Below are 144,179 nucleotides of genomic sequence, written 5' to 3' on the forward strand. Positions count from 1 at the left end.
TGCTCCGTCTTTGTCAATATCCTTCTTCAGAAATGAACACTACTCTGAATTCTGTCACCATCACCCTCTAGTCAGGGCATGAAAATTTGGTTTAGGTAGGGTTTTTTTTTGTTGTTGTTTTTATTTATTTATTTATTTATTTATTTATTATCTTTGGCTGTGCTGGGTCTTCATCATTGCATGAACTTTCCTCTAGTTGCAGCAAGCACGGGCTCCAGGGAGCATGGGCTTCAGTTGCTGCAGCACATGGGCTCAGCAGTTGCAGCTTCCAGCTCCAGACCACAGACTCAGTAGTTGTGAGTGCCCAGGCTTAGTTGCTCCGCGGTATGTGGGATCTTCCCAGATCAGGGATTTAACCCATGTCTCTGGCATTGACAGGTAAATTCTTTTCCACTGAGCTACAGGGAAGCCCCTAATCAGTATTTTTAAAAAACTAAAAACTACATTAAAACTGACCCACTGATCTTCACATCAGTTTTGAGCTTGATTGTAGGTAGTATTTGAGTGGCCCAAACAGTAAAGGAAACAATAGTAAAGGAGACTTCTAAAGAGTAGTGCCTAAGTTTCCTAAACAGCTTAAAAATATTTTATTATGAAAATAAGTGAAGTATAAGAAGTTCTTGTAGGTTGGTCCGTAACCAAGTTCTCCATTATGTAGTGTTAGCCAAGAAAACAAATCTAAAATTCTAAGAACCTATAACAATATCTTCAATTCAGTTCAGTCGTTCAGTCGTGTACGACTCTTTGAGACCCCATGGACGGCAAGCAGCACGCCAGGCCTCCCTGTCCATCACCATCTCCCGGAGTTTACTCAGATTCATGTCCATTGAGTCGATGCCATCCAACCATCTCATCCTCTGTCATCCCCTTCTCCTCCTGCCTTCAATCTTTCCCAGCATCAGGGTCTTTTCCAAGGTGTCAGTTCTTTGCATTAGGTGGCCAAAGTATTGGAGTTTCAGCTTCAGCGTCAGTCCTTCCAATGAATATTCAGGACTGATTTCCTTCAGGATGGACTGGTTGGATCTCCTTGCAGTCCAAGGGACTCTCAAGAGTCTTCTCCAACACCACAGTTCAAAAGCATCAGTTCTTCGGCGCTCAGCTTTCTTTATAGTTCAACTCTCACATCCATATGTAACTACTGGAAAAACCATAGCTTTGACTAGACAGACCTTTGTTGACAAAGTAATGTTGAGTTGTAAAGTATGTTAAAAGCATGTTATATTTTTATGACAATATTATCTCAGTATATTCATTGATTCAAGGTGGCAAGTCCATTGTTGGAGGGTTTGAGCTTGTAGTTCAGAAAGGTATATGTAATCGTTAGTGATATTTGTATCCAAGTGAAATAAGTAGTTGTTGTGATCATTATCAGAGATGCAGGGTGGGAGGCTGTAGTGGCAAACTAGAGATGGGAAGTAGGAGAAGGCACCAGGGAGTGAATGATTTCCCTCCCTAGGGGTCCTAGGGGTGAACCTATATGAGGCCTCCTGGAGAAAGCAATACTCTCCATTAATTTTTAGAATGACACAGATAGATTTCCCTTTAGACATGAGAGTATAGGGAGTGTAGGGAACCATGTCTTTACAGAGCACAAGGAGTGTATCGGGATTGTGGGCTAAGCAAACAGTGAGGGGCAGTTTTTTTGCATCAGAAGTTCATGGCAGGACTTCCCTGGTGGTTTAGTGGATAAGACCCCATGCTCCCAATGCAGGAGGTACAGATTCCATCCCTGATCAGGGAACTAGATCCCCCATGCTGAAACTAAGAGTTTTCATATAGTAACTGAAAGATTCCATATGCTGCAACTAAAGAGATACCACATGCTGTAACTAAAATTTAAAAAAAAAAGATGCTTGGGGCTGGTGCACTGGGACAACCCAGAGGGATGGTATGGGGAGGGAGGAGGGAGGAGGGTTCAGGATGGGGAACACGTGTATACCTGTGGCGGATTCATTTTGATATATGGCAAAACCAATACAATATTGTAAAGTTAAAAAATAAAATAAATTAAAAATAAAATAAATAAAAGATTCCATATGCTGTAACAAAGATCATAGATCCCACCTGCCAACTAAGACCTGGTCAAATAAATAAACAAACAAACCAGTCAAATAAATAAATACTTAAAAAAGAAGTTTATGGGCCATCATACATAGTCCAGAGACTTTAGAGTTATGACAGAAAATCCTAAAACCTGCACAATGAGTAGCACTCTTTGAGAGCACTAACAAAGTACCTATTGATTTTAACTTAGACATTAGAGCCTTTTGTTGGGGTGCCATTTAATGTGAGTTCATTTGTAAGTAGAAGCATCAGGGAGATTAAGCAAAATTGGTAAATGAGGAATGTGTTGTCTCTGATTTAATTTTTAAAAAACTTTGGCTGAGTTAGGTCACTGTTGCAGCATGCGGGCTTTTCTGTAATTGTGGCACATGGGCTTCTCTTGGGGGCTTCTTCCTGTGCTGCACAGGCTCCAGAGCACATGGGCCAGTAGTTGTGGCACATGGACTTTCTCTAGTCGTGGCAGGCAGGCTTAGTTGCACCATGGCATGTGGGATTATAGTTCCCTGACCAGGGATCAAACCCATGTCCCCTGTGTTGGAAGGCTGATTCTTAACCATTGGACCACCAGGAAAGTTTAATTTAATTTTAATGTATTACTTATTGTATCCGAATGTTTATGCCCACTCTCTTAGTCTGTTCAGGCTGCTATGTAAAAAAAAAAAAAAAAAAAAAATACCATGGACTGGGTGACTTTTAAATAACAGAAAAAAATTTTTTTCACAATTCTGAAGGCTGAGAAGTCCAAAATGGATGCACTGATAGATTTGGTGTCTGGTGAGGACCAGCTTTCTGGCTCATAGACAGTCTTTTCATGGTGTTCTCACATGGTGAAGGGGATAAGCTAGTTCACTGGGACCTCTTTTATAAAGGCACAATCCTGTCCATGAAGGCTCCATCCTTATGACCTAATCACTTTCCAGGCCCCCACCTCCAAATACAATCACTTTAAAGGAACAGGTTTCAACACATGAATTTGGTGCCACAAGTGGCTAATCACTTCTATTGCCCTAAGGTGGCTCCCACTTGGGCTAGTATCTAACTATGGCATTTAGCCAATTAGAATTGCTCATATTTAATATTCCAACAGCTTGGAAACTGGAGTAAGGAGAGACAAGGAAACCACAGCAGACACAACAGCAAGCAACAAGATTAAAGTAAAGCACACTGATTTCCCAAACTATTCTTCTCATGGTTTTGAGTGAATCAGTAAGCAAGAACAGACCCCCAAGAATCTATACAAGTCAGAGTCATGACCACTTTATCCTTCTGACAGTGTCAAGTATTTTATAAGATTGAAAGATTTTTTTGACAACAGAACACAACACTCACACAGATAAGAGGCAGAATTCTTTGTTACTTAAAACTCCAGATGAGAGAAGTCTGCCAAACAGGGCCACACAGGGTTAGGGACAGGCTAACAGCAAAAAATACACTGTATTTGTTTTTCTCCATCTGACATATTCACTGAGCAAAATATCCTCTAGGTCCATCCATGTGGTAGCAAATAAAACGTCATTCTTTTTTCATGGCTGAGGAATGCTATGTATGCACCACTTCTTTACCATTCATCTGTTAATGGACACTTCGGTTGCTTCCATATATTGACTATTGAAAATACTGCTGCTAAAAACATTGTGGTGCATATGTCTTTTTCAAATTAGTTTTTATGTTTTATTCAAATATGTACCAGGAGGAATTGCTGGATCACATGATAGTTCTATTTTTAGATTTTTGAGGAATCTCAGTACTGTTTTCCATATCAACTGAACCAATTTCCATTCCCACCAACAGTGTATAAGGGTTCCCTTTTCTCCACATCCTTTCAAACATTTGTTATTAATTGTCTTTTGATGATAGCCATTCGGACAGGTGTGAGGTAATATCTCATTGTGGCTTTGATTTGCATTTCCTTGATGATTAGAGAGGATGGGAATCTTTTCATGTGCCTATTGGCTACCTGAATGTCTTCTTTGCAAAAATGTCTATTCATGTCTTCTGCCCATTTTTTAATTGTTATCTGGTTTTTTGATATTGAGTTATGTGAGCTGTTTATATATTTATTTAACCCGTTATCAAATATATCATTTGCAAATACTTTCTTCCATTTGGTAGGTTCTTTTCATTTTGTCAATGATTCACTTTTCTGTGCAAAAGGCTTTAAATTTAATTAGGTCCCATTTGTTTATTCTTACTTTTGTTTCCCTTATCTGAGAAGACATATCTGAAAATATATAAGACTTATGTCAAAGAGTATTCTGCCTATGTTTTCTTCTAGGAAGTTTATGGTTTAGTCTTACCTTTAGATATTTAATCCATTTTCAGTTTATTTTTGTAAATGATATGAGAGAAAGTTCTAATTTTACTCTTTTACATGTAGCTGTCCCATTTTATCAGCACCACTTATTGAAGGAACTGTATTTTCCCTGTTGTGTATTCTTTCCTCCTTTGTCACAGATTAATTGATCATAAATTCTTGGGTATATTTGTGAGCTCTCTGTTCTGTTCCATTGATCTATGTATCTGTTTTTGTGCCAGTATGATTATTGTAGTTTTGTAGTATAGCCTGAAATCAGAAAACATGATATTTCCAGCTTTGTTCTTTTTCCTTAGGATTGCTTTGGGAATTCTGAGTCTTTTGTGGTCCCATAAAGATCACCCATGAAATTAAAAGACGCTTACTCCTTGGAAGAAAGGTTATGACCAACCTAGATAGCATATTTGGAGAAGACAATGGCAACCCACTCCAGTACTCTTGCCTGGAAAATCCCATGGATGGAGGAGCTTGGTAGGCTGCAGTCCACGGGGTAGCGAAGAGTTGGACACGACTGAGTGACTTCACTTTCACTTCTATGCATTGGAGAAGGAAATGGCAACCCCTCCAGCGTTCTTGCCTGGAGAATCCCAGGGACGGTGGAGCCTGATGGGCTGCCGTCTATGGGGTCTCACAGAGTTGGACACGACTGAAGTGACTTAGCAGATAGCATACTGAAAAGCAGAGACATTACTTTGCCAACAAAGGTCCGTCTAGTCAAGGCTATGGTTTTTCCAGTGGTCATGTATAGATCTGAGAGTTGGACTGTGAAGAAAGCTGAGTGCTGAAGAATTGATGCTTTTGAACTGTGGTGTTGGAGAAGACTCTTGAGAATCCCTTGGACTGCAAGGAGATCCAACCAGTCCATTCTAAAGGAGATCAGCCCTGGGATTTCTTTGGAAGGAATGATGCTAAAGCTGGAACTCCAGTACTTTGGCCACCTCATGTGAAGAGTTGACTCATTGGAAAAGACTCTGATGCTGGGACAGATTGGGGGCAGGAGGAAAAGGGGACGACAGAGGATGAGATGGCTGGATGGCATCACCAACTCGATGGATGTGAGTTTGAGTGAACTCCGGGAGATGGTGATGGACAGAGAGGCCTGGCATGCTGCGATTCATGGGGTCGCAAAGAGTCAGACACAACTGAGCGACTGAACTGAACTGAAAGATTTTAAGATTCTTTGTTTTGGTTCTGTGAAAAATGTCATCAGTGTTTTGGTAAGAATTGCCTTAAATCTGCAGATTGCTTTGAGTAGTATGGACATTTTAACTATATTAATTCTTAAAGTTCATGAACAAGGGATATCTTTTCATTTCTTTGTATCATCCTGAATTTCCTTCATCAGTGTTGTATAGTTTTCAAAGGCCTTTCACTTCCTTGATTAAGTTTATTCCTAGGTATTTTATTCTTTTTGATGTGATTTTTTTTATATTCATAGATAGATAAACTTTATTCCTATGTTTACATAAAAATGAATTGACGTTGAACAGGAAAATGTTTTCCCAAAGGGTTAAAATTTATCAAACAATGGAACTTGATCCTTCCTCTTAGTTTATCTCTGAATTCAGTTCACCAACACATCATTATTAGTATCCGCCCTCACTAATCATTTTCACACAATATTTAAAAGACTTTGGGTGTCACTTACCATTCTCTGGATATCTCTTAAACTACTTTCAGTTACACGAGAATGACAAGGTTTTTATATGTTCATACTGTATTCCATTGGAGGCAAAATACATCCCTCAGTTCTCTTGTTTAAACTATGGCTGTTCCACTATGGAGAACAGTATGGAGACTCCTTTAAAAATTGGAAATAGAACTGCCATACGACCCAGCAATCCCATTGCTGGGCATACACACTGAGGAAACCAGAATTGAAAGAGACACATGTACCCTAATGTCCATTGCAGCACTGTCTACAATAGCTAGGACATGGAAGCAACCTAGATGTCCATCAGCAAACAAATGGATAAGAAAGCTGTGGTACATTTACACAATGGAGTATTACTCAGCCATTAAAAAGAATACATTTGAATCAGTTCCAATGAGGTGGATAAAACTGGAGCCTATTATACAGAGTGAAGTAAGTCAGAAAGAAAAACACCAATACAGTATACCTACGCATATATATGGAATTCCCTGGTAGCTGAGACAGTAAAGCATCTGCCCGCAATGCAGGAGACCTGGGTTCAATCCCCGGGTCGGGAAGATCCCCTGGAGAAGGAAATGGTAACCCACTCCAGTATTCTTGCCTAGAAAATCCCATGGATGGAGGAGTCTGGTGGGCTACAGTCCATGGGGTCACAAAGAGTCGGACATGACTGAGCAACTTCATTCACGGAATTTAGAAAGATGGTAATGATGACCCTATATGCGAGACAGCAAAAGAGAGACAGATGTAAAGAACCATCTTTTGGACTCTGTGGGAGAAGGCGAGGGAATGATTTGAGAGGGTAGTGTTGAAACGTGTTATTACCATGTGTGAAGCAGATCACCGGTCCAGGTTTAATGCATGAGACAGGGTGCTCAGGGCTGGTGCACTGGGATGACCCTGGGGGATGGGATGGGAAGGGAGGTGGGAGGGGGGTTCTGGATGGGGAACACATGTGTGCCCTTGGCTGATTCATGTCAATGTTTGAAAAAACCACTGCTGCTGCTGCTACTGCTAAGTCGCTTCAGTCGTGTCTGACTCTGTGTGACCCCATAGACAGCAGCCCACCAGGCTCCCCTGTCCCTGGGATTCTCCAGCAAGAACACTGGAGTGGGTTGCCATTTCCTTCTCCAATGCATGAAGGTGAAAAGTGAAAGTGAAGTAGCTCAGTCCTGTCCGACTCTGAGCGACCCCATGGACTGCAGCCTACTGGGCTCCTCCATCCTACAATATTGTAAAGTAATTAGCCTCCAATTAAAATAAATAAATTAAATTTTTAAAAAAACCCTATGGATGTTGGCAGTGTCCAAATGAAGAACTTAACACTAACACACAAAGAACACAGTATAATCTCTGTATAACAGTAACTTGGCTTTAAATTTTTCTCATTAAAAAATTATTTTTATTATATCTCTATAAGAAATTGTAAATATACCTGTGAAAACATTGAAAAGGTTCTTTAAAAATCCTGGAATGAAAAATTCTGAAGTATAAATTATAGTACATCTTCTATGATTTGCAAATAAGAATAAAATACATTCTTCAAGCTAGAATTTCTGAATGATTTTGACAGGAATTTTCCAGAAGGAGGCAGAACATCAAACCTTAGCAATTTTCTATTTTCATCCCAACTGAGTTTTTGAAAAGCTATAAAAACTGTTGATAGGCATAGTTCACATAGGAACTTGCTTCTGCCACTAATGACATGGTCAGTCTGAAGGATAGAGATTTGTATCCTGGACACACCAGGCTCTTCCATGCAACTGATTGAAGTGGTCTTCTCTTACTTTTTCCCTTATGTTTTAAATAAAAGTAAATACACATATGGTAAAAAAAAAAAAAAAAATAATTAAATGGTACAGAAAGATTTAAAATATTCAGTAAATACCCTTTTCTTTCATAACGTAGAAAATCTGATGTCTTCCAAATCATCAGTCACATGAATAATCTTCAAAGTGAAGTCAACCTTGGAGTCTCTTCATCTGAAAATTATTCTCAGGACTTTTAGAAATTGTTGATTCTCTCATATTTTACCTCTGTTACAGAGGAAAGCCACGAAGTCTTCTTCTTTAAAAAAAAAAAAAACAAAAAAAACCTTACTAGAAAGCAGTATACACAGTCTGCTCCGAGACAAGTCCAGGCAGGCAGCAGCTTGTACTGCGTGGTTCTGGTCCCAGCTATGGGCAGAGTCTCTGGTATCAACTGGAGACATGGGCCAGTGTCAGGAGCTCAGCAGAGCATTTCCTAAATGCTTTGGATCCCCCCTGGCCAGTTGCACATCCTCTGGGAAGAGCATGAGGTGGCCAGCATGTCAGGAGAAGAAATAAACATCCTCAAAGAGGTGAACTAGAAATACTTCTGCCATCTCTGGTAGGGTCAACAGGGCTTGGGCTTGCCAATTGAAGTCCATACCATGAGTGAATATAACACGTTTCTCTTGCCAGGAGGCAGAAGAGGTTCTTTCTTAACAGCAGGTATGTGCTCTTCTGAAGAGTTCAGATCTCCTTCAGGACCCCATGTCTCCTGCGAGCAAGCTGACGGGAGGAAGTACCTAAGGACTGGGCCGGCCAGTGAGCAGCGGGAGCCAGACTCCAGGTGTGCCTCCTTGGTGTTTCGGGCTTGTGGCTTTGGCAGCCCTGGCCCATGGCACACACACAGAGTCGTAGGCCCACGGCTCCTTCTCAGCTTTCTACTCTGGGGGCAGAGGCTGGGAAAGCCAGAAGTGCTCTGGCCACATGTCCTGGCTGGGTGGTGTTCAAATTATCCACCTGTTGTGATTTTAAACAATTTCTTTTAAACTTTCTCTTTCTTATAGTTCATTATTAGTGTTGGCAAGCAACCAATTTCTATATATTAATCTTGTATCCTGCAACTATACTGAATTCAATTATTGATTCTAATAGTTTTGGGGTAGAGACTTTAGGGTTGATATATTCATGTCATATGCATGTATTGACAGTTTTGCTTTTTCCCTTCAGTTTGGATGTTTTATATCTTTTTTCTTGGGTGATTACTGTGGTTTATGACTTACAGTACTATGTTAAATAGAAAAAGTGAGAGTTGACATCCTTGTCTTATTCCTGATTTTAGAGAAAAAGCTTTTAGATTTTCAACATTGAGCATGATGCTAGCTAAGGGTTTGTCATAAATGACCTTTATTATATTGAGCTATGTTCCCTATGTACTGACTTTGATGATAATTTATATCATGAATAAACTTTGAATTTTATTACATGTTTTCTCTGCATCTATTGAGATGCTCATGTGCTTTTTATCACTCATTTTGTTAATATGGTTATCACATTGATTTGCAGATAATGAACCATCTTTACATTCCTAGAACAAAACCCACATGTTCATGATGTATGACTTTTTTATGTACTGTTGAATTCAGTTTGCTAATATTTTGTTGAAGATTTTGGTATCTATATTCATTAGAGACAATGGCCTGTAATTTTCCTTTTTTTGTAATGTCTTTGTCTAGTTTTGGTCTCAGGGTAATGGTGGCCTCTTAGAATGAATTTGGGTGTGTTCCCTCCTCTTCAATTTTTGGAATAGTTTGAGAAGGATAGATATTAACTTTTCTTTTTATGTTTGGTTGAATTTCCCTGTGAAACTATTTGGTTCTGCACTTTTGTTTCCTGGGAGCTTTTTGATTACTGATTCAATTTCATTACTAGCGAACTGCCTGTTAAGATTATCCTTTTCTTCCTGATTCAGTGTTGGAATATTGTCTGTTTCTAGGAATTTATTCATTTCTTCTAGTTTGTCCAGTTTTTTAGCATATAAATGTTTGCAGTATTCTCTCAATGTTTTTTGCATCTCTCTGTGATATCAGTTGTAATTTCTCCTCTTTTATTTCTTATTTTGTTTATTTTAATCCTCTTTTTTTTCTTTATGAACCTGGTCAAAGGTTTATCAATTTTGTTTATCTTTTTAAAATTGGTTTCACTGACCATTTCTATTGCTTTCTTTTTTTCCTTTTTCTTAAGTTCTCTATTTTGTTTATTTCCTCTCTGATTTTTATTATTATTCCTTCCTTCTGCTGACTTTGGTCTTTGTTTACTCATCCTATTCTAATTCCTTTAAAGGAATTAGGTAAGGTAGGTTGTTCACATGAGATTTTTTTCTGTTTCTTGAGATAAGCCTATATCACTATGAACATGCCTCTTAGAAATGCTTTTGCTATAGCCCATAGATTGTGGAAAGCTGTGTTTTTATTTTCATTTGTCTCAAGGTTTTTTTTCTGATTTCCTCTTTGATTTCTTTATTGGTTTTTTAGTAGCATGTGGTTTAGCCTCCATATGTTTGTGTTTTCCCCCCATTTTCTTGCTGTAATTGATTTCTACTTTCATACTGCTATGGTTGGAAAAAACGCTTGATATAATTTCTGTCCTCTTAAACATATTGAGACTTGTTCTGTGGCCTAGTTTATGATCTGTCTTGGAGAAAGTTCCATGTGCACATGAAAAGAAAGTGTATTCTGTTGGTTTGGATGAAATGTCCTATAGATACCTGTTAAGTCCCACTAATCTAATGTGTCATTAAAGATCATTGTTTCCTTATTGATTTTCTGTGTAGAAGATACCTATTGATGTAATTGTGGTTTAAAATCCCCTACTGTTATTGTATTATTGTCCATTTCTCCCTTTACATCTGTTAATATTTGCTTTATATATTCAGATGTTCTTATATTAGGTGCATGTATGTTAACAAATGTTATATCTTCTTCTTGTATTGAACCTTTTATCATTATACAATGCCATTGACAAAAAGTTATAGAATTTGCTTTAAGGTTTACTTTGTTGAGATGAGTGTTATTACCTTTGTTTTCTAGTCATTTCCAATGCATGAAACAGCTTTTTTCACTCCCTAACTTTCAGTCTGTGTTTTTTTCATTGAAATATAGTTGATGTACAATATTATATAAGTAACAAATGTACAATATAGTGATTCACAACTTCCAAAGGCTATACTCCATTGATAGTTATCACAAAACAATGGCTATATTCCCTGTGTTGTACAATATATTCTCATAGCTCATTTTGCATGATAGTTGTATCTCTAAATTCCCTACCCCTATTTTTCCCTCCTCTTTTGCTCACTGCACTGGTAACCAGTAGTTTGCTCTATAAATCTGTGAGTCAGTTTCTTTTTTGTTATATTCACTAGTTTCTTATATTTTTTTAGATTCCACATTTAAGTGACATTATACAGTGTTTTACTTTCTCTGTCTGACTTATTTCACTCAGCATAATACCCTTCAGGTCCATCCCTGTTGCTTCATTGCTTCAAATGACAAAATTTCATTGTTTTGTGTTTTTGATATCATATTTTACATCTTTTGTCTGTCACCTATTTATTATAATTATATTTAATTTTCCAATTTTTGTCTGTTAACCTTGCTTATTTAAATGGTTGATACCTAACCTTCTTTATATATTTGCCTTTACTAGTGAGAATTTTCCTTTTCTATAAATTCTTAGTTCTTGCTGTAGCCTTTTCTTTTCTGCTTAAAGAAGACTCTTTAACATTTCTTGTAAGATCCATTTAGATGAACTCTTTTAGGTTTTGCTTCTGAGAAGCTCTTTATTTCCCCTTTAATTCTGAATGATAACTCTGTTGGGTAGAGTGTCCAAGGTTGTAGATTTTCCCCTTTCAGCACTATAAATATATCATGTCCCTCCCTTTGGCTTGCAAAGTTTCTACAGAAAAATAAGCTGATAGCCTTATCAGTTCAGTTCAGTTCAGTCACTCAGTCGTGTCCAACTCTTTGCAACTCCCATGAATCGCAGCACGCCAGGCCTCCCTGTCCATCACCAACTCCCGGAGTTCACCCAGACTCACGTCCATCGAGTCAGTGATGTCTTCCAGCCATCTCATCCTCTGTCATCCCCTTCTCCTCCTGCCCCCAATCCCTCCCAGCATCAGAGTCTTTTCCAATGAGTCAGCTCTTCACATCAGGTGGCCAAAGTACTGGAGTTTCAGCTTTAGCATCATTCCTTCCAAAGAAATCCCAGGGCTGATCTTCAGAATGGACTGGTTGGATTTCCTGCAGTCCAAGGGACTCTCAAGAGTCTTCTCCAACACCACAGTTCAAAAGCATCAATTCTTTGGCGCTCAGCTTTCTTCACAGTCCAACTCTCACATCCATACATGACCACTGAAAAAAACATAGCCTTGACTAGATAGACCTTTGTTGGCAAAGTAATGTCTCTGCTTTTGAGTATGCTATCTAGGTTGGTCATAACTTTCCTTCCAAGGAGTAAGCGTCTTTTAATTTCATGGCTGCAGTCACCATCTGCAGTGATTTTGGAGCCCCCCAAAATAAAGTCTGACACTGTTTCCACTGTTTCTCCATCGATTTCCCATGAAGTGATGGGACCAGATGCCATGATCTTTGTTTTCTGAATGTTGAGCCTTAAGCCAACTTTTTCACTCTCCTCTTTCACTTTCATCAAGAGGCTCTTTAGTTCCTCTTCACTTTCTGCCATAAGGGTGGTGTCATCTGCATATCTGAGGTTATTGATATTTCTCCCGGCAATCTGGATTCCAGCTTGTGCTTCTTCCAGCCAAGCGCTTCTCATGATGTATTCTGCATATAAGTTAAATAAGCAAGGTGACAATATACTGCCTTGACGTACTCCTTTTCCTCTTTGGAACCAGTCTGTTGTTCCATGTCCAATTCTAACTGTTGCTTCCTAACCTGCATATAGGTTTTTCAAGAGGCAGGTCAGGTGGTCTGGGATTCCCATCTCTTTCAGAATTTTCCATAGTTTATTGTGATCCACATAGTCAAAGGCTTTGGCATAGTCAATAAAGCAGAAATAGATGTTTTTCTGGAACTCTCTTGCTTTTTCGATGATCCTTATAGGGGCTCCTTTATTTGTGACTCTTTGTATGTCCCTTGCTGCCTTTAAAATTCTGTCTTTGTCTTTAACTTTGCCGTTTTAATATGATATGTTTTAAATCATACCAATGTTTTCTTAGGTCAGTTTTCAATACAATAGAAATAAAAACAAAAATAAACAAATGGGATCTAATCAAACTTATAACCTTTTGCACAGCAAAGGAAACCATAAACAAAGTGAAAAGACAACCTACAGATTGGGAGAAAATATTTGCAAATGATGCAACTCATGAGGACTTAACTTCCAAAATATGCAAACAGCTCATACAACTCAATAACAAAAAAACAAATAACCCAATTTAAAAAAATGGGTAAAAGGCCTAAATAAACATTTCTCCAAAGATTCACAGATAGCCAAAAAGCACATGAAAAGATGCTCAACATAACTAATTATTTGAGAAATGCAAATCAAAACTACAGTGAGTTACCAGCTCACACTGGTCAAAGTGGTCATAATTGATGTGGATCCCTTTGGGTTCATTTTGTTTGGGAATTTCTTCAATTTCAGGAAGCTTTCAGCCATAATTTCACCAAATATATTTGCAACACTTTCCTCTCTTCTCCTTCTGGGAACCCTATAATGCAAATGTTAGTATGATTGATTTTGTCTGAGACCTCTCTTGAAATTTATCTTTTAATTTGTTTTTCTATTTGGTGCTCTGATTGGGTGATTTTCATTTTTCTGTCTTCCACATTGCTTGTGCATTCTTCTCTATCATCTAATCTGCTCTTAATTCTTTTTAGTGTAATTTTTATTTCAGTTATTGCATTCTTCAGCTGTGACTGGTTCTTTTTTACATTTTCTAGTTCTTTGTTAAAATTCTCACTGTATTCATCTATTCTTTTCCTAAGTTCAGTTGTCATTTTTATTACTAGTGCTTCAATGCTTTTATCTGGTAAATTATTTATCTCTGTTTCACTAGGTTTTTTCAGGGCTTTTTCCCATGTCCTTTATTTTGAAACATAGTCCTCTGTCTTCTTATTTTGTTTAACTTTCTCTGTCTCTATGAAATTAGGTGAAACAGTTACCTACCTTATCTTAAAGGGATGTTCTTGGGTGGGAGCATTACCACCCAATGCCGCCTGTGTGTGCCTGGTGGTTTTTGTGAGATAGCTGGAACTGAAGTGAGCATGGATCACATATATCCCCAAGGTGTCCTGGCAACCATCACTTTGGTGGGATGTAAGGCTGGAGGTGGAGGAGTAGAGCCAGAGCCAGATGTGAGCTTCTCCTGTGCCTAATGGAAGTCACCACCCTATCTGAGTGGGCAGATAGGGTGCAAACCAGGGGCAAGGCCCAAGGGTTCAGAACAGAAGCTCTGACGAGTTGGGTTTCTCCCCAAGTGTGTGAGGGCACTCTCTGCCTTGGTTGGGATAGTGGAAGGGACCCGGGGACTAGTGACTTCATGTCTGTGCTGGGTCATGTTTTCCCCATTGTGCATTCCTTGGTTAGAGACTTGAGTCAGGTCAGAGGGTTTAGAGTCACACTACTGAGCTGATTTTGCTCCTGCTGAAAATATTAGTGTCTACCATGGAACTAGTTTCAGTTCACTTCAGTTCAGTTCAGTTCAGTTGCTCAGTCGTGTCCTACTTTGTGACCCCATGAATTGCAGCACGCCAGGCCTCCCTGTCCATCACCAACTCCCGGAGTTCACTCAAACTCATGTCCATCGAGTTGGTGATGTCATCCAGGGAACTAGTTTAGCTCCCCATAAATGTGGGCAGGAACTTGTGTGCTGGTAAAGGTTGCCTCCACCCTTGTCTGAAGCAGGGTTGGGTCTGAGCTGGTTCTGTTTCCTCTAAGTGTACACACTTTTCTTGGTAAGGACAGCCTTCACAATGGAGAGCAGTGCCAGAGCAAGAGGGGATAAAGCTGGCACCCAGTGTGGCTGGGTGTACACAAGGGCTTTTCTGGCAAACTGGCCAGAGCCCCAGGCAGTTTTCTATCTGTTTCTTGTATGTTGTTCCTAGGAGTAAGCAAGCATGTGCAATGCTCTTCAAGAGTGTTATAATACATACACACAATATAATATTACTCAGCTATAAAAAGGAACACATTTGAGTCAATTATGAGGTAGATGAACCTAGAGCCTATTATACAGAGTGAAATAAGTCAGAAAGAGAAAGACAAATACCACATATTAATGCATATGTATGGAGTTTAGAAAGATGGTACTGATGATCCTACATGCAGGGCAGCAAAGGAGACACAGACATAAAGAACAGAATTTTGGACTCAGTGGGAGAAGGAGAGGGTAGGATGATTTGAGAGAATAGCATTGAAACATGTAAATTACCATATGTAAAACAGATAACCAGTGAGAGTTTGATGTATGAGGCAGAGCACCCAAAGCCAGTGCTCTGTAACAACTTGTAGGGGTGGTATGGGAGGGAGGGGAGTTGGAGGGGTTTGGGGATGAAGGGGACACATGTATACCTAAGGCTGATTCATGCTGATCTATGGACAATCACACATGAATGATGGTGGGAACCATCACAATACTGTAAAGTAATTATCCTCCAGTTAAATAATTTTTAAAAAAAAGAGTGTTATCTTGGTTTCCTTCATCTCTCTAGTAAGTCCCACTGGTTTTCAAAACAGCTAAAAAGACTCGTCTTACCGGTGTTGGACCCTTGTGCTGGGGCACCTTAAAGTCCTTGCTCCTTCCAGGGAGGATCCCTGAGCCCATGACATCCCCCTTCTCTTTTGTTTTCCTGCTAAGGTTTGGGTTCTGACCTGATGGCGTCTCCTCTCTTTCTAACTAACTTCATGTGGATCTTTCTTTATAGTACTGGTTGTGGATCTTTCTTTACAGTGCTGGTTATAGAAGAGCCTTTCTGACAGTTTCCATGTTGTTTTCAGTAATAATTGTTCCACACATAATTGTATTTCTGATTTGTTCATGGGGAAGCTGAGCTCAGCATCCTCCTTTTCTACTGTCTCTGTCTCCCTCTCTGTGTGTAACTTATTGAAGACTCACCAATTTGCTGTTAACAGCAACTTCACAATTGTACATTTCTACTAGTAATATATGAGTTCCAGTTCCTCTATAATCTTGCCTACACCTATTTTTCATTTCAGCAGTAGTAGTAGTAGGATCCTAGTGGGTGTTAAGTGATATCTCATTTGGTTTTGATTTGTATTTCATTAGTGACTAGTGCGGAGAAGGCAATGGCACCCAACTCCAGTACTCTTGCCTGGGAAAATCCCATGGACAGAGGAGCCTGGAGAGCTACAGTCCATGGGATCACAAAGAGTCAGACACGACTTAGTGACTAACACTTTCTTATAATAATTACATCCTGTATATGTTATTAATGTATCATGGCTTCCCTGGTAGCTCAGCAGTAAAGAATCTGCTTGCAATGCAGGAGACATGGGTTAGATCCCTGGGTTGGAAAGATCCTTTGGGGAAGAAAATGGCAACCCACTCCAGTGTTCTTGCCTGGGAAATCCATGGACAGAGGAGCTTGGCGGGCTATTGTCCATGAGGTCACAAAAAAGTTGGACATGATTTAGCAACTAAATATGTTATATCCCACATACTGACTTTATTCTCAGAAGTCAGACCTTTTTGTTTACATTGGTGGTAAGCTATGTGCAAAAATCTGTTCACTTTCAAGGTCACTTGTGGAGACCTTACAGCCTTTCATCAGCATGGCTTAAGCTGCTTCTGCTTGGACATACCTTGGGCTCCAATTTTTCCATCACCCTCCATAGCCAGCTTACCTCATTGCACTTCTCCCCCCAATTCTCTGGGCAGTCTTTCTCATCTTTCTCTTCTACTGCCTTTCTGCTGCTGCTGCTGCTAAGTCGCTTCCGTCGTGTCCAACTCTGTGCAACCCCATAGACGGCAGCCCACCAGGCTCCCCCGTCCCTGGGATTCTCCAGGCAAGAACACTGGAGGGGGTTGCCATTTCCTTCTCCAATACATGAAAATGAAAAGTGAAAGTGAAGTCATTCAACCATGTCCAACTCTTAGCAACCCCATGGACTGCAGCCTACCAGGCTCCTCCGCCCATGGGATTTTCCAGGCAAGAGTACTGGAGTGGGGTGCCATTGCCTTCTCCACTGTCTTTCTAAAGTGCCTATTTAGCACTGAAATAGTTACTCACATGAATTTCCTGTTCAGGTTGATTCTTATCACAAACATTTCCACCACTGATACAAACATTGTGTCAATAGTATTAAACGTGAATGCAAATATACCATATACACACAAACCAAGCATTAGGTTTTCACGGTGTGGTCAATTGTGGCCGTCATAAATATCAGGGCTCAGAAGAAACTGTTTTTTGCTTATTTCACATCTGAACCACAGGCAATGTGGTTGATTATGTTGAAAATGCTACAGTTTCTGTATCTGTTCTAACATTTTAGCAATATTTTACTTTATCAGAAGTCTCTAAGTGGTTATGACTATGAGTAAGACTTTGTTACTCTGTCTTATTTTATTTTGCTTCTGGGAGGGTTTTTTTTCATCTTTTTTTTTCTTGGAATGAAAACTAGTGGTGCTAATAACTCCATGGTTACACTGTAAGATAATAGATCCAACTACACATTCAATGAGTGGCATAACAGAGAGACAGACACACTCTGGATTAGAATGAGTTACAATAGGTTTTATCTCATCTTACCTGTAGGTCAAAACCAAAGAGGACAGGAGAGAATTTAAAAACAGATACAAGCACTCATTTTTTTAATCTTTCCTCTCATACTTCTTCAGTTGTAAAACATACAACAAAAGCACTAGATAGTTCAGTTCAGTTCAGTCTTTCAGTTGGGTCCAACTCTTTGCAACCCCATGGACTGCAGCACGCCAGGTTTCCCTGTCCATCACCAACTCCCAGTGCTTACTTAAACTCATGTCCATCGAATTGGTGATGCCATCCAACCATCTCATCCTCTGTCATCCCCTTCTCCTGCCTTCAATCTTTCCCAGCATCAGGGTCTTTCAAATGAGTCCGTTCTTTGCATCAGGTGGCCAAAGTATTGGAGTTTCAGCCTCAGCATCAGTCTTTCCAATGAATATTCAGAACTGATTTCCTTTAGGATTGACTGATTGGATCTCCTGGCAATCCAAGGGACTCTCAAGAGTCTTATCCAACACCACAGTTAAAAATTCTTCAGCACTCAGTTTTCTTTATAGTTGAACTCTCACATCTGTACATGACCACTGGAAAAAACATAGCTTTGATTAGACAAACCCTTGTTGGCAAAGTAATGTCTCTGCTTTTTAATATGCTGTCTAGGTTGGTCATAATTTTTCTTCCAAGGAGCAGCCATCTTTTAATTTCATGGCTGCAGTCACCATCTGCAGTGATTTTGGAGCCCAAGAAAATAAAGTCTCTCACTGTTTCTATTGTTTCCCCATCTATTTGCCATGAAGTGATGGGATTGGATGCCACTATCTTAATTTTCTGAATGTTGAGCTTTAAGCCAACTTTTTCACTCTCCTCTTTCACTTTTATCAAGAGGCTCTTTAGTTCTTCTCTTTCTGCCATATATATCCCAATAACAAAAATAAATAAATAAATAAAAATTTTAAATCATGATTTGTGATGAACAATAAATCCATTTAAATATATAGTTTAAACATGAGAGAATTATTTATAAAGAACACAAGTGTTTTAATCTTCAACATGTAAAAATATATATTGAAGAAGGAAATGGCAACCCAATCCAGTATCCTTGCCTGGGAAAATCTCATGGACAGAGGAGCCTGGTGGGCTGCAGTCCATGGGGTCACAAAGAGTTGGACACGACTGAGCGCCTTCACTTTCACTTTTCACTTTCATGCATTGGAGAAGGAAATGGCAACCCACTCCAGTGTTCTTGCCTGGAGAATCCCAGGGACAGAGGAGCCTGGTGGGCTGCTGTCTATGGGGTCGCACAGAGTCGGACACGACTGAAAGCGACTTTACAGCTCAAACGGTTTCTGTTTGTCCCCTACTTCCACGTGTATGTAGCCGCCCTCATCATCCCTACCAGAGTGGTACATTTGTTGTGATTGATGAACAAACAATGATGCAGCATTATCACTCAAATATCATAGTTCACATTCACATTTGTATATGGTAGGGACATTTCTATCTCACATTCAGTAATTACATCTGCCCCTTTTGCCAGCTTAAAATAAAGTAACAATAAATGTAATAATTTTTATTTAAGGTAACATGCTCATATGAAATAATTTTCATACAATAATTTGTCTTTCCTTCTTTTTACACATATTCATAGAAAACTGTTCAGCTAATGTTAAGAGTGGTTGTTTTGAGTGGTGGAATTTGAAGCAGTTACATTTTCTGTATTGCCTGAATGTCCTATAAGAAGGACATTTCACCAAAATAAAATAAAATATATTATTTTTAAAATAACTAAAGAGAAAATTGTATGTCCTAGGAACCTCTGATAAATATTTCCACAGTATATGTTAATGCTGACTTATACCATATTTGGCAGAATTGACCTAGAAAGGTATCTTGAAAAACAGGATACTTGAAAAAAAAAAAAAGAGAAAAAGATATAGTAAACAATTTGATTTGGGAAGGTAAGAATAATAAGTGGGATAAGTAGAATACTTCAACAAATATTTATTTAGGCTAATAATTGAAAGCATTTACATCAAAAATAACATATTTAAGGCATTTTAGACCAAGTCCCATAGAGTACTAGTCTGCTATGGCATCAGTAACAAAATACCACGGACTGACTGTTTGGGCTAACCACATGGTGTTTGTCCAAAAGGTTGGTTATCAAGGCTAGAGAGTGTGTTTGTTAGTAGTCAACAAAAACCAAAGTTAGGCTTGTGTTAATTTTAAAGAAGATGGGCAAAATATATATATTTATTGACAAAACAAGACAAAAACAAAGAAAGAGAGGAAGCTCTGCAGCTTAAGAGTCTGAGTCTTAACCATCAGAACCTTGTTATAACTCTAGAAAATGAAAGAGACCCGCAGCTAGGAATTTATAGTTAATTCAGTAATTTATAGTCAATTTAGGTAAGCCAAATGATACAGCTCACGAATTTTCATTACTTTTTCACATTTGATAATATCTTATAATTTTATATAATTTTCTAAAGTTTTATTCCCCCAAATTAAGACTAATTCAATAATAAGTGGTCTTAATTCATATTTTCTTTCATCTAAAACAGTAATTCTTGGGCTTTTTAGTTTCAATGTGTCTTTCTACCCTTAAAAATTGTTGAGGATCCCAAAGAATTTGCCATAGGAAAATTTAGAAACACACACACTAATAATACATAAGTACTTACTCCATAAGCCATCAAGGCAACAATATCAACATATGCCATGTAGCATCTCGAAAATGAATGCAAGAGAATGTAAGTGCAAAAAGCAAACATATTAGTATTATTATGAAAATAGAACCTACCTTGAGGACCTCCTGCAAGGGCTCCTAGGACCACATTTCAAGTAGAGCTAAGCTAAAACAAGCTTGAAAGCTCAAAGACTGTTCTTCTTTTTTTTTTCTTTTTCCTTTTTTTTTTTACATTTTTTTTTTAATTTTTATTTTATTTTTAAACTTTACATAATTGTATTAGTTTTGCCAAATATCAAAACGTTCTTTTATCTATGTGTGTGTCAAAAACATTAGGGAGTCAGGAAATGTAGGAAAAAGAAAAAAATAATCTGATTTGTTTATTTGTATTTTTTGGCTGCTCTGGGTCTTCACTGCTGCGCACTTGGGCTTTTTCTAGTTGCAGCAAGTGGTGGGTATGCCAGTTGTGGTGCTCGGGCTTCACACTGTGGTGGCTTTGCTTATCGTGGAGCATGAGCTCTAGGGTGCTCGAGCTTCAGTAGTTGCAGCTGCCAAGTTCTAGAGCTGGGGCTCAGTAGCTGTGTTGCAGGGGCCTAGTTGCCCTGCAGCATGTTGAATCTTCCCAGACCAGGGATCAAACTCATGTGCCATCCATTGGCAGGTGGGTTCTTAACTCCTGGACCACCAGGGAAGTCCTTGTAATTTGATTTAGTACTTGTTGTTCCTCTTTTACCAATTCTAGTTGGCAAAGCAATTGTGATAAAAAGCTATTTACACTTTTAAAGAAAAACCTTTTTTTTTATTATGTGTTGTGTTATATTTTTTATTAAAAGGAATAAAATATATTCCTTTTTTTTATGTGTTAATTCACTGCTATACCTTGACATATCCAAAAATGCATGCATAAAAGACATAAAAGCTTTTCACATAAATGATCAGTTGCTTCCAATATATATTTCTGTCCTTGTTAATAAGAAAAGTAATAGTTTAAGTGATATGTGCGGCATATGGTACAGTGCCTGGCGGAGTAGTAAACATTCAAATAGTGACAATTATTGCTGTTTGTTGTTGGTTGCTGCTGTTGCTACTAGTTTGTTTTAGTAGTTGTTTTTACCAGTGCCATTAGTATTGAATACAAGGACTACCGAGGTAGCATAGAAGGACCATAAATTTTGCTGCCTATGAATTTCCTATTTGAATAAATAAACTTTGAATGTAAAGTCCATTTTGATTAACTAACAGATAAGTTGCATCCAGTAAACTTCCAGAAAGCAATGGATCCCACAATAGTCAGAATGCCCAGAAGGAAAGAGAACCTTAAGGCTGAGTCCAAGGGGTGGAGTAAGCTGGAGGCTCAAGAACTTTAATTACAAGTAATATCTTTAAAGTACATTCCTTATTGACAAGTCAGGTTAATCTATAGTGTATTATTGATGTTAATAATTCTTTTTTGCTCAAAGTAGCAAAGGAATCTGGAAAAAATCAGGTATTTTGCTTTTCTCTAAGAAATATAAGAATTTTCTAGTGAAATTTTACCCGAATGTTCCATGAGAGTTCTTTGGAAAGGGTTCTGCAAATAAGACATCAAATGTCAGCATTCTGATAAAAAAAAAACTCCTTGACCAATGTGCTACTTAATATTATGATATTATAGAAAAAGAGCCTCAGTAAGATATTTGGGGATATTTCCTGATATGATTCACAATAAGGTTTTTTAAAAATATATATATATAATCAAAAACTGCCCAGAGAGCACTTTTTATAGCCTTCCCCATTACTTTTATGACAGTCATCAATGATCCAGTGATTAATTCAAAGCACATTTAAAATTTTTATTCTACCTGACATCTTGAAGGAATTTGACATTTTTGCCCCTTCCTCCCTCAAACTCTTTCATTGGTTTCCACTGATTTTCCTTCCCCATGGACTCCACTCTGCGTCTTTTATTAGATTCTGTTCTTTGGACCATTCCTGAAAATGTGGTGTTTCCCAGATTCTATCTTGTGGTTGCTTCTCTATCCAACTCAACATCTTTGTCTAGAAAAATTTGATTCATTGCTTGTAAGAAGAAGACTTCAAAATCTGAATCCTATTCTAATTTCCTTTGAATCTGTGTTTCCAACTCATCTGTAAAACATATTAATTCCAAACAAATTATCTCCACTTCTTTCTTTGCATAGGCAAAACAGTCTTTGCAAAAGCAAAACACTCTGTGACATAAATCACAAGCAATATCTCTTTTGATCCACCTCCTAGAATAACAAAAATAAACAAGTGGGACCTAATTAAGTTTAAAAGCTTCTGCACAACAAAGGAAGCCATGAACAGAATGAAAAGACAACCCTCAGAGTGGGAGAAAATATTTGCAAATGAAGTGACTGACAAGGGATTAATATCCAAAATATACAAACAGCTCATGCAGCTCAATATCAAAACACCCAAACAGTCCAGTTAAAAAGTGGGCAGAAGATCTAAATAGACATTTCTCCAAAGAAGACAGATGGCCAAGAGACATATGAAAAGATGCACAGCATCACTAGTTATCAGAGAAAAGTAAGTCAAAACTATGAGGTAGCACCTCACACCAGTCAGAATGGCCATCACCACAAAATCTACCAACAGTAAATGCTGGAGAGGATGTGGAGAAAAGGGAACTCTCCTACACTGTTGGTGAGAATGTAAATTGGCACAGCCACTATGGAGAAGAGTATGGAGGTTCTTTTAAAAAGTAAAAATAAAGCTATGATATGATCCTGCAGTTCCATTCCTGGGCATATATTCAGAGAAAACCAAAGTTCAAAAATGTTCATTGCAGGACTATTTACCATAGCCAGGACATTGAAGCCCATAAATGGAGGAATGGATAAAGAAGATGTGGTACATATATACAGTGGAATATAAGTTCAGTTCAGTTGTCGCTCAGTCATGTCTGACTCTTTGTGACCCCACGAATTGCAGCACTCCAGGCCTCCCTGTCCATCACCAACTCCCGGAGTTCACTCAGACTCACGCCCATGGAGTCAGTGATGCCATCCAGCCATCTCATCCTCTGTTGTCCCCTTTTCCTTCTGCCCGCAATCCCTCCCAGCATCAGAGTCTTTTTCAATGAGTCAACTCTTGGCATGAGGTGGCCAAGATATTGGCGCTTCAGCATCAGTCCTTCCAAAGAACACCCAGGACTGATCTCCCTTCGAATGGACTGGTTGGATCTCCTTGCAGTCCAATCACTGAGCCATAAAAAAAGATAAAAATAATGTCATATGCAGTGCCATGAATGGACCCAGAGATTGTCATACTGAGTAGTCAGATAGAGAAAGACAAATATCATATGATCTCACTTATATGTGGAATCTAAAAAACGGTACAAATGAACCTATTTACAAGACAGAAATACAGTAACATATATAGAAAACAAACTTACAGTTACCGTGGGTGAAGGGATGGGGCTTCCCTGGTGGCTCAGTGGTAAAGAATCCTCCTGCCAGTGCAGGAGACACAAGAGACACAGGTTCGATCCCTGGGTTGGGAAGATCCCTAGAATAAGAAGTGGCAACCCACTCCAGTATTCTTGCCTGGGAAATCCCATGAACAGAGGGGCCTAGCAGGCTACAATCCATAAGATCACAAAGAGTCAGACATGACTGAGCGACTGAATGCAAGGGGGGAAGGGCAAGTGGAGGGATAAATTGGGAGATTGGAATTGACATATACGGACTACGATATATAAAATAGATAACTAATAAGAACCTACTGTATAGCACAGGGAACTCTATTCAGTACTCTGTAATAGCCTTTATGGTAACAAAATCTATAAAAAAGTGGATATATGTGTATATATAACTGGATCACTTTGATGAGCAGCAGATACTAACTAGCACACTGTAAATCAACTATTGCTGTTATTGATAAATAAAATAAAATGCCCTCTTTTACTTTGTCAGCCTAATTAACTTTTTAAAGTTCAGTCTATCCTTCAGACCTCATTCAAATTTTATCCCCTGTACAAAGTACTCTCTAAATTCTTCTCACTCCCATTTACCATTTAATGGTCACTACCTCTTCTATAATTCTGTTTTTCTATTACAGCAACCACCAGAATTGGCAACACGATAACTAGAAATAATGAGACAGTGTGAAAACCACTATGGTTTTCCACTATGGAAAATAACATGTGATTAACATGGTTAAAAAAGAAAAGAGGAAAAAGGAAATAAAATGAAAGAACTAAACTTTTTAAAAAGAAAAATACAATTATTGGAATCATATCTCAGTGGGTAGGTTAAAAACCTGATTAGACATAATCAAAAAGAAAATTAAGTGGTGACACAACAACCTAATACTTAAAATGCACTGTCAGAATGGACTATGAACCAATAAAGAGATAAAAAAAATAGAGTGAATTTTATCTGAGAAAATCAACCTCAGGCCAATAATAAGACAGAAGGCAAAGGAAAACTTGAAAGAGGAAATAAGACAGAATGAAAAAATTCAATGTAAGTCAATTAGAATTTCCTGAGGTGATAACCAAGTATGTCAGTAGGTTATGACACTTGTTTGGGAAGAAGTTAAGATAATTAGATCAGTCACCGCAAGCCTGCTCACCTATGGTTAGACTCTTGCTCCTGTTCAAATGTAAAACAAAGCAGGTCACATAATATACAATGTTGCCTGCCCAGTGGCATGTGTTCTGGACAGTCACTGCCCTGTTAATCCTAGATTCATGCTCAGTGATGCAATCTTCTGGGGCTTAGAAAATCTGTGCAAGCTGGCTTCCCTGCAACCTTTGCACACTGAAGTTTTATTCTTCCTCTAAAGTAGTGTTACTTCTGGAGATGCTGTAAATCAGAACAGAAAAAAAAAAAATCAAAAAAGCAATACAGTTTTATCTGTGACTGTTTAATAAGGATCTACTTATAGTGCATGCTGGTTAAGGCCATGGGCTCTTGAGTTAGATTATCTGGGTGCAAATTCTGCCACAACTGCCTTCTAATGTGTAACATTGAACAAGTTTCTGTGCTTTATCAAATAAAAGAATGATACTAATTTATAACATATTGATTATGCAACAGTAGGAGACAAAATGCTCTGCCAATTACTCATGACATGATTTCTATTGTAGGATGCATCTTGTGCTGGAATATGCTCCATTTGCCCCTCCAGATCAATTCTCCAATGTTTTCTGCCATTCTCTAGGTCCTAAGAGGCCGACTTCTTGGAGGCATTGACAGCAAATGTAGATCAGAGGTGGAAGGAGAGTGAGGTCGGAGTACTACATTTTTCCTGTGGGGGTGTTAGAGTTTGCATATATACCACTCCCATAGCCATCGTCCTATAGGCAGCTCTCAAAAACACTGCTTTCTTCAGATTCCTTCATCTTGTAACTTCAGGTCAAGGAGTGTAATGCCTTCCAGCAGTTGCAAGACACCAGGTCCTTCCTTACCTCTTACCGGTTATGGAAACCACATCTTTTTAAAGTATGCATGCTTTTGTAAAACTCTCCCTAAGTTACTCAAAGTGTGCTGGTTATTTACTGCTGGGACTCTGACTGATACACATCCCATTGTGGAGATGCTAAAATGTGAAAAAATATTGCAGCTTAGATATAGTGAAATATATCACTTAGCTCCTCTGTGTCTCAATTTAATTTCCCTTAAATAGAAGTAATATTCCTTTTAGGATTATTATGATTAAAAGAACTAATACATGTAGAGTACTTAGAAAAGCATCTTGCATGTAATAAGTGCTCAATAAATATCATTAGTATATTTGAAGTATTGTGATAGGTACCATGAATTATGCAGAGACAGATAAAAGACAAAACACAATTTCAAGCATCTTGGTAGTCTTGGTAAGTGACCACGTTTACATCTCAAATTCAGATATTTTGACCTGAAGCCCAGTATTCTTATATCAAAACTTCCCTAATAATCCGAAATACCTAGAAAGAAGATCACTCTAGGTTAGTTCAAAAACACTTGTAAAACACTTTTTAAAATAAGAGAAGTGTTATTAACTTTAATTATGTACAGTAACACAGCCTAATGATTAAAATGCATTGTCATAATGCACTAAGAATGAATAAAAAGATAAGAAATTAAAATTATCTTGAGTGCAAAACTGGTAGTTATTTATAAATAGATTCTTCAGAAGATAAAATAGGAAAGAGACAAGAAACCTAATCTTAACTGAGCATCCTCTGCTTGAGAGCCACTTCTATACTATGTGAGAGGCACTAATATACTCACGAACTCTCTACAGAGAGAAATGGCTACTCCTTGTGTAGAGATGAGAAATCTACCTCTAAAGGGCAGAGCAGAGACTCAAACTCAAAGCTTCCACAGTCAGGAAGGGGAAGTACAGGGAGCAAGCATACCTTTTCTACATCACACGGCGTCTGGAGTTCTTAAAAAGATCCCCTAACGTGGCTTAAATAGCTTGTACCCACTTATAAGGAATTTAACATTTATGTGTGAGTTCTTTCTTAGACTCCTTTTTGGTTTTTGCTTTATTTTAGGGTTGGTTTTTTGGTTTGTTTGTTTGTTTGTTGCAAATGGCATAAAGATGCAGTCTTAGAATTATCACAAGTGTCTTTTTTCGAAAAACAAGACTTCTTTAAAACCTTGCTACTCAGTGTTGATCTACATATCAGCAATATCAACATCACTTGGTAGCTCATTAGAAATGCAGAGCGTTAGATCCCCATGCAAGGACTGTTCTAAAATTGTTACCCAAGGAAACTAGAAAGAGAAGAATGAAATTGAGAGTTTTAAAAGACATAAAAATTTTGGTGGAAAACAATCTAAAGTATCTTTCTCAACATGGTTTCCTCTACTTCACTCCAGTACCTTTCGCCCTTCCCCACCACCACTCCCAACAGACTCACCAGCTGTGAAAGGGAGAAAAATTGTGAAAAGTATCCCAAAAGCTGAAGACATTTTCTGAAGGGAGTTCCCTTCTTCTTCTTCCTATCCTTACCTCTCTCTTTTCCTTCCATATACCTAGCTGTAGTCTTTTTCTTCTCCTGATCTCCCACATAAGCACTAATGAGAAATCCCCTGCTCTCTTAACTCCACTGTGTTTGCAGCTCACGAGAAACTTAAGAGGAAGCATTTCCTCTTTGGTGAGTTAGGTGATAATGACTGAACTTCCTGATTTGTGCTTATATACATTTATTTCTCTCCAGAGAAACATATGCATTTGACCCACTATTCAGATCTAATTGTAATCAATTGAGTTATATCCCAGATAATGTTTAAATGATTCTTATGAAACATGCATCAGTATATTCATTTTTATAAATGGGGAAGTAGAGAAGTAACTTATCCCAATTTGATCAATGACAGAGCTGTACAACCAGGATAGACACGATGATCTTTTCATGGATAGTTTTCCTTCCCTTGCATTGTGTCATGTGTGTGTGTGTGTGTGTGTGTTTGGTAATTTGTGGCATGGTTTGTGACAGAAGCCAAACATGATCTCTCATTCTAGAAGTATACACTTTAATACAAAAAACACAGAGTATTTAAAACGCTCATAAAGACCATAATACTAATAATTCTCCACTCATATGACCCCCTGCCAAACTTGGGCTGGGGTTAGGGACCAGTCTGCAATCTGGAATTAAAGCCCAGTTGGTGCAATTTTACTCTGATCCATCCAGCAAATCTTATGCACAAGCCCCGCACTTCCACAGATAGGGAGGGGACCAGGTGCCATGATAATGCTGCACCTGACGTTTCTCAGGCACTTCCAACCTGGCTCCAGCCACAGCTGCCCCACTGCTCTTTTCTGAACATGGCCTTAGTGCTATGCCATCCCTGACAGGGACACCTCTGCCCACTCCACAAGCTCAGATATTTTGTAGCCAGGCCAGGTCCTCATTGCCTCTGCCTGACCTGCCTGCACACTCACCCTCACACGTTCACACCCTGCAGATGATGTTACCCTCTTCTACTTCATAATTTCTGCTTTATTTCTTTTTCCTTCTTTATTCTGTTTGTTTCTGGTTAAAACATTTTAGAATACGGTGCCTTCTGCCACAAAATAGAGGGTGGTGGGGTGGGAGAAGCAATCTACAGATTCACTGCAGTGTTAACATGGGTTTTCTATGTGAAAGGGGTCAGTGAAGACTGAGGGGCATGAGTTTCTGCTTATAAATTCTCCTTGCTACTGCTGCTGCTGCTAAGTCGCTTCAGTAATGTCCGATTCTATGCAACCCCATAGACGGCAGTTCACCAGGCTCCGCCGTCCCTGGGATTCTCCAGGCAAGAGTACTGAAGTGAGTGCCATTGCCTTCTCCGATAAATTCTCCTTACATCTACTTAAACAGACAGTAATTCTTTCCTTTGGGTTTGTTTTATTAACAAATGGTTAACATAGGTTTCAGTTTGATTACCCAAAGAAACAATTAATGAAAATTTCTTGTAGAAAAAAAGCATTGGGTTCAGATTCTTGTCACCAGATAGATCATTCCTCAATACATCTGAAGATAAAAGTTTGGATTTTTTAATTGGTGAATTAAATTTATTACTGTCACTATTCTGGTTGTGTGTGCTCAGTCATGTCCGATTCTTCGCAACTTCCTGGACTATAGTCCACCAGGCTCCTCTATCTTTGGAATTTTCCAGGCAAGAATACTGGAGTGGGTCGCCATTTCCTACTCCAAGGGATCTTCCAGACCCAGGGCTCAAATCTCCGTCTCTCATGTCTCCTGCATTGGCAGATGGATGCTTTACCACTGCGTCACCTGGGAAGTCCTCTGGTTGTGATATTATACTATTATTTAGCATAATGTTATCATTAGGGCAAACCGGGAATGGTGCACGAGATCTCTGTGTTATTTCTTTCACCTGGATGTGAATCTATAATTATCTCACTAAAAGTTTCAATTAAAAAAAATTGAAAGTCAAGTATGGCTGAGGAAGGAGAATCTCCCTGAAGATTATAGTCAAAACATTTATTAGCACTGATCTGTGGGCCATGGACCAAAGGAAGATGGAGCACATCTCTTCCAGTGTGATTTTGATCATGGCCTTTTCCAAAGCATTTGAACTGGGATTAGTTGCTGGATTGAGCCACTGTAAACTTACCCATCCAGTACAGGGAGACCAGCCCTTCAGAGATAATGGTTCATCATTGGCCTTCCCAGTTTATATCATCCATGGGAATCCAGAACAGTAAGGGGCTAAACAGAACCTGCTGCCTGAATGGGGGAACCTGCATTCTGGGGTCCTTTTGTACCTATCCTCCCTCTGTGGAGAGAACTGTGAGCTTGACATGCACTAAGGGAAGTGTGTGGGTCTATGCCCCATGACACCTGGTTGCCATGAAGTGTTCCATGTGTAAATGCTGGCATGGCCAGTTTCGCTGCATTCCTCAGTGATTCCTACCCAGCTGTGATGAACACCTCATCACTGCTGGAACTCCAGAATTAACATTGTCTGCATGTGCTTTTCTGCTACCTGGAATCTTCCTTGCTATACAGTTATTAACCCACATTTGCAATCAACATTTGTCATGCAAATTTCATGACCTGAAGAGGCTGTCCCTCCAATGACCCAACTGAGAGACAATGATTCATTCGTTAGTTGTCTTGAAAGAGTGAATACATTTCCCTATGGTCTCTAACATTTCCTTAAAGTACCAGCTACTTTCCTCTGCCCTGCCCTCTCCAGAAAACTACTTTAAAAAAGTAAGCCATATATTATGCCGAACTTCTGTGTTTCTGATACATGTATTTCTAGCAAGGGTTTATAAAGAGTTTCCTTTAAACAATTGAATTCTATCTTCAGATTATTAAGGGTTACTCCCAATGTGAAACTGAGTATAAAGCAGTGAATAGAGTTGAACAAATTAATTAAGGCAATATCTTGGAAAGGAAAGAAAATCTGTAATGGGAGCAAAGGAGAAGAGAAGGAGCAGTTTTAAGAGGTGAGAGACAGGATGCTGGAGTAATAGAAGTGTACATGTGTCCCTGGGAGACTAGGTAGAAAACGGAGAGCAAATGAGAGAGAGTTGAGAAAATAAATGGATTACTTAGTTGATTAGATGGGTACTGAGAAGCAAGTCAAAAAGCAAAGTTGAAGGGCAAGTTTCTATCATCTATAGGAAGCTGTATAAGACAAGAACACCTGTTCTCTCAAAGATTTGTAGAGAATAAAGTCTCCTTGAAAAAAATTCTATCTGGTCAGTTTTATGTCTTTGGAAAAATGTCTACTCAAGTCCTATGTCCACTTTTAAATTGAAGTAGTTGGCTTTGCTTTGTTTTTGCTGTTGGGTTGGATGAATTCTTTATTTATATTTCATATATTGACATCTTATAAATATGGTTTGCAAATATTTTCTTCCATTTTATAAGTTGCCTTTTCATTTTTACGGAAGCAAGGTCCAATGCTGTAAACAGCAATATTGCATAGGAACCTGGAATGTTAGGTCCATGAATCAAGGCAAATCGGAAGTGGTCAAACAGGAGATAGCAAGAGTGAACGTAAACATTTTAGGAATGAGCAAACTAAAATGGACTGAAATAGGTGAATTTAACTCAGATGAACATTATATCTACTAGTGTGGCCAAGAATCCCTTAGAAGAAACAGAGTAGCCATCATCGTCAACAAGAGTCCAAAATGTAGTACTTGGGTGCAGTCTCAAAAATGACAGAATGATCTCTGTTCATTTTCAAGGCAAACCGTTCAATATCTCAGTAATCCAAGTCAATGCCCCAAGTAATGCTGAAGACACTGAAGTTGAACGGTTCTAGGAAGACCTACAAGACCTTATAGAATTAATACCCAAAAAAGATATCCTTTTCAGTATAGTGGACTAGAATGCAAAAGCAGGAAGAAATACCTGGAGGAACAGGCAAATTTGGCCTTGGAGTACAGAATGAAGCAGTTCAGTTCAGTTCATTCACTCAGTCATGTCAGACGCTTTGAACCACATGAAATGCAGCACGCCAGGCCTCCCTGTCCATCACCAAGCGCAGGAGTCTACCCAAATGCATGTCCATTGAGTTGGTGATGCCATCCAGCCATCACATCCTTTGTCATCCCCTTCTCCTCCTGACCTCAATCTTTCCCAGCATCAGGGTCTTTTCAAACAAGTCAGCTCTTCACATCAGGTGGCCACAGTACTGGAGTTTCAGCTTCATAATCAGTCCTTCGAATGAACACCCAAGACTGATCTTCTTTAGGATGGACTGATTGGCTCTCCTTGCAGTCCAAGGGACTCTCAAGAATCTTCTCCAAAACCACAGTTCAAAGCATCAATTCTTCGGCACTCAGCTTTCTTTATAGTCCAACTCTCACATCCATATATGACTACTGGAAAAACCATAGCCTTGACTACACAGACCTTTGTTGACAAAGTAATGTCTCTGATTTTTAATATGCTGTCTAAAGTCCCTTGGACTGCAAGGAGATCCAACCAGTCCATTCTAAAGGAGATCAGCTCTGGGTGTTCTTTGGAAGGAATGATTCTAGCACTGAAACTCCAGTACTTTGGCCACCTCATGCAAAGAATTGACTCATTGGAAAAGACTCTGAAGCTGGTAGGGATTGGGGGCAGGAGGAGAAGGGGACGACAGAGGATGAGATGGCTGGATGGCATCACCGACTCGATGGACGTGAGTTTGAGTGAACTCCGGGAGATGGTGATGGACAGGCAGGCCTGGCGTGCTGTGATTCATGGGGTTGCAAAGAGTTGAACACGATTGAGCGACTGAACTGAACTGAGCTTGGTCATAACTTTCCTTCCAAGGAGTAAGCATCTTTTAATTTCATGGCTGCAATCACCATCTGCAGTGATTTTGGAGCTCAAAAAAATAAAGTCAGCCACCGTTTCCCCATCTATTTGCCATGAAGTGATGGGACCGGATGCCATGATCTTAGTTTTCTGAATGAAGCAGGGCAAAGGCTAATAGAGTTTTGCCAAGAGAACACAAGAGTGATAACCAACACCCTCTTCCAACATAAGAGAAGACTACACGTGGACATCACCAGATGGCCAATACCTAAATTAGATTGATTATATTCTTTGCAGCCAAAGATGGAGAAGCTCTATACAGTCAGCTAAAACAAGACCGGGGTTAACTGTGGCTCAGATTATGAACTCCTTGTTGCCAAATTCAGACTTAAGTTGAAGAAAGTGGGGAAAACCACTAGACCATTCAGGTATGACCTAAATCAAATCCCTTATGATCATACAGTGGAAGTGAGAAATAGATTTAAGGGGCTAGATCTGATAGACAGAGTGCCTGATGAACTATGGATAGAGGTTCATGACACTGTACAGGAGACAGGGAGCAAGACCATCCCCAAGAAAAAGAAAAGCAAAAAGCCAAATGGCTGTCTGAGGAAGCCTTACAAATAGATGTGAAAAGAGGAGAAGTGAAAAGCAAAGGAGAAAAGGAAAGATATACCCATTTGAATGCAGAGTTCCAAAGAATAGCAAGGAGAGATAAGAAAGCCTTCCTCAGCGATCAGTGCAAAGAAATAGAGGAAAACAATAGAATGGGAAAGACTAGAGATCTCTTCAAGGAAATTAGAGATACCAAGGGAACATTTCATGCAAAGAAGGGCTCAATAAAGGACAGAAATGGCATGGACCTAACAAAAAGCAGAAGATATTAAGAAGAGGTGGCAAGAATACACAGAAGAACTGTACAAAAAAAGATCTTCATGACCCAGACAATCACGATGGTGTGATCACTCACCTAGAGCCAGACATCCTGGAATATGAAGTCAAGTGGGCCTTAGGAAGCATCACTATGAACAAAGCTAGTGGAGGTGATGGAATTCCAGTGGAGCTCTTTCAAATCCTGAAAGATGATGCTGTGAAAGTACTGCACTCAATATGCCAGCAAATTTGGAAAACTCAGCAGTGGCCACAGGACTGGAAAAGGTCAGTTTTCATTCCAATCCCAAAGAAAGGCAATGCCAAAGAATGCTCAAACTACCACACAATTGCACTCATCTCACACGCTAGCAAAGTAATGCTCAAAATTCTCCAAGCCAGGCTTCAATAATATGTGAACTGTGAACTTCCAGATGTTCAAGCTGGCTTTAAAAAAGGCAGAGGAACCAGAGATCAAATTTCCAGCTTCTGCTGGATCATCGAAAAAGCAAGAAGAGTTCCAGAAAAACATCTATTTCTGCTTTATTGACTATGCCAAAGCCTTTGACTGTGTGGATCACAATAAACTGTGGAAAATTCTGAAAGAGATGAGAATACCACACCACCCAACCTGCCTCTTGAGAAATCTGTATGCAGGTCAGGAAGCAACAGTTAGAACCGCACATGGAACAACAGACTGGTTCCAAATAGGAAAAGGAGTACGTCAAAGCTGTATATTGTCACCCTGCTTATTTAACTTCTACGCAGAGTACATCATGAGAAACCCTGGGCTGGAGAAAGCACAAGCTGGAATCAAGATTGCAGGGAGAAATATCAATAACCTCAGATATGCAGATGACACCACCCTTATGGCAGAAAGTGAACAAGAACTAAAGAGCCTCTTGATGAAAGTGAAAGAGGAGAGTGAAAAAGTTGGCCTAAGCTCAACATTCAGAAAACGAAGATCATGGCATCCAGTCCCATCATGATTATCTGGGTCGTGAAGATCTTTTTTGTACAGTTCTTCTGTGTATTCTTGCCACCTCTTCTTAATATCTTCTGCTTCTGTTAGGTCCATGCCATTTCTGTCCTTTATTGAGCCCTTCTTTGCATGAAATGTTCCCTTGGTATCTCTAATTTCCTTGAAGAGATCTCTAGTCTTTCCCATTCTATTGTTTTCCTCTATTTCTTTGCACTGATCGCTGAGGAAGGCTTTCTTATCTCTCCTTGCTATTCTTTGGAACTCTGCATTCAAATGGGTATATCTTCCCTTTTCTCCTTTGCTTTTCACTTCTCTTTTTTTCCACAGCTATTTGTAAGGCTTCCTCAGACAGCCATTTGGCTTTTTGCTTTTCTTGGGGATTGTTGCTCCCTGTCTCCTGTACAGTGTCACGAACTTCCGTCCATAGTTCATCAGGCACTCTGTCTATCAGATCTAGCCCCTTAAATCTATTTCTCACTTCCACTGTATGATCATAAGGGATTTGATTTAGGTCATACCTGAATGGTCTAGTGGTTTTCCCCACTTTCTTCAACTTAAGTCTGAATTTGGCAACAAGGAGTTCATAATCTGAGCCACAGTTAACCCCGGTCTTGTTTTAGCTGACTGTATAGAGCTTCTCCATCTTTGGCTGCAAAGAATATAATCAATCTGATTTAGGTGTTGGCCATCTGGTGATGTCCACGTGTAGTCTTCTCTTATGTTGGAAGAGGATGTTGGGTATGACCAGTGCTTTCTCTTGGCAAAACTCTATTAGCCTTTGCCCTGCTTCATTCTGTACTCCAAGGCCAAATTTGCCTGTTACTCCAGGTGTTTCTTGACTTCCTACTTTGCATTCCAGTCCTGTATAATGAAAAGGACATCTTTTTTGGGTGTTAGTTCTAAAAGGTGTTGTATGTCTTCATAGAACTGTTCAGCTTCTTCAGCATTACTGGTCGGGGCATAGACTTGGATTACCATGATATTGAATCATTTGCCTTGAAAATGAACAGAGATCATTCTGTCGTTTTTGAGATTGCATCCAAGTATAGAATTTTGGACTCTTTTTTTGACTATGATGGCTACTCCATTTCTTCTAATGAATTCTTGCCCATAGTAGTAGATAATATGGTCATCTGAGTTAAATTCACCCATTCCAGTCCATTTTAGTTTGCTGAATCCTAGACTGTCAACGTTCACTCTTGCCATCTCCTGCTTGACCGGTCCCATCACTTCATGGCAAAGAGATGGAGAAACAGTGGAAACAGTGGCAGACTTTATTTTTAGGGGCCCCAAAATCACTGCAGATAGTGGCTGCAGCCATGAAATTAAAAGATGCTTACTTGTTGGAATAAAAGTTATGACCAACTTAGACAGCATCTTAAAAGCAGAGACATTACTTTGCCAACAAAGGTCTGTCTAGTCAAGGCTATGGTTTTTCCAGTATTCATGTATGGATGTGAGAGTTGGACTGTGAAGAAGGCTGAGTGCCAAAGGATTGATGCTTTTGAACTGTAGTGTTGGAGAAGACTCTTGAGAGTCCCTTGGACTGCAAGGAGATCCAACCAGTCCATTCTAAAGGAGATCAGCTCTGGGTGTTCTTTGGAAGGAATGATGCTAAAGCTGAAACTCCAGTACTTTGGCCACCTCATGCGAAGAGTTGATTCATTGGAAAAGACTCTGATGCTGGGAGGGATTGGGGGCAGGAGGAAAAGGGGACGACAGAGGATGAGATGGCTGGATGGCATCACCGACTCGATGGACGTGAGTTTGAGTGAACTCCGGGAAATGGTGATGGACAGGGAGGCCTGGCGTGCTGCAATTCATGGGGTCGCAAAGAGTCGGACACGACTGAGCGACTGAACTGAACTCCATATTACCTTCTGCTTCTTGGAAAACATGACACGCTAAGTCCAATCACTAGATTTTCTGGTTCAGCAGATCTAGAGAGGAATTGGGGAATCTTTATTATTTTGTATTTCCCCACATAATTCTGATTTTCAACTATGTTTAACACCCCTGTAGTAGAAGAGTTTAATACATTTATTTCCTAAAAAGTGTAATTTGACATTATAAATTATCTTGACACCTTCACTATGATGTTATTTGACATGATTGTTTTGACATTATCAAGTTAAAATGTAAAATATTTAAACACATATTGAACCTAAGAGTGAACCTCATCCCAATAAAGGGATGGATGAAGAATTAAGAAAATGTCAAGACAAGGTTATAATGTCTATTGTGCACACTTCTTGGTAATATTTATATGCAGAAACTTAATGGACTGTTTTCTTGACCTCATCAAAATGGTTTGGTTAAAATATCACGTCAAGAGCCACTATAGTAGTTTTATATCCAAAATAAATTAACAATCATTTTAAGGATAAAGTTTAGAGTAACCAAAATATCTTCAGGGAGACAAACATATTAGTAAAACAAAATAGCTGTCAAATGTTTCTAATGGCACAATTAAAGCATGAATGGATTTTGTTTTAATTTCTACCATGTTAAAAAATTTAATTTTTTTTCAATGTACCAGCAAATTTATTTTATTTTATTTTATTTTTAAACTTTACAAAATGGTATTAGTTTTGCCAAATATTGAAATGAATCCGCCACAGGTATACATGTGTTTCCCATCCTGAATCCTCCTCCCTCCTCCCTCCCCATACCATCCCTCTGGGTCCTCCCAGTGCACCAGCCCCAAGCATCCAGTATTGTGCATCGAACCTGGACTGGCGACTCATTTCATACATGGTATCATACATGTTTCAATGCCATTCTCCCAAATCTTCCCACCCTCTCCCTCTCCAACAGAGTCCATAAGACTGTTCTATACATCAGTGTCTCTTTTGCTGTCTCGTACACAGGGTTATTGTTACCATCTTTCTAAATTCCATATATATGTGTTAGTATACTGTATTGGTGTTTTTCTTTCTGGCTTACTTCACTCTGTATAATAGGCTCCAGTTTCATCCACCTCATTAGAACTGATTCAAATGTATTTTTTTTAATGGCTGAGTAATACTCCATTGTGTATATGTACCACAGCTTTCTTATCCATTCATCTGCTGATGGACATCTAGGTTGCTTCCATGTCCTGGCTATTATAAACAGTGCTGCGATGAACATTGGGGTACATGTGTCTCTTTCCCTTCTGGTTTCCTCAGTGTGTATGCCCAGCAGTGGGATTGCTGGATCATAAGGCAGTTCTATTTCCAGTTTTTTAAGGAATCTCCACACTGTTCTCCATAGTGGCTGTACTAGTTTGCATTCCCACCAGCAGTGTAAGAGGGTTCCCTTTTCTCCACACCCTCTCCAGCATTTATTGCTTGTAGACTTTTGGATCGCAGCCATTCTGACTGGCGTGAAATGGTACCTCATAGTGGTTTTGATTTGCATTTCTTGATAATGAGTGATGTTGAGCATCTTTTCATGTGTTTGTTAGCCATCTGTATGTCTTCTTTGGAGAAATGTCTATTTAGTTCTTTGGCCCATTTTTTGATTGGGTCATTTATTTTTCTGGAGTTGAGCTGTAGGAGTTGCTTGTATATTTTTGAGATTAGTTGTTTGTCAGTTGCTTCATTTGCTATTATTTTCTCCCATTCTGAAGGCTGCCTTTTCACCTTGCTAATAGTTTCCTTTGATGTGCAGAAGCTTTTAAGGTTAATTAGGTCCCATTTGTTTATTTTTGCTTTTATTTCCAGTATTCTGGGAGGTGGGTCATAGAGGATCCTGCTGTGATGTATGTCAGAGAGTGTTTTGCCTATGTTCTCCTCTAGGAGTTTTATAGTTTCTGGTCTTACGTTGAGATCTTTAATCCATTTTGAGTTTATTTTTGTGTATGGTGTTAGAAAGTGTTCTAGTTTCATTCTTTTACAAGTGGTTGACCAGATTTCCCAGCACCACTTGTTAAAGAGATTGTCTTTAATCCATTGTATATTCTTGCCTCCTTTGTCAAAGATAAGGTGTCCATATGTGCGTGGATTTATCTCTGGGCATTTATAGATTCAATGCAATCCCTATCAAGCTACCAACGGTATCCTTCACAGAGCTAGAACAAATAATTTCACAATTTGTATGGAAATACAAAAAACCTCGAATAACCAAAGCTATCTTGAGAAAGAAGAATGGAACTGGAGGAATCAACCTACCTGACTTCAGGCTCTACTACAAAGCCACAGTTATCAAGACAGTATGGTATGGTACTGTACCAGCAAATTTTTATTCTACAGGTGTTTAGTGAGAAGGATTAACACATAACTGTTAGTTTCCAAACTATGTCCCATAGAAGGGGAAGATCCCACAGGGGTCACTGCAGGGTTGAGGAACTGAGAAGTCACAAGTTCAGGACCTCTGGCTACTCCTTTGGCTAAAAGGCTTTATACTTATCTCAGTTTTATATAATATGGTTCCACAGAAAAAAAATTTTTTTTGAAAAAAAAAAAACAAACCTTTTTTAAGGTATGAGAGTCATGTTTTAAGCAAAGTTCGTAATTCTATAAAAGAAGTAAGAAAGCCAATGACTTTCTTACTGAGTCCAGGGCCCTATGCCAGCTACTTCCTCAGATTACGAAAAAACACATAGATTTTTAACTATAATGCAGAGAAAATGAATATGTAAAACCTTCTTACATAGTTCAATAATGCTTGTGGCATGACATGACATAGTAGCTTTCTAACTAAATCATGTTTATTTTATTCTTTTTAACTTTACAATATTGTGTTGGTTCTGCCACACACCAAAATGAATCTGCCACAGGCACACATGTGCTCCCCATCCCGAGCCCTCCTCCCCCCCGCTCCCCACACCATACCCCCGGGTTGTCCCAGCGCACCAGCCCCAAGCATCCAGCATCATGCATGGAACCTGGACTGGCGACCTGTTTCACACATGATATTATACATGTTTCAATGCCATTCTCCCAAATCATCCCATCCTCTCCCTCTCCCACAGAGTCCAAAAGACTGTTCTATACATCAGTGTCTCTTTTGCTGTCTCATATACAAGTTTATTGTTACCATCTTTCTAAATTCCATATATATGCATTAGTATACTGTATTGGTGTTTTTCTTTCTGGCTTACTTCACTCTGTATAATAGGCTCCAGTTTCATCCACCTCATTAGAACTGATTCAAATGTATTCTTTTTAATGGCTGAGTAATACTCCATTATGTATCTGTACCATAGCTTTCTTATCCATTCAACTGCTGATGGACATCTAGGTTACTTCCATGTCCTGGCTATTATAAACAGTGCTGTGATGAACATTGGGGTACACATGTCTCTTTCAATTCTGGTTTCCTCAGTGTGTATGCCCAGCAGTGGGATTGCTGGGTCATAAGGCAGCTCTATTTCCAGTTTTTCCTCTATTTTTCTAAGGAATAAAATATTGGGAATATATTAATAATTTTTAATATATGAAAAATATATTTCATTATGAAAAATAAATCTGTTTACTTCATAGCAGGAAAAGCGATACTGAAAATTAAATTTTTTCAGTTTTTGAAATTTAATTTTCAGTATCATTTTTCCTGCTATGAAGTAAACAGATTTATTTTTCATAATGAAATATATTTTTCATATATTAAAAATTATTAATATATTCCCAATATTTTATTCCTTAGAAAAATAGAGGAAAAAAATCATGTCATCCCATGGTTATTCCTTTAGCATATAAGATCATACTTAGTAAATATCCCAAGTCCTCAAGAATGCATATTTAACTGATTATATAGTCAATCAACATTTGTTATTTGATAAATGTATCACAATAAAATGTATACCATAAAAACACACTTCTCCAATTGATCACATTATTAGGTATTAGATAGCAATACTGCTCTAGAGATTTAATAAGTTCAGAAAAAGCTAATGTCCTCATGTGTGTTCTTCCTCTCTCTCTCTCACACACATATGCGCACATGCACACACGGAAGGAAAATATAAATTCAGTTTTATTAAATAGTGAAATTCTTATTATAATCCTATATTTGCTAACAGAAGGTTGACAATTAACAGATATTGAAATAATAGAAAAGGCACCTTCAAACAGGATTGGAGGGAATATAAATTGATACAATTTGACATAGCAGTCAATAATATTGACATATCGGTCAATAATAACGATGCTCAAAACTTTTAACCTCGCAATTTCACTCAAGGAAATTATCTTACAAATATGTTCAAACACATTCAAAGAGATAAATCCACAAGAAACATTCTATGTAGTATTGTTTATAATAGCAAAACAAAACAATCGAAATGTCCACCACAGGGTTAATTAAATTCAATTCCATTACATACAATGGAATTATATGTAACCATTAAGAAGAATGAGGTAGCTCTGCTTGTGTTGATACAAAAGATCTTTAAGATATACTATATTATTAACTTTCTATAAGTACAGAACAAATTATGCTATGTTTCTATTTCTGTCTTGACAAGGATATACGTGTATGAATATGTAAGTGGACATATAAGTGTATACATATACAATGCACCTACAGGTATGACATGTGCACATAGAAATTTCCTCAAATATTACATAAAACTTTTCGTAATTATTCTTTCTGTGAAGTTATTTGAAGTAACTCAATTTTCATCATCTACCGTACTGAACAATTTTAATATTTTATCAGGAGCGTGTACTTTCTTTGTAATAATATCAGTTTAAAGAACTAGCCAGTAACAGCTAAAATTCTAAAAGTTCAACTGTATAAAGATATAAATGCAAATCCTCTATAATGTCTCTGTCTTCTAAGAATCTTTGAAAAGCTAGTTTCAAAATAGGCTTTTCATTCCAGAACTCTAAGAAAATAAGAACAGTATCTGTAACTGCATCTTGATTCATTTGTCCTGGTGCTACACTCTAGGAACATAAATAGTATGGAGATTCATACCATCAACTTCACTTTGTAACACCTGAGACGTCTTCACCCTGTTTGTAATATCATAAAGTGGATTGTTCTTCTCTGTGTAGCTGGCATAGGGCTCCATTTCATCCTAAGATATAACCCAACGTTAAATTCAATTAAAAAAAAACAACAGAAATCCTAACGACCTGTGCTCTTCTAACAAGTGCTCACAACTTTAGTGTCTACCAATAGTGGTCTCTGAGTCTGCATGAACATAAAAGCAAGACTTTTCTAATATACTATCAAAAAATTTTTGATTATTTATGTCTCAGTGTCAGATGATAACAGTTGCCTGAAAGTAGGAATGTAGAAGAGTGAAGTGACGTGAGGAGTATTTCAGAAGAGAGTGTCAAAGATTTAATAAACTACTTGTTATAGTAGGTTCTAGAGCTGGATAGGTATTAAACTTAGGTAAAAAGGGCTTCCCTGATAGCTCAGTTGGTAAACAATCCACCTGCAATGCAGGAGACCCTGGTTCAATTCCTGGGTCAGGAAGATCCGCTAAAGAGGGGATAGGCTACCCAGTCTAGTATTCTTGGGCCTCCCTTGCGGCTTAGCAGGTAAAGAATCGCCTGCAATGAGGGAGACCTGAGTTTGATCCCTGGGTTGGAAAGATCCCCTGGAGAAGGGAAAGGCTACCCACTCCAGTATTCTGGCCTGGAGAAGTTCATGGGCTGTATAGACCATGGGGTCTCAAAGAGTGGGACACGACTAAGTGACTTTCATTTTCACTTTAGGTAAGACAGAAATGATGATGGTATTGAAAAAAGGAAATCAAGAATTAGAGATGGTTTAAAGGAGGAAGAAATACTAACTCAATTTCTCCAAAGATTACAGTCCAAACGAGGCTAACATGATGTCTTTTGTAGGATGCAGTTCTTAAAAATATGGATTTGGGGTGTGTTTAAATAGTGCTTGGTGGATAATTAACAAAATAAGTACATCTGACAGTATTGTAGGATTAGAATTTTTTTCTTTTTAATTAAAATACTAATATTGATGCAAATTACAAATTATATGACTAGATGCTGGGAAAGACGGAGGGCAGGAGGAGAAGGGGACGACAGAGGGTGAGATGGTTGGATGGCATCACTGACTCAATGGACATATGTTTGGGTGGACTCTGGGAGTTGGTGATGGACAGGGAGGCCTGGCGTGCTGCGGTTCATGGGGTCACAGAGAGTCGGACACAACTGAGCGACTAAACTGAACTAACTGACTAGATTTTCAGACTACATGGCTTAAAAGTTTGCAAATATTCTTTTTAATCTTACCTCCTGAACAACTGGAGTATGCTCTGTTTTTTTCAATTTACATTTTCTGCAAAAATAAAAATAAGCTAGAATAAATATCAAACCATGATTATTCAGATTGAAAATGAGAAAACAAAAGAGTATGCTGTTGACAATTATGGTTCATTTTGATAGAAACTATAATAAGTCAGAAATGAACTATCAGATATGAGTAAAGAATGCTGCTTGCAGTTAACACATCCAAATAAGATAATTCTGAATTTTGGAAAGATAAGTAAAATTATGCAAAGAACCTTGTGTAATGGAATATATGCAACACCTCATCTTTGGTATATGAAATTAATTATTGTAATTCTTTTCCCTAATACAAAATAGCAGGCACTGTCTTTCCCAAGATCCTGCCCCAGACAGCCTAATTCACTATGCTTGCATATCTAAATAACCTAGAAAAATCCCCCATGTCATTCAGAGTAGACCATATATTTTATTTTCAGGGTATACTTCTTGATTATGGGAGAATTGATGTTAAAATCTTAATTTTACCTAGTTAATTCCATATTTCTGACTTCTTTTTAACCCAATAAAGCTGGAGAAGAGAAGGCATCAGTCAGTACCTGCAGCCACTGATTTTCAAAAGCCAAATGGATCCCACGACGATCAAGATAATAAAAATAGGGGCAGTGATATATAAATTTTTTAAGTGTGCTGGTATTTCAGCACCTGTAAATATAGACACAAGAATATATAATTTAACACTCAGTTCAGTTCAGTCACTCAGCCGTGTATGGGCTTTGTGACCCCATGGACAGCAGCATGCTAGGCTTCCCTGGCATAATAAAATAATTTAACATTATTCAGCAGTAAAAAGCAATGAGCTATGAAGCCATGAAATCATGTAGGACTATTAAAAGCATATTACTAAATGAAAAGAGCCAGTCTGAAAAGGCTAAATGCTGCATGATTCCAACCATAACATTCTGGAAAAGGCAAAACTATGGAGTAAGACAATCAGGGATTGTTAAAGGTTAGGATGGATGGAGGCATGAATAGGTGGAGCATAGAGGATTTTATGGCAATGAAACTACTCTATACCATACAACAATGGTGAATGTATGTCATTTATGCATTTCTCAAAATTCATAGAACATGTACCTAGAGTGAATCTTAATGTAAACTATGGACTTTGAGTGGTAATAGTACATTAAGATAGGGTCATTGATTATAACAAATGTACCGCTGCAGTGTGGGGGATGATCAATAGATAGATAGAAAGACCATGCATGTGTAGGGACAAGGGTTTTATTGGAACTCTCTGTACTTCCTATTCAATATTGCTATCATTCTATTTAAAAAATAAAAGTCTACTTTAAAATTATACGTATATATATTTACATCTACAAGAATGTCTTATAGTACATGAAATTTATTTCTGTGATTTAATTTTTAAAACTTTTGCCCCATTAATAGTTCAAATAATTGTTATAATAAAATTGCTTTATCATTTCAGACACTTGAGTTTTTAGCAGACATTATCTTGGATCAGGATTTTGTTGCCTTAAGGATTCATTTAGTGAATTCCTGTAGGAGAGATGTGAAATTTAGATCTCTCTGTTACAGTAACAGAGTATTGGTCTTCTCCAATATTCAGAAATGAACAGGGAATTGTAAGAAAAGTATTTGGAAAAATAACCCTAATTCTGAAGTCACCTCTATTCCAAGGCATTGAAACTGAACTGAATGCATGTCAGCAACTTTAAACTATTCACTACTGCTGGTAGAAATATAAGCTCAATCTGACAAGAGGAGAAGTCAGCAAAGGACCTGGCCGACTCTGAGAGGTTTTAAGACTGTGCTCCTGAAGTTGCGTGAATGTGGCTGGGACAGAGAGAGAGGTAAGTGGAGGCTGCAATCCACCTTCTTTCAATACTTTGTTTTTAAACACTGGATTTTTATTTAAAGAAGAAAATTTTTGTTTTACAGTTAAAAACTACAATAGTGTTTTGAAGCCCTCTCTTTCAAACTAATGAGCTGTCTTTTGTTGGAAGTGTACTAGCAGAGGTAAAGGTCCACCCTGTGTGGGAGACATACCTGCATTGGGTGGGACTGGACTAGAGACTCGCTCCAATTCTGAGATTCTATAAATATGATGTCATATTGTAATACGGAGTGGTTGGACTTCATACATAACCGGGAGCATTACTCTTCTCAGTAAACACTGCCAAACTATATATATATATATATACAAACTATAAGAATGGACTTTAGAAAATCATACTTTAAACCCAACACTTTCCTCTTCTCCTTTCTTAACACTAAAATATCAGTAGATAATTTTTTTAATTAATTAATTTATTTTAATTGCAGGCTAATTACTTTACAATATTGTAGTGGTTTTTGCCATACATTGACATGAATCAGCCATGGGTGTACCTCTGTCCCCCATCCTGAAACCCCCTCCCACCTCCCTCCCCATCCCATCCATCAGAGTCATCCCAGTGCACCAGCCCTGAGCGCAGAATTTTTTTTTAAGTATAGACTTGCAAAGACAAAGAGATTATGGATGAAGATAAGAGCAGATGAAAGATTTCAACTTGTTTTAACGTGAAAGATGAACGGAAGAATGGCCAATAATTCAGAGTGAAATAAGTATAAACCTTAGTGAATCCAAGAAGGCTCTAGAATAGGGAGGAAAAGATATGGAGAAAGGGGAATGTCAGGAGTGAAGTGTGGAGCTAAAAGTTGGAAGCTTCCTTAAAGTTCTGTATGAAGAACAGATAGGCTGCCAACTCTCCTCCCACCCCACTCAACCAGGTCACCACACTTCCCCAACCAGCAGAAAACGGGAAGTTTGGCCCAAAGAAGATGAACTGGAGAAATTCCAGAGTCAAAGATTCAGATATAATGTAGGGTGGAGATGAAGTGTCTTTAAAGGAAAGTTTGAGTTCTGAATAGTCACACACACACACACACTTACACACACCCCTCTCCTCCCTTCTCTCAGAACACTCTCAGATAGTCAGGATTATTTCTCCAAGGTAAGAGATTGGAGAGGTTTTCTACAGAGTCTGAATAGCCTCAGAGAAAAGACCTCCCCTGGTAGCTCAGATGTAAAGAAACTGCCTGCCAGTGTAGGAGACATAAGAGACACGGGTTCGATCTCTGGGTTGGGAAGATTCCCTGGAGGAGAGCATGCCATGGCAACCCACTCCAGCATTCTTGCCTGAAGAATCCCGTGGACAGAGGAGCTGAGGGGCTAATAGTCCATAGGGTTGCACAGAGTCAACACAACTGAAATGACTTAGCACGCACACATGTACACTAGGTTTAAATTAGCTATATTAAGAAATAGCAACATAACCATGTTGTTAATAAAAACTGAGTCAAATACTAGAAGAAACACTTTAAGATCTGAAAGTACTTGTCTCTGGAGAGTTGTTTATAATGGAGCAGGGGGGATGGAGAATCAGAGAGGGCTAACATTTTACATGATATACTTGTCTACACATGATAGACAACACAGATTTTAAACTATATGAGTTAGGCTGATTAGAACAATATTTTTATAACAAGAAATTAGAGTAGAATGGGTGCAGAGAGCAGAGAAACTAAACTGTAATGAACTGAATCATAGATGTTATTATAAAACATTAAAGAAACTTCATTGGGAAAACCGTAAGGAGAAAACTCTACCAGACTGAAAATTCATGAAGGTAATTTATGAGCAACTTTATTCTTCTAATAAAATTATAATTAGTTGTTTAAAATTACCCTTTATCCTTCTATTAAAACCATTTAAGTATTTGTGTAAAAGTACACTATACCAGTCAATTTATTAGTACAGAAGAGAACATTACAGGAAGAATAAATTGGGAGTTCCCTGGTAGCCTAGTGGTTAGGATTCTGGCTTTCACTGTCATGGCCCAGGTTCAGTCCCTCGTAGGGCAACTGAAATCCTGGAAACTGCTCTACACAACTGAAGAAAAAAAGTAGAATAAACTTTATTCTATAATATGGCTTTTTACAACAAATTTTTGTAATATTCTTCTAGATAATCCTTTACTTTGAGGAGGAGACGGAGATAAAGTGGAGGGTGGAAAGGACATCCTTGAATGAAATTTCTTTGTAAACTCCTTTTTCTTTCTTAAGGTAACTCCTCTGAAAGAATGGAAAAATCAAAAATAAGACTAGAAAAATTACTAACCTTGACTCAGTTGTATGAACAGACTCTTGTTGCCAGCCAAGTGGGAGACAGAGCAGGACACGTTCAGCACATGGCGGCTCCCCCAGCGGCATGTGCTCTGGACGGTCACTGTGCCATCACCCCAGTAAGGCTCTTGCTCAGTGACACAATCCCCCTCTGGGGTCCAGAAGATCTGTGCAGCCGGCTTCCCTGCAGCTGCCTTGCACACTGCAGTTCCCTTCTCAGTTTGGATCAGGGTCACCTCCGGGGGCACTGCAGAAATGTAGGGGAAATGCTTCAGTCTTAACACATGGGACATGGAATTTAGACAGAGATTTGTTTCAGCCCAAAATCTGGTTCTCTGAAACACCTTAATATATGACGTTCCTTACCTAATACTTGGAGGTGATACTCATGATGGAAATTCCCATCACTTGTTACTATTTGACATGTGTAATTCCCATCATGAGTGATGGCCACTGGATCAACCTGAAGGGCAGGATTCTCGTCAGGTCTGGAGGCCCAGGTTATTCTCTTGTCGGTACAGTTTCCTCTCGTGGTCTGATTTGTATCACGTCTGTAGGCTCCGAAGCAGGGCGGCTTGTCTCTGAGGACTATTTCCCATGTTACTACCAACACACTTGGCCACAGCACAGGAGGGCAAGTGAGCACAGCTTTTGTATCCACTAGTACTGATAGTGAAGTTTTAACTGGAAACACATACATAAACACACAAACAGAGAATAATAAGAGAAAAGCTTTATAATACTTGATGTGTCAAAATTTATTCACAACATATTACATGAAATTGTACTTAAAATTTACTTTGCAGGTGGCCTTTTTCCAGAAATACTAGACTTACATAAGAAATAACATTCATGAAATATATATATAAAGTATAATATTAAATCCATCCAATGATTAACCAACTTCTTCCTGTATCATTAGGAAAATAACATGTATTATATGTATGATGATTTTTTAAGTGTTATGAAATTAAATCAGAAGATTTGATATCTATGAAACAAACTGATGAGAAAAGAGAATCTGAATTAAAGGACAAAGACAGTGTTCTAAATCTAATCTTTTGGACAAAGAGACTATGAGATTTACTATACAACTCATGCTCTAAAGGGGTAAAATGGAATTATTAATAATGTGGTTTTCTCCTCCCAAGTTTTGATGAAAGTGAAAAATCAGTAACATCAGAACTAAACACGTACTCTTAAGGGTGGCACTTCAGACAAACATAAGTCTGGAAAGATATGGTACTTCCATTAAAAATAGCTATGACATTAACGCTGAAGAAATTGGAATTTTTTATTTAATTTTTATTCAGAGAATCATAAAATCAGTTAAATCAACAGATTTTAAAATAATCTGTAATCTCATTAGTTGGACCATCTCACATAAATGAAAAAATGACAATGCCAAGCTGTAAGAGATGCTTAGAAGTATTTTTCTAGGGGAAAAAAAAAGTAGTATAGTATATAAATACAAATCAAATGAAAAACAAGGATTATTTTCCTCTATAAATTTTCTATAAAAGTATTTCATTGCAAATGTGTGATAGTATAATATATAGTCTTTCAATGAGTTCTCCTTCTGTTCTATTCATTCACATAAATACTCGCTGATAGTTTGCTGTGAACCTTGTTCACAGATCTTGTTTTCATACATTTAATATCATTGTCAGGATTAAACATAGCATTGACCTATTTATCCATATTTTAAAATAAAAATTAAGACTGGCAAGCATTTCCCAATGTAGAAGCTCATGCTTTCCCATAAACTGACATGTCCCTGACTGAAAGGGGTTTGCTGAGACGTGTATCTGTTACAAGTCACCTGTAACAAAGGTGAGTGTCAGTGATTTCATCAGTTTGACATGAACAAAACCAGCTGTGGTGTGACAAAAATTTTATGTGAATGAAGCTTAAGCTTATGTTTCTAAGCTTTGCATTTAGTATTTCCTCTCTCCTCTTTTGATGTCATCTGCCTCCTCCGTGATGTACTCAAGCCTTTTCATTTCATGGCCAAATAAATATCATATTACTAGATTAAAGGAAGGAGGAGGATTTTAAAGTAGATCTGAGAAGGCAATGGCACCCCACTCCAGTACACTTGCCTGGAAAATGCCATGGACAGAGGAGCCTGGTAGGCTGCAGTCCATGGAGTCGCTAAGAGTCGGACACGACTGAGCGACTTCACTTTGACTTTTCACTTTCATGCATTGGAAAAGGAAATGGCAACCCACTCCAGTGTTCTTGCCTGGAGAATCCCACGGACAGAGGAGCCTGGTAGGCTGTAGTCCATGGGGTCGCTAAGAGTCGGACACGACTGAGTGACTTCACTTTCACTTTTCACTTTCACTCATTGGAGAAGGAAATGGCAACCCACTCCAGTGTTCTTGCCTGGAGGATCCCAGGGACAAGGGAGCCTGGTGGGCTGCCGTCTATGGGGTCACACAGAGTCGGACACGACTAAAGCGACTTAGCCAGCCAGCCAAAAGGGCAGTTAAACCCATGCTGTTTCCATCACTCCAAGTGACATCAGCTCATAGTGAGAACCTCCAGCTTGGCAAAGGCTTGGAGACAAGCAAGAACATGGCTTGTTAGAAATCTGCTAGAGGTTGGATGTGGGAAGCATATATGTGCATAAAGGAATGATGCTTAAAATAAAACCAGAAAAATAAGAGACCAGTGAGATAGCAAGCTGTGAATGCTCTTTTGTGTTCTCATATGTTCGAACTTTACCTTGGTAAACAGTATAAGGTTTAATGTTTTTGCTAATATATATCCTCAAGATCTGTTTTTTAAAGGCAAGTATTTGGTAATCAAATAAGCACACATTTGAACAGGGGCACAGTATCAAGAAATAACTCCATCAGTGAGGATTCCAAGCACAGCAGATATTCTGTGTTCTTTCACTTTCCTCCATTCTGTGACCTTCAAGTCAATCACCCTTCACCTATATCGATAGTTCTAATGTTATTGGTATTTCCCCCCCTTTCTTCATCCTCTTCTTTCCTTTTCCATACCTTTCCTTTTTCATACTTTTTCATAAATTATCAGGATTAAAATGATAAAATGATAAATTATCATTAGTAAATGATAATTTTGGAGAAGGCAATGGCACCCCACTCCAGTACTTTTGCCTGGAAAATCCCATGGACGGAGGAGCCTGGTAGGCTGCAGTCCATGGGGTCGCCGAGAGTTGGACACGACTCAGTGACTTCACTTTCACTTTTCACTTTCATGCATTGGAGAAGGAAATGGCAACCCACTCCGGTGTTCTTGCCTGGAGAGTCCCAGGGACAGCGGAGCCTGGTGGGCTGCCGTCTATGGGGTTGCAGAGAGTTGGACACGACTGAAGCAACTTAGCAGCAGCAGCAAATGATAATTTACCAATGGCCAGTACCTCCACAACACTCAGTGGGTTTGGCACTTAACAAATATATTCTCCATATAAGATCAGCTAGGGTGATTGCACTTCCTACTTCCTGAGAAAACAATAGAGTCTCTTCTTTGCCCCCAAACCAGCAGCCACATCCCATCTTCTCTGCATCCTTTTTCTATAAATCTCTTCCAGTCTCATTCAGCCTTTTGCACACAAATTCTTATTGGCTTTGAGGCATTTCCTTTCTTTTCTCACAACCTTTCCCTAGGGCTTCCCTGATAGCTCAGTTGGTAAAAAATCTGCCTGCAGTGCAGAAGACCCTGGTTCAATTTCTGGGTAGGGAAGATCCCCTGGAGGAGGGATAGGGTACCCACTCCAGTATTCTCGGGCTTTCCTTGTGGCTCAGCTGGTAAAGAATCTGTTTGCTATGCGGGAGACCTGGGTTCGATCCCTGGGTTGGGAAGATCCCTGGGCTGGGAGAAGGGAAAGGCTATGCACTCCAGTATTCTGGCCTGGAGAATTCCATGGACTAGTCCATGGAGTCGCAAAGAGTTGGACATGACTGTGTGACTTTCACCACCCTAGATTAAGCCCCCATCGCCAGGCACCTAACTTCTGTTTCTGTCTCAAAACTCTTCTCCTTTCAGTTCATACCTTAAAATGCATCATTCCACAACATAATGAGATTACTTCAACTCTAAAACCTCCAGACATCTTTCACTGCCTGAAGAATAAGTTTGAATGTCTTCCTATTGGCTTCAAAAGCCCTCTGTCACACTGACTCACTTTGCAATCTTATCACCCACTACATTGTACCCTCACTGCAGAAAAAAAAAAAAAAACAAGCACAATTCCACCTCCATGTCATCTCTCACACTGTTTTCACTCTCTAAGGTGCCCAACATAATGCTATTTTTCTATTAAAATAACTCTTTCTTTAAGACCTGATTCACATGCTACATCCTCTGTGAAGCCTTGTCTAAGCCTTGGTGTTTAACCACTCCCTTTCTGCACTCCTGGTACACTTGATGTGAGTGCTTACCTCTTCTGCTTGTGTGATATCTGGGCTTCCGTCTGGGTTCCCCACAGAACAGAGCTCCCTGGAGGGCTCTCTGATCAGAGAGTCTTCTTCATCTTGCTCATCTTTATGGTCCCCACAAAGCCCAGCACAGTGCGTGACAGAGAAAACTCCATAATCTTTCAGTGGAATCGAATTGCTTTAGGGGAGGATTGGTGGAGTCATTCAAGTCACTTACCTTACAGCATTCAGATCACCATATTCTTTAACTGGGTACAAGACTAGAACAGAGTCTAGACCACTATGTTTCTAAGGAAGCTCAGCATTCTATGCTTCAGTACTGGCCTCAAAGTAAAGAAACAAAAAAATACAGGCATACTACCTTCTGCGTAAAGTGTTACAGTGCTCTGCTTTCTTTCCATAGATGAAGTTGTTGAAACTAGAAAATATTCAGAGAGAAATAGATGAAATCAATTTTAGAAACTTAGAGTAAAAACCATTCTTTTCTCCACAAGAGCTTGTGTACAACATGATAGAAAATCAATGAACCATAACTAAAATTACACAAAAATCCTTGAAATACAGAAATTAGAAGCTGTTACATCATTATATGGAAAAACATGTTAACATTTGGAAATTACATTGTAAGCTATTAATCAATGATTTCCCATTTACACAATATCTCATTTTATACTTAAAATGATTTTGTACAAGGTAACACTGCCTCTATCCTTACCTAGCCATAATGTATTGGTCCATCATGAACACCTCTCATGAGCTGGGCTGATTATGTGGTCTTTTTTACAGATGCCACTACTTGATTAAAATTGTTTAGACCAGTAGTGGGCATCTCAAACAGCTGGACAAATCAAGTACTTTCTCAAGAACCAACAGTGAGAAGAATAGTTCATCCCTCTTTCTTCCCCAATTTCCTGCTATGATGGTTAATTTTATTGTCAGCCTAGCTAGTCCATGGTACCCAAATGTTTGGTCAAACATTATTCTAGATGTTTCTACAAAGATATTTTTCAATTGGTAGAATTTGAGTAAAGTAAATTACCCTCCATAATGTGAGTGGGCCTCATCCAATCAGTTGAAGGGTTTAACAGAAAAGACTGACCTCATGGGAAAGGGAATTCTGCCAGCACATTGCATTCAGACTTGATCTGCATCTCTTCCCTGGGTCTCCAAAGATCCTGCAGATTTTGGACCAATTCCATAAAGTAAATCAATCTCTTCCTCTTTCTCTCGTTCTCCCTCTCTCTCGGATGTCCAACACACACATACATCCTGTTCTGTCTCTCTGAAGAACCCTGACTAATAAACCTTGGGAAGAATGAAGCAGAAGCAGAGAGAGATGGCAGACTTAACCTAACTCAAGTTCCCAATTCCTTAGTTCTTAAGATGTACATGCATTTCTTCTCTTGAGTTCTATAGAGTTCCTGAAGATAGTCCCAATCTACTTCAAATTTGCTTTCTGAAAAATATGTTTGTATTACTATCTTTTTAAAGAGAAACAATGACTTTCAGAATGCTTCTTATGACTTAAAAACCTGAAAAATACCTTCCTCTGAGTTTTTAAGACCACCATTCAATGTGCTCTCCTGCTTTTAAAAATATTCTTTATGCTCCCCATTCTAATTTTCCACTCAATTCTACCACATAATAAACAGAGAAATTAAATTAAAGGTCTTAGAAGCCAGCAGTGAATAGGCTTCTAAAATAATTTGGCTTTTCTAGGTAGCTAAGTATCATTAGACTGGGTTGGAAAGAAGGCAAAGAATGAGATTCTAACTATTAAATTTAGTTCATACTGGGATTAAGTATCTATTCCAGAAACAGATAAGAAATCAAAATTGACCTCAGAGGGATTACTGAAATCAAGTTATGTCTTAGGTGGTCTAGATTCTGAAGCCCTATCATCACACACAGTGTAGCTTTGCCAAAGGACTGAAAAAGGAAACATCTGGAGCTTTGCATTCCATATGGTCTCTGTTGCAAGTATTCAACACTGCTGTTGCAGCAAGAAAGCAGGCACATATAATAAAGAAACAAGTGTCAATGGCTTTGTCCAATACAATTTTATCTACAAATATATACAGCCAGCTGGATTTTGCCCATGGGCTATAGTTTGCTAACTCTTGACTTAAAGTACAGTATTTTGTTTGTTGTAATTTCTTACAGTGACAGCATTTATAAATACAAACAATAAACATCCACTGAATATTCTATTTTATTCTGCTTACTTTGCCTTTTAAAGATAAACTAAATCTCCAGTGACAACTCCAAGTTCTCCTTCAAATTAAATAAATTTCTTATTCTATTTCTGTGTTGGTGGTTTAGTCACTAAGTCGTGTATGACTCTTTGTGACCCCATGGACTATAGCCTGCCAGGGTCCTCTGTCCTAGGATTTCCCAGGCAAGAATACTGGAGTGGGTTGCCATTTCCTTCTCCAGGGGCTCTTCCCAACCCAGGGATTGAACCTGGGTCTCCTGCACTGCAGACAGATTCTCTACCAGCGGAGTCATTCTGTTTTCACCATGTTGCAACTCCTTCCTTTCTTTCTTGCATTCTTTCTTTCCTTACTTTGAGTGAAGAATGGCAATATTGAAGACACCAAATAGGATTCTGATGAGTAAGAAAACTACAATGAACCCTGCCCATTCCCAGCTAAAAGGGAGCTGTCTGGTGGTTCCAAGATGGCTACCATAATAGACAAAGGCTACTGAAGCCTATGAAGGCTTTCTCTTGTGAGCACTTTGGCCTTTGCAGCCCTGAGACCTGCTGTTTCTGGAAGAAAGTGTCACAACCATAATATTCTCTGGTTCTTGTTAAACAGAATTCTTCTTCAGCATCAGTTCTTCACATGTCTGGCTGTCACCAATCATTCGCCCTAATTTTTTTTTTTTTCCCTCAGTGCATGGCAATCAGAATCTTATTCCCCCACCACAGGTCAAACCCACATCCCTTGCAGTGGAAGTGAGGAGTCTTAACCACTAGACTGCCAAGGAAGTACCATGCTCCTTATTTTAAAGATATAGGTTGTTTGTTATCAATGGAAACTTCAAAGAACCTAGCCTTGATTGATGTCTTCTAGGAGATATTTAAAGACTTTTCTTCTTATCCTTTGGATTTCACTTCATATGCCCCATAGAAATTGTTACTTTTAGTAACACAGCAAAATGATCTTCATGCTCCGAACTAAGCTGTTGCCATATCAGTGAATTCTCATGTTAGTCATCTTGTCTGGGAATATTGTCACATTAGTTTTTATGAGACATAACAAAATCAGTGTGAGTACCAGGGGATTCTATTGGAGGAGCTTGGTCTTACATTAAGTGGTGTCTTCATAATTGAATAAGGTCTTCAAGCATTTTGAGTTTCAGTGTTCTCAGTGGACTAGAGTGTAGAAGAGACTTTATGCTTAATAAAGGTATTCCAGTGAGTGCTGGAGCAGCCGTGAAGAGATACCTCACGTCCAAGGTAAGAGAAACCCAAGTAAAACGGTAGGTATTGTGAGAGGGCATCAGAGGGAAGACACACTGAAACCATAATCACAAAAACTGTCAATCTAATCACATGGACCACAGCTTTGTCTACCTCAATGAAACTAAGCCATGTCCTATGGGGCCACCAAGACAGGCGGGTCATGGTGGAGAGGTCTGACAGAATGTGGTCCACTGGAGAATGGAATGGCAAACCACTTCAGTATTCTTGCCTTGAGAACCCCATGAACCGTATGAAAAGGCAAAATGATAGGATACTGAAAGAGGAACTCCCCAGGTCAGTAGGTACCCAGTATGCTACTGGAGATCAGTGGAGAAATAACTCCAGAAAGAATGAAGGGACAGAGCCAAAGCAGAAACAATTCCCAGTTGTGGATGTGACTGGTGATAGAAGCAAGGTCCAATGCTGTAAAGATCAATATTGCATAGGAAATTGGAATGTTAGGTCCATGAATCAAGGCAAATTGGAAGAAGTCAAACAGGAGATGGCAAGAGTGAACATCAACATTCTAGGAATCAGTGAACTAAAATGGACTGGAATGGGTGAATTTAACTCAGATGACCATTATATCTACTACTGTGGGCAGGTTTCCCTTAGAAGAAATGGAGTAGCCATCATGGTCAACAAAAGAGTCCAAAATGCAGTACTTGGATGCATTCTCAAAAAATGACAGAATGATCTCTGTTCGTTTCCAAGGCAAACCATTCAATATCACAGTAATCCAAGTCTATGCCCCAATCAGTAATGCTGAAGAAGCTGAAGTTGAACAGTTCTATGAAGACCTACAAGACCTTTTAGAACTAACACCCAAAAAAGATGTCCTTTTCATTATACAGGACTGGAATGCAAAAGTAGGAAGTCAAGAAACACCTGGAATAATAGGCAAATTTGCCTTTGGAATACGGAATGAAGCAGGGCAAAGGCTAACAGAGTTTTGCCAAGAGAACACACTGGTCATAGCAAACACCCTCTTCCAACAACACAAGTGAAGACTCTACACATGGACGTCACCAGATGGTCAACACTGAAATCAGATTTATTATATTCTTTGCAGCCAAAGATGGAGAAGCTCTATACAGTCAGAAAAAACAAGATGGGGATTGACTGTGGCTCAGATCATGAACTCCTTATTGCCAAATTCAGACTTAAATTGAAGAAAGTAAGGAAAACCACTAGACCATTGAGGTATGACCTAAATCAAATCCCTTATGTTATACAGTGGAAATGAGAAATAGATTTAAGGGACTAGATCTGATAGACAGAGTGCCTGATGAACTATGGATGGAGGTTCATGACATTGTACAGGAGACAGGGATCAAGACCATCCCCATGGAAAAGAAATGCAAAAAAATGAAACGGCTGCCTGGGGAGGCCTTACAAATAGCTGTGAAAAAAAGAGAAGTGAAAAGCAAAGGAGAAAAGGAAAGATATAAGCATCTGAATGCAGAGTTCCAAAAAATAGCAAGGAGAGATAAGAAAGCCTTCCTCAGCGATCAATGCAAAGAAATAGAGGAAAACAACAGAATGGGAAAGACTAGAGATCTCTTCAAGAAAATTAGAGATACCAAGGGAACATTTCATGAAAAGATGGGCTCAATAAAGGACAGAAATGGTATGGACCTAATAGAAGCAGAAGATAAGAAGAGGGGGCAAGAATACACAGAACTGTACAAAAAAGATCTTCATGACCAAGATAATCACGATGGTGTGATCACTCACCTAGAGCCAGACATCCTGGAATGTGAAGTCAAGTGGGCCTTAGAAAGCATCACTACGAACAAAGCCAGTGGAGGTGATGGAATTCCAATGGAGCTATTTCAAATCCTGAAAGATGATGCTGTGAAAGTGCTGCACTCAATATGCCAGCAAATTTGGAAAACTCAGCAGTGGCCACAGGACTGGAAAAGGTCAGTTTTCATTCCAATCCCAAAGAAAGGCAATGCCAAAGAATGCTCAAACTACCACACAATTGCACTCATCTCACACACTAGTAAAGTAATGCTCAAAATTCTCCAAGCCAGGCTTCAGCAATACGTGAACTGTGAACTTCCAGATGTTCAAGCTGGTTTTAGAAAAGGCAGAGGAACCAGAGATCAAATTGCCAACATCCGCTGGATCATCAAAAAAGCAAGAGAGTTCCAGAAAAACATATATTTCTGCTTTATTGACTATGCCAAAGCCTTTGACTGTGTGAATCACAATAAACTGGAAAATTCTGAAAGAGATGGGAATACCAGACCACCTGACCTGCCTCTTGAGAAACCTGTATGCAGGTCAGGAAGCAACAGTTAGAACTGCACATGGAACAACAGACTGGTTCCCAATAGGAAAAGGAGTACATCAAGGCTGTATATTGTCACCCTGCTTATTTAACTTATATGCAAAGTACATCATGAGAAACGCTGGGCTGGAGGAAACACAAGCTGGAATCAAGATTGCTGGGAGAAATATCAATAACTTCAGATATGCAGATGACACCACCCTTATGGCAGAAAGTGAAGAGGAACTCAAAAGCCTCTTGATGAAAGTGAAAGAGGAGAGTGAAAAAGTTGGCTTAAGCTCAACATTCAGAAAATTAAGATCATGGCATCTGGTCCCATCACTTCATGGGAAATAGATGGGTAAACAGTGGAAAGAGTGTCAGACTTTATTTTTTGGGCTCCAAAATCACTGCAGATGATGATTGCAGCCATGAAATTAAAAGACAGTTACTCCTTGAAAGGAAAGTTATGACCAACCTAGACAGCATATTCAAAAGCAGAGACATTACTTTGCCAACAAAGGTCAGGCTAGTCAAGGCTATGGTTTTTCCAGTGGTCATGTATGGATGTGAGAGTTGGACTGTGAGGAAAGCTGAGTGCTGAAGAATTGATGTTTTTTAACTATGATGTTGGAGAAGACTCTTGAGAGTCCCTTGGACTGCAAGGAGATCCAACCAGTCCATTCTAAAGGAGATCAGTCCTGGGTCTTCTTTGAAAGGAATGATGCTAAAGCCAAAACTCCAGTACTTTGGCCACCTCATGCGAAGAGTTGACTCATTGGAAAAGACTCTGATGCTGGGATGGATTTGGGGCAGGAGGAAAAGGGGATGACAGAGGATGAGATGGCTGGTTGGCATCACTGACTCGGTGGAGATGAGTTTGAGTGAACTCCGGGAGTTGGTGATGGACAGGGAGGCCTGGTGTGCTGCAATTCATGGGGTCGCAAAGAGTCGGATATGACTGAGTGGCTGAACTGAACTGAACTGGAGGCCCATGGAGAATTCTGCCTCTTAAACCAGACACAAAATTCTCCTACAACTAAGCAACATTCACTGTCTAAAGAAAAATACCTTGGTAGGAAAGTCAATTTTCCCTGCAATTTCTCATACCAGAGATAAAACCCACAAGTTGTAGTGTACTCTTAAGTGTGCTAAAATTATATTTTTCAGAAAAGAAAAATATTATGCTTGTTTTCAGAAGTAGTCCTATGATCATTTTTATAATACTGGATACATCTTTTAAACTTAGTTAATTGCTATAATAAGTCATTCAGTTTTATTATCTCCATTTGGTATCTAGTTCCTATAGAATTTCAATTTCACATCAAGTATCATGTCTTCAATTATAAAAGAAAGCATCTCTCTTATTTAGTCCTTCTTGAAGATTTGTATATACCAAAGTAGTACAATAATCATTTAAAGCTTCTGATTTATGGTTCTATGATTTCTGTCTTCAATTTCTTCATATGAAACCAAATTTTCTTTTAAGTTTAGAAAGATTATAGTTTCACATTAACATAAGAAGTCTAACTCTTTCAATATGTACATATACAGACAGTCCCCAACCTGGGATAGTGTGATTTAGGACTTCTTTTTTTCACTGTACAATGGTGCAAAAGCCATATACATTCAGTAGAAACTGTATTTTGAATTTTGGATTTTGATTGCTTTCTAGGATAACAATAATGCATTATGGTATTCTCTTGTGATGCTGGGCAGCACAGTAAGCCACAGTTCCTAGTCAGCTACACAATCACAAGGGTAAATAACTGATACAACTATTCTGTACCCATACAACCATCTTTTTCACTTTCAAAAGGTACAGTATTCAATAAATTACATGAGTTATCCAACATGTTAGTATGAGATAGGCTTTGTGTTAGATGATTTTGCCCAACTGTTTAAAGAAGGCTCAGCTAAGTTTTGATGTTAGGTTATTATTGTTGTTCAGTCGCTAAGTAGCATTCAATTCTTTGCAGTCCCATGGGTTGCAGCATGCCAGGCTTCCTTGTCCTTCACTATCTCCAGGAGTTTGCTCAAATTCATGTCCATGGAGTTGGTGATGCCATCCAACTATCTCATCCTTTGTTGCCCTCTTTTCCTCCTGTTAAGTAGGTATTTTGACTTATGATATTTTCAACTTAGGATGAGTTTATTGAGGCATAATGCCATCATAAGTGATGGAAGATCTGTATATAGACTGAATCACATGTGGACTGTTTTTAAAGACATATTTACAGTAGAAAAGTAAATTAGTTATTCATTATATTAGTTTCCTAGAACTGTCTTGATATGTATCCACAAACTCGATCCCTTAAAACAATAGGTATTTATTCTCTCACATTTCTGGAAGTCAGAAATATATCAAAGTGTTAGCACAACCATGTTCCTTCCAAAGTCTCTAGTAAAGAATCCTTTTTTTGTTTCTTCCAGGTTTGAGTGGCTACCAGAAATCCTATGTGTTCCTTAGTTTGTAGATGTATCATTTCAACCTCTGCCTCCATCTTTACATTGGATTTTCCCTTGTGTCTTCTCCTTTTCTTTTCTATGTCATTGGACATAGGGCCCACACTAATCCAGGATGATCTCATCTGAAAGCTTTAGCTTAAATACATTTTCAAAGACCCTTTGTCCAAATGTACCCATATTTGTAGGTTCCTGGTGGACAGATCTTGAGGTGGAGGCACCATTTAACTCACTAAACTCAAGCACTATGAGTGCCTTCCCACCCCTCAGATTAATAATTTATATAGTCATTTTACTTATTTGAGTCTGCAGTTGACCTGAAATCTAATTTTTCTAAATAGTAAATAAGTAAGTGTAATTAAAAAGGATATTTATTGAGTCCAAGAATGCATTTTGAAATCACTAGAATTATTTTTCCATGAAGTGCTCAATGTAAAATATATTACAAAAATAATATTTTAAAATACAAAGAAAAAGTTAACTGTAATGAGAAACAAAAATTTGGGAGACAATAGAGCTGGACAAGGGCACACAGAAAGTAAATTAGTAACATCTGCGAAGGCCAATATTTTTAAGTTCTCTAGAGTAAACCTAGTAAAACTATGATTTAAAAATAGAATGAAAAAAATTGGTGCTGTGCCCTTGATTTACTTCATGATGACAGTCTTGAAATAAGTACTAAATAAGCACAGAAAATAATTTCAGAATGAAAAATTTACCATTTTAAAACATAAGCAGTATTTCATTTTGACAATTTTAGCTAAAATAATCTATAAATAACTTAAGACAATTCAAGATCTCAAAGTGTAAAAACTGCAAAAACATCAAGCACTCTTCTATTAGAATTATTATTAAAAGATGAGCATTACCTGAACTGTAATTACCATTGTCCAGCTGCTGCATTGAGTTGTTTGATGTTTTAGTTCCTTCCATTCCTGCACTTAAGCATTCTGAAAAGACACATGGGGTAAAGAGAGAAATACACATTAGCATTTCTCACTCCCGGAGAAAATCACATTTTTTTTCACATTCCTTGGGCCATTTGGGGATTGCAGTTGCCAATAAAAACATGAATTATGACAGGAAAGCAAACATCTCAAAAAAATTTATCCTGGTATGAACTTTTCACTTGATCTTCCTTCCTATTTGGCATACCCCCATTTTAGGCCCACAGTACCACTCACCACCCTCCGGTCTTATATCCAAGTCAAAGCATTTCTTCTTCTAGACTTCAATGCACTTAGTCTATCTCCAGTTGTGAAAAGGTGTTTTACTATGTTACAGACATTTCAGGCACCAGTGAGGAAGGAGAAGTTTAGCACTGATGTGTTGACTGGATGCTGATATAGAACAACAAATGAAAGTCGCTCAGTCGTGTCCAACTCTTTGCAACCCCATGGACTATACAGTCCATGGAATTCTTCAGTCCAGAATACTGGAATGGGTAGCCTGTCCCTTCTCAGAGGATCTTCCCAACCCAGGGTTCAAACCAAGGTCTCCCACATTGCAGGAGGATTCTTTACCAGCTGAGCCAGAGCAACAAAGGAGTATCCTAAACACTGTTGAAATCACATCATATAGACAAGTGTCTATTAAGTTCAAATTTTACAAGGCAAGCTCCAAATGAAAAATGTTAGTAAGCATTTTTTGAGTAGCAACTCCTGGCAAAGTACTCGCTAAGCACAGAAACATCATAATGAACAATACCCTTTTCTCTCTATGAGCCTGAGGTCCAGGGAAGAAACTATCTGTATAAACAATGATAACATAAAGTTTTAGTGTGAGGTAGATATATACATAATGTCCAGAAGTTTAAAAGAAGATGTTTTTAACTCTAAAACAGCAGGGGTAAAGGATTAGGAAAGACTTCCTACAATAAACGATATTTGAGCTCAATCTTAGATGAGGAGTTTTCTAGGAAAATAAAAGGAAGAAGAAAACTGCACACAAAGAATGGCATTTAGAAGAAGGCATGAAGCCATTTGGAGGTTTCAAAGAACTACACATGGTTGGGTATTGCCATTATATGAGAAAAACTGGATATATGATTAGAACTGAGGCTGGATACTGGCAGGCTCCAACTGTGGCAGGCTCTAATTGTGGAAGGCATAAAACTCAAAGTATTCACAAGGAAATAATACATTTCTAGTGCATCTACAGTATCTGAACAACAAAGAGAAACATTTTAGGATAAAATTCAATGCACAGTGGGTTTTTTGGAGAAATTTTGAATACACTGAAAGTGAATTCGCTCAGTCGTGTTTGACTCTTTGCCACCCATGGACTGTAGCCTTTAGAGTTTAAATATGATGGCTTTGTTATTGACCAGTGATCAAAGATGAGCAAATTACCTGGAATAGAAATATGTGCCAGGCACAAGGCTAAGTGTTTACACAAAATGCACTTGATAGCATTATTCCCGTTTTGCCAATAAGGAAGCTGAGCTTCTGGGACATTGACTCCTGGTAGGCTACAGTCCATGGGGTCACAAAGAGCTGGACACGACTGAGCAATGTCACTTTCAGTGTATTCAAAATTTCTCCAAAAAACCCATTGTGCATTGAATTTTATCCTAAAATGTTTCTCTTTGTTGTTCAGATACTGTAGATGCACTAGAAGTGTATTATTTCCTTGTGAATACTTTGAGTTTTATGCCTTCCACAATTAGAGCCTGCCACAGTTAGAGCCTGCCAGTATCCAGCCTCAGTTCTAATCGTATATCCAGTTTTTCTCATATAATGGCAATACCCAACCATGTGTAGTTCTTTGAAACCTCCAAATGGCTTCATGCCTTCTTCTAAATGCCATTCTTTGTGTGCAGTTTTCTTCTTCCTTTTATACACGACCCACTCCCTTTTAGCTACTATTTACTTAAATAAAACATTGTTTTAAAATAATTTTTGAACACTTAGGAATAGATTTTTGCTAATTTGCATGTTATTTATTTCAGTCTCTCCATGTCGACAGGTGATATCATCCTCATTTTACAGATGAAAAAATTTAGACTCACCTTGATGAAGCAATTTGGCCATAGTAACCCAGCTTGGGCTTAGCTGGTGGCTCAGATGGTAAAGAATCCACCTGCAATGTGGGAGACCTGGGTTCGATCCCTAGGTTGGGAAGATCGCCTGGAGAAGGGAATGGCTATCCACTCCAGTATGCTTGCCTGGAGAATCCCATGGACAGAGAAGCCTGGTGGGCTACAGTCCATGGGGTCGCAAAGAGTCAGATACAACTGAGCAACTTACACTTTCACCCCAGTTTATAAGCTGCTCCAATTGTCAAATTTTTCTTGTGTGAATAGTTCTTGCGACAGTGGGCAGAAACGAAGAGTTGGTTCCTAAGAAATACACTAGAATAAATACACTACCTATCCGTGGCATGCTAAGTCACCTCAGTCATGTCTGAATCTTTGTGACGCCATGGACTGTAGCCCGCAAGGCTCCTCTGTCCATGGGAATTCTCCAGGCAAGAATACTGGAGTGGATTGTCATGCCTTCCTCCAGGGGGGTCCTCTCAACCCAGGGATCGAACCTGTATCTCTCAAGTCTCCTGTATTGGCAGGAGGGTTCTTTACCACTAGCCTCACCTGGGAAACCCAAACTTAACCCAATTAAGAGAGTTGGAGAAGCAAGTCCCAGCCATGTTTCTGTAGAAACAACGAGAGACAAAGGTCTGAAAGAGCACATCAACAGCAAGTCCATAGAATCAGGATTATTATAAAGACACATGGGCACAAGCATTTTGAATTCTGAATCTGAATAGGAAAAGCCAAGCTAAGGAAGAAGATTTGAGACATTTGCCAAAATTCATGGGCCAAACCCACCACTCCCTCACTAGATTGTAAGCTCCAGGGGGGCAGGGATTTTCATCTAGGTTTTTCATTCTTCATCCTCAGTGCTTAAAAGAGCGGTTTGCACAGTTTCCTGGCATGCAGCTGGCTTAAGCTGGCTTAAAAATTAAGGTCAACACAACCCTATAGTTACAGACAGTTTACAGAAAAAGAAGTATACATGTCTCCTAGTCATTCAGAAAAAAGCTCAACATCATTTATGGTAAAAGAAATACAAAATAAAACTACTCAGAAATGCTATTTCTCACTTATAAGATCATCAAAACTAAAAAACTGGAGAATATACTCTGCAAAACTGTAGAGAAATAAGTATGCCAATATACTGCTGGTTGGAATGTAAAATGTTACCACTTCAGTAATGGAAAATTTGACAATAGCAGTTACATAAGCATTTTCCTTTTGACCCAGCCATATCACTTCCCAAAAACTATCCCAAAGCTATATAGGCAACAGTTAAAATATATTAATATATATACAGAAGACAGGTCATTGCTACACTGTAATAGCAAGACTTCTAGAAATAATCCAAATCATAGGGAACTAGTTTTCTAAATTATAGAACATCCACAAAATGAAGTACAATGAAACCCTTAAAAAGAATGAGGAATATCTTTATAAACTATTATGGAGTGATCTCCAGGACATATTGTTACATAAAAGAAGTAGGACAGATAAAAGTGTATATAGTATCAAATTCTGTGATATGCAGCTACACTAAAGCAATGCTTACAGAAAAATTAATAGCTTTAAATACTAATAACAAAGCAGGAATTACCTAAAGAAGTTAAAAACAAAATAGAAAGATGAAAATAATAAAAGGAAGAGCAAAACTCAACAAAACAGAAAACAAGTAATACAAAAATTAACAAAATTAAAAGCTGGTTCTTCAGGAGTTCCCTGCTTGTCCAATGGTTAGAACTCAGCACTTTGACTAGAGAAGTTCAGATTCAATTTCTGGTCAGGGAACTAATATCCTACAAGCCACAGCACAGCTCAAAAAACAATAGTATGTGAAGAATGTTTATAATCCAATAATTTTAAAAATCAATTAAAAAAAAACAGGCAAGTGACTTGAACAGACACTTTACCAAAAAAAAAAAGATTCAGATTACCAATAAATACACAAAAAAGATGTTTAATATTAGTAATCATAGAGGAAATGCAGATTTAAATCAGTGAGATAATGATTATGCACCTATTACTATGGCTAAAGTTAAAAAGACTGATAATATATATTGGCAAAAATGTAAAACAACTAAAACTTTCACACATTATTAGTGGGAATATAAAAAAGTATAACTGCACTAGAAAATTTATAGTAGTTTTTTCCAAAAGTCAAACACATGCCCACATAAAACCTTACCATTTCAATCCTAAGTATTTACCCAAGAGAAATAAAACTATATGTCCACACAAAGACTTGTGCATGAATGTTCACAGAAGTTTTATTCACAATAACCAAAAGCTAGAAACAACCCAAATGCCAATCGGCAGATAGCTAAGTTATCTGTATAATGGAATACTGTTCAGCAGTAAAAAGGAACACACACGAATTGATGAATCTCAAAAATCATTCCTTTGAGTGAAATAAAGTAGACACAAAAGAGCACATATCAGACACCACAAAAAGAGTAAACTAATATAAAATGCTAACTAATCTATGCTGACAAATGGCAGATCATTGGTTGCCCACAGATGATGGGTGTAAAAACAAGGAAGGACTACTAGCATACATGAAGGAATATTTGGGGAACGATGGATATGTTTTTTATCTTGTTTGTGATAGTAATTACAGAACTATACGACTGTCAAACCTCATCAAATTGTAACTTTTAAATGTACCCAGTTAATTACATATAAATTATCCCTCAGTTTAATTAAAAACAATGTCAGAAACATCAGGTTTTAACACACATAATATTAGAACATGCATCTACACAAATAAACATGAAAGAAAATACAAATGAAAACCACTTGGCACTGGAAATAATGTTTAAAAAAACCTTTTCCATCTAAGTCAAAATCATCAGTAGAAGTAAGATTGTTTTGTGATTTGACTACTAGTGAAACCTCTTAGTCACTTTGAGCACTCGCTTTGAGTTTCCTTTCCCAAATCATCATTGTCATATGCCTGAGCAACTATACACCGCCCACACAGGAGACATTGTATAGGCATGACTATGCAAACACATACTCCAAAGCCTTCCTCCAGTGAGTGAAAAAGGCTCTCAGAAACAGCACATGGTTTTCTTGTGTGATTTAACAGATTTTATCTATACAAAATCCTGTGCTTTGCTGGGCTGTACTGACTAAAAAAGTTAGAAATAGGCATTTCTAATATTTCACAATTCCTAGTAAAATCCCTGATTTAGTAACTGTTTATTAACCAAAGTAGAACATATATTATGCCATAATTAATCAATATAGTGGCTTAAATTATTATTTCTAATATATGCAGGTGGTAAACAAAAAGTAAAGATTTTCTGCTGTTTCATTCATTTGCAAGGTTTGGGGAGAATACAAACAAGCAGTAAGGAGCCCGAACAAATGAATTTAAGCTGAAAGAATCCTAAAATTGAAGCAAAACTATAGCCTAAAATATTTGGCTATGCTCTAATAAAATGACCATATAGCTATAAAAGAGAATAATGTAGAACTTTATTTTTACATTTCTTTTAATATTTCTCTCCAGAACTTGAAACTTCTATGCTAGTATTGACCTAATTAAAAGTCATTTTTATGGTTTTTTGTGGTATTTACATCTTTATTTGTCATCTTTTCGTTATTTAACATTTAATGAACTTACTATCGAAATACTTTTTAAAAAGAGGAACATAGAATACATTAAAATATATTCAATATATTTCAATACACTTAAATCTGTGCTAATATTCTGATATTTTACACAAGGAGGACCAAATTATAGAATTATTGCATTTTTCATTTGGTGTTTCAAGCTTCTGACTTCAAAACTGCAAATTATCATAACAAATACAGAACTGGATCATTTTGAATAAAGCAATGGTGGGAAAATATGAGAGATTTGAGTTTTACTTCACTCTGCTTCTTTCCCAAATTACTTAAAATAATTAAATTTATATACTCTAGTTCTCCCCTCTGCAAAATGCAGACTGTCATTCTTAATAAGTAAGGAATAACTAGTGAAAGGCATCTGAAGAGCACTACAAACTGAGGTTTAAAAGCCAGTAAAAAGGAAACTACATTTCTCCTAAAGATTCAAGCTTCATTTTAAATAAATGCAACTCTGAGACTGAGATCTTAATCACACAAAGACCCGGAAATCAAAATCACACTGCTAGAACAACCTTATTTAGCTATACTGAGCACGTAACTTTTTCTAATCACCAGTATGGTAAAGTCAATACAGTACAGAAAGCTTTATCATAACTCTCTGGCTTCAGAAAACTTAAAATATCAACCTTAACATTTTAGTTAGTATGTTTGTACTGTGTTTTATAAAACTGCATGTTGTGGATAAAGGTTAGACATACAAGTATTATTTCCCAACAGTTTTTAGAGTTATGAATGGATTCAAACAAGAAGAGACCTTGAATTGTCTCCTTTTTTTTAGAAGTTCTGAAAATAAGATGAATTGTTAGCCAAATAGTCTAATTGTATTTCTTTCTCTAATGCAATAATTTTCACATTGGGAACTAGTGGAAATCCATGATAGTCAGCCAGAAAATCCATAAACTTTGTAACTTTGGGAGAAGTTTTACAATAATGTACCATTTTATTTCTGATATATAATTTAAAAGTACTACCACCCTGTAGGAATAATTGAAAGCATAGCCAATTTCCCCCCACATTTTGTTATTTTCTAAATAGCAAACAGTAATGGAGAGACAAAACAAAACAACAGTTGGAATAACAGACTCATGTTATTTTTTTCTCTACTAAAGCTACCTGAAAAGTAATGCAGTAATTTTATGAGAAATATTGCACGTAAAGGAAATGAGCTCTTTTTTTCTGCCTCCTAAGATGATGATCAGTCTTTCACTACTAGTTTTCACTGAGATGGTGTCTGAGTGACCACCTATCACATGTATTAGAGCTTTTGGACTGGTGGAGGGAAGCTGGAAGCTGCATTAATAATACTTATTTATTCAGTTACAATAGCTAAGCCTTAATAAATGCCTGTATCATGGAGCTTTCAATCCAATAGGAATAATACACAGTAACCAAATAATCACACAAGTATATGAAACTGTAATAGCAATAAGTGAAAAGTATATAAAATGTACTTTGAGTAACTTATAGTAGTACTGAGGTGATAGGCAGCCTCTAAGATGGTCCCTACTTTCTTGGTAATTGTGTCTTTATAAATCCTCTCCTCTTGCACGTGGGCTGGATAGGACTTCCCTGGTGGCTCAGACGGTAAAGCGTCTTGCTTACAATGCAGGAGACCTGGGTTCGATCCCTGGGTTAGGAAGATCCTCTGGAGAAGGAAATGGCAACCCACTCCAATACGCTTGCCTGGAAAATCCCATGGACAGAGGAGCCTGGTGGGCTACAGTCCACTGGGTCGCAAAGAGTCAGACACGACTGAGAGACTTCACTCACTTCTAACAAATGCGATGCAGCAGAAATGATAGAATGTCAGTGCCAAGATTAAGTTAGAAAAAGACTACGGCTTCTACCCTCATGGTTTCTCTCTCACTCACTCTTGGGTCACTGTGAGAGAATAAATATTTGTCTGCGGGTAGTTTATTATGCAGCAAGAGGTAATTGATACAAGACCCAATGAACAAGATACTGATAATAAGAAAGAGAATGAGAAACAGAGCAGTCCAAATAGAAGTACTTTTATATGCAGAGAATGTGTATCTGGAGGGAATAAGATCTGAAGAAAGACTGGAGCTAAAAAAAAAAAATGTTTCAGCTTTTGCTATTAATCTAATCTTCCATAATGATTTCAGATCTTTTTCCTGAGACAAGTGTATTTTCCTATGGAAGGAGAACAGAAAAGAAAAACAAATGCTTGCCAGGAACACATGTATACCTGTGGCGGATTCATTTTGATATTCGGCAAAACAAATACAATTTTGTAAAGTTTAAAAATAAAATAAAATTTAAAATTAAAAAAAAATGAAATGTCTTTTAAAATGAAAACTATCTCCTTTATGTGTCTCATGGCTTAATATTTCAATTATCATGATCCTTGCTTCCAAAAAGGAAAGAAACTGAAATGTAAAATAAGAGATTTGGGCTTCTTTTGTGGCTCAGCTGGTAAAGAATCTGCCTGCAACATGGGAGACCTGGGTTCCATCTCTGGCTTGGGAAGATCGAATAACAATTGGGAAGATGGAATAACAATGTCAAAAGCTGATCCTGGTAACACAATACATCTAATTTGTGTTCTTATACTTTAATTTATGAACGTTATTTACATTTTAAAATACATTAACTTAGTAGCACACAACACCTAATTAACTGTTCGGTAAACAAAACATTGAGTAGAAACCCAAAGTTTTAGCAGAGACAAAACTAGAAAAAAACACCACAATTAGAGTAACAAAATCAACTAGCCTTTTGGCTAATGTTAAATAAATTTCCACTTATTACCTCTGTAATATTGCACAGATTACTCTCTGAAACAGTTGCTCTATCTACATTTATGGGAATTTAATATCTGATAGGAATAGGCATTCAAATTCCTAAGGGGAAGAATGATTATATCATTGGTAAATGATACTGAGGGAACTAACTAGCCACTTGGGAAAAAATATGGATAGGAAACAGTGCTAATAAAAACCATATTGCTGGGACTAATTTTTGTGTATGTGACAATAGTCACAAAGTCTGCATCATTTTAGTAGGACACAGTATTAATAAAAGTCATATTGTTGGGCTAACTTTTTTTCAGGCAATTACCATCACACAGTCCAAAACTAGGTAATGAAAACAAATTTGTTCCCTACTCAAGGTAGATGTTGTACAAATGTGTATCAGTGATCACAAGGGTCAGTGTTTTTGGTGAATAGATAGTGAATATATACACATATCAGATATACAAAGATATGGGCATACCATATTTTACTGCGCTTCACTTTACTATGTTTTTTACAAATTGCAGGTTTATGGAAACCCTGTGTTGTGAGATGATGGTTAACAATTTTTAGTAGTAAAGTATTTTTTAATTAAGGTGTATACATTGTTATTTATACATAATGCTATTGCACACTTATACACTACAGTGTAGTGTTGTTATTTAGCCTCTCGGCTGTGTCCAACTCTTCTGTGACCTCTATGGACTGTAGCCTGCCAGGCTCCTCTGTCCATGGGATTTCCCAGGCAAGAATGTTGGAGTAGGGTGCCATTCCCTTCTTCAGGAGATCTTTCTGACCCAGGGATCAAACCCACAATGCTTATGTCTCCTGCATTACCAGTAGATTCTTTACTGATAAGCCAGCAGGGAAGTCACAGTATAGCGTAGACATAATTTTTTTCTTTAGACAAAACTTTTACATGCACTGGGAAACCAAAAATTTGTGTGTCCCAGTTTATTGTGATATCTACTTTATTGTGGTGGTCTGGAACCAAACCCACAATATCTCCAAAAAACACCTTATATTCTAGGATATTAATGCTTATATAGTTTATAATTCTTAGAAAAAAACAAAAAGTTGGTCTGTAGGGGCCAATTAAATAAGTTATGAAGTAATATCTATAAAAGAGCTTTGGAAACTGTAAAATGATAATTATGATATAATTTTTTGAATGTTTGTCAAATTCAGACATAGTATTAAGTGCTTTATATATATAGTTTAACTCAATCCTCACAGCAATCCTAGATACCATCTCAGGGAGTTTGGGTAAATTCTCCCAATTTAAAAATATTGGCAGCTAATTCAAAATTTCAAAAATATTACATGAGCCAGTCAAAAGTGTCTCTAAGCCAGATCCAGCCCATGGACTGCCACATCACTGTCTTTGATGTGGAAATTAAAGACAAGGCCAAATTGAGAGTCTTGAAACATTTAAAATTAGGGATCTAATGAAGGAAGTAAAGTTAGCAGAAACAATGAAGAAAAGTAGAAGGTAAATGTGGGGTCTTGAAACCAGGGAAAGAGAAGTTTTCAAGACACAAGTAATCAAGGCCAAGTCATATATGAAAAATTTTAAAGTAAGGAGTAAGAGACATTATGATTTGCTAACAAAATTCAGAGACCATTAAGAGCTGTAAGAGAGTAGTAGTGTCAGTACAGAGGCAATAGAGAACAATGGCAAGGGCCCAAGCAGAAGCAACTGTCAACAACTGTAGACTTGCTCTTTCAAGAATTTTTACCCTGAAAGTATCAGAGAATGAGACAGTAACTTTATCCTTTCATGTCAAATCTGAAAGAGAGAGATGGGGCAATGTCTGAAACTAGAAGGACTTTTCTAGTGGGTATTTGAGTTGTACAGCGTATTTGTAGACAGAGGCAGCGCTAGCAGTTACAAGAGTGGAGGAGGCTAACTGGCAGGCAGGATCCTAGAGGCTGTGGGAGGGGATGAGACAAATGCAAAATGAAGGTTTGCTTTTGAAGAGGCTGACACTTGGTTCTTCAGAGCGAAGCATAAAGGGCAAGAGTGGTTACAGATACCAGAGACATTTTGAGGAAGTTTAGGCTGACAAACATTTTCTGAGTATACCTGGGCCTCCTGAGTGGTGCAGTGGTAAAGACTCCACCTGCCAATGCAGGAGACCCAAGAGACACAGGTTTGATCCCTGGGTCAGGAAGATCCCCTGGTGGAGGGAATGGTAACCCACTCCAGTATTCTTGCCTGGGAAATCCCATGGACAGAGGAGCCTGGTGGGCTACAGTCCATGGCATAACAGAGTTGGACCCGACTGAGAAACTGAGCAGACACAAACACGCAGGTGGACAAACACTTTCTGAGTATACCTACTCAGTGTCAGGTAGCTGTGCAGAGCTTTAGGAATAGTAGAATGAATAAGGCAAGGTGCTGGCTCTCAGAAACCTTAACATTTGCGGAAGTTAAATTCCACATTGGACGAAGGGTAAATCTGAAGGTGAGCAGCCTGTAGAGCTGGGACAATGGGGATAGTTTAGGTGATGAAGAAAGACCTGAAATGGTGTTCTTAATCTTGGCTCCCATCAGAATCACCTACAAAAATTTGTGAAAGTCCAGATGCCCTGAAATTTGCATTTAGGCTTCAGATAGCATCACTGCATCTTTAATATTTTAGGCCCTGTGGGTGACTCTGTCTGGAAACTAACTTCAAATTATTGGCTCAGAACAACCTCTGAGTAACGTCTAAGAGAGAGTCAGTAAAGGGCAGATACAATGATTTTTTTTTTTTTTGGAGAATGAAAACAACTAGACTTAATTATTTTGAACCTACCACTCACTACTTACTACATGAACATTTTTTTTTCCAAAAGTGTCAATATCACAAAAATAAATCATAAGACCAGACATTCTCAAATTATGTAATAGATAGCTCATGTGTGCTCAGTCGTGTTCCACTCTTTTCGACCCCATGGACTATAGCCTACCAAGCTCCTCTGTCCATGGGATTTTCCAGACAAGAATACTGGAGTGGGTTGCCATTTCCTCCTGCAGGAGATCTTCCCAACCCAGGGATTGAAATTGCATTCCCTGCATTGCAGGCAGATTCATAAACCATAGGGAAAGATGGCATAGTATTCCATGGTAAATTAACAAAATGGCAAGGACAAAGAAAAATCACTAAGCAACTTAAAACTTTATGTGAGAACACCCTTTGAACACACTTAGGCTCCCCTCTGTTGACAGGAAAAAAAAAAAAATCAGATTCTGCTTTCTCCTTTTAGCTGTGATCCTGTCTCTTTTCTTTGCTACCAAACTTCTAGAATTAGTGGTGTGAGCCCACAGCCTCCATTTCCTATCCACCCATGCCCTTCTCAAGGTTAGCAATCTTGTGGCTCCTACGTCCTTCCATTCAGGCCACAATTTTGAACGTCATCAGGCCCTTTACAGTCAACCTTTAGGCCTTTCTTCAGTGCTTATGCTCCTGGACTGCTTGGCATATTTTGATGCTATTAACCATTTTCAGAGAAGGCAATGGCACCCCACTCCAGTACTCTTGCCTGGAAAATCCCATGGATGGAGGAGTCTGGTAGGCTGCGGTCCATGGGGTCGCTAAGAGTCGGGCACGACTGAGTGACTTCACTTTCACTTTTCACTTTCATGCATTGGAGAAGGAAATGGCAACCCACTCCAGTGTTCTTGCCTGGAGAATCCCAGGGACGGGGGAGCCTGGTGGGCTGCCATCTATGGGGTCACACAGAGTCAGGCGTGACTGAAGTGACTTAGCAGCAGTAGCAGTATTAACCACTTTCCTCTTCTGCAGCCATGAAATTAAAAGCTGTTTGCTCTTTGGGAAAAAAGCTATGACAAATCTAGACAGCATATTAAAAAGCAGAGACATTACTTTGCCAACAAAGGTCTGTATAGTCAAAGCTATGGTTTCTCCCGTAGTCATGTATGGATGTGAGAGTTGGACCATAAAGAAGACTTAGCACCAAAGAATTGATGCTTTTGAACTGTGGTGTTGGAGAAGACTTTTGAGACTCCCTTGGATAGCAAAGAGATCAAACCAGTCAGTCATAAAGGAAATCAGTCCTGAATATTCATTGGAAGGACTAATGCTGAAGCTCCAATACTTTGGCCACCTGATATGAAGAGCTAACTCATTAGAAAAGACCCTGATGCTGGAAAAGATTGAAGGCAGGAGGAGAAGGGGGGACGACAGAAGACGAGATGGTTGGATGGCATCACCAACTCAATGTACATGAGTTTGAGCAAACTCTGGGAGATGGTGGAGGACACGGAAGTCTGGTGTGCTGCAGTCCATGGGGTGGGGCCACGAAGAGTCAGACACAACTGAGCAAGGGAACAACTAAAACCCCTTCCTTCCTGCACCTCTATCACCACCGTATGCTTCTCCCTATCTGTCTCCTTCTCCACAAGCCTACCTGTATCCTCAGGCACTTTTGTAAAGGTATTTCCCCAGGTCTCACCTGCTCCTCTTTCACCATCATTCCCCACCTCCAGAACTTGAATTGGGCCTCAGCACAGTTGATTTCTCCTTGTTTTATCACTTCAGTCACAGTTTAGCTCCCTCGGCCTTCATATAGGCTGTTTGACTTTCTGGAATATTCATCCCCTCAACTTTCCTTGCCTGGCTGTTTTATGCTCTTCTTTATTTTAAACCTCGCTTCCAAAGAGCAGTTTTCCCTGATCTTCAGAACAGATCAGGCTTACCAATTACACATTGCCATGTCACCCTATATTTCTCTTTACTCATTTTATTTTATGAAATTATTTGTGATGATTAATTTAATGTCTACCTTTCCTAACAGATTCTAAGCTCTGTGAGAGCAAGATCTATGTTTCTGCAACAGAACATTGTGTCTGACACACGGCAGACACCTCCTTACCTACTGATTGACAGAAAAAGCTAGTCCGTGTTGTGAGCCTTGACTTATTTTTCCTAAACAAGAATCTCAGTCCTTATGCCACTGTTTCTCACCACTCAAATGCTTGCTGTTATTTCAAGTATATCACACCAAAAAATCATGGATTTTCCCACATATACTTGCCACATCTGTTTTCCCCTCTATTTTTTGTTGCTATGGAGGAGTTCCAAGCTCAGCTCATGCACTAAAAAGCTGAGTAATGTCTTTAGTAATTCCTTAAACATTTCTGGGCTTTATTTGCTCATGTATAAAATGAAAGAATTTAATTTGAAGGTTTCTAAAATCCTTCCTGTTTGAAAGTTCAATACTTCTTAATATTGTCAGGCATTTCTTTTATTCCACAAATAAGGAAATTACGGTTTAAGGTCGGGAGGGCAAGTAAGTTCTTAAAGATGACATAGCTAGTGATTTAAATTATATCTCATTATAGATCTTTAAATTGAATACAGAGATTCATAAGAATCTAGAAAATGGGGGGAAGGGGAGTGAGATTTTTTTTAGAAAAATGAAAGGTAACAAAATAGTCAATGCATGGAGGAAATTTAGAAAGCAAAAAGGCCACCTGATGCGAAGAGCTGCCTCACTGGAAAAGGCCCTGATGCTGGGAGGGATTGACGGCAGGAGAAGAAGGGGACGACAGAGGATGAGATGGTTGGACGGCATCACCGACTTGATGGACATGGGTCTGATTAAATTCTGAGAGCTGGTGATAGACAGGGAAGCCTGGCGTGCTGCAGTCCATGGGGTCACAAAGAGCCAGACGCAACTGAGAGACTGAACTGAACTGAACTGAACATTCAATTTCAACATCTAAGACAATACAGCCAACCAAATCAATATCAGTTCATAAAAACACAATGATATTTAAAAAATCACAATGATATTAAAAAGACAGACGAAGAAAGTTCCAGTTGGCTTATGGCCCTATAAGCTTCAACACAATAACAACCGCAAATTCTGACAAAGTATAAAAGCTATCTGAAGCCACGGGAAAGTAGAAAAAGTGAGATTCTTGAGGGGTATCAATCTTGAAAGAAGGAAAGGTTCCCATATTTATCACTTCTAGTCCCAGGAAATACTGCAGTTGGCAGGACACTGGACAGCTAAAACTCTAAGAGGAAAAAAAATCCACAGTTTTTCTGAAGAACAAAAAGATAGATTTCGGGGCAACCTTGGGCTCTTGAAATTGAGAGAGGCAGAAAGAGAGAGTTCAAATTCCTTATATAAACTGTATGCACATCTCTGGCTAATCCCAAGTCCCACATGGCAGGGCACACTTACGCCAACCAACTAAAGGTAAAAGCACTGTGATTTAAAATATTGTCCAAAAGAGAGTTTTTAGTTTGAGTTCCACCAAGTTCAATGTTTTCTGAAAAAAAAAAAAAAATCAACAAAGTAATAGAATATAGTCCTCTAAGATGTAATAGTCACAATATAAATAAATTTACTCACTGTACAGAGAACCAGGAAATTGTGACCCATTTTTAGGAGGGGAAAAAAAAAAAAAAACATTAAAGGGAGATCAACCTCAAATTGACCCACATATTGCAATTATCAGACAAGTACCATAAAGTAGAGATTAAACTATTCTCAGTGATATGAAAGAAAATAGGCTCACAATGAATGAAGAAACAGAAAAACCTCAACAGAAAGGAAAGAAACAAGTTACAAAATAAATGGAAACTATAAAATAGAAAAATATAAGATGACCTTAACAGAAGAATAGAAATGAGAGAAGAAAGTGTTAGCAAACTTAAAAATATATCAATAGAAGTTATCCAATCTGAAGAGCAGAGAGAAAAAAAAAATAACTGGAAGAAAAAAAAAAAACAACAAACCTATGTTAGCCACAAAGGCCTTCAATGAAGTAGCAGAACGTCTAACTTAGAAAGCTGGTAGATAAATATTTGGAGAAAATAGTGATTAAAAATTTCCCTAAATTTACCAAGAAGCATAAATTTACAGATTCAACAATTTCAGTAATCCTCAAGCAGGATAAATATAAAAGTAACCATACGTAGACACATTATAAGTGGTGAGAACTAACAGAAAAAATCTTGAAAGTGGCCAGGAAAAAACATGACACATTAGAGTAAGAGGAACAGTGTTTTGAGTGTCTGCCAACTTTTCATCAGAAATGGTAAAGCAACATTTTTAAAGTGATGAAAGAAAAAAAAGTCAACCAGAATTCTGTATCCAGCAAAAATATGCAAGAATAAATATGCAAGAATGAAGCATATTCAGATAAAAGGAAACCAAGAGAACTCCTCGCCAGCAGGACTACACTATTAGTGAGGATAATAGAAGTTACTTAGGTTGAAGGGAAATAGCATCACACAGAAACTCAGAAATTCAGGAAGGGATGAAGAATATTTGAAACAGCAGCTATGGTGGAGATAGTACGTGTACCCAGAATCCTATTTTAGGAATGACTTTTTGCTCCTGCTGTTAGGAGCACTGTCAGCAGACGGCCTTCAGTTCTCACACCTTCAGAAATCATCTCAGTTATCCCAAGCAAAGTCAGACTTTACCCAGAGCAGTCCATATCTGTTGACTGATTTGGAGAATGAGGCCCATAAGACATTCTGATTCAATGCAGAGCCTCTCTGGAGCCACTCTAACTCCAGAAATTCACATGCAGTCAGATGAGGGTGTCATGATTGGGATTGCTGGCCTTTTCCCCTCTGCTGCGTTGCCCTATTTTCCAGCTGCTGCTTCCAAGAGTCCTCACTAATAAACTTTCTCTGCTCAAAACTCAACTTTTAAAGTTTATAACTATTTAAAAAAGTAATGGTTTGATTCTTAGGAGCAATTAGCATCACACAGTCCCAAGTCATTTTGTAGCCACAGATCTGCTCCCTAATCCTATTTAGGAATTTTCAAATCTGTATTGATGACAACAAGGGGAAGAAGCAAAAGTATATCCATGGTTACTACATTCTTAATCACTGTACAGATTGATTTTTCAGATACAGCAGAAAGCCAAATGACAACCGAGTTATTTTATTAACTAGCACCATTAACTGAAATACTCATGACTTTGTTGGAAAGGAATTTACCTACTGTGGAATTCTCTGATTTGTTCCCATTTCCTTATTTCTATCCTCAACCTATTAGCATCTCTACATACAACTTCTCATCTTAGTCTGCAATTTCAGAAGAGCTTCTGTCCTCTTTTTTAAAGTGAAGCATTCCATCTATACTACAGTGTCTCTTTTCCCACATCTTCTCAGATCTTATTTTCTGTTATAAAGAAGAAGAAATAATTATCATTCCTAGGACCCAAATCCAAAAATCTCTAGAGCTTATTCTGCCATTTTTATCTCAATGTGTACTCTTTTTGTGGGATCCTCCACCATGAATAATTCACGAAGCCTGGATTGTGCTATACTTCCAAGTACCAATAGAGATTTTCATCCTGTGTGTTTGCCATCTCTAGATTGAATTTAACATCTTCCTCTGCAAAGAAACTTCCCTTCTTAGCCACCAATGACTCTCAGTGATACCATGGACCTTCCTAAAATGGAAACTCAAGGGTAAGAACCCTTGCCCCTGCTTCAAAATAAAGCTTTACCAAGTACCACTCCCACTCAATGAGATACTGCTGCCACATTTTTTTTCCAAAATTTTATTTTATTATTTCCCCCAAAAGTTACAGTTTCCAAGTTCCTTTGTTTACTGATTAAGGATGCCTGAAATGCAGCCTTATTTCCTGAGATCATATAACAATCTCTGTTACATCAAGCTACAGTGCTTTCTCTCCCTGAATCATCTGCCTTTAATCATGCTGCACACCTGCTCCTCCCAATTCCTATCTTTCTTTCCCCATCTATCCAAACCTATCATTCAAGACCCTTCTCCTCCAGAAAGCCTTCAATAACTCCAACACCATTTCAAGATTGACTGATTTAAAATGTTCTCCATGTGTTTCATTTTAGCTTGATCTCTCGAATGTAGGTGGCAAATAATTTTTAGGCCCTATTCTCTCTTTCTCTCTCTCTCTCCACACACACACACACACACACACACACACATTATATATGCAATCAATAACCTCTAACCAGATTGACAAAGAGAAGACACAAATTATCAGTATGAGGGGCAAAATAAGAGATTCTGCAGACACCAAAATCTGCAGATGCCAAAAGGATTTGTTGATGTTGTTCAGTCGCTCAGTCATGTCCAACTCTTAGCAACCGTGGACTGCAGCATGCCAGGCTTCCCCTCCTTCCCTGTATCCTGGAGTTTGCTCAAACTCATGTCCATTGAATCGATGATGCCAACCATCTCACCCTCTATCAGCCTCTCCTTCTGCCTTCAATTTTTCACAGCCTCAGGGTCTTTTCTAATGAGTCAGCTCTTTGCATCAGGTGGCCAAAGTATCCAGGTTTCTCAGGAGGCAGGTAAGGTGGTCTGAAATTCCCATCTCTTTAAGAATTTTCCAGTTTGTTGTGATCCACACAGCCAAAAGCTTTAGCATAGTCAATGAAGCAGATGTTTTTCTCGAATTCCCTTGCTTTCTCTATGGTCCAACAAATATTGGCAATTTGATCTTTGTTTCCTCCGCCTTTTCTAAACCCAACTTGTACATCCGGAAGTTCTCAGGTCACGTACTACCAAAGCCTAGCTTGCAGGATTTTAAGCATAACCTTATTAACATGCAAAATGAGCTCAACTGTATGGTAGTTTGAACATTCTTTGGCACTGCCTTTCTTTGGGATTGAAATGAAAACTGACCTTTTCCTGTGGCCACTGCTGAGTTTTCCAAATTTGCTGACATATTGAGAGCAGCACTTAAACAGCATCATCTTTTAGGATTTGAAATAGCTCAACTGGAATTCCATCAGCTCCACTATCTGCGTTCATAGTAATGCTTCCTAAGGCCACTTGACTTCTTCACACTCAGGATGTCTGGGTCTAGGTGAGTGACCACACCATCATGGTTATCTGGGTCATTAAGACCTTTTTTGTGCAGTTCTTTTTTGTGTGTATTCTTGCCACCTCTTTTTAATCTCTTCTGCTTCTGTTAGGTCCTTACTGTTTCTGTCCTTCATTGTGCCCATCATTGTATGAAATGATCCCTTGATGTCTCCAATTTTCTTGAAGAGATCTTTAGTCTTTCCCATTATATTGTTTTCCTCTATTTCTTTGCATTGTTCACATAAGAAGTGAACATAAGAAGGTCTTCTTATCTCTCCTTGATATTCTCTGGAACTCTGCATTCAGTTGGGTATATCTTTCCTTTCTCCCTTGCTTTTCATTTCTCTTCTTTTTTCAGCTGTTTGTAAAGCCTCCTCAGACAACCACTTTGCCTTTTTTGCATTTCTTTTTTCTTTAGAATGATTTCAGTCACTAACTACTGCACAATGTTATGAACCTCTGTCCATAGTTCTTCAGGCACTGTCCACCAGACATAATCCATTGAATCTATTCATCACCTCCACTGTGTAATCATAAGGGATTTGATTTAGGTCATACCTGAATGACCTAGTGTTTTTCCCTACTGTCTTCAATTTAAGCCTGAATTTTGCAATAAGGAGTTGATATTCTGAGCCATAGTCAGCTCCAGGTCTTGTTTTTGCTAACTGTACAGAGCTTTTCCATCTTTGGCTGCAAAGAATACAACCAATCTGATTTCAGTATTGACCATTTATTAATTGCTTAAGCATGGATGTTTAAAGGATACCACACCTAAAAATTACTAAAATGTGTACATTCATAGCTATTGCAAATTAGAAAAGGAAGACTGAAATCAATGAGGACAAACACCTTCTTTCCACATTGCTTTTAATCTCTTTTTCCATCTTTTGCAAGCCTGCCAAAGCTGCCACTCAACCCTCCCTTGATTTTTATCTCCTCTTGTGAATGCCTGCCCCCTACTGGAAGATAATGATAAATGGTTAAAATTAGCCCAAAGAAGAAAAAAAAAAAAGGAGGATTTCTTTTCAGTAACTCATAATCTAAATATTAGCGACTTTTATAAAAGAAAAGAGTCATTTTGATGCGGACATCAAAATATAATCTGAACACAAGAAAAAATCTAGAAGACAATAGTATAAAATAAAAAGAAAGACGTGGCGTGCGGTAAAGGGAGTTTGAGGGAAGGATACTAGATACAAGGCTAGAGAGCTTTTCTCTGCAATGGATGATTAGCATTGTTTTTATTTTTCCCTCTCAGACACTTTCTTAATAAATCTTATCCATCAACTACCACATTACTTGAATTTAAAAACAAATAAGTAAACAAAAAAGTAAATAATTTTTTTTTAATTTATATTGATTTTATGTTTAAATGGTAGTACTTTAGACATATTGGATTGAGGAAAATATTAAATTTACTTTCCTCTTTTTTTGGCATTTATTTATTTTTTTTTTTTTTAATTTAATTTTATTTTTAAACTTTACATAATTGTATTAGTTTTGCCAAATATCAAAATGAATCCGCCACAGGTATACATGTGTTCTTTAATGGCATGTTCAGAGAAGTCATTAGCTCTCTTCTTTGTGAGTTTGTTTTGTCTAATAAAGTGAGTTATTTCTGTTTGGCAGTATTAATAACAAAGCAGTATTAGTAATAAAGATATAAACTCATGCCCCAAGGGCTTTGCATATCATTATTCTGAATTATTTCATGGTGAATTTATCATGTCAAATCACTGCACAAAATATAATTTGCTTTTCCATATCTTTCTCTTAAATATTCTGATAACACTATAATTATAGAAGCACAAATCTCAGGGATTTGACATTGGTAGTATATCCTAGCTGTGGTTAGAAATAGTTTTAAAATCCAAACCTTTAAACTATCAAATTCAAAATTATCGATTATGTTTTAATCATGATTTTTTTTCTTTTACCCCAAAATCACATTGCAGCTTAACATAAATAACTCATTGTCTAGCTGACATTCCCAGCCAAATTGGGTATTGTACAGGTTTCTATAAAAACTTTCTACAACAAGATCTCAACTACTGAAAGATTCAGCTGATTTGATTTTTTTTAAATGAGTAAATACTCCATTCAGTTTATAACTACCTATTGACTTAATGGTGCTTGTTAGTGAGAAGCATAAAGACTAAGTATTGAGGAAAACTGCCTATTCAGATGTTTAGTGTTGCTTACAAATGTATATTAGTACTAGGTATGACTGTCATATACTAGTAGTATAAACTGGGACAAATTTCAACTCTCTATACCTCAGTTTCTTTGTAAGGTGGAAAAATGTCTTCTATGTCTACTTCGCCGGGTTGCTGTGCTGATCAAAGGAGAAAAATTATGTGAAAGCACTCCCCAGAAAAGCTCAGTGATACAGCACAGTTACTTTACATGTGCTCACCTACATGAGGAAAAGTAGATGTTTTCCTGGAAGACGGGCAGTATTTTAAAATCCTTTATATGAGAAAAAAATAAATTTTTCTCTTTGAATTACTAAACTATAAAATTTTAAACCAAATGTTTCCTTGCAACTGCTCCCATCAACTAAAAGTGAAACCTGAAAACTCCCTCCTACATCAACTCCTACCAACCCTCAGTAGTGAAACCAGGACACCCCCACAACAGCCCCAATTTCTCCACAACTCTTGCAGGAACCTAGATGTTGAAGAGTGTGTCTTCTAATCCAGAAAGAGTTTCTGACAGCCCACACATATTAAAATAAATGCAGACCTACATCACAGACACAACACCAAACTTCTGAATGTGTTATATTTTTAAAAGTGCCTGGTCATCGAAAGTGACAAGACAGCAATAAACTTTCCTAATTTATACTGTTAACAATACAGACATAAATAGATTGGGATTATTATTTAAGTGGTTTAAGAAGAGACAAAAAGAATTCCGCTTTCATCAGGTGACTTGGATTGCTACTAGAAAGTAATTTATTCTGCCTCGCCCTAAAAACGTGTTGGGGGCATGAGGAAGTAGGCAGTGGGGTAAAGTAAAGATATACGTATAGTGTAGTAGGATGAAAAATAAAATAAGCGAGACAAAGGGGAAAGTAAGAAAAATAAAGTGAAGTTAATCTAGGAGGAAACTCTCCCCTCCCCCATAACTCTGATTGTATTTGCTGTGCTCTGCCCCCATAAGAAAGGCAAAGAGAGCGCAGGAAAAGCTGTGACCACGTTTCTCACCTGTCATTCTCCTGTCACCCTCCCAAAGAAAATTCAAACTCACCTGCAACAAAGAAGAGAGTCAAAATTAGTCGTAGCTGAAGATCAGAAGTTATCCAAGTGCAGGGCATTTCTGTTTCCTTATTTTCTGCCCTTCACTCAGCACTGTTCGTCCACACAGGTGTAAAAGGAGCTGTGGACATGGTGAGGCTCTGTCTGATTGACTCTTCCGTGCTGGATCTTCTTAGCCCATTAGCAGCTCAGCACTTCTTTCCTCCTAGCCCCTTCCTTCACCTCTATGTGTTTCAGCCAGATTAGTAACTTGGAACAGAAGAAACTTCTCTGGAACTTGACACAGCAATAGATTTCCTGTATGAAGCACTGAAGCAAAGACAGAGGAAGCGGATTGATTGAGTTATCTTTCAGCTCATTGGTCCTTCTCTCACTTCTGCTATACACAGATAAACCCTACAGTAAGGCACTGAACGTGTCCAAGACAAACTTGGTTTAAAAGGTAAAACAAGATATTTATCTATATTTGGCCCATCCCTGTAAATTTCCCAGTCATCGTAATTTTAAAAGTTATCTCCAGGTTGAAGAGGTGTACAGTCTTAGTAACCAAGCTTGAAATAAAAGATTTTTGCTTGAAAATTCTTGTGTGATTTTGGGAGTCGCACACAACTCTAGAAGCGTCATAAATGTGTTACTTTCCTATTACTACTGTAATAAGTTACCACAAACTGAGTGGCTTAAAACAACACAAATTAATCACCTTATAGTTCTAGAGGTCTGAAGTTCAAAATAGATCCCATACAGATAATATCTAGGTATTGGCAAGGCTGCATTCTTTCTAGACACCTGAGAGAATCTGTTCTTTGCCTAGGGGCCACTTAGACTCTGAGTCTCGTGGCTGCATAATTCCCACCAGTGTTCTTTGCTACATCTTCTCTGATTGTAACTCTCCAGCCTCCCTTTTATAGAGACCTTTGTGATCCACGATCACCTCCCCATCTCAAAATCCTTAACCACATCTGCAAAGTCCCATTTCCTGTGTAAGGCTACACATCTACAAGTTTCAGAGGTTAGGACATGGATATCTTGTGGTAGTGGTATAGTATGGTGGTGGTGGTTAAGTCGCTAAGTCATGTCCAACTCTTGCGACCCCATGGACTGTAGCCCGCCAGGCTTCTCTGTGTATGGGGTTTTCCAGGCCAGAATACTGGAGTGGATTGCCATTTCCTTCTCCAGGGGATCTTCCCAACTCAGGAATCGAACCCAGGTCTCCTGCATTGTAGGCAGATTCTTTAGCAACTAAGCTGTGAGGGATATCTTGTAGGGGAGCATTATTCTGTCTATCACAATTTGGTATTTATTTCCATTCACTTTCATGTTTGAAGAGCTAGAATGTGTCATATGAATCAAACTACAAATAAAAACTCATCTTTAGTTGCCACACATTTGAAATTTAGATTTGCCAAAAAAAATAAAAATGAAAACTGTCTTAATGTTACTAATCATATGTATTTAGATTACGTTTAGGAGGAAAAAACTCTTCTCTGTGCTAAGAGTTCCCTACTGCAAGGCAAAACTCTCCAGGAAGGGGAAGAAACCATTGCAAACAGGAAAAAATTAAATTAAACAACATGCATTTTTTTTGAAGCTAGCGGTTCCATCTTGCCTCTTGCCAAACAGTAATATATATATATATATATATATATTTATATATATATATATATATATACTTCCTCTCTGCCCCTTCTCAAGCTTTTCTTCCGGTGAGTCAGTTTGATTAAGGCAGTGAAATCAGGTGTTTGCAAACTTGGACTACTAGAAGAGGCATTGGATTGAATCTCGGCTGGATGATACTAGACAAGTTTCTTAATCGAGTCTATTACCTTCCTTTCCCATTTAATATTATATTGACATGAGCATTTTCTCAGGTCAGCAAAAATTCTTGATGATCATTCATTTTAATGCCTTTTCGATGACACAGCCAAAACCAGGCACAAAAGGGTTACATGATCTGCCTGAGGTCCCAAACTGACTTGGTGACACAGTGGGGAGTAAAACTCATATTTCATGTTTGCCAGCCCTCCATTCTTTCCACTTTAACTCCTCTGGTTTGAAATTTCAGGCAACAACTTTAAAGACGCACTCATCTCAGATCTGACCACAATGTACAATCAGCGTTTTAAGAGTCAAGTGAGGGGTGTGAAAAGCCATAGAATTCTCAGAATAAAGAATCTCATAAAATTCTCAGAATAGATTTGGAGGGATGAGACCCTCTCTCCCCACTCTTATATCCCTTCCATCCCAAAATCCTATTCACCTAACCCCTCAGCTCCCACTTTGACCTCTTATGCAAAATAATAGACTAAGAGCTTGTTAGCACAACCATACACTAAAGATATGCCATGAAAATCAATAGAATAAGAGAAATCTGTGCTTGTCTAGTATATGCACATCCCTGAAAAATATAAAGGACACAGATTCTCATTAGGTGTGCCCCTGGGGTCCCAAAAAGCAAAGCAAAAGATGGAAAGATCAAGAAAAACATACCCCTCAAGCCAGAAACTCAAACCTTTTACTCCAGCAGTCTTCCAACTCCTCTTTAATACTAACTATGAATCGGTGCACGCAAGAGACAAACAGAACAATGTCATGCTGGTTAATGTTACAGTGGCCAAAACAAAAGGCCTAGTAAGCTTTGGCAAGTTAGAGCTGCTTTAAGACATAATGCCCCCAAATTTGTACTGTTGAGTTATTTAAAAAATGATTTATCCACCTATAAATGCTTTTGAAGTAAACTTCTTCTAGGAAGGTGTATATCTCTTTGTCTCCAATGTCAGAGTCATGCTTAGCCCACAACTAAAACCAGTTAAGATGTTCTCATCTTGCCCTTAATACCCCTCTCCATTATATAATGGCTTTGCATGGATCTTGAATATTTACTGCACAGATTCTAATAGCCTTTTATTTCTGACACCTGTTCTCCATTGCCTGCTCTTTTGCCCCTTGGATTTGAGTCTTGACTGCCTAGAATTGAAGTCCCTGCCTGCCCTTCCTTCCTTAGCTGAAGTTTCTGGATGTGCATCCTTGCAGAAATGGGCCAATACTTACTTGCCTTGTCATTTTTACTCTCTGTGAACATTCTGGCTTAGATATGTGGGCCCTTCCCTTTGCATGTGTATATACACGTGTACACACAAACTCAAATGTGCTACTAAACACTTAGTCCCAAGTCCCCCAGTTTACCCTGTCCTACCACTACCCAGGTGCTAATATAACTATTTCATGGAGTATAAAGAACAATGCCCAATGTGAAGAATTTAAAATAATTCAAACTCTACAACACTCCACTCCTTATTTTATTTCCTCCCCGCCCTCATGGTTATGACAGAGGCACTGTAATTCAACATATGATTGCATAAAATGGCTGTTCTCCTAGCCACATCCTATTTCCCTATTCTCTAATTCACTTCTCTGCAATCTTCCCTGATCCTGCTCTGAAGACCTATCTGAAGTCCTGGATCTTCTTCCATGCATAATCACTAAATCATTACTGATGAGTAACTTAAAAGAGCCTAACAAAACATGTATTTCTACTTTTTACATTTGACTATGTCATTAATATTTACCTTGAAAACTTCCACCATAAAGTTGATGCTATACCTCCATAATTCTCCTTTAAAAGTTAGACAAAACAAAGATAAGAGTTAATTATTATTTTTCAAAATAAGTTCATAAATTGCACAAAAAAAATTTAGAAATAATTGAAAATAAATTGTATGTGATATCAAATAAGCAAGTAAAACCAGAACAGAGAAATTAATAACCATATCTTATATTCTTATATTTTGTTAAAATATCGATGCTAGACTTCACTGGTCATGTCCATAGTAAATAGTCATGGTCCTGTTCTAAGCATTTTATAATATGGCCTCATTTAACCATCTCAACAACCCTATGAAGTAAAATCATTATTATCCCCATTTTACAGCTGGGGAAACTCGAGCCAGAGAGGCTAAATATCCAATCACACAGCTAACAAGTGATGGAAATAGGATTCAAGCCCAAGAAATCTCATTCCAAATCTGTCTTTTAATTATGCAGCAAATTACTTTACTACCTATTTTTTGACCCTGTCTTAACTCTAATACATCTCCCATACTTGTCACACTTTCTAAATCTGTTCATCTGTTCACTCACTCTTTCTTCCATTTGGGCACTCTTACAACTTCACAGTTTGTCTGTTTTGGAGAGAGGGAGAGAAAGATGGACTTATGGAGCAAGAGAGGAGGGGAGGGAGAGAGACAGAGGAGAGAAACTGCTGTCTCTAATCACTATTTGCAGTAAGATCACTCTCTGCTGCCCCCTGGTGGTAAAACTTAAACTAATGTTTTTATAAACTTACTAGCAAATTCAGGAAGTTACTTTCAGATTTTGATTATGAAGTATATTAACATGCTAACATGTTACTCCATTTCCCAAAGAGAGATTGGACATGGGGCAAGGGGATAAGTGCTGTCCAGAGAAATATCCCTTTCCTGTGGCATTAGAAAGGGAAGGGACAGCTCAACCCATTTTCCTATCCTTTCAAACTCCTGACCAGCCCCTTGGCCAGTGTTTGCATCTCCTAACTCCCCTCATGCACCCTTTGATGAATCTTTGGTGATGATTTTGGCAACTTCTGTATACCTGACAGTTCTCAGAAAAGCAAAAAACCTTTAGAGGAAGTTATATTATTTTCATCTATGAGTGACAACTGAGAAGGGGAAGTCCAGAAGAATACAGAAATGAACAGAAAAGAATGAAAAGTTGAGTCATACTTTGTCTAAAAACCAATATCCAGGGGCTTCTCTGGTGGCTTAGTGGTAAAGAATCCGCCTACAAATGCAGGAGATATGGGTTTGATCCCTGATCGGGGAAGATCCCACATGCCATGGAGTAACTAAGCCCGTGTAAAAAAACTAGTGAGCTTGTGCTCTAGAGCTTGGGAACCGCAACTACTGAGCGCATGAGCAGCACCTACTGAAGCCTGTGCATCCTAGAAACCATGCTCTGCAATGAGAGAAGCCACTACAGTGAGAAGCCCATGCACCAAAACTAGAGATAGCCTCCACTTGCCAAAACTAGAGAAAAGCCCCCAAAAGTGAATATATAAATAAACCCAACATCCAGGCAAAGTATTTGAAAAAAGACAAGTATTATCTGATCTCCAAAGTGCCCTAGTCAAAAAGGAATAGGAACGTTTTTTCATATTCAACAATTAACTCTATTTTAACAAGGTTCTGTTCTGTCAAATTATTACCATTACTCAAATTTGCCCCCTTTGATCTAAGGCATGCATTCTAACCCTCTTTCCCCTACTCACAACACATTTGGAACTCTTTCAGAAGCACTGACTTCAAAGTTAGGGATCCTAAAAGAGAATTAGTCTCTTTATTTTATAGCTACCTCTTACAGCTTTGCCATTTACCCTAATCACCAGACTGGGGCATTTTTGAAAACTAAAATTCATTGTCAGGTCAAGATTTGATCCCTGGAAACAGTCAAAAGTTTTGCTGCAGAAACACCACCGGGTTGGCATACTCAGTCTCTTACACACGTGTATTTTACTGGTCAGATCTGAGAGCCCCTGATGCCTGAAGCTGGACCTTTGGTTGGAGGTGGCAGCTGGTCAGGACCAGGAAGACAGAGATTAAGGAGACAAATTTCCTCATCTAATTCTCTGGCTCCCACAGATCTGTTGGCCTCCACATTTGTGGGGCCTGAGAGAGAGTCAAAAAATAATGGACCCCATGGATGTGGTCTCTGGCAGGGCCAAAGGACCAAAAAATGAAGAGAGTGGCTCTTCAGCGGGGAACACAATGTTTCTGGTGCAGAGCTATTTGAAATTCTAGGCAGGAGAATTTTAAGTTGACTCCTAGAAAAGGAAAAGTGAAAGTGTTAGTTGCTCAGTTTCATCCAACTCTTTGTGATCCCATGGACTGTAGCCCACCAGACTCCTCTGTCCATAGAATTCTCCAGGCACAAATACTGGAGTGGGTAGTCATCCCCTTCTCCAGGGGATCTTCCCAACCAAGGGATCAAACCCAGGTTTCCCACGTTGCAGGCAGACTCTTTACCATCTGAGCCATCAGGGAAGCCCCAGAAAAGAAAAATGAAGACAAATTAAAGATTTGGTCAGTTGTTGCTTAAAGTGGGCCTTTGAAATTATTATTTATTGGAAGATATTACAAATGTTATTATTTGTCCCTATTAATTTGTTGAATAAACAATATAGTGAAATAGGTCAAAGGGTCTACAAGTTCTGAGAAGAATCAGGAACTTTTAAAAATAAAATCTTTAGACTGAGCCAAATGGGGTCACCTTAAATGTTCTGCTGCTGCTGCTGCTAAGTCGCTTCAGTCATGTCCGACTCTGTGCGACCCCATAGACGGCAGCCCACCAGGCTCCCCCGTCCCTGGGATTCTCCAGGCAAGAACACTGGAGTGGGTGCCATTTCCTTCTCCAATGCATGAAAGTGAAAGTGAAATCGCTCAGTCGTGCCCGATTTAGCGACCCCATGGACCGCAGCCTACCAGGCTCCATCCATGGGATTTTCCAGGCAAGAGTACTGGAGTGAGTTGCCGTTGCCTTCTCCTTAAATGTTCTAGACAGTATTAAATTAATAAATCACTTCAGTGCAAATTTCTGGTAAAGTGAAAGTGAAGTCACTCAGTCGTGTCCAACTCTTTGAGACCCCATGGACTGTAGCCTACCAGGCTCCTCAGTCCATGGAATTTTCCAGGCAAGAGTACTGAAGTGGGTTGCCATTTCTTTCTCCAGGGGATCTTCTTGACCCAAGGATTGAACCCAGGTCTCCCGCATTGCAGGCAGATGCTTTACCGTCTGAGCCACCAGGGAAGCTGAACCATATAAACTATGAAAAGTGTATCAATCATAGAAGCCAGTTACTGTCTACAATTTCATTCAATTTTCAGTGAAACATTTCTAAGGAAATAACAAATGTTCTGTTGATCATAGTTTATTATATCAGTGGCTTAAAACGTGTATTCTGAAACCACATATTTGACCATATTGCCTATCTTTTATAAGATGGTATGTTTTCAATGATTAATCAGAAAGTAGTTTATGTTAGTTAAACTCTTGTTAAATTTGGAAGTTTAAGAATGTTAACAACTTTTTTTCCTAATTTTGAGAGTAGTTGCTAAGATTCTTGTCCCTAAAATTGAATTTCCTGGGTTCAGACTTCAGTTCTGCTGCTTAGTTTTTGGTTGCTGCATTTTTCTTCATGTTCTGAAATGTTTATTGGATTCTTTTTCTTCAAATCTGCTGTCATTTTTTAAAATTTCTAGTTTTCCACCAAACTTTTGATTTTGTCTTTTGTCTCTTTGAGCGTAAAAAGGATAAAGTATTTGAGAATGCCAGTGTGTGCTCAGTCACGTCCACTCTTTGTGACTCTATGGACTGTAACCTGCCAGGCTCCTCTGTCCATGTTATTCTCCAGGCAAGAATACAAGAGTGGGTTGCCATTTCCTACTCCAGATCTTCCCAACCCAGGGATGGACCCTCTAACCCTCATCTCTTGCATTTCCTTCATTGCAGGCAGATTCTTTAATCACTGAGCCACCTGGGAAGCCCCACGGTGGCTAAGAGTATATCTCTATTTTCTATTGTCTCTTTCTGTGATGCTGAGTTTACTCATGTGTCAAGCAATGAGTTTTGTTTTCCAAACTGTAGAAATAATTTGAGACCCTGTACAATTTTACCTTTCTCTAGAGTAGATTCTCATTTACTTCTCCCAAGGAATCTAAACATTAGTAATCTGGCATCATCTTAACCCAATGTTAAGGACAGATTCTCTAGTCCACCAGGTGCCTGAAAGCTGGGTTGCAACCTATGTGAGGAATGGTTTTATTTTTTTCTGTCTCCCTACCTCTCCTTCCCCAAGAAACCATCACAATTCTACTTAATTTTTCAGCCAGCTCTTCAAGATCAACAAATATCACCAAGGGAAAAGTAGTCAGGAGTGCTAGCCTCAATAATCTGTATTTCTTTCTTTTTGGGATCTTGACCAGGTAATTCTTCATCACCTTGTGAGTTCTCTGATGCCTTCCAACAGATGTTATTACTTCTGGCTTTTCTGCTTGTCTTCAGTGGGAAGGTCAGTCTAAATTTCTGTCTGCCATTACCTGATACAGAAGTCCCATCCTTTGATTATTAATTTTTCCTTATCGCTCACAATCCATTAGCACATCTTTTTGGTTCCTCCTTTAAAATATTTTCTATCTTGGCCATTCCACCAATCTCCACTGCATTGTATCAGAAAAAGAGAGAGAGAGCCTAAAGTTCTTAATTCAAAAATGTGGGGTTTTTTTGCTTTAACATGTGGGCAGCAGGAAAAATATAAATAGATACCTGAAGCTGAAGAACCCTTGCATGTGGAAACTGCTCCATTTTATCACAACTTTCTGCAATCTGCTCTATTAAAATTTTTGTTTATTTTGGTCACTTGTAGAAATATATTAATGAAACATAAAAGCTCAGATATTCCATACATCAAATTTAAGAATTTTAAGTCATAAGTCCTACATTATTTTTCCTTGAAAGAATTTATGCTATATTACTGCAAAGTCACTTCAGTCGTATCCGACTCTGTGAGACCCCATAGACGGCAGCCCACCAGGCTTCTCCGTCCCTGGGATTCTCCAGGCAAGAACACTGAAGTGGGTTGCCATTTCCTCCTCCAATGCGTGAAAGTGAAAAGTGAAAGTGAAGTCACTCAGTCGTGTCCGACTCTTAGCTACCCCATGGACTGCAGCCTGCCAGGCTCCTCCACCCATAGGATTTTCCAGGCAAGAGTACTGGAGTGGGATACCATTGCCTTCTCCGATGCTATATTAACATCTGTCTAAATTATGTTTCTGTGATTATTTTCCTGCTAGTGACATTTCTTTCTTGTATGCTTTAATTCATCTTATTTAATAAGCTGCCAACAATTTTGAAGTAGTTTAATATGATTTGAAAGTATGTCTAGGGGAATTTTCTAAAGATTTTATGATCATCTCACCTTTAGGGTGGAAAAAAGATTATGAGACTGTTTAGATGTTGAATACTCTGTATTGAAAAAAGGAAGTAGATAAGATCTTTTTGGTTTAATGTTTCTATATTTTACTTAGCTTAATATGATAAGCCAATCAAACCTATAAGAAATAGTGCCCTGATTCTAACAAATTTGTCCTAAGCCAATTATGACTGAATTCCTGCTGGTGATGCACCAATCTTGAATGAATCAGGAATGAGCTAAACCCTGATTTTTCAAAACAAGAACCTCAGAACCAACGGCAGTGGGAACATAGCAGCCATGCTTCCGTCTTCTGAAGTAAATGATCATCACAATATCTATCCTAAGACACCTCCATTCAGAGGGAGGAAACCCTGACCATTAGAACATCTTGGAGGATATTGATACTCTTGAGAGAAGGGAGGTGGGCAGAGATGTGAAGGGTAGGCTGCTTTTACCTTTGTCCAAATTAATCTTGTCTTTTAATAACACATTTTATGACTGATGAAATTTGTTTTGATGACTTGAGAAGATCAGGAAAAAAAGAGAAGCTATTAATACTGCTGGGCTTCCCAGGTGGAGCTGGTGGTAAAGAACCCACCTGCCAATACAGGACACAGAAGAGACACAGGTTCAATCCCTGGGTGGGGAAGATCCCCTGGAGGAGGGCATAGCAACCCACTCCAGTATTCTTGCCTGGGGAATCCCATGGACAGAGGAGCCTGGCGGGTTGCAGTCCTTAGAGGGGCACAGAGTCAGACACGACTGAAGTGACTTAGCATGTACGTATTATTACTGCTAGAAAAGTTAAGCTTTTCCAGGAAAATGTCATTGGGTAATCTGGTGACTAAACGACAACAACAGTTTACTTAAATTTTAACTTGGATGCATTTGGAAGCAAATATCAACTCTTTGACCCCTGGGATATCAGTGTTATTGAGAATAAGACTCAATACACAGATTGGAACTCATTTGAGGGAAGTGATATGTTGAAAGACACCTTTTTAAAAATCATATATAGTCTCTTACTCCATTGTTATTATTCTTCCAAAAGATTGTCCCTTTATTCAAGTACAAATATTTAGGTAACTCAGTTATGCTTTATGTATACCAGTTTGTATCTCTATTAAATGGGATTAAACACAATGATTTTAAGAGGTCTTTTGAAATAATGCTTCTACAGGTCAAAGAGACACATAATATAAAATATACTTTCTATAAAAAGAAACAAAAAATGGAAGAGGGAGCAAAATGTATTTTTAATGGTTATCCTTATAAAAGTAATAAGTGAAGTGAAAGTCACTCGGTCTTTGTGACCCCATGGGCTTCTCAGTCCATGGAATTCTCCAGGCCAGAATACTGGAGTGGGTAGCCTGTCCCTTATCCAGAGGATCTTCCCAACTGAGGAATTGAACCAGGGGTCTCTTGCATTGCAGGTGTATTCTTTACCAACTGAGCTATCAGGGAAGCCCATAAAAGTAATATCTTCTTTACTAAAGCAACTTAAACAGTAGTATAAAATTATATAAAGTAAAAAGCGAAACTATTCCTTCAAGTGCTTCAATTTCTGCCTGTCTTCCCGTTCCCACTCTTCATTTGTTATAGACAGAGAAATGCACACACACCCCCGGCCCCCACACCAACAGGTCCTTCCTAATCCTTAGGACATGTGAATAAGTTTCTTATGGCAAAAACAACATGGCTAAAGTGATTAAGTTAATGAGTTTAAAATGAGGAAATTATTTTGGATTATCTATTTGGGTTCAATATAATCACAAGTACCCTTATAAGAGAAAGGAGGGAAGCAAGTCAGTGTCAGAGAGATGAAAGATGTTACTCTGCTGGCTTTGAAGATGCAGAAAGGAGATAAAAGCCAAGGATTGTAGGTTGCCTATAGAAACTGGGCAAGACAAAGAGGCAGATTCTCCTCTGGACCTTCTAGAAAGAACACAGCCTTGCTGACACCTTGATTTCAGCCCACCCAGTTAAAGCCATTTCAGATTTCTGACTTTGAGAATTGTAAGGCAATAAATTTGTAAGACAAAAATTGGCTTAAGCCACACAGTGTGTGGTATTGTGTTACAGCAACAGTAGAAAATTAATATACCATTTAACCACCACTGATGCTGGGAGGAGTTGGGGGCAGGAGAAGAGGATGACAGAGGATGAAATGGCTGGATGGCATCACTGACTCAATGGACGTGAGTCTGGGTGAACTCCAGGAGTTGGTGATGGACAGGGAGGCCTGGTGTGCTGCGATTCATGGGGTCGCAAAGAGTCGGACACGACTGAGCGACTGAACTGAACTGATGCTTGTATAATCTTCCATAACAGATATTCTTCCTCCTTTATCAGGTCCACTCCTAATATCTGGGGGGCTCCCATGACAGTACAGATGGAGGTCCACATAGCACATGTCTAAATATTTTGAAGTTATAAATTAAGGTAACAAATTGTTAAATAAAGTATGTTTTATCCTCCTACCTTAACAAGTAGAACTTCAAAACAAACAAACAAAAAAAAGCTTTTTGGACTTCCCTGTGGTGGTACAGGGCATAAGAGTCCACCTGCCAATGCAGGGGACACAGGTTCCATCCCTGGTCTGGGAAGATCCTACATGCTATGGAGTAACTAAGCCCGCACACCTCAGCAACTGAGCCTGTGCTCTAGAGCCTTCATGCTGAAACTACTGAAGTCTGTGCACCTAGAGTCTGTGCTCTGCAACAAGAGAAGCCACTGCAGTAGAAGCCCGTGCACCGCAATGAAGAGTAACCCCGGCTAGCGGAAGCTGGAGCAAACCTGTGCTCAGCAGCAAAGAACCAGTGCAACAAAAAATAAATAAATAATAAGTTTTAAAAAGTTTAACTCTAAACCTATGATTTGTATAAGGGCAAATGTTGGTAAAATATCAGAGATGGTCAAATTCAATTACTATTATGTAAGTCTGAATCTTCTCTTGCCAGTCTATATATGTTTGTAAGAGTCAGAAAACTTATGTAACTCATAAGCCATTGTGTAATTATGTCATAAACCCTTTTCTTGTTTCCATACAGCTCAGTTTTCCCCCTCAGTAAGGTCCGTCTAGTCAAAGCTATGGTTTTTCCAGTAGTCATGTATGGATGTGAGAGTTGGACTATAAAGAAAGCTGAGCACCAAAGAATTGATGCTTTAGAGCTGTGGTGTTGGAGAAGAGTCTTGAGAGTCCCTTGGACTGCAAGGAGGTCCAACTAGTCCATCCTAAAGGAAATCAGTCCTGAATATTCATTGGAAGGACTAATGCTGAAGCTGAAACTCCAATACATTGGCCACCTCATGCAAAGAACTGACTCATTTGAAAAGACCCCGATGCTGTGAAAGACTGAAGGTGGGAGGAGAAGGGGACGACAGAGGGTGAGATGGTTGGACAGCATCACTGAATTGATGGACATGAGTTTCGGTAAACTCCGGGAGTTGGTGATGGACAGGGAGGCCTGGCGTGTTGCAGTCTATGGGGTAGCAAAGAGTCAGACACGACTGAATGGCTGAACTGGAAACTGATGGTTTATATGCTTTGCCTAACCTTTTCTCTTTCTACTTGAGTTAACTATATTCTTTGTTGATATACCTAAGTTCCTCATATTCAAGATATTAATCACCTTAGCTGCCTCCTGGCTTGGCCCCACCCCATCTGCTGCTTCCAATAGTTTAAAAGAAGTAAAAATGCTACATATTTTATTTTAAACTTTGTCTCAAAGACAACATACAGAATTATCTAATGAATTTGAGCCTTGTATTTTTATTGAATTTGTTTTTGTTGTGTACCAATAGAGCATCCTTTATGAGCTAGTTTAAACTATTTACATTTATTATATTGCTGTGATATTAGATCTTATTTCAGCCATCTTATTTCCAGTTACTGTTTATTATGCCTTTAAAATTTATTTATCTTTTTCTAATACTTCCATTAGAATTCAATTTTCTTATTCTATTTTGAAAAATCTACATCCTATTTTTATTTTTATAGTAGATAACCCAACTTAACAAGATTCATATCTATGCTTATTTTTTCTATAAAGTTTTAAAGTTTATCAATATCTAAAACTTCTCTCCACCACAAAGCTAAGACAAATATCCAAGCTTCTGTTCATTTTCCAATGGTCTTGTGCACTTCCACCCCACACCCACCCCATAACATCACCTGCAAACAGGCTACTCAAAATATGGTCCCTGAACCAGCACTAGTCAGCAAACTGTTTGATATCAGTTTTGATATTTTTAAAAAGGAACTTTGTGCCAGAGTGTAAATCATCTGCATTACTAAGCATACAGTTTAGCACAGCTTCCTTTTTTTTTTTTTTGTCTAACAAGATTTTATTCAAATAAAAAAAGAAGCCATGTATTCATTTACATTCCTACACATGCTTTTTGTCTCATCCAGTGGATAACAAACTCTTCTTGTAGCTGCACTTCAAGACGAAGTGATCTAGACTAGTTTTAGCTTTGAGTAGTTAAAATATGCTCTTGTGGGTCATTGCTTATTTAGTCAACAATAAAACATACTGAGCTTGATGTTAATTTTCTCCAATGCTTTAAGAATGCTACTTTATTATTTTCTTAAAAATGCTGCTACTCAGAAAATTTAGTCCCTGTCTTATGACTTGGTAGTTGATCTGCATTTATCCTCCGGAAATTTCTAACATTTGTTTTTTGCACTTAGTGCTCTAAAATATAAACTTAATATGACTAAGTATAACATTTCTTTCATCTATTCTGTTATTTGAGCCCTTTCAAACAGAGGTTTTACATCTTTCATTCTGGAAGTTTTTAAATGGTTATTTTTTTAAATACTAACTTTCCTCCATTTATTTTACAGTCACTCCAATAATATTGAGACCAGCATTTCCTCCTCTATCCCACTTTAGCTCTTAATTTTTTTATGTTTCATTTTATTGTGTTTTTCCAGTGCTTTCCTAGACTCTTCTTTAACTTGATTATCCAGTTCACCATTTTGGGCGGGGGCGGGGAGGTTTCTATTCATTCTGGTACTCATTACCAAGTCTATCCATTGAGATCTTTACTTGAAAATAATAAATCCCTATCCAGTATCTCTTTTTGCCTTTTTATACAGTTAATGGGGTTCTCACGACAAGAATATTGGAGTGGTTTGCCATTCCTTCCTCCAGTGAACCATGTTTTGTCAGAGCTCGCCACTATGACCCGTCCGTCTTGGGTGGCCCTACACAGCATGGCTCATAGCTCCAACTGAGTTATGTAAGCCCCTTCGTCACGACAAGGCAGTGATGCATGAAGGGTGAGGAGTGATCCGTGAAGGACAGGGAGGCCCTGCATGCTGCAGTCCATGGGGTCGCAAAGAGTCAGACACAACTTGGTAACTAAACAGCAACAACATCCAGTATCTCCAACTGGTTCTTCTTTGAAGCTTCCTGTTTCATGTTTTTCATGTTCTCCCTTATCTCTCTGTGAATATTCACTGGTTTTATTTTAAATTCTTTGTCCACCAGATATGTTCACTGATTACCTGAAGATAATTTCGTTTTTACTTTTATCTTTTTTTTTTTTTTTTTGGCTTGTGGGTTTGTAATGCAAGTTTGTAAGCTCATATTATCATGGTAAAATCAGTTAGTTACATTGGCAAATAACAGATACAGGGGGAGAAGAGTGAACTAGGCCCTAGCTTGTAGTAGTTTGGGCAGTAAAGGGGTACCCCACGGTATAAAACCATCTTGCATTACATTCTAGGCTCAGCCATTCCTTCTATGCCCTCCATTCATGAGATCTGCCTATCAGGTAACTACCTCATACCTTTACCCCAAGCATCCTTCTAAAAGTAATCACAAAACTTTTTTTTTTTTTCAACTTGTTGTTCAGCTTATGAAGGAGAGTAAGGAGGTTAGAGGGACTAGTCCAGAACCTAATTGCACTCAACTGCAGCTAAATAGCCCAGGATTCATTCCGTCACCCTAGGCTCTGCTGTTCAATCACTAATTCAATTACTAATGTTCACTGCACTGGTCTTAGGGTCCTCATACTTTATGACAAGTAGATGGCACAGCAATGTTGATTATAACCTCCTTCAGTATAAAGAGTTCTAGTTTTGCTATGTTTCACTAAATTAACTAGAGCACGTTTATCCCACCTTTCTCAAAAATCTCCAGAAAAATAATTTGTATTTAGAGCAGAACCTGGAGTATAGCTTTTCTACAAGCATACAATCTCATAAGTGCAGATAAGAAAATCCTCACTTAAAAACAACTTTCTTACCTTTTAATTTATGTGCAGAAAAGAGTTAAAATAGGAGATTATGACTGCTGTTTTTAAAAAGGCTTTATTATATGGTTGCCATCTGAGAAATTGATTCAGAAAATTTCCCTGAATGATAACAAGAGCTCACTATACCTAAACTGACTGTAAGAACAATATGGTTTATGCTGAAGATCTGCTTTTCTTCTGTGAGTCTGGAATTTCAGTGACCACAGTCACATGAGCACTATGTGCCAGTATGACCGGCCTAGCATAAAACACTGGAGTCCTAGGCTCAGTCGAATGTTCCTGGTGGACAGGTGACACGTGTTTTATGGCTCACTGCTGGCAGAATTAATTGCTTCCTGTGCAACTCCCCTGGGAGAGGACTTGTAGAAATTTATGACTGGTTTCCTCCAGATTTCACCTTGAGTGTCTTTCTCTTTGCCAATTTTGCTTCATATTCTTTCACTGGGATAAATCATAGCCACGAGTACACCCATATGTTGAGTCCCATGAGCCTATCTAGGGAATCATCAAATTTGGGGAATGGTCTTGGGAACCCCTGACACAATCTACCTGAGAGTGAATTAAACTATCTGAATCTCTCTCAACGTCTCTGCCTCTTGAAAGTCTTCTAATATACTCAGGATGCCAGAGAACACACCATTTACTTCCAGTAAGACAACGAAGATAAAAATTAGAGGCATACTACAATGTAAACTTGCCCATCAAAATGGTCTTGCCTAATAGGTAATAAGGTTTAAAATATAGTCAATAATCTGTGAGAACAGCAAAATGCTTTTTTCCAACAACAAAAACTGAATAATATAAAAACACAAGTTGAGTAGAGTTCTAATATATTTTAAAAGCACTAGTATGGCAGAGAGATCAAACACGAAGTTACAAGTGAGAACAACTGACTACCTAAAGTAACCGTTTTTATTGAAAAAAACAACCTTGAAGGAAGTGAAGCTCTATACTCCTCCTCCTCCAAACCCAAATCATTCTAAGAACTCACCTCCTACACATGATCATGGTCTGTGTAGATATTTAATCTACAAATCTCTCTAGAGAGATCTGTGAGTACAATAGGCAAAACCTTAAAAAAAAAAAAAAAAGCTCAAAAAGCTTCTCTGAAGGAAAAAAATATATATCTCTGTTAGAGGCATTCTCTAGAGATATATTAATGGAATACAAACTGAAACGAAATGATTCGATGAGCTCCCAAAGAAAAGGACTATAGGAAGTACGTTTCTTGAATGATGGTCAAATAATAAATTTCAAGAATAACAATTTATAACCTAATTAGGGAATTAGGTTATGCTTTGAGGGATTCCCTGGTGACTCAGATGGTAAAGCATCTGACTGCAGTGCAGGAGACCTGGATTCGATACCTGGGTCAGGAAGATCCCTTGGAGAAGGAAAGCCCACTCCAGTACTCTTGCCTGGAAAATTCCACGGATGAAGGAGCCTGGTAGGCTACAGTCCATGGGGTTGCAAAGAGTCGGACATGACTGAGCAACTTCACTTTCCTTTCCTTTAGGGAATTAGGTGGGCAAATCATACATCATGTTACATATGTGTGCCATAAATTTTTGTCAACATAATTTTTTAATCAGCTGTTACACATAAATATTGTTTAAATAATTAAATGCATTTTTAACTTATAGCATTCACTCAGACAGTAGTTATTATAATTCAACCAACTTAAGTTACATGTGGAAAGTTCTTCCATGTTACTCTCATTCATATAATGAGAGTATAACATCATAAATTAACATCTTCCTAATACAAGAGTTTGAGATCCAAATTAGATTGTAAGCATGTTTTTCTATTTGATTCCTGGCACCTAGATCAATTCCTGGCATGACAGTCAAACAATAAATGTTAATTACTATTGTTTAAAACAAGGGGAGAAGTATGGTGGGGAAAGGTCTTGTGTAAATTGGACACTGCAACCTAATCCATTCTGTCTGTGTATGTTTAGAAGTTTTTCTAGAATCACTGTCCTTGCTTCTGCTAGAGCTTTCAAACCATTTCTAGCCTAGAATAAGAGTTAACCTATGTATATATTCTATGCTTACTAATTCTCTGATGTCACAGATTCTGCCTACAGTGTTTGCCTTCTTCATATCTTGGATGGATTCCCTAAACTTAACACTTACAGGACCTGGACATAAATTGAGATCACTCTGGATCCAATGGCCATTCATTATAGAGAGACATCCTGAAGGAAAAATTGAGACGATCCTGTCCTAATGGTAAGACCCTCCCACTGTTCTGCCTATGTTCTTTCCATTCTTATTAGATAAACATGATAGCATTTCAGTCAGATTGGTTTTAGTAATAAAGGCCGATTCTAAGGAGTGTGTGTTAAGTATGTACTACCTTCCCAAGTCACATTAAACAGTAAAATCTTGTTAACTTTGTGGTGAACTACCTCCTAAACTGTCAAACAGAAGGTACTTTTTTTTCAGGATGACCATAAACACATCCTGAACTCTGTTAATTTTCACAACATAACCAGATTACTGACCTTTACCAAAGATCATTAGTAACCACTGGATGAGGAAATACCATGAGTGGAAGGGAGATTCTTAAGACTCCTAAAGTTCAGCTGTTACTTCAAGGGAGGGTAATAGTTTGGCCTGCTTCCCCTGCACGGTCACCTCCGGGAGTTGGTGATGGACAGGGAAGCCTGGTGTGCTGCAGTTCTTGGGGTTGCAGAGTCGGACATGACTAAGCGACTGAACTGACTTTACCTGTAGGCAGGCACAGGCACTCTAAGCCTAAAGCTTCATCATGACTCCTCTAGAATAGATTGAAATTTACATAGAGCACCCAAACTATCATGCATGGTAGTCTGATGGCTCTGGATTTACACAAGGAACCACATATCATCTTAAAATACTCTGTTAAACAGGACTCATGGCTGCCATCACATCCAAGTCAAATCAGTTTCAGTAAAAACAAGGAGAGGAACGTATTGACTTGTGTGATTGGAGAGCAGAGGGACAGAGAACATGATATTCAACATAGGTCATCAGGAATCATGCCAACTCCATCTCCATCTCTCAGTACTGTTTTTTTTCTGTGTCAGCTTCATTCCCTCTTAAAGCACTGTAGGCATCTTTCACATAGCAGTGGAGAGCAGCCATCATGAGTGTTGGCCTCAATTCCAGCATTATAACATGAGGCTCAATGGCAGAGCCAGCTGCCTGTCCAACTTTAACATAATGACCGGCTCAGTTGGGATTGCCTGCACATTACTCAAATAATCATTATTGTCATAACACACACGGTGTATCTATGGCCAAATCCCACCTCCTGTGATCAGAAGTGTGGAGTTGTTAGTGATAACCCCATTAGAATGGGGTGTTTCCTCTCTACACAAGGGATGCCAACCAGCTAAAGTTTCTTATACATACATTCACTTTAACTCTCTGTATCAAAGCCAAAGTTTGAAAGTAATAGCTGGAGTCACTGCCAGCATCATCTTTTCACTACATCCTGGCCACATTGGCCCCCTCACTGTTGTAAACAAGTCATACATACTCCTGCCTCTGAGCTTTCACACTTTCACTTGGAATACTTCCCCCAAGAAATCACGTGGTTATTTCCTTACTTCCTTAACATCGGTGTTCAAATATCACCTTCTCAGTGAAGATCACACTAAAATGGCAATATTCTTATGCCTCTACGCACATACACATCTAACCTCCCTACCCAGCTTTAGCTTTTTCCTAAGCATTTATCACTATCTAATATACCCTCTGGGCTTCTCTGGTGGCTTAAAGAATCCACCTGCAAAGAAGAAGACAAGGGTTTGATCCCTGGTTGGGAAGATCCCCCTGGAAAAGGAAATGGCAACCCACTCCAGTATTCTTGTCTGGGAAATCTCATGGACAGAGGAGCTTGGTGGGACAGTCCATGGGTTGCAAAAGAGCTAGACATGATTTAGCCACTAAACAACAACAATAATACCCTGTATTTACTTATCTTACTCTCTCAAGATTATAGTATATGAGAACAGAAACTTTTCTGTTTCGTTTACTCCGTCTTATATCTCCAGCACTTAGTACAGTGCTTAGCATGAATATTTGATGAATGAACAAATGATGGAATTGAGCAGGGGTGCCTTATCACTCTCAGTGTCAAATAATTTACACTACAGTATTACACAGGAAAGAGTATAGAACAGTACAGACCATGAATACAGGCCTCATTTATCAACTTCCCTGGGCTACCATGGGCTTCTCTGGTGGCTCAGATGGTAAAGAATCCACACCCAAGGCAGGAGACCTGGGTTCAATCCCTGGGTCAGGAAGATCCCCTGGAGAAGGGAATCACTCCCTACCCCAGTATTCTTGCCTGGAGAACTCCATGGACAGAGGAACCTGGTGGGCTACAGTCCATGGGATTGCAGAGTCAGACATGACTAAGGAACTAACACTTTGACTTCTCTTTCGCTGGGCTACCACAGTTTAGTGAGTATGTCTTGACCTCTGTGCTGTGGAACTAGATCAAGGGTGGGTTTTCCACAGTTCTCTGGGATGCCTCTAGGTCAATTCAAGCCCTTTCTCACATCCTAGTTATGTCTCTGCAATCTGCTGACTAAGTAGCTGCTTGGTTTCTTAGTCCACTCTCCTTTTCCCCACAAGGACTTAAATCCTCTTCTGAATCATATGACACCCTGCCTAGCCAGGAAGTTTGATTCTGACTCACAGTTCAAAACTGTTAGCCAGGGTACTACTTCAGCCAGACAGACCACCTGGCAAGGTACTGCCCACAATCAGAGACAGAATGTTGCCAGAAAACAGGGAATACTGTTGCAACATCCATCTGCCAGACTGGATCCCCATCAACATTGATTTGGTCTGACATTCCTGGACTTTGAGAATTCTGTTGCAGAAAGGAGGACCCCTTTCAGGGCCTAAGGGTGGGCTCTTGTCAAATACTCGGAAATGAATTGTCGGAGGACACATGTGCTGACAAAGCAAGAGATTTTATTGGGAGAGATTTTATTGGGAAGGTGCACCCAGTGGAAAGCAGAAGGGCAAGTGAGCTAGGAGGACTGTTCTGTCACGTGGCTCACAATCTCAGGTTTTATGGTGATGAGATTAGTTTCTAGATTGTCTCTGGCCAATCATTCTGACTCAGGGTTCTTCCTGGTGGCCCATGCATCACCCAGCCAAGACAGATTTCACTGAGAAGGCTCCTGGGAGGATAGGACATATGGGCTGGTGTCTCCTACTGACTTTGACTTTACCGGAATTCTTCCAGTTGATGAATTCTTGTTAGTTCCATGTTCCTTATCAGGCTCTCCTATCATAAAATAACTCATGCCAATAGTTACTCTGGTGCCTGGTCAGGCGGTGGTTTCAGTCAGTGTTTCCCCTAACAATTCCTTGTGTACCCTAAGATTTCCATTGCAGCTCCACAATGGAATTATTTCCCTTATGCCAATTCCTCCTGTTTCTAGCTTTCTCCCTCTGACTAGCAGGCCTCATGGCAATGAATGCCCCATGCAGGCTTCCTAGAATACCTCTCAAACCCTTATAAGAATTAGCAAAAGTCTTTCACGCTTGGGCTTATTTCCACACCTGGGATCCCAAGGTTAAAAATGAAATGACACATATGAAAGCACTTTCAAGGTTCAGTGTTGAAAGTGTTAGTTGCTCAGTCATGCACAACTCTTTGTGACCCCATCGACGGTAACCCACCAGGCTCCTCTGTCCAGGGAGTTCTCTATGCAAGAAGACTGTAATGCAAAGCCATTCCCTTCTCCAAGGGATCTTCCTAACCCAGGGATTGAACTCAGTTCTCCAGCATTGCAGGTGGATTCTTTACCACTGAGCCACCAGGGAAGCCCTCAAAGTTCAGAGTTGTCTGCAAATGTACCAACATACATATTCAGTGAAAAAAAGATGGACTATTTAATGAGTATTGTTGACACAACTGGCTAACCATTTGGAAAAAAATAGAGCTGAATTCCTAGCAGACTCTTTTTATTAAAACAAACTCCAATTGTATGAAACATTTAACTGTGAAAAAACTTAAACCACTAGAATAAAAGACAGGTTAATTTGTTTATAACCCTAGAAAATTTTTCTAAACATAACACAAAGCTTAGAATGTTTAAGAGACTATTCAGTTTGGCCACTTACAAATTAAAAATCTACAATCAAAATCCTATTAAAAAGTCAAAAGTTAAAAAGTTGGGGAAAATATTTTAAAAACATGACAGATAAAAGGTCAATGTTCTCAATAACTAAACAGTTATTATAAATCATTTTAAAGTGAATAATCTAATACAAAACATGATTTTTACAAAGTATATTTATTCTCTTTAATAATCAGGAATATATGAACTTAAAAAATGTTTTTTTAATTTGTTCAAGAATGTATGGCATGATTACACAACATTATAATAGCCTGCTTTTATAATGCCTACTTTGATGCTATAATATTTTGTTATTAGGAATTAGTCCAGAGAAGGAAATGGCATCCCACTCCAGTACTCTTGTCTGGAAAATCCCATGGACAGAGGAGTCTGGTAGGCTACAGTCCATGGGGTCGCAAAGAGTTGGACACAACTGAGCGACTTTACTTCACTTCCATTGCAATTTCTTTAAAAGATAATTTTTCCACAGAAATATGAAAAATAGAAATGCACACAACTTATGCACCAATCAAGTCCTCTTCTAGGGATGTGTCCTACTTCCACAAGTGTGAAAAAATATCTCTTTATGAGGGCTCGTTGTAGCACTGTTGTAACAACAAAAACCTAATTAGTGATCAATAAGACATAAGGAAATAAATTGAATAATATGCCTCCATTAAAAACAATCATTTATGTTAAGTATGTATTGATACAGAAAGACTTTCAAATACATTGTTTAAAAATTTTTAAGGCTTTAGAACAGTATTTTGAGTTAAATTACAAACATGGTTAACTTATATATCCAAAACGTCTGGATGTTTACAAAAAGTATTTTCTTATGGAGGCGTGTGTCTAGGAGATGGAGGAAAGCCTTAAAGCCTAAAGCAAAGATCAACAGAAAAATTAGCCGGCCAGCAATTTCAGGCTACTTTGTTGCCTGAAACAACAAAGTCAAAGTTGTTGATCTTGTTCACTAATTTTTGTGTGACATTAACTCAAGAACTGCCCTGAATAGTCAATGAACAACCTGAGGAATCGCTCAAGAGATCATGAGCTAACCTTGCTATGCTGTTTGCTGCTAAGGTTTTAGAAGACCCATCGTCTTTTAGGTAGAAATATCTTTCAGATAGTCATTTTATCACGGTCGCTCTATCTCCCATTCCAGCACTGAAGAGTTTGAATGACTTTAAGAAACTTCTGAAATAAGATGTCACTGCTGCTACTGCTGCTAAGTCGCTTCAGTCTTGTCCGACTCTGTGCGACCCCATAGACGGCAGCCCACCAGGCTCCCCTGTCCCTGGGATTCTCCAGGCAAGAACACTGGAGTGGGTTGCACTACGTAACTTCAATGAAACAACTCTTGAACACCTGTGTAAACTGTTTTTTTTTGTTTTGGTTTTTTTTTTTACTCTGTAAGAAATCTCTAAATTTTAATGACATTTCCTGCAGCTCTAGAGAAGGTGGAATGAAGTACGAACTGTCTGCACCCTGAAAACCAGGTGCTTTTTGAACATTTCTCACCCGCCCTTTTCATTTCTGCTCAAGTGTTTTTCCAACAACCAGAAAGTGTGAAGAGTAAACCGCCCTGAAATCCATCAGGGCTTCGCACGTTTTCTTCTTCACTTGGGCCTCAGGGCTTACACAGCCGATATGTTTTTTCAGCTCTGAAAAAGTTAAACAACCTCCCCAAAGCGACATACAAGTCAAAGGCACAGGTGTCAGGGCCAGAATGTGAAAAGCACCCAGCCACTTTTTCCCCCGCTGCGGTCAACACCTGTCTCCAGCTCTTGATACACAAAGAATCTCTGCGGGAACCAAAGAGGCCATTGGAAACTACAATTCCCAGCAGGCTTAGCGGGAGCCGGGTCACGCACGCGCATTTCAGACTCTGGGAATGAGGTCCCAAGGTGTGACTTCTAAAAGAGGAAAATGGCAGCGCACCGGCTGCGGCAGAGCGTGGGCAGGCTGTTTGCGATGGGACCAGAACTGGGGAGTGGAAGACGAGCTTTCAGCGCGTTCCAGGCCTTCACGGAGGTTCTACGGCTGCCGAGCAAGCAGCTGACGAAGCTGGTCTTCCCGCTGGAAGAACTCCATGAGCATTTCGTCCCGGGCTCGAGGCCAGACCTTCACCTGAATATCTTCCACCCGAGCCTGGAGGACATCGCGCGGGCGGAGAGTTTCTTCACGGCCTCCGCCCGAAACCGCATCGAGTACCTCACCTCGGCGGTGCGTCTCGACCACGCCCCGGACCTTCACCGCCCCGAGGTGAGCGCCCCAGCCGCCTGCGGGTACTGAGGGCTTGGGCTGTGATTTTGCTGTAACCTATTATCAACTAGAGATGCAAATGGTAAAGAACCCTCCTGCCAATGCAGGTAGACATAAAAGACACAGGTTCGATCCGTGGGTCGGGAAGATCCCCTAGGAGGGCATGGCAGCCCACTCCAGTATTCATGCCTGGACTGGACACAGAAGCTTGACAGGCTGAAGCCCACAGGGTCACACAGAGTCGGACGCGACTGACGCAGTTTAGCATGCCTGCCTGCATTATCAGCAAACCAGAGAGATTTACTAGCTTTGTATGGACGCGGTATCATTATTGTAACATAAGCAGATATGGGTTTAATTTTTTTGGTGAGTAAGTGAGTGAAAGTCACTCAGTCGTGTCCGACTCTTTGCGACACCATGGACTATACAGACCATGGAATTCTCCAGGCCAGCATACTGGAGTGGGTAGCCGTTCCCTTCGTCAGGGGATCTTCCCAACCCAGGGATTGAACCCAGGTCTCCAGCATTGCAGGCAGATTCTTTACAAGCTGAGCCACAAGGGAAGCCCAATTATTTTGGTAGTGAATATGAAAGACTTTAGAAGGCGATTAAAACATTTATCATTTTTGTTTTTAATTGAAGTAGGGAAAACATGCCGAGACAAACTGGAAAAAGTGAAGAATACAAAAAGTAGAGTAGTTTTACAAATGAAGTGATCCTTATCAGTACATAATTTTCACTCAATCTGAATTTCCTATCATGTGCAAAAAAAAATCATATATAGATGGCAATAATCTGTAAGATTTTCTAAAACAGCTTCAGTGGAATTCAGTGAGTGTGCATTTTATGCATGTCCTATAGTTTAATATTTTGTTCTGTCTGTTAAAAGAAGGCTCAGTTCAGTCGCTCAGTCGTGTCCGATTCTTTGCGACCCCATGAATCGCAGCACGCCAGATCTCCGTTATTTGTGATAACGGCACCATTGCTCTGGAACTTTTCCACTCGAACTCTACAATAATTTAAGAGTACATAAATCACTTAATGATTTTGTGACAGCATTGCTTTTCCATTTTTAAATTACTGGACTTTTGTGTAATTTCTTTTTAATTTAGTTTTTTTAATCTATATTATCCGATTTAATCCGGTAGGACATTTGAAATTTATGCAGCATCCAAATCAGTTTATTTTGAAGGACTGACCACAGTTTTGCAAAATAAATAACATTGCTGGCTCCTGCTCACTAAATGCCACCCAGTTATATTAATAACCAAAAATGCCCTCATGTTAATAAAAAACGCCCTTAGACATTTCGAAAACACCCCCAGGGGGCGCTACCGCCCTCATTTAGAAGCACTGATTGGTTGTACCTTCTTCAATACTTTTAAAAAGCCAAGCCATGTGTATTAATGGTTGCTATTGCTAAGTCACTTCAGTCGTGTCCGACTCTGTGTGACCCTATAGACGACAGCCCACCAGGCTTCCCCATCCCTGGGATTCTCCAGGCAAGAACACTGGAGTGGGTTAGTCTCAGAAATATTTTGTTGCTTTCTACACTCACACTAAAGGAGAAAAGCTTAAATGGAACAAGAAAGGTCAAGAGAAAGAAATAATTATAATGTTTTAATGGTGTACTTTGAGAGTTTGTGGAGAAATGACTTTAGAGCCAGTTTTGTTGAAACGCATGTAATTGTTAACTTCAAAAAGCTTTGAAAATATGGAATTCTTAATAAATGTTGCAGATGTTCTTGAGTGGCATGTGTAATTAAAAGCACAGGTACAGATATAGATGTCTAGAGTTCAGTTTCCAGCTTCTTCACTTTCTAGCTGTATAATTTTGGGCCAGGTATTGAGCCTCTCTTTGCCTCAGGTTTTCTCACCTGTAAAGTGAGAAAACTTTTACAGTTTATGAGACAGATAATTTATAATATTATCTGTCTCATAGGGATATTGTAAAGAGTAAATAAGAAAATAACAAGAGCTTTTAAAACAGCACCTGCCACATTGAAATCATTTAATATATAACAGCTGTATATTAGAATTTGAAGGTTGACTAACCATAAGCTACTTTTTTATGGTTAGTCAAGACTGAATAGTATTTACAGGTTTTTACAGTTAATAGTGGGTTGGCCAAAAAGTTCATTTGTGTTTTTCTGTAAGCTGGTACAGTAAAACCCAAATAAACTTTTTGGCCAACCCAGTACAGTATATGATTACATATATATATATATACACATACACACACACGTATAAACTAGTACTCAATTATCTTGTTTTTGCTTGTATAAGGTGTGTTTTATAGGCAGAAGCAATGTTGGAAAATCCTCTCTAATAAAGGCTTTGTTTTCACTTGCCCCAGAGGTTGAAGTTAGAGTCTCCAAAAAACCGGTATGTCAAAATTTAAAACATATCTGAACTACCTCTGAATTGACTAAGATGAATAATAAATATGGGGGGGAGGGGCGGAGGTTAGAAACCATAATTGCTAAGTTCCTAGAAAAGTGATTTCTTTCAAACAAGTGCTAATGTAAGACATTTCATTAATGCCTGCATATTTCTCTGAAGAAAACGGAAGTTATTTTAGTAACCTGGCCAGTATCTTGAAGAAATTATCCTTGGTCCAGTCTTTTCTCAAGAGTTATTTCATTGTCATTCTATATTTGCTTCTATGAGAATGCTCATCTAGTTTTATATTGATTTTTAAAGGAAACAGCTTTCAAGTGTATTTTTTTTCCTCCTATAATCTTTTATACCTAGCCAACTCATATATATACACGAATCAGGCACTTCCCAGTTTACCCAGGGCCAAATTTATGTGCCTAATATCCCTGTCCGTCTGCTGTGGTAGATTTTTGTCATTTTCTCATTTCCTCTGCTTCCTTTTCCATAATACAGACTCTACCACTATTTAAGGAACCTTCTCCTCACCCCAGTTCCCCTCACCTTATTATCTATCCTTGGCAAAATGTTCCTAGCAACCCAGGGCTCACTGCCCGAATTTCCTTACATTAGAGCCCTTCCCTGAGGCTTCACTAATCTTTTCTTGCTCCCAGTCTCTTCACATAGTTGATTCCCTGATACTACCGCTGATGATTGTAGTCACTTGTTAACCCTCCTATCCTTACTCCCTTGTGCCCTGCCTCATCAAATGTCTGTCGTAGTTCAACTCTCACTTCTAGGTAGGGGTGTTTCCTTTCTGCTGTGAGAAGACAATGGAAGAACTATATTCTTGACATTTCTAGTCTGTAATTCTAAGGTTATTTTCCTATAGATAGACACACAAGCTGCCTTGGAACTAAGCATCATTTATAAAACCTTCCTGAGTTCTGAACAATTGACTTTTAAAATTGTTTGTCATAATTTTTCCTTTTCTAATTAATAAATGTCCGTGGACAGAAAACCACATGAATAAACTATTTTGATCATCTTTACATTAATTGTAGTTGCACAGGTACTTTACAGTTGTACATGCTTTTTTAAAAAATGGCTTAATGAAAGCACCAAACCCATCTAATAAAACATGCAAATTGATTTTAGGCAAGTAATAGTCTAGCTACAGTATCAAACTTTGCATCTAGTTTTTATGAAAACCTGTATGACAGTAAGCATTTAATTTATCCTGTTTGTGCCATAATTCATATAAAGTGGAGATAATTCTTTAAAGTGGAAATATATTATTCATCAGAGAATATTGACTAATGCAGCCATACTATTTAGACCAGTATAACTTTTTCACTGAGAGAGAACTAATGATTTCACTGAGAGAGACCTAATGAAATAGGAAAACTTGAAAATTTTGCCTGTGTATTTCTAATATGGAATTTGAAGTTCTTAAATCATATAGATTCTCTTAAAAAAAAAATGAATTGGAAGGAGGAAGTAGAATCATCTAAGTTTATATCCAGCCGCTTCTCTTCTGTTTCTTTTTCCTGTATCGTCATCTGCATAGGGTTATGTACAGAATACTTTTATGCTTTTAATAAGTAATTATTGATTGAACAGAAAATATTTTGAGTCATGAAATATATAAAAGACATATTTTAAGAAACTTATTTTTACATTTACTTCATCAGGGCCATACAAAGAAACTTAATTTTTACAAAGTTGGAAAATACTTTACATTGGTGGACATGCCAGGTTATGGCTATAGAGCACCTGAAGATTTCGTTGACATGGTAGAAACCTACCTAAAAGAACGAAAGAAGTAAGAAGCTTTTTTTATCTTATAATTGTTATATTTAACCCCTAAACATGTTTTCATGAATAGAACATTCTACACATGATGAACCCTTCCGTTTTATCAAATAACTTTTCTAGAAAGTGTACTTTATTCTCATAATATTCTGAACTATTTCAGAGGAAGGTATACACTGTCTGCTTAGTGTTTTTTCCTGTAAATTAGGTTAAACTTAAATTCAATTGTTTTCCTATATTGAGACTATAAGTAGTACAGCAGCAGACTTTATTAATTTTTTATACCAAACTCTTAGTTGGCTGTTTTTAAAAATGAAACTTGTTGGTTAATGTGGTGTTTACCAGATTTAAATAAACTTCAGTAAATTCTGGTTATTCTTAAAATACTTCTGATATCACAGCCTCGATAAATACTACTTTTATTTGTCTCCATAGGTAGCCAGGTAGCAGGTCTATGTTTCAAGCATTGCTGAATATATGGAAAAATTAATGTTAAACTTTTGAAGTATTAAAAAATGTTTATAAGTAATTTGCTTGTTGTATCTTTACATAGAAGCTAAGATAAAATACTTACACAAGAAAATACAAAATGTAATGTGTTTGGTTTTGTTATCTACTAGTCTTAAAGTAATATTTGAAGACTTAGACACTTTTATGGTAACTTATAGTTAACTGGGTCCCTCTTTCATTCTCCTGCTAGAATTCAGTCTCTTAGAAGAAGGGGCTCATTCATCTTTGTATCCAGTTCTAGGCAGAAAGTCATATGTTCAGTATATGCTATTGAAATAATATTAATGAGTCCAGCTATTGAACGTAACCAACACTGAGACCTATTGGAACTAGGATGGACTTCATGGTAAATTGAGAATTCCTTTTGCCTAAAGAAATTTTTAAATTTTGATCTGATAATTTTTCAAAAGACAATTTCTTAGTGTAGTGAAGGTTGGGGTGGGGGAAATGAATAAGTATATTTTTCTTTGCTGTTAATCTTCATTTCTGCATTCCTACAGTTTGATGAGAACATTTTTATTAGTGGATAGTGTTGTTGGAATTCAAAAAGCAGACAATATTGCCATAGAAATGTGTGAAGAATTTGCATTACCTTATGTGGTAAGTATTTCTTTTGACTCATGGTTGCACTCAGAAATATGAGTTCCCTGTGTGTCTGTCTTTTTAATAAATGAGTAGGTCTCTCTTCCTCAAAAGATAAAGGAGTACCTTTTAAACTGTCTTTTCAATTATTAGCCATTAATATTTAAATAAGTTCTGTGGTACTTTTATTCCCTTTCCTTCTCCTAGCTTTTAAATTCTCAAAATTATAGTCAAAGTTTTCTATTCATGTAGTGATTATAAATGCTTTTCCTTGTTTTGTTTTTTTTGTTTGTTTTTTCTTTTTTAAATAACTATAAATATTTGCTAAAACTCCTTAGTAGCTCTTTAACAGCAGCTTGACAGATAGTACTTATCAGAATATAAATGAAACTACAACTGAAAAATTTGCTAATTTGGAATTTAAGAACATCACAAAAGTTTAGTAGGCTCCATCACACAAAGGTAGGATGTTTATATTCTTAAGGAAAAGAAAATTTCTTATGAGAATATCTTACCAGTTCTTTCTGTTGTTTACCCTAGAATAGAATACAGATTGGTAGGTTGGTATCCTACCAATTCTGTTTTGTATGTTTTTCAGATTAAATGGCAATCTTCAAATTCCTCAGAGAGGAACTTATAATTTGGTTTCAAAAAATGTCAGAAAACCACTAAAATGTAGTGGTTTTGCAGTTTAATGCAAATCAAACCATGTTACCAGTCAAAAAGCTGTTTGTATTTGTGGAGTTATGGAATTCTTGGGGTTTGCAAATGCCCTTTGAAATATTAGAGGTAATTTATAGTTATGAGGAACCAAAGGTTGATACACATAGTCTACATAGTAAAAAAAAAAAAGCCCAAAATTTCCCCAACCAGTTTTATTGATAATTTGATAATTTACTCCTAATTTGATATCATGGATATCATTTTGTGAAATCATATTTTTTCCTCAGTTTTAAGAAAATATTAGCCTTTTTCTTTGTAAAAGAAGTTGTGATAGAGGAATTAGGTATCAGCATATTTCTCTTTATGAAGAAAGACTTGTACTTTCTGCTTCTCACTCCTTCTGCCATTAATATTTTTTATGCTGTACAGTTGATTTATAATCATTATATTTTATTTTAATCATGTATATATTTTTATAACTAGCATAAATGATTAGTCAAGAAATTTAATTTTATAGAAATTTCCCAGGAAAACTTCTGAAAAATACATCAAGGTTTTTACTTTTTAATTAATTTTGTAATCATCATGCCTTGACCTTTTTCTAGTATAGAATTGTCTTTGAGTAAGTAAATTATTTAAAGTATTATATTTGCTGTTAACCCTAGTAAATTCTAGGGTTACTTGGAGTATAACTTTATTTAAGTTGGAATATAACTACAGTGGCTACAACCTACAAATAGCCTGATTTCTAATTTTTTCTTTAAATTTAACGTACAAGGTAGAACAATTCAGTATTTCAAAAATGATTATAAATCAGCAGTTTTATGTGTATCAACCTAATAATACTTCTGTGTCTTAGACCACAAAATAAATAGTAATCACATGAAACATTTGGTGTATAGCAATGGCAAATATGGCCCCAGGGTTCTTTTCACTGGTCTTGAATCCAAGATATATGGCCCTGTGTGGTTAAACAGCAAACACATAGCATATGCTTTCTATATTGCATACATTAATTTATTTAATCTTTACAGCAGCTCCTTTAGAAAGTATTGCTTTTATTTTATAGATGAGGAAACAAGTACAGAGAAATTAAGAAACTTGCATAGGTTACCTAGTTGTTATTGAAATTTTGTAACTAAAATGTATAAAACTGTATATTAAGAAATAACAGTTGACCCTTGAACAGTATGGGAATTAGGGGCGCCAACCCTCCTTTCAGTCGCAAATCCAAGTTTAACTTTCAGCCAGCCTTTCCTATTCAAGGTTCTTCTGTATTGATGGTTCCTCCATATTGGCAGCTCCATATCCATGGATTTAATCAACCACAGATCATGTAATATTGTGGTATTTACTGTTGAAAATATCTGCATATAAGTGCACCTTTGCAGTTTAACCCCATGTTGCTCAAGGTCCACTGTACTTTATTTCTAATGCTTAAATATTTGTTTTCCTACAGATGGTATTAACAAAAATTGACAAACCTTCCAAGGGACATCTTTTAAAACAAGTGCTTCAGATCCAGAAATTTGTTGACACTAAAACACAAGGATGTTTTCCTCAGTTGTTCCCTGTAAGGTAAGAGTTGAATTGTCTTTATATGCTAACATATAACTTTATGTGTTAACAACCTTTAGCGTTAAATCAGTGTTTCTGAAATTGAGGTATCCTTTTAAGATTAGAGGAGTTTAGAAGACTCTGCACTTAGCCATAATTTATTGGCTTTTATTTTATCAACACTTTTTTTCCTCCCTTCTATTCTTTCTTCTGTCTGCAGATTCTTGATGAATCTTCCCTGTAGTATCTTCATGATTTTTCTACTTCAGCCTATTTCAACCCTAGACTACATCAAGCTGTAAAGGATAAGAATTTTGTTTTTAAAGGACCATATGTAGGAAAGAAATGCTTCATATAAGCTAGAATTAAGCATTGGTAGCAACTTTTCACTTTCATGCATTGGAGAAGGAAATGGCAACCCACTCCAGTGTTCTTGCCTGGAGAATCCCCGGGACAGGGGAGCCTGGTGGGCTGCCGTCTATGGGGTCACACAGAGTCAGACGAGACTGAAGCGACTTAGCAGCAGCAGCAGCAGCAGACAGGATGGTTATTTCCTGAGCCAGCAATTTTTGTTAGATGTGGTTTAGCAATGAAACATGAGTTTTTACTTTCAGTGTACACTTTGGATACAGTATGTAACCTGTATTATAGCAGAAATACAGTGCCATTCCTGTGTGATTTTCTGACTCTGACTTCTTTGTGGAAAGCATTATGATAGTTCCTACAAGAAATTACATGAAACTCTCCTCTAAGCAGTCATTATAGTTCCTATCGATCCAGATCACAGTTGTCTGTATGAATATGCAGTTGAAGTCTGTCTTTATTCATTTCTACAAAATGCTTTTCCCCCTTGACTTACATTTAAGTATTTATCCTGTTCATTTGTCTGTGTCTGATAGATACAGTGGAAACTCCTATGGGCAGGAATGAAATCCTGTTTCTTCTTAGAGCCCTGAGCATTGTCTCAGAAAAATAATTGCTTTCTTTTAAATGTTTAATAAGAAGGAAGTGAGACTTCAGCTAAAAAGGTAAAATAAACACAAGATGGGCAAATGATGGCCTAACAGCTGCATTTATTGGGAATAAAAAAAGTTTTAGTTGACTGTAAGTAAGGTCGCTCAGTCGTGACCGACTCTTTGCGACCCCATGGACTGTAGCCCACCAGGCTCCTCTGTCAATAGGATTCTCCAGGCAAGAATATTAGAGTGGGTTGCCATTTAGGCTGAGTTTAATAATATAATGAGGCTGGGGAAAAACTGACAAGGTTGTCTTGAGCTACAGTGTTAGAATTATAGTGTTCAAAACAAGGGAGTGATCAAACAGTAGTCTCATACTGCTTTAAGCTGTATACTCTCAGTTCAGTCAAGTTCTATTGTGGCTTGACATTAAGAACTAGAGCCATCTGAAAACAGATGGTCTTGGGGGAGGTTATATCACTGCTGCTGCTGCTAATTCACTTCAGTCGTGTCCGACTCTGTGTGACCCCATAGACAGCAGCCCACCAGGCTCCACCATCCCTGGGACTCTCCAGGCAAGAACACTGGAGTGGGTTGCCATTTCCTTCTCCAGGTTATGTCACTAGATCATTCTAAACACTTAATTGATCCACAAAGTAAGCATCTCTGTTTCACAGATACATTACAGGTCAGAGAAGTGAAGGGAGTTTCAGAGAAGCATTTGCTGATATAGAAAGAGCATGGACCTCAAGGGTCAGACAGCCATGGTTTTGCATGGTTCCTCTACTTCTTGGCAATAGCTTTTAAAGCAACTTATTTCATTTTTTGAGGAAAAATGTGGTTAGGAGGATTAAATAAAATATATTGTGACTGATGTACACATATTAACCACATAATAAAATTAGTTTCTTTCCTTCCCAAAAGTCAGTCAATGGCAAGGTCAGGCCAACAAGCTGGACTAATAGATTCTCAGTACTTTTTAGAGGTGTTCGCTTCTTTAGATAGGCTGACATTTTCTGCTGCATGACCTTTGAATACTGTGCCACCATACTGACTAAGTGACTAAGGTACTGCAGAAGCCACGCAGTTCTCAAGGTCTTACGAATTGAGACACACACAGGAGGTGCTAGCTTTCAAGAACTTCAACGTTCAGGATACCACACTGACCACATACAGGAAGTTGTCAGACTATAGTTCTCAAAACCCAATTCAGATAGTAGAGTTATTTATACTCCTTGCTTTTATTTCCTTGACCAAGCCCCAGTACATCCTCCAAAAGGGAATTCGACCTAGTTATAGAATACTTATTATAAAATAAGACAGGTTTTATTTCCTCCTCTTCCTGTATGATCTTGGTAGGAGAAAGGTGGAAGTGTAGGTAGACATGTAGTCCAGCAAGGTTTGGCCTTTAAGCCTGGTGGCAACAATTTTAAGTGCTCACCTTCATGTCTGAACTCTACCCCAACTGAGTTAGAGAAATAAAACTGATGAAAGGCCCCTAAAGTTTGATGCTGGGATCAATCTGTTTTTATAACTGGTATGGAAGAAATATATAAGTAGACACAATATAATTGCTTCTGTGGTTTTCATGCAAATGAGAACTGATTCTTAGGACAGAGAAAATCATGAATTGACAAAAATGTTGCAAATGAGTTCATGGTGCCATAGTTAGTGTGTAGACTATCCAACTTGTATCTCTTCTTTAAACCATACATGTGTAACTTCAGTTATAATTGAGAATCAGTATGGAGGCAGCTTTATCAAAGAGAATTAGCAACACAGCAGAGAATATTTTACCTGTTTATATACACATATACACCATGTAAGTAAAGGCCGCCCAGTCGTGTCCGACTCTTTGCGACCCCGTGGACTGTAGCCCACCAGGCTTCTCCGTCCATGGGATTCTCCAGGCAAGAATACTGGAGTTGGTTACCATTTCCTTCTCCAGGGGATCTCCCCGACCCAGGGATCAAACCTGGGTCTCCCACATTGGAGGCAGATGCTTTAACCTCTGAGCCACCAGGGAAGCCCCCATATACACCATGCTGCTAAGTCACTTCAGTCGTGTCCGACTCTGTGCGACCCCATAGACAGCAGCCCACCAGGCTCCCCCGTCCCTGGGATTCTCCAGGAAAGAACACTGGAGTGGGTTGCCATTTCCTTCTGCAGTGCATGAAAGTGAAAAGTGAAAGTGAAGTCAAAGCAACCCCATGGACTGCAGCCTACCAGGCTCCTCCATCCATGGGATTTTCCAGGCAAGAGTACTAGAGTGGGGTGCCATTGCCTTCTCCGCATATACACCATACCTGCATCCATAAAAGTCATAGTGTCTTCATAAAAGTCTGTGTATCCCAAGAAACCATGTTTTCACTTCCATGCTGACAAATGGATGAACGGATATGGATATGGATAGATACAGTAAGACAGATCAATAATAGACACAATAATGGTGACAGTGATTTTTTTTTAATCATGAAAAGTCTGTATTATTATGGTCATTTAATCTTTGTCACAAAAAGAACAAATTAAAGAGATCAGAATTTTAGTCTGGGAAATAAAAAGCAAAATAGAAGATATTCCAATGGCATTTTTCACAGAAACAGAATAGTCTGAAAATCTATGTGGAACCACAGGTGACCCTGGATAGCCAAAGCCATCTTAAGAAAGAACAAAGCTGGTGGTATCACACTTCCTGATTTCAAACTGTGTCACAAAAGCTGTAGTAATGAAACAGTATGGTATTGGCATAAAAACAGATATATAGGTCAGTGGAACAGAATAGAGAGCTCAGAAATAAACCCATGCATATATGAGTGGTTAATTTTCAAAGTCAAGAATATACAATGGGGAAAGGACAGTCTCTTCAATAAATGGTGCTGGAAAAACTGGACAAACACATGCAAAAGAATGACACTAGGCTACTATCTTACACCATACATGAAAATTAACTCAAAATGGAAAAGTACTTGAATGTAAGACATGAAACCATAAAATTCCTAGAAGAAATTACGCTGTAAGCTCCTTGACATCACTCTTAAGTGGTGAGTTTTTGGATCTGACTCCAAAAGTAAGTGGGACTATATTAAACTAAAAGTTTCTGCACAGCAAAGAAAATTATCAACAAAATGAAAAGTCAGCCTAATCAAAGGAAGAAGATATTTGCAAGTCATATTTCTGATAGGGGTTAATATCCAAAATATATAAAGAACTCATACAACTCAATGGTAAAAAAAAAAAAAAAGATTAAAAAATAGACACAGGATCTGAATAGACATTTTTCCAAAGACATACAGATAGCTAACAGGTGCATGAAATCATCCTCAACATCACTAATCATCATGGAAATCCAAATCAAAACCACAGTGAGGTATCACCTCACACCTGTTAGAATGCTGTTATCAAAAAGATAAGACATAAGTTTCGGCATGAATATAGAGAAAAGGGAATCCTTGTGTACTGTTGGTAGGAATGTAAATTGGTGCCGTCCATAAAGAAAACAGTATTGATTGCTCAAAAAACTAAAAATAGAACTACCATATGATCCATGAATTACACTCCTGGGTATACATGTGAAGAAAATGAAAACATTAATTTGAAAAGATATGTGTACCCCCATGCTCATTACAGCATTATTTTCAATAGTCAGAATTTGAAAACAAGTGTCCCTCAGTGGATGAATGGACAGAGAAGATGTGGTACTGTACAGTTGACCCTTGAACAATGTGAGGGGTTAAGGGTTCTGACCCTTAGCCCAGTCAGAAATCCAAGTATAACTTATAGTTGACCTGCCATAGCCGTATTTCCTCCAAATCCCTGGATTCAACCAACTGGATGTACCACTGTGGTATTTACCATTGTAAAACATCCACATGTAAGTGGATAGACACAGATTGAATCCACAGTTTTCAAGGGTCATCATGTATACACAAATGGAATACTATTCAGCCACCAAAAAGGAGGAGATCTTGCCATTGGAGAAGACATGAATGGACCTTGAGAGCATTATGCTAAGTGACGTAAGTCAGAGAAAGGCAAGTAATGTGTGATTTCACTTACATGTGGAATATTAAAAAATAAGCTCAGGTGAGAAGAGATTCGTAGTTGCCAGAGGTAGAGCTTGGGGGTAAGAAAAATGGGTGAAGGTCAAAAGGTACTAACTCCCAGTTATAAAATAAACCATGGGGATGGTATAATATACAATATAGTTACCACAGTTAGTAATGCTGTATTGCATATTTGAAAGTCGCTAAGAGAGTATTTCGTAAAAGTCCTCAACACAAGAAAAAAAAAATTGTTTACTATAAATGGTGGCAGGTGTAACTAGACTTATTGTGGTGATCATTTTGCAATATGTACAAATATTGAATCATTGTATCTCTGAAACTAATGTTGTATGTCAGTTATACCACAATAATAATAACTTGGTCTGGAAAATAAAAAGCAAAATAGCAGATACGAAGTTTTTAGAATCATGAAGGAAATAGATCAGATGATGTGATCACCAGATTTAAAATATTACAAGAGGTGCTGAGGAAGAGAGGAAAGGTATGACAAATTAAGACATCCTGTTTCACACCCAGAACTCACAGGAGTTTGTAAATAGATTTTAAGTTAGGTGAATTCAGATCTGTTACTACCTCTGAAGTAAGGAAGAAAATGATCTTTTTTTTTTTTTCCCCTCACAGTGCTATGACCTATTCTGGAATCCATCTGCTGAGATGCTTTATAGCAGATATAACAGGAAATCTTAAGACTACTGGCTTCTAATTTAGTTGAAGATTCAAAATTGTTTGTGCCAACTGCAGTTAAAGACAGAATTTCAACATTGTTTTAAATGTTGTGTATCTGTAACTTGCAGAAGGATCACTTCAGCTTTAAAACCTGCATATTTCCAAAGGAAGAATGAATTTGTGCCTATAGGGGCAGAAAGGTTTATACATGATTGAGTTATGCTGTTCATTAGAAGAGATACCAGCAGTTTTTAACAAACTGACAAACAAGACCATATAGAAGTCCATAAAATGAAAATCTATTTCCTACCATGTAGATGATAGAGTGTTAGTTACTCAGTTGTGTCTGACTCTTTGTAACCCTATGGACTGTATGTAGCCTGCCAGGCTCCTCTGTCCACAGCATTCTCCAGGCGAGGATACTAGAGTGGGTAGCCATTCCCTTCTCCAGGGGATCCTCCTGACAAGGGATTGAAGTTGCATCTCCTGCATTGCAGGCACATTCTTTATTGTCTGAGCCATCAGGGTAGCCCCTACTGTGTGTAGGTGACGGTTTGCCATATTATTGGGTTTTTGTCTTTTAAAGGAATATCTATTACTCTATTTTTTTAAATATTACAATGCACTAGGTAAAAAGGGGCTACTTTTTTGTTAAGCACTGATAGATGGGTTGAAGGTAAATTCTTATGTTGTTGTTCAGTCACCAAGTTGTGTCTTGACTGCCACCCCATGGACTGTTGCACACCAGGCTTCCCTGTCCTTCACTATCTTCCAGAGTTTGTTCAAATTTATGTCCATTGAGTCAGTGATGCTATCTAACCATCTCATCCTCTGCCACCCTCTTCTCCTTTTACCTTCAATCTTTCCCAGCATCAGGGTCTTTATATGTATGGCTATAACTTATCATTTTTTTGGAGACATCATTTGAATATAACAAAAATTATTCTTGATAAAATTTCAATCAGTCCATAATGGAAACACCACTTATTTCAGACTGAGGTCAGTCACTTTCACAGGGTTCAGAATCAGAAGACCAGAATTCAAGTTCCAGTTCTGATACTTATTATACGTTGGATGTTTCTGAACTTCTTTTGTAACTCTACCTCAGAAGCTATGAAGATTAAAATATGAAAAGAACATCTATTTATTACATATATTTGTAAAGCAAAACCAATTCAAGTTTATCACAGAATACATCCTGTCATGGAGGAAGTAACATTTTATCTAGGTTAAGACCAAAGAAGAAAGTTTTAGGTATGAAAGTTGATTTGCACAGGGCAAGAAAAAACAGTTGATGGGATAGTTTAGAAATGGAGTCTTCCCATTAGGATTCAGAATGGAAAGATAAAGCCTTACTTTGGACTAATGTTAGTGGAAAATATTTTTATGAAGGTGTTACTGACCTAGTCATACAAGTGGTTTAGCTTTCAGAGTGAGGCTGTATATTAAAATGTTATAGCAATAGCATTGGATAAAAAATTAATGCTATAAAACAACTTTGACTTTTAGAAAATTCAGTTCTGAATATGTTTTCAGTTTTATAGTTAATACTACTGGTTTATTCTAACCAGCAGTGATTTTAAAAAAACTTTTAATATGGGCATTCACCAAGTGAAATATATATTGATAGTAACAACAAAATTATCTTAAAAGGCATCTTTCTGCCTGCCAGTGTTACTGTACAGTTTGTCTTAGCCTTGGCTTTTGTTCTCCTAAAAGGAGGGTCCAAGACAAAAGCTTGTGTCCAGTAGTTTATTGGGGATGTGATTCCAGGGAACAGGAATGAAGGGGAAATGAAACAGATGGAAGGAAAGCCAATCAAGGATTCATTGACTTGGAAACAACATAGCTCTAGGGCTTGATCTTGAGGGATCTGTAGAACCTTATGAAATGTGCCTCTGAATTGTCTTTGAAGGGGGATTAGCAAGTTGTGTATACCCAAATGCCAAGCAGTCCTATAGCTTGTCAGAGGCACGAAGGCAAGGTGAGGTCATCCAGTCCTGCTTGAGACTGGTTATGATAGTAGTGGCTGCAGTAAGAGGCCAAGATTTGAAGTGACACATGAGAGGTCTACCACACTGCTCTGACAAATGACCAGAGTGTGTTAATGCCACCAGAAGGGATTAAATTGGTATTTACTATGATGATGCTAACGATTATTTTCTAATTTACTGGGTAAGTTATGGTTTTGTAAATTTAAAACTTAAAACATGTGAATTTGTTTGGAAAAAAAAACAGAATACCATGTTCCTTATTTTTACCAACTTAGGGACACATGAAGCTCTTTACTGTTTTTCCCAGAATTTTAAGGGGCAGATGGGAAAAGGAGATAAACATACTCCAAAGGAACATTAATTAAATAGGAAAAAAATGCTAGGCTTTTAGTCTAATCCAGTTTCACCTCCTTAGACAATTCACTGAACCACTCTGTTGTATACAATAAAGGGTGATCTCCAAAGTCTCTTCCAGCTGTACAGGTTTATGATTATTGGACAGTAATACCACTTCAGATGGAGGAACTGAGCCCAGAGAAGCCTGCTGTTTGCACATGATTAGTGTCACATGCACATAAAAGCAGAAGCAGGATTGGATCTTGAATCTTAGAAGCTGATGGCTACTTCTAGACTTGTCATGAAGGAGACTTCCTCGGTATTGTCCATGTTTTAAAGTACCAAGTAGCTGTACCACTTGGTAGGAAACCAGGAGAAATATAAACTAATAAAAAGTGACTAGAGATTGACTTAGCAAGGCTTCAGGAAAGGGAGCTAAACCAGTGTTTATCTAACTGCATTTTGAGCTACTTGCATCAAAATCACCTGAGCCCCGTATTAAAATGCAGATTTCCGATCCTGTCCCCTAGCCATGATTATCAATCTCTGGAAGGGACTCAAAATCGGCATTTTAAACAACCCCACCAAGTGATTCTCAAGACATCCCTACAGTTTGAGAACCAATGGTATAGTAAGTAAGTGGAAAATATACAGAAAACAGATGAGGAAAGAAAAAGGCCAGATAAAGAACAAAAAGGAAACTTTAAAAATGGTAGGATGACTGAGGAAGATGCAGGATATATTAGGGCATTGTATAAATTACTATATATAAACATAAAATTTAAGCCTACAACCTGCTTGAAAAATAGCTTATTAACCTAATTCAAGAAAGCTAGAATATTTGAATGAAACTTCAAACTTCGCATCATTATTTGAAAATATGTAGGATTTACCTTCTCAGAGCAATTGTATGAGCAACATACAAATACCAGGTGATAGCATCAGCACCAATTATAAATCTATTTTTAGCCTCTCTAGGTTGACTGGTTTTGTGTTTCCTTAGTTTTTTAACTTTCTCACCTAGTTCTACTTTGTGTATAACCGTCAGTCACTCTATATCCTTTCTGGAAAAAAATTTATATTTGGAATCAATCAATTAGCACCCTAATAAACAAGGTCCCCTACAAACTTTTGGATAATTCCAAAAGCATTTTAATATGCCCTCCTATGAGATAAGGTTAACAAATGAAATAATGGTTGTAACCATTGCCTGCTAATACACTTAGTGGCAAAACTGATGATCAGTTCTAACATACAGAAGACAGGCAGTACAGCTGTTAAAAGCTACGAACCTTGGTGTTCAGAAGAGCACTTAGCTACAGTGGAGCCATTAAGGTCAAAGTGACCTTCTAGGTGATTCCCACCCCTGCATCCCATTTACCTAAGGCACAATGTAAGTTTTACAAACCTAATTTACTCAGGTCTTAAGTAAGAACTTGACTAATAGTCAAATATTTGTCGATTAAATGACACAAAGCTATGGTAAGCGTTTATTGAACTAAAATGAACTGCTGTACAGTGCTGTACTAAAGCAGCTCCTCTGAGTCCAAGTGGTACTTCCAGATCTTTCCACATCTCAGCTGTTCTACTTAAAGCAGCAGAACACTGGAGCAACTGGTTAAAAGTTTCACATATGAGCCTCTAAACTCCCATTAAAGCAAAAATATCATCAATGTCGTCTGTCTCCTTAGTGGTTCCTGATGTATTATGTTTATTTCCTTGCATCACTGTCCAAGAATCTGTCTCATTTTCATTGCTTTCTGTAAGCTTTTCATGAGTTTGTGTCTCCTTAGTTTGTATGACAGGATTTGAAACTCTCCTATTCACTTGCTTATTGTTAGGGTACAGATCAGTCCTACGAACAGTAGAATCTGAGAGTCTCCCTTTAATGACATCCGTAGCACTCTGAGTCCCTTGAGGGGGCTGCTGGATTTCCTTTAAAAGAGTCGACTGCAACTTTCTCTGTTTCCTTCCTTTCAGTGAAAATTTATTCTGTGATCTTCTTTGTCTCAGGTGATGCTTTGAAGTTTTCATACCTAAGCCGTGAAGAAGGCAGTTGCAAATAGATGTTTTTATGCACTGTAGCTTCTTTGGCAAACTTTAAAGGACAGAAGAAATTAGATTGTTAAGATGCAGAAAAACATTCTCAAAAATTTTGTCTCCTTTTTACCAATTTCCAACTAAAATATATGTCCTATGCCTCCGTACAATTTCCAGAATCATAAGGAAAAAACATGGAAATAGGAGCTTCATATCCAGTCTGCATTTTCAGAGCACAACTTCCCTCTGATTTAGACTGTGGGCAAATGTGTCCCCATTACACTTCCACAGTAAAGTAGTTCCTACAACTAGCAAGGCAGCTGAATGGTGAGATACTGCCATATTTCAGTGCCAGAGCTACTTCCTGATAATTGCTAACCTATTCACAATGTAATAGGATTGGAACTGGGGAAAAAATGAATTACAAATAGAAAAGTTACTAGGATGCATCACCCCATTTCTGGAGTAACGACTTCATATTCAATATAATAACAGAAAATGAACAAGGAAAAAGGAATCAAAGTGAAGAGGGAGTTTATGTAAAATGAGAAGACAGGGATGCCGACATAGGCAAAACGACAGCATTCATATTATCTTCAAATCTGGGGATTCCGAACTCAAATGGCTGGTTGTTAGGTACTTTGCTTCTGAGTAGGATACCCTGCCACAAGGCGCACTGGTGCCCTGCTAACTGCCTCACTGTGATGGTCAGAATGCAAACGATTAGCATGAGTCTGTACCTCCCCCTGTACCCTCTTCCTTTTTAAACCAATATGGAACTTTGAGGAATCCCATTTTAACGCAGTAATCCATGATCTCTGTTTCCAAACCAATTTTGTCTTACTGTAAGTGGTAATTTTTAAGTGAGGAGAGGGTAGGTGGACTTCCCAACTGAAATGGAAATAGATGAAAAAACAGAAGAATCAGAGGATCTGTACTGAGTTCAAGATCTCCATCTCTAATTCCCTGAGTAAAATCCTCTTATTAACTCATCTATAAAATGTGAATACCACCACCTGTGTCACAGTTATTGTGGACATTAAGTACACTTAAAATGTGGTACAAATATAACGTGTTACTAAAACATCAAAACAGGGCAGAATGAAAGAGCACTGCATTTTTGTGGGGTGCAGAATAATGGCTTAATCAAATAACCACCAGTTTGTTACCCTCTGGATTAACTTTTAATTAGCATCTCTGCCTCATCTACCCCTGAGTTGAAACAGAATCTTGAACAGAACAGCTCCATTTTAGGCTGAGCTTCCACTCTAGAGTGTAATGTAAAAATTCTTAACTTCTCCCACAGCTTCAGTCAAAACTTGCTATAAAACCTTCAGTATATATCATATTTTTTACTAAAACAGGTATTGTCTTTCCATAAATTTTTAAAATTTAAGAAGGTGTGACCAAGTGACATCCATGGAAACCATTATAAAGCCCTGAATAGATACATGTCCATAAATATAGTAAGAAATTATGGTGGATGCACAGAGTGTTCTTGAAGGATACGCAAAAAGTGGTCAGTAATCGCCCGTCAAGGGGGAATGAGGACCTTTATGGCCCTTTGTGTCTCAAATTGTTACCACAGGCATCTATTATTTGTTCAGTAAAAACATAAAGCCCTAAAATATCTAACTTCATGTATTGTTTCAAGCAATATTGGCTCACAAAGATAACCATCCTTAAGCAGTGCTGTGAATGTAAGCACCACAAAAGGATGAAGCGGTACATGGAGAGTCTAGCTCCTGTGCATGGAAATTACTTGACGCTGACTCTGGTGTGTGGCCTTGTAGGAGGAAGCATCTTCTGCTCTCACACCCTCATCCCACTGAAGCTGCGGGCAGACGGGCCATCTCTCCTACCAGAGGCAGAACTCCATGAAGATTAAATCTGTCTTACACATAGTTGTATCTGCAGGTTAGCATACCACAGACATACCTGATACTTTTTGAATAAAAGGATGGAATGGTGAAGAGTAAATCCAATTGACCAAATTTACTTCCTCCCAATGATATATATATTTAGCTCTGCCCAATAAAAGTAGCTAACAAAACTGCACTTTGAGTATATACCCCAACTTTAGTCCCCAGGGTACTGGACATTAAAAAGGCTGAATATATATACTTTTGCCTTGAAAGATAACAGAAGAAGTAAAGGAATAAAATTTTTATACTATACCTACCTAGAGCCTTGAGCTTCCACATGTTTAAGCCGGTTACTTTTAAGAAGTTTGTTACCCAGAAAGGCAGTCTGAGCCTTCAGTTTTTTGCTTCTACACCATAGAATTGCCATTTGGATTTCTTCAGAAAGTTGTGTGAAAGTCTCAGCCTCTCGGAATCTTTGCACAAGACTTTTTACACAGGGAGTTCCTATTGCTTTCTGAGAAGAATCTTTGGTTGCCTTTAGTTTGGATGGAGAATATTTAAACTCAAAGCTCTTCTCCTGAAATATGGAATGATGAGAAAAATATATTGGATCTGTTACGGACATATAATGAGAGAGAGAAGTTGACTCACACACTATCAACATTTGAAAATACATCTTTTTAAAAGAAGGAAAAAGTTTTTTCCAGTTCCCTATGCTTTCTGTTTGTCTTTTTAAATTTTTTTGACTGTGCCACCTGGCATTGGGGATCAGAATGGTGCCCCCTTGCAGTGGAAATACAGAGTCCTAATAACTAGACTGCCAGGGAATTCCTTTCCTTTTGCTTAAAAAAATGTTTATTCACTGATACTAATACGATTTTTCCCCCTCTGTGCTACAACAGATTCCATCTATAGCTAAATTCAGTTGTACACAAGTAACAATATAAATATTTACATACATATTTATTTAACCTGTGTTGCTGTTGTTTAGTCTCTCTGTCATGTCTGACTGTTTGTGACCCCATGGACTACAGCCCGCTGGGCTCCTCTGTCCATGGGATTTCCCAGGCAAGAAGACCAGAATGGCCCTTTCCTTCTCCATGGATCTTCCCCAACCACGGATCCATCCTGCCTCTCCTGCACTGGCAGGTGGATTCTCAACCACTGGGCCACCAGGGAAGCCCATTTAACCTACACATAAGAATAACACTCCACATAATTAAGTATGGATCAAAGTCTATCTGGTGGGAGACAAAATCACTGAAAAGCCCTTTTCCTCTAATGCTGGACTACCACAGCTTGTTTTTCATCACCTCCTCAAGGAAGGGTCATAAATGTTATTGATAAATGTGGAAATGCAGATGACTGCTGAATGTATGTTAAAAATGCTTAACTGAGCAATATTTCCAATTCCAATTCAACCATCTTTTGATGTGGCACCTCTGTCTCTTCAACTTCATTCTTCTGTATGAAGTCAAGTTTGCATTTTATCAACTACTTCTGTTTACTGAAATACGCCACCTACTAGGTCTGCTTCCATCTTCCGTTCAAAACTTAGTTTCTTGCAAATTTCTCCTTCTCGAGAAGAACAAGTAATAGTAGTAGAAGGTAGAGACCTATCAATCTTTGTGTTGGTGATCCATAAAAGTTTGACCTAAAAACACCCTAAGCATATTGGTGCTAAATGCTAAAAATAAAATAGTGATTGGTCATAAATAAGAGGGATGCTGGAACCAGCTCACATAGGAACAAGTGATGGACTGCAGAAAGTTTCAGGAGCCACAGAGCTATAGTTATTGAGAGAGCTGATGAAACTATTTGGAGACTGGTGTAATGATAAACTCCAGGAGATAGTTTAGGACGGGGAGGCCTGGTGTGCTGCAGCCCATGGAGTTGCAGAGAGTCGAACACAACTTAGCGACTGAACAACAACAAATAATATTAAATGACAAAGACTGAAACCAAACTGCCTGGTTCAAATCCCAGTTCTGCCCCATATTTGCTATCTGGCCTGGACAAATTTCTTGTCCTTTCTTTGCCTTAATTTTCTCATCTGAAACATGGAAAGAACAGCACCTACCTCACAGGACTTTTGCAAGGATTATAAGAATTTACACATATAAAGAGTTCTGAACAATGCCTGGCAAAGAGTAAATGCAGTATAAGTATTATGGTGATGATGACACCTTCTTCCAGAACTTGTAAACTGGACAAAATATAAATGCAAGCTGGAATCCTTGTAAACCTTCAAGAAAGTACTGACTTGTTAGAAAAGAATTTTTGAATAGAATGGAAGAAATAGCCCATGAAGAAAACAACTTTGAAAAGAGAGAGAGTAAAAGAACTTCTTATCCGTGTCAGATCCAGAACACACAGAGTTTACAGACACTGGCTGAGGAGAGGTCAACACGGACAGCTCTAACGCTGATAGAAAGAAATAGAAGCCTCATGATAGAAGATGATGGTAGTGACGATGGAAGTACCTAACATCTAACATCAAGTAAGTGCTTACCACACTTGAGACTCTGTGCTGCATACTTCACATGTACTAAAACTGGCACAGCCCTATGAAGTGCATACTGTTTCTAGAAAATGGAGGTATGGACAGGTCAAGAAACTTACATAAGGTCACAAATTACTACAAACCAGGACGCAAACCATCTGTCTGACTTCGAAGCCCATATTCTTAAGCTGCAGTATGATCCACTCCTATGGTGGATCCTAGGATCATTTTAAAATTCTAGCAAAACCCTTAGTAAAATGTTTCTGAAGGCATTCTATTAACTGAATTAACTAGATGCACTCAGATCCCTTGGAAATGCCTCTACTCATTCAGAAGCAGACTGAGAACTAAGATGGCGCTATGCCTAGAGCCGAGGACAAAACCAGAAGATTCAGCCTCTGTCCTTGGTAAGTGGCATCTACACTTAGCAGAAATCATAAGCTATATTAAAATAAGCCAGACAAACCTGAATAGCTTTTTGTTTCAGCTGTTTGCAGAAAGCTCTCACATCAAATTCTGATGACTTTTCTGTGGAGATAGATCACAGATAAAAAAATTAGGCATACTATTTTCAAATCAACAAATTCTTAAGTACATGACAACAAAGGGAGTTAAGCAAGCAAAGAACTATGAAGCTACAACAGAAAGAAATAACTTAACATGCTCAAGCTTAGAAAACACATTATTAATACCATACTTCTCTAAAGATAATGTGAGTTAAAATTAAGAGAGTTTAACAGTATGAGCCATATCAAAGCAAATTACCTTTTAAGATTTTCTTACTCTTTACTGGTTGTCCAAGATCCATGTGATTCTGTATATTGATCTTCATTTGTTTAGCTTTTTCAGAAATTCTAAGTAAAGTTTCTTCACCTGACCTCTGTGATTGCTCTTTTGTTAAAAATAGTTTATTTAGCAGTTTAGTTACTCCTTTAGCTACAAAAGCTGTAGGCATTTTTTTCTTAAAGACTTCAAAATAGGGCTCTCCTAAAAATTCAACAATATCAGAAGGAAAGGTAAAACCTTTGAAGTAAGGCAATGGTTGAATCCTGGAGACCTCTTGAAGTAATCCAAACAATGGTTCATATAAGGAAACCAGCCTTTTTAAAACATCTTTATACAGAACCCTAGGGAAAGAAGTAGGAGCTCATGAATTAGCCAGTAATTGTAATTTGCAGATTATGTAATAACAGATTCAAAGCTGAAAATAACACTTATCAGTCTGCCACTATAGATTAAAAAAAAAAAAATGCTACAGTGGATACTTGCAAAGAGCTAGATTTAGTCCAGCTTATATAGAAAAATCCAAGTACAAAATGTTATATAAAACCAAATACAGTACTACATGGAGAGATATTTCAAAGGATGTGCACCAAAATCTTAACTGTGGTTTTATCTAGAGGATAAGATTTTAGGCAAATTTCAGGTTCTTTGAATTTTTTCTATTTTTAAAAGTTTCTTCAAATAAGCATGTATTATTAAAATTAAAAAATCAAAGCTATTTTCATTGTAGGGAAGAATAATACAGTTTGACATTGATTAGTAATTCTAACATTACTAACATGATAACCATACTAACATACGATAAGTAGTTCTAACATTGTTAGCTCTAAAAACAAGCAGAATAAAAAACAGGATGACTGAAAATAGTACTTGAGATATCCAGATTAAGATAGAAAATTAAGGATTAGAAAGAATTTTTCCTTTTTTTGTTTCCATTCAAATTATAGCTAATCACAAATGGGCAGATTTTGAATCTGATTATCCATCAGATAAGCTCCATAATATATATTGTGAGATGCAAGGGAAATTCTCTTTGGTTTGCAACTAGTATTACCAGTGTTCTTTACGTCAGTAGCTATGGCTCAAAAAGCAGTGGTGGTTCATGTGGAAGAAAGGAATTTAGAAAACATAAGGAAGGTCATTGCCATTAAGTATTAGAAATCTAGTGGCAGAAACAAATGAATGATACAGACTGCCCAGGAACACCTTCATTTTAAATGGCTCAGCTGAATGATTAGAGGAACCTTTTTTTTTTAAGTTCCAGCTGCTAATCCTAGGAATTCATTTGTTTAGTTTAATGTGGAAGTGATCTCATGGATTCAGATTCAAAGCCTAGTCTTTTGACATAACTATCAACACTTAGCTTCCCAATCCATCCCAAATAAACTCTGATCAAATGAAAAAACAGAATTTCTGCACTTTCAACATCCCATGGAAAAGCAAATATGAAGACTACTAATAAGAAACCTAGTCTGAGTTAGAGAAATGAGAAAGAAATGAAGGATTTCAAAGGTACGTACATACATACCATAACCTGCTCACGAGCCCAACCATCACAAGGTTTAAAATAATGAATTCTTGCAAACCTAGATGTTTCACAGTCAAGCTGAAGAATCAAGTTAAAGTTGGGAAACAGAATCAAAGGAATTTATGTTTTGTTGTGTTACATTTATGGGGAAAAAAAACACAGAATGCAGAATTTTCTTGAAGGAGTTAAAGCCTTAAAACATGTTCTACTTAAGTCATTGAAGCTTTAAAAAAAGTAATATACACTCTGCTAGAGACTTCATTAATAAACTTGGTTTCTAAGGATTAGCTTTTAAGATTAAGAATTTCTAACTGTCAATGCCTTTAGGATAATACATATTAAATAGAGGTAGAAATCCCTGGCAATGGCTATTTCAGGCACTTCTCAGGAAGAGAAGACCAAAGAGCAAAATTTTAAGAATTTGCATATATTATAACTCCTACTTTGAAAATATGAAAAACTACATACTCCCTAGCTTTCAAACAGAAATACTATTAAATTCATCCCTGCATGCATGCTTAGTCATGTCTGACTCTGCAACTCCGTGGACTGTAACCCAACAGGCTCCTTTGTCCATGGGATTTCCCAGGCAAGAATACTGGAGTGGGTTGCCACTTCCTCCTCCAGGGGGTCTTCCTGACCTAGGGATCAAACCTGCATCTCCTGTGGCTCCTTCATTAGCAAGTGGATTCCTTACCACTGAGCCACCTGAGAAGCCCATTAAATACATCCAAACAACTGAAGTTCAGAAAACCGTTTTTTAGATGATTCAAGGATACAGAAATGTCTTGCAGCAACAGTCCAACAGGCGAAGCAGCAACTTGCAGGCCCCCAGAATCTTCATCAACACCAGTTCTACCACTGGTTGGCTGGGGATGACACATGCTTTGGTATTTATAGGCTGATTTTCACTTGACAAAAATAGAAAAGTATGTTACTTTCATTCTTAAATATAAAACACTTATATAATAAGTACAGAATTGCTTTAAGCTCAATTGAGGTAGTTATGTTTAATAATGACTCACTGAAGTTAACTGACACTTATGTTTCAAAATAGTTTATCATCACCCAGGTTTCAGTGTCACACTGTTCCTTCCCACAAGCCAACAGAGGGAGGTTACCACAGATACCAGGGGCCCTTTATTAAAATAAAATTTGTACAGCTAAGGTATAATTGGTTATATTCAAACAATAATGAAGGAAGTCTAAAGCGAGGTTACAGTAAGACACCAGGTTTCCAGCCCACCACAAAGCCCATTACAAAGCAACTAGACTACTTACTTAGAAGAAAATGACTCTGAGAGATCTTGAATTGAACCTTCCAAATTCATGTTTTTCAAACGTTTTAAACACTGTTCAACCTGAAAGGGGAAGACCAACTCAAATTCACATGTTTATGTGTAACAGAGGCAAAGCCACTGATGTGAACACGAAAACAAATTCAAAATTTCAAAGTATAGTAATACACAGAATACAAAGTATAGTAATACACTGAATACAAAGTATAGAAATACACAGAATGCCATATTTTAGGGTAAAGAAACCGGTAGCCCAAAGCAGTTGCTTCTGGTTAAAAATTTGAAATTTATGCAGCCAAATAAATTTCTCAGATCAGGTTATGACCAGTGACTGGATTTCCCTGGTGGCTCAGATGGTAAAACGACTGCCTACAATGCAGGAGACCCAGGTTCAATCCCTGGGTCGGGAAGATCCCCTGGAGAAGGAAATGGCAACCCACTCCAGTACTCTTGCCTGGAGAATCCCATAGATGGAGGAGCCTGGCGGGCTATAGTCCATGGGGTCGCAAAGAGTTGCACACAATTGAGCAACTTCACTCTCTCTCTTTCTTTCTTTCTTTCTTTCTTACTATATGCCAGGATGTGCTTGGTGCTATAAAGAGGACCAAAGTAAATGTAAGATTATTCTCAAGATTGTATTAATAAACTTTTCTGAAGTAACATGATTTCTAATAGTGAAACTATTAAAACAAGACAGTAAATTGTTAAGTACTAAATTTTACTGTCCGTAAGTGCTGCAGACATGAGGATCAAGTGATGGAGGGCTTGGGCATTATAAACATACAGAACCAGGTAAGCAAAGGCTCAGAGGAGGGAACCAATGTGGTGAGTAGGAAGACTCACAAAGAGTTCAGGCTGCTTGTAATACAATATATATGATGATGAAGACCACAGAGAAGCCTGAGCTAAGAAAACTGAAGAGGACAGATCAGGAAGGATCTGCTAAGTTAAGCTAAGAGGTCTGCTCTTTATTCAGGGGACAATGGAGAACCATTAAAAATTAAGCTGTGTTTTAGGATGATTAACCAGGATTTGGTACACGTGAACATGCCACAGTAGAGGAAAGACTGAAGGAGGAAAGATCAGTCAGAATTACAACACAACAAAAAATTGACAAGGTTTCAAAATTTAGTTTAGCCAGAACTAAAAGAGACTAGATGCAGAGAAGGTGTTAATTGATCAGTTAACCTGATGGGAGAGCAGAGAAAACAGAACACCAAATTTTTCTGACTGGAAGCCCGGACAACCTGGAAGCCCGGAGGAGAAATACGTATATTCAATCTGAGATAACAAGTTTGGTTTTGGAGTTAAAGACTCAGAAGGAGATAAAACCTGCTCCAGAGAAGAAAACTTAGGAAAAACCATAATCGCAAATCTTTCTTTGGTAAAGAAATCATCTTTTTTGCTTTAAGTAATGTGAGTGGAAAACTTACCAAAGAAAATGAATCTGTTTAAGGTTGGAGATTATGCCATACACCTAGCACAAAGCACAGTGCCTGGCACATAGAAAGTTTCAAAAATACTTGGAGAATTAATAAAATGAATGAGCAAATAAATGAGCATATATGGAACTTAACTTAGAAGGCTCTATTCTGTGTATGTAATCCCTGAGCTAGAAGGACCCAATTTTGTCTTAAACTTCAAAAGATACACAAAACACTTTACACAACTTGTTATATACTCATTTAATATATTCCCAATTAGATTATTTACCACCACAATAAATAAATTGCAACTTTGTTCTTTTTATGATTTGGGGATTTTGATTATGTTCAGGAAAATTGTTTCTTGATCCAACACTTTGTTTTGATCAAATCACTCCATCTTTAAAGTAAACAAAGGTGTGGTAATTTGTTCTAGATTGTATATAATGAAAATTTTTCATAATTATCTACCTACTAGAAACAAGACTGGGAAAGAATCAAACATAGTTCTTTTCTAATACAGACTGTTTTTTGAAATGCTTTCAGGGAAAAAAAATGAAAGCTCACATGTGATTGTGGGCTTAACACTTAAAAATCAAAAGTGAAAGTGAAGTGAAAGTCACTCAGTTGTGTCCAATTCTTTGCAACCCCATGGACAGTCCACGGAATTCTCCAGGTGAAAATACTGGAGTGGGTAGCCTTTCTTTTCTCCAGGGTTTCTTCCCAACCCAGGTATCGAACCCAGGTCTCCCGCATCGCAGGCAGATACTTTACTAGCTGAGCCACAGGGAAGTCCAAGAATACTGGAGTGGGTAGCCTATCCCTTCTCCAGCAGATATTCCCAACCCAGAAATCAAACCAAGGTCTCCTTCATTGTAGGTGGATTCTTTACCAACTGAGCTATCAGGAAAGCCCAAGTAAATCACAAGTAATTTACTTCAATTTCCTTAAATAACAAAAGTTAAGTGGCAGTGTGATCTCCATCTTCACCAAGTAAAAATGTTTTCTCTTAAATACAGGGCTCTTTCCTTACCTGTCTGAGGGCCAAATGGGGCTTATGGCGGCCCATTCTGTTGTGATTGCTGTAAAGGATTGCACATAATACATCTGTCTCTGCATCTAAGGTTCGGCTCTTCAGTGACAATGTAATGCGACAGCATTCTTTAATTATAGCTGCAATGCAAAGGTCTAATGCAGAGATATTTAGTAATAAGACTTAACATGCATTTCTACATTAAGTATATTACACAAAAAATACACTGAAAGAAGCAACCTTCCTTATCTGTTTTAAAGAAATCTATACCACCACAATCAGCTTCACCTGTGAGAACATAATTAAACATTTCTAAGTATGTAAGAAATGACATAGGAAGGAAGGAAAATGGTGACAGATATCAAGCCCATGAAATCATTAAGAAAACATCTATTAAACTAGAATGTATATCATATCACATTTTATTGTGATTTTAAGAATCTTTCATATGAATACTTTGCAGAGTCATTTAGGGTACACCAAACACTAAGAAAGTGGGGAAAACCACTAGACCATTCAGGTATGACTTAAGTCAAACCCCTTATGATTATACAGTGGAAGTGAGAAATTTATAAGGGACTAGATCTGATAGAGTGCCTGATGAACTATGGACGGAGGTTCGTGACATTGTACAGGAGACAAGGATTAAGACCATCCCCTTGGAAAAGAAATGCAAAAAAGCAAAATGGCTGTCTGAGGAGGCCTTACATACAGCTGTGAAAAGAAAAGCTAAAAGTAAAGGAGAAAAGGAAAGATATACCTATTTGAATGCAGAGTTCCAAAGAATAGCAAGGAGAGATAAGAAAGCCTTCCTGAGTGATCAGGGCAAAGAAATAGAGGAAAACAATAAACAGGAAAGACTAGAGATCTCTTCAAGAAAATTCGAGATACCAAGGGAACATTTCATGCAAAGATGAGCTCAATAAAGGACAGAAATGGTATGGACCTAACAGAAGCATAAGATATTAAGAAAAGGTGGCAAGAATACACAGAAAAACTGTACAAAAAAGATCTTCATGACCCAGATAATCACGATGGTGTGATCACTCACCTAGAGCCAGACATCTGGGAATGTGAAGTCAAGAGGGCCTTAGGAAGTACCACTACAAACAAAGCTAGTGGAGGTGATGGAATTCCAGTTGAGCTATTTCAAATGCTGAAAGATGATGCTGTTAAAGTGCTGCACTCAATATGCCAGCAAATTTGGAAAACTCAGCAGTGGCCACAGGACTGGAAAAGGTCAGTTTTCATTCTAATCCCAAAGAAAGGCAATGCCAAAGAATGCTCAAACTACCACACAATTGCACTCATCTCACACGCTAGTAAAGTAATGCTCAAAATTCTCCAAGCCAGGCTTCAGCAATACGTGAACCGTGAACTTCCAGATGTTCAAGCTGGTTTTAGAAAAGACAGAGAAACCAGAGACCAAATGCCAACATTCACTGGATCACTGAAAAAGCAAAAGAGTTCTAGAAAAACATCTATTTCTGCTTTATTGACTATGCCAAAGCCTTTGACTGTGTGGATCACAATAAACTGTGGAAAATTCTGAAAGAGATGGGAATACCAGACCACCTGACCTGCCTCTTGAGAAACCTGTATGCAGGTCAGGAAGCAACAGTTTGAACTGGACATGGAACAACACATTGGTTCCAAATAGGAAAAGGAGTACGTCAAGGCTGTATACTGTCACCCTACTTATTTAACTTCTATGCAGAGTACATCATGAGAAACACTGGGCTGGAGGAAGAACAAGCTGAAATCAAGATTTCCAGGAGAAATATCAATAACCTCAGATATTCAGATGACACCACCCTTATGGCAGAAAGTGAAGAAGAACTAAAGAGCCTCTTGATGAAAGTGAAAGAGGAGAGTGAAAAAGTTGGCTTAAAGCTCAACATTCAGAAAACGAAGATCATGGCATCCGGTCCCATCACTTCATGGCAAATAGATGTGGAAACAGTGGCTGACTTTATTTTTCTGGGTTCCAAAATCACCAGAGATGGTGACTGCAGCCATGAAATTAAAAGGCGCCTACTCCTTGGAAGGAAAGTTATGACCAACCTAGACAGCATAATAAAAAGCAGAGACATTACTTTGTCAACAAAGGTCTGTCTAGTCAAGGCTGTGGTTTTTCCAGTAGTCATGTATGGATGTGAGAGTTGGACTATAAAGAAAGCTAAGCGCCGAAGAATTGATGCTTTTGAACTGTGGTGTTGAAGAAGACTCTTGAGAGTCCCTTGGACTGCAAGGAGATCCAACCAGTCCATTCTGAAGATCAGTCCTGGGTGTTCATTGGAAGGACTGGTGTTGAAGCTGAAACTCCAATATTTTGGCCACCTGATGGGAAGAGCTGATTCATTTGAAAAGACCCTGATGTTGGGAAAGATTGAAGGCAGGAGGAGAAGGGGACAACAGAGGATGAGATGTTTAGATGGCATCACCGATTCTTTCTTACTATCCCAACTATTTGAGGCCAGAAATGAGCTGCCTTGGGGGTGGAGAGAGACTTGGTGAATTTCCATGCCTAACAGGAATCCTGTTAAAAGTATTTCTGAACAGAGGAAGGGGTAATGTTAATCTGTAAATGGGGCAGGATGGATGGTTGGAGAGGGGAATGTGATGATAAGTTATAAATACTTAATAACAGCTATCATCTGCAAGGAGATCCAACCAGTCCATCCTAAAGGAAATCAATCCTGAATATTCATTGGAAGGACTGATGCTGAAGCTGAAACTCCAATACTTTGGTCATCTGATGCGAAGAACTGACTCATTTGAAAACACCCTAATGCTGAGAATAATTGAAGGCAGGAGGAGAAGGGGAGGACAGAGGATGAGATGGTTGGATGGCATCACCGACTCAATGGACATGAGTTTGAGTAAACTCCGGAAATTGGTGATGGACAGGGAAGCCTGGCTTACTGCATTACATGGGGTCGCAAAGAGTCGGACACAACTGAACGACTGGACTGGACTGAACTGATCATTATTTACTATATCAGGCACTGTTCCAAATACTCATTTTACTTTATATTAATAATACTTTATATTGTTAATCTATAATACTCACTTTACTTTATATTAATAATACTTTATACTGTTACTCTATAATACTCTTTCAGAACTGCTCTATGAATAAAGTACTATTGTTATTCCCAATTGAAAATAAGCGAGGCCCAGAAACATTAGACATTGCCCACTGCTCACCCCAGCTCCAGCAGAGGGAAAAGCCAGGATTCAATCCCTCAGTCGAGTTCTTACTGACCTGTGTGCGTGCTAAGTCAGTTCAGTCGTGCGACCCTATGGACTGCGGCCTGCCAGGCTCCTCTGTCCATGGGATTTTCCAAGCAAGAATACTGGAGTGGGTTGCTATGCCCTCCTCCAGGGGATCTTCCAGACCCAGGGATCAAACCTGTGCCTCTTACTTCCACCTAAAGAAAGGTGGGTTCTTTCCCACCAGCGCCACCTACCTAATAATCGCAATGCCATTCAAACATTGATAGAGCACGCTCTCCTAAATGAAATCATTTAGATCCTCCCAAAAACCTGGTGATAGGTAGGGAAAACTAACTCCATTTTACAGATAAGGAACAGGGGACTCAGGAAAATTGCGGCTTAACTGCAGAGTGCTTGAGTGACGACCCGCAGCCCTTCAGGGGCAGAGCGCGGCAGAGACAGAGGGCTAACCACGCCTCTTGGTGGCTGAGTGAAACGCAGGGTTCCCAGGCAGCACTTTTCCCTGACACCAGTTGTGTCCGCCCCTCTCCCCCATTTCGGTGCGGTGCTGAGTCGCGAGCCTTCGGTGCCCCTGCCAGGCCCTGCGATAGACACAGGGGATCCAGCGAAGAACTGTAAAGCCAGGTGCCCCCATGAGCCTCATTCGCAAATTCCCAAGCCCCTCACCCTTCGGCCCTTCCCAGTGTCCCGCGGGCTCCGGAAGTCCCGCCCCGCGCGCACGTGCGCCGGCTCCACGCCTCCTCCGGAAAAGCCTGCGCCCCTAGCGCGGCGCCTCACTCACCTAGCGCCGTGTCCGGGTTCTGTACGGTCACTGCGCTGCGGCTCCCTGCCTTAGGGATCCTCACCCGGTTCCACGGTTCCGGGCCCGGCAACAGCGTAGCCATCTTAGGAGGCAGGAGAGGGAGTGGAAGGGGCGGAGCTAAGCCAGACCAAGTGGAGGGACCGAAGGAGGGGAGATGAGCCGACGTCACGGGGAGGTAGAGGGCAAAGGGTGGGGCGGGGGCGGGGCTGGGGCCCTGGGCGGAGTCTTTCATGGAAGCCTGGACTAAGTATGGTGAACCTGAAACACGTGGTTCAGTTCAGTTCAGTCTCTCAGTCGTCTCCGACTCTTTGCGACCCCATGAATCGCAGCACGCCAGGCCTCCCTGTCCACCAACTCCCAGAGTTCACTCAAACTCGTCCATCGAGTCAGTGATGCCATCCAGCCATCTCATCCTCTGCCGTTCCTTACTCCTGACCCCAGTCCCTCCCAGCATCAGGGGTTTTTTTTCCAATGAGTCAACTCTTCGCATGAGGTGGCCAAAATATTGGAGTTTCAGCTTCAGCATCAGTCCCTCCAATGAACACCCAGGACTGATCTCCTTTAGGATGGACTGGTTGGATCTCCTTGCAGTCCAAGGGACTCTAAAGAGTCTTCTCCAACACCACAGTTCAAAAGCATCACTTCTTCAGCGCTCAGCTTTCTTCACAGTCCAACTCTCACATCCACGTGGTAGTGTATCAGAATCACCTGGGAGATTTTGGGGGCGCCCTATCCCAGTACTACACAAACAGAATCCCCGAATGGGTTGAGGCTTTATCCTTGTGTTTATGCTTCCCCATGGGACTCTGAGGCGCAATCAGTTTGGGAAATACTTCAGGGCCTTTTACAGACGTGAAAAGTAAGACCTGTAGTTGAGTTGCATCCACCCCCATCTCTACTTCAGCCATTAGGAGAAAAGGAAGTAATGGAATAAAGAGCCTTATGCAAAATGTACGTTTGCAACACAGAAAACAGAGTTAGTCAAGGATGGGGTATGTGTGTGTGTGTGTATTTAGCCCCTCAGTCGTGTCCCTCTCTTTGTGTCCCCATGGACTGTAACCAGCCAGGCCCCTCTCCATGGAATTTTCCAGGTAAGAATACTGGAGTGGGTTGCCATTTCCTTCTCCAGGGGATCTTCCCAACCCAGTGATGGAACCCACATCTCTTGGGTCTCCTGCCTGAGTAGGCAGATTGTTTACCACTAGAGCCACCTTTGAACTGACCTTAGTCAAGGAAGCAGCAGCAAAACTATAATAGAGTGGAGCCCTTAGCACATGGGGTTGCTGTGTGCCATTACACTCTGCAATGGTCCTGCTCAGTCATTGGTTAGTGCCATAGTGGGCCCCTGCCACAAATAACTATCAATGAGTGACCATTAGTGATCTTGCTAGGCCTTTGGTTGGTGTTGCAGTGAGCTCCACCAACAAATAACCGTCAATGAGTGACCCTTAGTGAGGGGATTTAGCCAAGGGTCAGTGGAGTGTGGTCCTCAGGTAGAAAGTGAGGTAAGAGGCGGATCCTGTTCTTCCATGGGGCTGGTCCAGCTCACCCTGCTTTGGGCCAGTGGATGAACTGGGGGAGGGGCAGGCAGGGAACAGTCTGGGGGTTGTGTCCCCCAGGCTCCAGAGCCCTCACTACGCCCAGTGGCAGGGCCCAGGCCTCAGGGTGGTGGTAAACCTCTGCCCTGTCTTCCTCTCTGAGATATAATAGCAGCAGCCATCTGCATGGGCTAATTCTGCAGGATTTAGGCCCCCTAACTGATGTTTGGGTGGCCTGAGGAGTCTGAGGGCCAGTTGTATCCTGGGCTCCTGGCTTCCTCAGTGATGACTGCTGTTCAGGATCTGGGGACCTGGCCCTGAGGGAGAGCTACCTCTTCAGCACTGGTGGGAGGACCCAGACTGGGTGCTGGACAAACGCTCCTGGGTAGGGTAACCAGCAAGCACAGGAACCCCCTCCTCTTAGCCAGGGTCTGGACCTCAGAGGGTGAAGGTTGAGTCTTGAGACTTTGCCCTTTATTGTCATAACGGAGAGTAACGTTTGTTTGGTGGAGGTTTACAGGAGACTCCTTACCTGACCGTGACTGACCTCCAGAATAAAAGATCTGACACCAAGAAGTTTGAAACCAACCATGCCCCTCCCTCTCCTTTTCTACAAAACGGTTTTGCTGAAAGCTTTTGGGGGGTTTGGGATTTTATGGCATGAACCACCATCTCCTTGCATGGCCCTGCAATAAAACTAAACCTTTCTCTACTCCAAACTCCAACGTTTTGGTTTTGTTTGGCCTCACTGTTCATTGGGCACATGAATTTGCATTTCAGTAACAAAACCACCATCACAGAAAATTGGAGGTTGCTTGACTCTCCATCAACCCAATCTTCTGTCAATGTCCAAAACAAGATATTCCAAGCTCTGCTGATCCTCACCTCAGTATCTTTCTAACACTTGATTTACTTCAGCTATGCTGTTGCCTGAAAGCTCAGTTGGTAAAGTTTCCACCTGCAATGCAGGAGACCCCAGTTCAATCCCTAGTTTGGGAAAATCTGCTGGAGAAAGGATAGGTTACCCACTCCAATATTCTTGGGCTTCCCTTGTGGCTCAGCTGGTAAAGAATCCACCTGCAATGCAGGAGACCTGGGTTCGATCCCTGGGTTGGGAAGATCCCCTGGAGAAGGGAAAGGCTACCTACTCCAGTATTCTGGCCTGGAAAATTCCATGGATTATATAGACCTTGGGGTCACAAAGAGTTGGACAGTACTGAGTGACTTTCACTTCACTTCACCCTGTTGCCACCTTACTTAAGGAGCCCACCACATTAGAGAGGCAGCTAATGGGTTGTGAAGACAGACCAACAAGTTTCTGATTTTAGATCTGCCCTTTGCTAGCTCTATGATCTCAGGATAGTTAAACTAACTCCTCCAAATCTTAGTATTCCTAGAGATAAAATGAAGGTAAATACAAACTTGTAAAGTGCTCACAGTTAAAAAGTGCTTTAGAAGAGTGCCTGGCATGCAAACAGTATTTACTCTTAGAAAAATCAATATTATTTTTACTGTTTAAATAGCCTTGCCAAATTGAAATCCTTTGCATGCTCTCTGTACTTACTACTCTGTGTCATTTCCTTGAAACACAATCTCTCTCAGATCTTATGTCGTTACCTCTGGGTAATTCTTCTGAACATCCCATTCTCACTCCATAACTTGATGTAGAGACTCTATGGACTCCTTTATGTACATATGCCGTGTGTTGGCCTCTGTATTAGCCTCCTATTGCTGCTGTAACAAATGACTACAAATATGATCAATTAAAACAACACAATTACATTTCTGGAGACCAGAAGTCCAAAATGGATCTCACTGGACTAAAGTTGGCGGGGCTGGATCCTTCTGGAGTCTCTACTGGAGAACTCATTTTCTTTTTTCACCTTCTAGAGGTCACATGCATTCCTTGACTCATGTCTCCATCCTCCATTTTCAAAGTTGGTAGCATAGCATCTCCCAATTTCCTTTCACCCTTCCACCTGCCTTCATCTTAAAAGGACTCTAGTGATCACATTGAGCCCACCAAAATAACCCAGGATATTCTCTTCATCTCATAATCTTTAACTTAATATCTACACAATATTTTGCAATATAAACAAATGTATTCATGGATCTGGGGGCTTAGGATGCAGATATCTTGTTTGGGGCATTATTTAGCCTATTATAGACTCACGGAATTTACCTCACTGTATTATATTGTATATTTGTACGTCTCCTCCAATGACATGTGAGCTTACTGAAGGTAGTTCTACCATTGTAGCTTATCACAATCCTTAGGTCAGAGTGTGGTGTTTAGTAGGACCTCAGTAAGTTCTTAACAGCTTTATTGAGGTGAAAATTTATATACAGAGAACTGTGCATACTTAGCATAAACAATTTTACTAGTTTGTTGATATTTACTAAGACACTAGATGATGCTTGAGTGGAGTTTTGAAGGACAAGTAGAACTTTCCCAAGCAGATAAGAAGACATTCTTGATAGAGAGATGGTAACAACATGGGTTGGAAGAACCATTAGTCCTCGCTGAATCAGTATTGCTAGAACATGATGCATTCTGAGGGATGAAGCTGGGAGTAGGGGTGTCAGATCACAGACAGAATTTGCATCTACCCTGGAGGCAGGTGATTCCCAAACCTGGCTGATTGTAATAACCTGGGTAGTCTTTATTCATTAGGTCTGAGTAAGATTCTAATTTATGCTTTTTAAAAGGTCCTTGTGAAGGTCGTCTGCATTAGGGATCCCTTGTGGAAAGTGCAAAGGAGCCACTAAATCTTAGGCTTGGCAATTTTGATCACTTTGCATCAGAATAGCCGCACTTGGGAAAACGGATTTGAAAATGAGACTAGAGGAAGGGACATAATAATGTGATCTATTACAAAAGCTGAAGCAAGACATGATTAAGGCCTGAATTCAAACACTGGGACTGAAGATGGACAGATGACTTATTTAGATATCTAGTATTTAGGTATTTAAACATCTAGTATGACTTCCAAACTGCTTCAGTATGAGATGTGGCACCCAAAAGAACCATTTTAGGTAGGTGGCAGGAATCATGAGATAACTTGTGATGTACTGAGTTTGAGATTGCCCATTGGGCTGCCCACGGGGTATGTCCAATTCACCAGTTAAATAAATGGGACTGTAGCTCAAAGGGTAATTTATAAGGGAGGGAGTAGAGATGATGAATATAGGATAATGTTTTTAGAAGCTTAGAAGGGAAGACAGAGTCTATGCAATTAAAGAGAGAGATGCAGGATCAAGCAGTGTACTCAGTTCAGTTCAGTCGCTCAGTTATGTCTGACGCTTTGTGACCCCATGGACTGCAGCATGCCAGGCTTCCCTGTCCTTCACTAACTCCTGAAGCTTGCTCACACTCATGTCCATTGAGTCGGTGATGCCATCGAACCATCTCATCCTCTGTCATCCCCTTCTCCTACCTTCAGTCTTTTCAAATGAGTCAGTTCTTCGCGTCAGGTTCCCAAAGTATTGGAGCTTCAGCTTCAGCAACAGTCCTTCCAGTGAATATTCAGGGTTCACTTCTTTATTCAGGGTTCATTTCCTTTAGATTGACTAGCTGGATCTCCTTGCAGTCCAAGGTACTCTCAAGAGTCTTCTCCAACACCACAGGTCAAAAGCATCAATTCTTTAGTGCTCAGCTTTCTTTATACTCCAACTCTTACATCCATACATGACTATTGGAAAAACCATAGCTTTGACTAGACAGATGTTTGTTGACAAAGTAACGTCTCTGCTTTTTAGTATGCTGTCTCAGTTGGTCACAGCTTTTCCTCCAAGGAGTAAGCATCTTTTAATCTCATGGCTGAAGTCACTGTCCGCAGTGATTTTGGAGCCCCCCCAAAAAATAAAGTCTCTTACTGTTTCCATTGTTTCCCCATCTATTTGCCATGAAGTGATAGGACTGGATGCTGTAATCTTAGCTTTTGAATGTTGAGTTTTAAACCAACTTTTTCACTTTCATCAAGAGGCTCTTTAGTTCTTCTTCGCTTTCTGCCATAAGGGTGGTGTCATCTGTGTATCTGAGGTTACTGATATTTTTCCTGGCAATCTTGATTCCAGCTTGTGCTTCATCCAGCCCAGCCTTTCTCTTGATGTACTCTGCATATAAGTTAAATAAGCAGGGTGACAATATACAGCCTTGACATACTCCTTTCCCGATTTGGAACCAGTCTGTTCTTCCATGTCCAGTTCTAACTGTTCCTTCTTGACCTGCATACAGATTTCTCAGGAGGCAGGTCAGGTGGTCTGGTATTCCCATCTCTTTCAGAATTTTCCACAGTTTATTGTGATCCACACAAAGTCTTTGGCATAGTCAATAAAACAGAAGTATGCTTTTCTGGAAAAAAACAGATGCCTTTCTGGAACTCTCTTGTTTTTTTGATGATCCAATGGATGTTGGCAATTTGATTTCTGGTTCCTCTGCCTTTTCTAAATCCAGCTTGAACATCTGGAAGTTCATGGTTCACGTACTGTTCAAGCCTGGCTTGAAGAATTTTGAGCATTACTTTGCTAGTGTGTGAGATGAATGCAATTGTGTGGTAGTTTGAACATTCTTTGGCATTGCCTTTCTTGGGTATTGGAATGAAAACTGACCTTTCCCAGTCCTGTGGCCACTGCTGAGTTTTCCATATTTGCTGGCATATTAAGTGCAGCACTTTGACAGCATCATCTTTTAGGATTTGAAATGGCTCAACTGGAATTCCATCACCTCCATTCGCCTTGTTCATAGTGATGCTTCCTAAGGCCCACTTGACTTCACATTCCAGGATGTCTGGCTGTAGGTAGGTTGTCACACCATCATGGTTATCTGGGTCATGAAGAACTTTTTGGATAGTTCTGTGTATTCTTGCCACCTCTTCTTAATATCTTCTGGTTCTATTAGGTCCATACCATTTCTGTCCTTTATTGTGCCCATCTTTGTGTGAAATATTCCCTTGGTATCTCTAATTTTCTTGAAGAGATCTCTAGTTTTCCCCATTCTATTGTTTTCCTCTATTTCTTTGCATTGATCACTGAGGAAGGCTTTCTTATCTCTCCTTGCTATTCTTTGAAACTCTGCATTCAAATTCAAACTCTGCATATCTTTCCTTTTCTCCTTTGCCTTTCACTTCTCTTCTTTTTTCAGTTATTTGTAAGGCCTCCTCAGACAACCATTTTGCCTTTTTGCATTTTATTTTCTTGGGGATGACCTTGATCCCTGCCTGCTGTACAAAGTCATGAACCTCCACCCATAGTTCTTCAGGCACTCTGTCTATCAGATCTAATCCCTTGAATCTACTTGTCACTTCCACTGTATAATCGTAAGGGATTTGATTTAGGTCATACCTGAATGGTCTAGTGGTTTTCCCCACTTTCTTTAATTTAAGCCTGAATTTGGCAATAAGGAGTTCATGATCTGAGCCACAGTCATCTCCCAGCCTTATTTTTGCTGACTGTATAGAGCTTCTCCATCTTTGGCTGCAAAGAATATAATCAATCTGATTTCAGTATTGACCATCTGTGTAGAGTCTTCTCTTGTGTTGTTGGAAGAGGGTGTTTACTACAACCAGTGCGTTAACCAGTGCAAAACTCTGTTAGC

At 38.7% G+C, this 144,179-nt stretch overlaps 3 protein-coding genes and 1 pseudogene across 19 annotated transcripts; 2 read left to right on the forward strand and 2 right to left on the reverse strand.

The window, feature by feature from the left end:
- Window positions 1-17,606: 17,606 nt before the first annotated feature.
- Window positions 17,607-81,658, reverse strand: LOC102279587 (cell surface glycoprotein CD200 receptor 1). 6 transcript variants are annotated; one of them, XM_070369218.1, is made up of 11 exons: window positions 81,334-81,658; window positions 59,688-59,768; window positions 50,967-51,023; window positions 46,560-46,877; window positions 46,189-46,440; window positions 42,602-42,707; window positions 42,009-42,054; window positions 40,720-40,822; window positions 24,827-25,059; window positions 20,339-23,451; window positions 17,607-18,119 (listed from the first exon to the last, which is right to left on the reverse strand). In XM_070369218.1, the coding sequence occupies exons 1-9, from the start codon at window positions 81,398-81,400 to the stop codon at window positions 25,034-25,036; spliced, it is 1,056 nt and encodes a 351-aa protein (XP_070225319.1). In that variant the 5' UTR covers window positions 81,401-81,658; the 3' UTR covers window positions 17,607-18,119; window positions 20,339-23,451; window positions 24,827-25,033. The 6 variants fall into 6 exon arrangements, with proteins under 6 accessions (XP_070225319.1, XP_070225312.1, XP_070225329.1 ...); XM_070369211.1 differs by lacking the exon at window positions 20,339-23,451; XM_070369228.1 differs by lacking the exons at window positions 20,339-23,451; window positions 24,827-25,059 and adding an exon at window positions 51,705-51,780 and having other exon boundaries at window positions 81,334-81,390.
- Window positions 29,219-29,780, forward strand: LOC102281736 (putative protein CRIPTO3; annotated as a pseudogene).
- Window positions 81,659-104,632: 22,974 nt separating the features above from the next.
- On the forward strand, window positions 104,633-127,814 carry GTPBP8 (GTP binding protein 8). 6 transcript variants are annotated; one of them, XM_070369280.1, is made up of 6 exons: window positions 104,633-105,010; window positions 107,297-107,395; window positions 109,081-109,211; window positions 110,212-110,311; window positions 112,416-112,534; window positions 124,363-127,814. In XM_070369280.1, the coding sequence occupies exons 1-6, from the start codon at window positions 104,675-104,677 to the stop codon at window positions 124,448-124,450; spliced, it is 873 nt and encodes a 290-aa protein (XP_070225381.1). In that variant the 5' UTR covers window positions 104,633-104,674; the 3' UTR covers window positions 124,451-127,814. The 6 variants fall into 6 exon arrangements, with proteins under 6 accessions (XP_070225381.1, XP_070225402.1, XP_005903423.1 ...); XM_070369301.1 differs by having other exon boundaries at window positions 126,796-127,814; XM_005903361.3 differs by lacking the exon at window positions 124,363-127,814 and adding an exon at window positions 118,155-121,811.
- Window positions 122,171-137,180, reverse strand: NEPRO (nucleolus and neural progenitor protein). Of its 7 annotated transcripts, none has more exons than XM_070369248.1 (9): window positions 137,025-137,180; window positions 133,004-133,158; window positions 130,530-130,609; window positions 130,028-130,159; window positions 129,249-129,326; window positions 127,721-128,064; window positions 127,404-127,465; window positions 124,752-125,011; window positions 122,171-122,627 (listed from the first exon to the last, which is right to left on the reverse strand). In XM_070369248.1, exons 1-9 carry the CDS (start codon window positions 137,125-137,127, stop codon window positions 122,171-122,173), a joined length of 1,671 nt encoding a protein of 556 aa, XP_070225349.1. In that variant the 5' UTR covers window positions 137,128-137,180. The 7 variants fall into 7 exon arrangements, with proteins under 7 accessions (XP_070225349.1, XP_005903422.1, XP_070225342.1 ...); XM_005903360.3 differs by having other exon boundaries at window positions 127,703-128,064; window positions 137,025-137,178; XM_070369241.1 differs by having other exon boundaries at window positions 127,703-128,064; window positions 133,004-133,143; window positions 137,025-137,177.
- Window positions 137,181-144,179: the final 6,999 nt, after the last annotated feature.

The sequence above is a fragment of the Bos mutus genome, chromosome 1 (genome assembly GCF_027580195.1).
Source record: "Bos mutus isolate GX-2022 chromosome 1, NWIPB_WYAK_1.1, whole genome shotgun sequence".
NCBI classification, from domain to species: Eukaryota; Metazoa; Chordata; class Mammalia; order Artiodactyla; family Bovidae; genus Bos; species Bos mutus.

Excerpts from the sequence above, each read along its gene's own strand:
- LOC102279587 (XM_070369197.1), bottom strand. The coding sequence starts at position 81,400 with ATGCCCTGCACTTGGATAACTTCTGATCTTCAGCTACGACTAATTTTG. Across the intron at positions 42,055-42,601 it reads TTGAAAATCAGTGGCTGCAG|AAAATGTAAATTGAAAAAAA; the intron begins GTACTGACTGAT and ends TTATTTTTGCAG. Across the intron at positions 40,823-42,008 it reads ATACTCCAGTTGTTCAGGAG|GATGAAATGGAGCCCTATGC; the intron begins GTAAGATTAAAA and ends GTTATATCTTAG.
- GTPBP8 (XM_070369280.1), top strand. The coding sequence starts at position 104,675 with ATGGCAGCGCACCGGCTGCGGCAGAGCGTGGGCAGGCTGTTTGCGATG. Across the intron at positions 107,396-109,080 it reads TTAGAGTCTCCAAAAAACCG|GGCCATACAAAGAAACTTAA; the intron begins GTATGTCAAAAT and ends TTACTTCATCAG. Across the intron at positions 110,312-112,415 it reads AATTTGCATTACCTTATGTG|ATGGTATTAACAAAAATTGA; the intron begins GTAAGTATTTCT and ends GTTTTCCTACAG.
- NEPRO (XM_005903360.3), bottom strand. The coding sequence starts at position 137,127 with ATGGCTACGCTGTTGCCGGGCCCGGAACCGTGGAACCGGGTGAGGATC. Across the intron at positions 130,160-130,529 it reads TCAGAGTCATTTTCTTCTAA|TGAAAATCAGCCTATAAATA; the intron begins GTAAGTAGTCTA and ends ATTTTTGTCAAG. Across the intron at positions 122,628-124,751 it reads GTGGAAGCTCAAGGCTCTAG|TTTGCCAAAGAAGCTACAGT; the intron begins GTAGGTATAGTA and ends TGTCCTTTAAAG.